The sequence below is a fragment of the Apodemus sylvaticus genome, chromosome 4 (assembly GCF_947179515.1).
Source record: "Apodemus sylvaticus chromosome 4, mApoSyl1.1, whole genome shotgun sequence".
NCBI lineage: Eukaryota > Metazoa > Chordata > Mammalia > Rodentia > Muridae > Apodemus > Apodemus sylvaticus.
Genome location: NC_067475.1, coordinates 46,208,548 through 46,352,726, shown reverse-complemented (window position 1 = coordinate 46,352,726; position 144,179 = coordinate 46,208,548). Strand labels below are relative to the sequence as shown.

Sequence of the window (144,179 nt, the reverse complement as noted above, 5' to 3'; positions counted from 1 at the left end):
TCACAGGAGGAAATATGAAGACAAAGTGTGGAGCAGAGACTGAAGGAAAGGCCATCCAGAGACTGCCCCACCTGGGGATCCATCCCATATACAGCCACCAAACCCAGACACTATGGCAGATGCTAAGAAGTGCTTGCTGACAGGAGCCTGATATAGCTGTCTCCTGAGAGGCTCTGCCAGAGCCTTACAAATACAGAGGGGGATGCTCGCAGCCAACCATCGGACTGAGCACGAGGTCCCCAATGGAGGAGTTAGAGAAAGGACTGAAGGAGCTGAAGGGGTTTGCAACCTCATAGGAGGAACAAAAATATCAACCACAATATCAACCAACCATATTCCCCACCCGGCTCCGAGCTCCCAGAGTCTAAACCACCAACCAAAGAGTACACATGGAGGGACCCATGGCTCCAGCCACATATGTAGCAGAGGATGGCTTTGTGGGACATCAATGGGAGGAGAGGCCCTTGGTCTTGTGAATCCCCAGTGTAGGGGAATGCCAGGGCAGGGAGGTGGGAGTGGGTAGATGGGTGGGGAAGCATGCTCATAGAAGCAGGGGAGAGGGTGATGAGATAGGGGGTTTCTAGAGGGGACACTGGGAAAAGGGATAATATTTGAAATGTAAATAAATAAAATATCCAATAAAAATGAACAAAATAGCCGGGGCAGTGGTGGCGCATGCCTTTGATCCCAGCACTTGGGAGGCAGAGGCCAGCAGATTTCTGAGTTCAAGGCCAGCCTGGTCTACGGAGTGAGTTCCAGGACAGCCAGGGCTACACAGAGAAACCCTGTCTCGAAAAAAAAAAAGAAAAGAAAAAAAGAAAAAATATATATAAATAAAAATAAAAACCCTATGGTTGTTTTAAAAACATTTCAATATGTTGGATAAAATTACTTTTTAAAAAAAGAATTAAAGGATTGCATTAATTTGTATCATGGAGTGGTTTACATTTTGAGGGGCTTTTAATGGGTACCTAAATTACTTAAAATTTACTCTTGGGTAGGGGTACTTCGCAGTATCGAAGCACTTACCTAGCATTCAGTATGCCCTATGGTTCCACCCCTAGAACCACCAAATAAGTAAACACTGAGTATTTCTGAGAGAACTGCCAGAGAATGGCATTAAACCTCCAGCTTTAAAAAGAACTAAAGTTACAGCTTAGTGACTGAGTGCTCCATCAATATTCCCACGGGGTTCATTTCCCAGCACAGCCACACACAGTGAAGTGGGGGTAGTAGTTGGGGGTTGGGGTGGGGGTGGATGAAGAGAACAGGAGATAGTGAGACAGAGAAGAGAGGGGCCCCTGCGCACGCCCGCGCTATCAGGCCAGGAGTAGTTCCAAGGCAGAGCGACTTAAAGCAGCAAGTTCCGTGTGGAAGCTACGGGTATGGTGCACCTGAAAGTGTCCAGAAAATAGGGGCAGATACAGTAGGAAAAAAATTTAAACGGAGGATCATTCATTTGAAAGCAAGCAACTTGAGTTAGGCGCAATGGAATTAAGACGTGAGAAACAACCAAACATTACCTGTAATTACCAAATTAAGTGCCTATAAAAGCTCTGGTGCTGTCTTCAAATACCGCATTTAATAGAATATAATAAACGACACGCTCCTCAAAGGGAAGAAATTAGAAGTGACTTGCTACAGTTAAAGCCCATTGCTTCGTTTACTATCCCTTAATCCGAACTAGCAGAAACTTGAGTTAGCGTAAATAAAATGTTCACGGAGCTCCTCCACTCTTCAACACTTAGAACCCCTGCAAGCTCCCGCCACACACACTGCTGGTGGGAACCTCACAAGGACACCCATCGCCTTCTGTCTGGCCTTACCATGGGCACCCTTTCCATCTCTAGAAGTTCCTGCAGTTTCTTGAATGCACAGTCCTCACCGAGCAGGCTCGTCCCCTACCCCAGGATCACAGGCTGGGCCGGAGCTCCAGAAAAAGACCACGGAAGGACTGGCCGCCAGCCTGGCCCCCAAGGCACTTGGCCCGCCAGTCTGGAGCTTTTAGGCATACTGCCTGCCACACCCCTCCCCTCCGGACCTTTTCCTCCTCCACCCAGAACGTTCCAGCACGTCCAGGCCCGAGGTACAAGGCGCCCATTCATCGGCTCCCCAAGAACTAGTGCTGCAGCCCTCCGCTGTGGTCCCGGTGGCCCTGGCTCCTTGTACCTCAACCGCCCCACGCCATCCCAGCCCGCAGCCTCCAGCCTCGGCGTCCCGCCAGCGCCCAGCCAGCGCCCTCCGCTCACCCGCCGTGCGGCTCGGCTAGCTGCCCGCACCGGAGCCCCGGGCTCCGCGACGCCGAGCGACCCAGGCTGCCGAGCCCGCCGGCTCCGCCGCGCCCGCTGACCCGCAGCGCTGCCGGCTCCCGCTGACTCTGTCGCCCGGACCGCTTCGGTGAGGCCCAGGCGTTTCCGGGTTCCCGCGGTCCGGTCCGCCAAAGGATCCGGCTTCCGCCTCGGCCCCGGCAAACGCCGTTCCTTGTTCGGCTCCGGCGGCCCCAGCTTTGCGCTTTTGCGGGCCACGTCCCTGAGGCGACCCCACCGGGGCTGCTCCTCGCGCAGCTCCCGTGACGCTTTCACAGTAGCCGGAGAGTTTGATAGGAAGGTGTCTCTCCCCGACAGTCCTGCGGCAGAAAGTAGCAGGATGATCCGGGCTTAAGGAAGGGCAAAGTCCTTTGGGCCAAAGAACTCTGATAGAGAACCGGGAGGCGGATCTTGGCTCCTGAAAATGACCACCAGTGAGTTGAAAACAAGATTATCCCTGGTGCAGGTTACTAACCTTAGTCTGGGAGCCAGCTGGTTCGGTTAGGAATGACCCCTGTCCCCACCCTGATAGACCTGGAAGAGTATCAGAAACGCAAAATGGGCTTAGTGTCACTAAACAGGGGAAAGGTGCAGAGAGAAAGAGAGCGATTTACCGCTTTCTGTCTGCAAGGATCTCATGCGTATTACATTTCAGTCTAATAATGTATTTCGAAAAGCTCCCAACCTCTGTAGTCATTGCTGGCTGTGGACAGGCTGAAAGGTAATATTCTGGGTCCGGTTCGATCATCGGATACAGCAGATTTATCCCTTCCCTGTTAACACAATGCTCCTGGAATTAAACTTATGCTTCTTTGCGTTGCAAATGATTTAAAACCATGCCTTAGGGAAGCGTCGTTAGAAAACAACGCTTTTATTTTAGAGAAAAATAAAATTCGACTGTTAGCATATGATGCCTCGCCTAAAATGTTTGTGTAGTCCAGTCTTCAGAAAACTTCAGGATGATGGAATGGAAATTTGCTAGGGTCCGAATCTAAAATGCCCCCCACGAAGATTCATCACATGGCAAAGGTTTGGTTGCCAGCTAGTGGGGCTTTGGTGTTGGGAGAAGTGAGCGGAAAGTGAGGCCTCTGACCTAAGGCACTGGTGCGTTCGTTGCGTCTTAGAAGGTATTGGGAGATGGTGTCAATTGTGGAACAAGCCTATGGGAAGAAGCGGGTCACTGAGGGTGTGTGTCTTACCCTGGCCTTTACTCGGGCTCTCTTTGGAGCCTGTATACTTCTTTTGTAAGTTAGTGCCCCACTACATAGATTCCAACCAGAGACCCAGAAACAATGAAACCAAGTGACCATGAACCAAAACATCTGAAACCGCGAACCCAAATAAGTCCTTCCTAAGTGGGTTTCTCAGGCATTTCGTCGCGGCAGTAAAAAGAAAGTAACAGATACAATACTTTTTTATAAAGACAGGGTCTCACATTGTAACTCAGGCTGGCTCCAGGCTGGCACTGAAGTTCTCCATCTCTTGGCAGCCATCCTGCCGCAGCCTCTCTGTGCTAGCTAGGTTCAAAAGCTAGAGGGTCAGATCTGCTTTCCACCCTTTCCTCTTTTTCCTCCCTACCAACACCCCCCAGAATTACCGAAAATTGACCCTGGGCCTTTGTACCTCCTGTACCTCCCACTTCCTGTTTCTAAACAGGAAACTTAATGTTGGCATTCCTTCTAAGCTCTGCCCAACAGTTAACCTGACTGTCTGCAGGTAGGCCTGGCTTGATATAAAAGGGGAAGTCTGCCCCTCTTCACTCTCTTACTCTCTCTGACCCCCTTCTCCCCCTCTCCCCTTCTTCACCCTCCCACTTTCTCCAGAATTCCTGGCCAGCCTTTTCTCTCCCCCTCCCTCTCTCCCTCCCCCTCCCTCCCCTTCCCCTTTCCCCTTCCTTCCCAATTCCTCTCCCTTCTCATTCCCCATTCCCCTCCCCATTCCCCTCCCCTTCCCCTCCCTTCCCCCCTCTCCTTCCCCCTCCCTTGCCAATTCCCCTCCCCTTCTCCCTCCCCATTCCCCTCCCCTTCCCCCTCCCTTCCCAATTCTCCTCCCCTTTCCCCTCCCTTCCCCCCTTGCTTCCCTCTCCCCTCCCCCTTCCCCCTCCCTTCCCCCTTCCTTACCTCTCCCCTCCCTCTTCCCCCTCTCTTCCCCCTTCCTTCCCTCTCCCCTCCCCCTTCCACCACCCCTCCCTCTCCCCCTCTCTCCCCTTCCCCTCCCTTCCCCATTCCCCTCCCTCTTCCCCCCTCCCCTCCCCCTGTCTCTACTCAAGTCCCCTTCCCATGTCTCTAAATAAACTCTGTTTTATACTATATCCATTGGACGGCTGGTACCTGGAGGATGTGGGGTGCCTCAGCATGGGCTCACCAAAGCACCCCTCCCACACCTCATCATTCCTGGCTCTACAACCATATACTTGGCTCTTTTTTTTTTAAATAAAACATAACATTTAATATGTCTTGTACATGCTATTTACACCTTGACACTATTGTGAAATGTTTGTATGTGTGTGTGTTTGTGTGTGCACTTGCACCTTCAGTGCATGAGCGTGTATCCACAGATATCCAGAAAACACTCAATACTCCATATCTTATTGCTGCTGCTGCTTCTTCTTCTTCTTCTTCTTCTTCTTTTCTTTTTTCTTTTTTCTTTTTTTTTTTTTTTTTTTTTTTTGGATTTAGTTTTTTTTTTTTTCCGAGAAAGGCTTTCTCTGTGTAACCCTGACTGTCCTGGAACTCACTCTGTAGACCAGGCTGGCTTCGAACTCAGAAATCTGCCTGCCTCTGCCTCCCAAGTGCTGAGATTAAAGGCGTGCACCACCACTGCCCGGCATCTTATTGCTTCTTGCTTTAAGTTTAGTAGGTTAAATGAATCCAGAAAATCATCCATTTCACTTAACTTTTCCAACTTAATGGATGTGGTGGTTTGAATGTGGTTGGCCCTGGGAAGTGGCACTATTAGGAGGTGTGACCTTGTGAAAGGAAGTATGTCACTGTGGGGGTTGGCTTTGAGGTAATATGTATGTTCAAACTCTGCCTAGTGTAAGACAAACAGTTCCTCCTGTCTGAAATTGGGTCAAGACACAGAAGTCTCAGCTCCTTCTCCAGCACCATGTCTTCCTGGACACTGCTAGGCTTCCTGCCTTGATGATAATGGATTGAACCACTGGAATAAAACCAGCCCTATTAAATGTTGTTCCTTTAAAGAGTTTCCTTGGTCATTGTGTCTCTTTACAGAAATAAAACTGTAATTAAGACAAAAGTTGGCACCAGAGACTGTGGTAATGATAAACCTGAGCATGTCTTTGTTTGGAGGAATGTGGATTTGGGGACTTTGGATTTTTGAAGCAGTAACATGCTTTAAGAGGGGGCTTAATGGACCATTCTAACAAGAATATGAAAGATGTTAGTGCTGAGGGTTATTTGAACTGTGCAGACCTTGCTGTAGGAGTTCCAGAGGACAGCAATTTTAGTATGTTGCCTGGAGATTGTTTTTTGATGTTTTGATGAAGAATGTGACTATGTTTTGCTCTTGTCTGCCCAAGGCAAAGGTGAAGATATTCAGATTAATTACACTGAAAAGGAAGTCTCTAAAAAGTCCAGCATAGACTTCGTCCTCTGGTTTACTCTCATGAAGAACATTCTGATCAAGTATAGAAAGCTTAGAAAGGAAAAATTTAAAAATATATGGTTTAAAGAGTAAAGAGACACCAGGAAGTGGAATGTAGCTAAATCCTGTGTTCAAGGTTATTAAATGGAATTAAAGGAGTGGTGACCTCAGGGCAAGATCCCACCCCGCTAAGCTTATTGTTTATGCTTTTGCTGTTGAACAAGGGATATTTATATCATGATAGGCATTATTATGACCTGGTTATTGTTTTCACTTGGGCTTTTCATCTGGAATGAACTGCAGTCCATAAATGGAGGGCCTATGTGAGTTCCAGATCTTGAGGCTAGAAGACACAGGCCTCTTGAGGCATAGTGGCCATGAGAAGCTTAGAACCAGGCATTGTGGTGCATGCCTTTAATCCCAGGAGATAGAGCTAACAGATCTCTGAGTTCAAGGCCAGCTTGGTACAGAGCAAGTTCCAGGTAAAGAAAAGCTTAAGCACAGGCTTCTATTCCCAGAACTCAGGAGACAGCAGATTGTAGATCTCTGAGTTAACAGTCAGTCTACAGAGCAAGTTCTAAGACAGCCGAGCTTAGGCAGTAAAGGAGCTGGAAATCAGAAAGCTGGTGATAATGTAATAGAATGGGGGAGGGGAGAATGTTTCAGCCCCAGGAAGCAGCAGAACTTGGCAGCTTCAACCATGTGGCTCTAGCTTTAGAATCAAAAATAGAAGGAGTTACAGGGGTAGTTGATGCTGTTTAGCAGGGGCTAAGAAATGAGCAGTGATTGAAAAGAGACCATTATCACTGAGGTGAATTTTTCTGGGAAGTGTTTTCTGAGAGTACAAAGAAGCTGTATTCCAAAGATAGACTTCTCTCTGGCAGCCAGATTTGGTAATGTGTCACCCAGGTGGTGCTGGTTTTGAAGGCATGAATGGGTCATGGAGAGGAGCTGAGGCTTAACATTGTAAGAGGCCAGAAAAGCCCACTGATGAAGGTACAGCTTCAGTTGCCGTTGAAGGCCCAGGATCGAAAGGGTCATGCAGAGAAGTAGAGGCTTGGCACCATGAAGAGAGCCTATGAGAGGCTATTGGTGAAGCCTAGTTACAGCAGAAGACACCAGCATAGTAAAGATGCCAGTACCATGAGATGACCACCAAAAATAGCAGCAGCAATGGAATGGAGTCAACCAGAGCCTAGAGTGCTACAGAGGGCAGAGCTGGAGAAGTGACTCAAACCCTTTGAAGGAGCACAAAAGATTATGTGTGGATCCCAGACATTGGAACAAGAATCTGTGAAATTGAAGTTGCCTTGAAGGCCCCAAGATTTAAGATGCCAGAACCTTGGGATATCTGCCAAGGATAGCTGCTAACAGGAAGTAGAACCAGCACAGGAGAAAGAAGTTTGTTGTAGTCAATCAAAGCTGAAAAAAGTTGGACATCACACATGGAGATGCAGAGTTTGGGGTTTGCCCAGCTGATTTTTTGGTCTTGCTTCTAGTATTTGCTGACCATGACATTTTGGAATGATAAATAAACTGTACCTGTGGTATGGTTTATTGAAAGCATGCAGCCAGGCAGTGGTGAGCACTCTGGGAGGCAGAGGCAGGCAGATTTCTGAGTTCAAGGCCAGCCTGGTCTACAGAGTGAGTTCCAGGACAGCCAGGGCTATACAGAGAAACCTTGTCTCGGAAAAAAAACAAATCCAAAAAACCAAATAAAAACCAAAAAAAAAAAAAAAAAAAAGGCATGTGACCTGATTTTTTATTTTATAGAGGATTATAGTTAAGAAATTGCATGACTCTCAAAAGAGACTCTGTGTTGACACTGTGATAGACTATGAGACTTCTAAAGTTGGACTAAATGTATTTGCATTATGCTATGGCTAGGTATGGCTCCCATGTTTAAACAAGCCTACGGGAACCAGGGAGTGGAATGTGGTCGTAAGAAGATACTTGGCCCATGGTAAGTAGCACTATTAGGAGGTGTGGCCTTATAGGAAGAGGCATGGACTTGTTAGAGGAAGTGCGGCACTGTGGAAACAGGAATTTTTGGCAATATATATTATCAAGCACTGCCTAGTGTAAGGCAAACAGTCCCTCCTGGCTATAGTCAGATCAAGTTGCAGAACTCTCAGCTTCTTCTCCAGCACCATGCTTGCCTGCATGTCGCCATGCTTCCTGCCATGATGATAATGGGCTGAATCTCTGAAACTGTAAGTTAGTCCCCAATTAAATGTTGTCCCTTAAAAGAGTCACCTTGGTCATTGTGTTTCTTCACAGCAATAAAACCATAAGACAATGGAGTACATGTTTTTAAAGTATTCCCTTATAATATTCTGAATTTCTTTTGTGTCTATTGTAATGTTTCTGTGTTCATTCCTGAGTCCCTTAATTGGGAACATTTCCTTCTTTTAATTAATATAAAGTAATACTTGTCAATGGCTTTTCCTGACTTCACAATTTATGGTACAGTACATAATCTGCTTTTTGTGTACAAAATGTGTTTGACCAATATCATCACTTTCCTTCAACCTTCTCTAACATTAGAATGCCTTTCTATTCAGCCATTGTTTTTATAGTTGGCCACCCTCTCAACTCAGATATCTTCATTTTAGCCTAAATCCCTTTTCATTGTCCCTTGTCCTGGTCAGCATCTCAAATCATCATTCATATATATATATATATATATATATATATATATATACATATATATATATATATATATATGTGTGTGTGTGTGTGTGTGTGTGTGTGTACACACATAACTTCAATTCCTTTGTACTGTGATTTAGTTTTATATTCCTCAACACTTCTCTTGAGTTCAGTACTATCCTAATTATTTATTGGATTTCCAGCATCTTAGAAAAGTGCCTAACACATACAATTATATGCCAGGCACGATAGGGCACACCTGTAATCCCATAACCATCAAGGCAGGAACGATGATATTCTAAGGAAATACCTGAGCCCCTCCCTTTACCCATCCGACTCCTCAAACAATGGTTCCCAAGGTATTTCAATTTCCATGAGAATCTCAAACTGGGAGAAGGAAAATAAAGAAGCCTGAGGTCAGCCTGAGGAAGAACTTATCTCCAGAAAAGAGATTTCACAAGTTCAGACAATCTGTCAAAACACCTTGCAGGAGACACTTAAGCCAAGATAATGAGTCAGTGATAGGAGTTGTAGGGGTGGTACTGATGCTTGGATTAGGAATCTGCATGTGAACACGGAAGGTCCTGCTCCCCAATTGGTTCTTGATCAATCAATAAAGATGCCAGTGAGCTTGGCAGACAGATGACACATAATGTGGAAGGCAAGAGTCCACTATTAATTTAAGAAATTCTCAGATTACACATATACACAATGATATAGTTTAATAGGTGGGGAGAACTGGTTTCTCAGCAGTCACATGGCTCCAGCTCTTGAAACTGGAACAAAGGAACCCAGCTGCTTGTGGGGATTTACCCCAGGCCCTTTAAAAAGGATTCTGGCTGCCTCAAAGAATCTTAGCTGAGATGCTGGGAGCCCTCCACTGTGCAAGGCGACAGGATGGCACAGTCAAATGGTAGAGGCAGCCTGTTTCCTACAAGCAAATAATCAAAAAATAAGGATAAATAAAATGTGATTTAATTGTTTTTAAGGATAGAGGGGCAAATAATGATTGTTATGGTTTTGTTCAATTCATATCTGAGAGAAGTTTTTTTTATTGGACAGAAAAGATGTGATGTTGGGAGTGGTTCTGATGTTTGGATCAGGAATCTGCAAGCAAACACAGAAGGTCCTCTTCCCCAATCGGTCCTTTTTTTTCTCTCTTCATCAGAATGTTTATTAAAAATATAGACTGTGCTTAAATGTCATTGTGGATGTATGATGACTTCCAAACAGACTCCTCACAATACCACTTTGAACAGAAATCATAAACAGAAATGACTGCGGAGACGGCACCACTCCTGACAGAAGCCCCTTAGATAGCCTGACATTATTTACCATTCCATCAACACTCACAGAGGTGGATATCATAGCCAATGGGTACCACAACCACAAGACATCTTTTTGCACTTCCCAAGTAGTTTTATATTTCATCCATGGAGATCAGTTCTCAAAGCCCAACTTGTTCCTAACAAGTGGTTTTTATGTCCGTTTAATCCGTCTTAACACCTTTCTGGGCCAATTCATCTGCAGACAGGAGGAGAAACCATCGCCATCTTCTTCATGCTGTGAGTCCACGTGACTCCCGATTCTCACATGCTGTCCAACTTCTTTAAGATATGTGGGGTGACTCGCAGCAGGCCCAAGTAGATGAGGAAGTTCCGAATGGAGGAGACCACATCCTCACGCATCTTCTACTTCATCTCCTCCGGGTCCAACTTCAACGCAAGACCCTCGATCCAGAATATTGCCGCAGCTCTGCCTCCAAAGCTTCCGAGTCTGCCTGATCTCCTCCAGCAGTTGCCCTGCACCCGGAATTCCCCAATTGGTTCTTGATTGATTAATAGAGATGCTATCAGCCAATGGCTGGGTGGAAGAGGCAGGGCTTCCAGGTTCCCGAAGGCAGGCTAGGAGACACAGGAGGAGAAAAGGGATTCAAGATGCTTCCAGGGAAGACAGGGCCACCAGCAGTGAGAGATCTCAGGTAGAGTGGCCGGCCGTTGACCCGTTCCCTGATTGGGCCTGAGGTAGCAGGAGGGAGATTAGAAGCATAACTAAACTAGGGCAGATTCAGAGACGGTGAGCAAGCAGCAAAGAGAAGCGCACGCTAGCCAAGGAAAGCTTAGAAAAGCCCAGCCGTGGTGCTTAATTATCTGATTTATTTTGACTTATATATACCAGGCTTGGAACTGTAGAAAAAGCAGCAACCTGTAAATGCCAACAAATGCGGCAGTACAAAAATAAAATAAAACAAAAATACAAAAAGAAAAAGAAAGAAAAGCCCAGACATTGAGCCGTAAGGCAGGTTAAAAATGAGCTAATCTCTGTGTGTGTGTGTGTGTGTGTGTGTGTGTGTGTATACCTTCTTTCATCTGAGGATCCAAGAGAACCTGGGCAGGGGCTGGTAGTACTGTCTGCTCAGAGCTTAAAGCCGGGAAGTAGAAACTACATGCTACAAATGTCAAAATGGGACAGAAGAAAATTGAGCACAGAATAAAGAGGAGACAAGTCTTGAAAGTGAATAATGCAGAGAGCACGAATGAAAACAGAGAAGCAGCAGTTCGGGACACTGTGCCAGGAGCTTTGCTTTCTTTATCATCTGATCTCTGTCTGTCTGTCTGTCTGTCTGTCTGTCTCTCTCTCTCTCTCTCTCTCTCTGTGTGTGTGTGTGTGTGTGTAGTTTTCTTACGTGTATTGTATGTTTGTGCTCCACATGCATGCAGTACACAAAGAGACCAGAAGAGGGTGTCATATTTTCTGGTACTGGGATTACAGACAGTGGTAAGCTGCTCTGTGGGTGCTGCGAACAGAACTCAGGACCTCTCAAAGATCAGCCAGTGCTCTTAACCACTGAGCCATCTCTCCGGCCCCCTATCATCTGAGCTGAGGAGCAAAATTTTATATCCCTGAAGACACAAATGCTAACAAGAAATCAGTTTAAGAATAGCTAGGGGCAAAAAAAATGTATTTCTGGAATATTTTATTGGAAATGCCACAAAAATAATCTACAAATGATCTGGTTATATTTGAATTTCAAATAAATAATAATTGTTTGATTATACAATATTGGGATATACTTATACTAAATTCATTATCAGAAATTTTAATTTGAGTTGGGCATAAGGCAATCGAAGATTAGGAGCTCAAGGTCACCCTTGGCTACATTCTTAGTTTGATGCTAACCTGAGCTACAAGAAACCATGTCTTGAAAAAGAAAAACAGCGGGCTGAGAATGGTGGCATGCATCTTTTATCCCAGCACTCCCTCAGAAGGAAAAAGTATGTGGGTCTCGGTGAGTTCCAGACCTGGTCATAAGGACTAGCCAGTGAGATGTAGTCTCAAAGCTAAAATAAATAAATAGCCATGCACACCTTTGATCCCAGCACTATGAAGGCAGAAGCAGGTAGATCTCCTGTGAGTTCAAGGCCAACCTGGTCTATAGAGCAAGTTTGAGAACCGCCAGGGAAACCTTGTCTTGAAAAACCAAAATAAAGAGGCAAATAAATAAATCTACTATATATGAAAGCACAGTAAAAATCACTATTTTGTACACTAGTTTTAACAATTAATTTTCCCATTTTACTGGCCTACACAACCAAGTCCGATCATGGATGCATTATGCACCACAGGAGTCAAGAGCCGGTCAAGTGCTAGCAGAGCCAGCACTGCAAGCATTACATAGACGAAGAGTTCAGGGTCTTCAGGCAGAGCCTCTGCTGGTGGCTTGTGGATTTCACTGACAATGTCAGAGGTTGGAAAACATACTAGAAGAAAAAGAGAGCACTATAATAGTATCTATTGTTGTAATAATAAAAAGAGAAAACAGGGAGAGAATATGTTCTATGGTAGTGTGGGGTTAGGGGGTATGCCATGCTGAGGCACCCCTTCCCCCTGAGGGACCAGAGACAGGACGGTGCATAGAATAGAGTTTATTCAGGGCATGGGGAGGGGAGTTAAGGGATAGAAGAAGCAGAGAAAGGCAGAGAGAGGGAGAGAGTAGAGAAGCAGAGGCCGGCCATGACCACGTGGGGAGAGGGGGGAGGGAAGGAGAGCCCAAGAGGGGGCAAGAGAGAGGCTGAGAGTGTGAGAACAAGAAAGAGGAGGGGCCAAGGGCCCCTTTTATAGTGGGCCAGACCAACCTGGCTGTTGCCAGGTAACTGTAGGGTGGAGCTTAGACAGAATCCTAACATCTATTTTAAAGGATTTTTATTCAAAAAAAAAAATTACAGGCAGAGCAAAGAGAAGGTGTGAGGGAGATTGAAGAGAGGAAAGAGAGAGACAGAGAGACAGATTGAGAGAGAGAGAGAGAGAGAGAGAGAGAGAGAGAGCACAATCCTGTGCTTACAGAATTAAGCTCCAGATGATCAGGCATCACTTTGTACATATTTTGTCCCTATACACTTATAATTGTTCTTTTGTTTGTTTTTTGTTTTTCTCTATATAGCCCTGACTGTCCTGGAACTCACTCTATAGACTAGGCTGGCTTCAAACTCACAGTGATTCCCCCCAGCCTCTGCCTCCTGAGTGCTGAAGTTAAAGGTGTGCACCATCACCACCCGGCTATTATAACTCTTAAAGCTATTGAATAGAAATTACAGCTCTGGAGCCAGAAAAACCAGTTTTGTCTTGCTTGCTTTTTTTTTTTTTTTTTTTTTTTTTTACTTCAAGGTGCCAAGTGGGCTGCATGTGGCTTGTTCTGGGTTCTTCAAGGGAGAGAACTGGTTCTTGAGCAAAGCTTCCGAGAGCTACACCACTGTCTTCTGGTCTGTGGGTTTTTCTTTAAACAAAATTTAATTAGGTCACTTACATGTCAATGGACAACTTGTAGTCTTGTGAGCCTTCAGTTTATGAGTTGCTTCTGTTAGCATTTTGAAATGGATTTGTTTCTTAATTGTTCCTTTGTCCAGAAAGGCTGCAAGCCCCACCCCTCTGATGGTTCCTGCTTGTTTGGGTCCTGCTGTCTGTCTTTGGAGCTGATCTTCTAGATGATGATGATGATTATTCAGGTAACTCTGGAATAGAGAACCAGGGTGATTTCCTGAAAGGAAGTCATTTCCTCCCCCAACCCCCACCCCACATTCAGAACTTGAGGGGGATCCCCTACACTACAGGCAACCACAGGGCTTGTTGACTCTGACCAAAATCCCAGGTACTACCCAATGCAGTCTCTAGAGTCCTTTGAGAGTGGAAGAACTGGTTTTTATCTGAGTCAAAGTCAAATATAAATCAAAATACTAGGAAAATTAGAATTAAATTTGACCCAAGGAACTTGACACTTAATAAGCAGGAAGTGATCTAATGGTAGCATCAGCCCTTTCTGAGCCCTGACTTTATTCAGGAGTCTCTTTCTTATCCTCTCTGTTCTTTTTTCTCTCTTACCTAGTGTTAGGGGGTTGAAAGGGTGTGGAGAAGGGTGAAAGAAAGAAGAACCCACAAAGTAGCTGAAGACTGGCTACCCAGAGCCATTCTTGCACAGGGGCCTGCCTTTCCGCTGGGCCAAACCCAAAGTTCCCTTAAACAGTAATAACCTCTGTTCACCTTCTGTATAAGTGGTTTCCTTTCCTCACCAATACTCAATGACTGCACCCAATTGCTTTCTTATAAGGCAGCTGAATTTTTGCTAGGACAAATTACTGATTAACAAGTGCTATAAGATCTAGCCTCTTTTGGTTTACAAAAATAAATAAATAATAACTAAATAAATAATAGGTTTCTTTATTCTATGTAGGAGTTGATAGGTTATTTCTCCACTGGTGAAATGAGCCAGTTCAAGCCAGATTAGATTTTTTGTTGTTGTTGTTGTTGTTGTTTTGGTTTTTTTCAAGATAGGGTTTCTCTGTGTAGCCCTGACTGTCCTGGAACTCACTCTGTAGACCAGGCTGGCCTCAAACTCAGAAATCCACCTGCCTCTGCCTCCCAAGTGCTGAGATTAAAGGCCTGCGCCACTGCACGGCCAGATTAAGTTATATTAAAGGCAGGTTTATTGGGAAGCTGCCCTGGGGCAAGTTCCCTGGCCTCAAGGATTAAAACCAGTGGAGTCACCACAGGGAGGAGAGAAAGGGTGGATGCTCAGAGAGAGAGGAGAGGAAAAGAGAGAGGGGGAGGGGGAAAGAGGGAGGGAAAGAAGGAGACAGAGAGAGAAAGAGGGAGAGAGAGAGAGAGGGAGAACAAAATGCCTGGATTGTATAGGAAGGAGCCTCCTAGGCTGGAAAGTTCAGAGTTGGGGGTAGGTTATGCCTGGAAGGGACTGAGGGATGCTGGGAGAACCTAGAGGCCAGGTCTGCTTTGATATGTAAAATATGCACCTCAGTGCCTTGTGTGTAGGGGGGGGGGGGTAGTGGGGGGGGGGGTGGAGGGTGATCTGAAACCAAACAGGAATGTTTTGACTGCATGTATGCATTCCATACAGGTCAGAAAAAAAGCATCAGCTCCTACAGAACATGGTTGTAAGCCACTATGGCTGGTGCTAGGAGCCAAACCCAGGTCCTCTGGGGAAGCAACCAGTGCTTTCTGCTGATTTCTCTTGCCTCTACTCTAAAACTCTTTTAAGATTTACGTTTATTTATTTTAAGTGTGTGTGTGTGTGCCTGCCTGTGTGCGTGCCTGTGTGCATGCGTGCATACATGCATGCGTGCGAGAGCCCAAACATTTGCATGCTAATGTTCATGCTGCCCTTGGGGCCATCTGAGAAACTAAGAAAGTGTTAGATTCCCTGGACTTACATGCCCTGTGAGACACCTGTTGTAGATGCTGGGTAGAGAATCTAGGTCCTCTTTCGAGAGCAACAAGTACTCTTAATCACTGAGCCATCGCTTCAGCTCGGAGTTAAATCTTTCTCTTTAAGATTTATTTTCAGTATCTGCATGTGTGTGTCTGCATGTGGGTTAGTGTGCAGGAGTGCAGGTGTGTGCCGGAGGCACTAGAGTTGCATGTGACTGAAGTGCCCTCCCTCCCTAGGTGTTGGGAACAGAACCTGAGTCTTCTACAACAGCTGTGCATACTCTTGACGACTAAGCCATACCCTGGGACCCCTCACTGGCTGTTCTCATGGGTGTTGGGGTTCTGTGCTCAGGCACTTTAGTACGGAGCCCTCTTTGTAGTCCCTCACAATAATCCCCTCCCCTTTTCTCAGTCCTGCCCCATGATAGATAAGCACCCTCTTGTTGGCCTATAATGCCAGTCCTTTCTGTCCTATAAGGGCAATAAGTGGGGAGTCCACGAGAACTGATGTGATACAATATGTGTGATGTTAAGTGAGGTCAAAGTAAGATGTGGATGCATCTGTTATCTGCTACACGTCCTTTAAATCAACCAGAGAGATATGCTCTGCAGCTCACAGACTGGAAGAATAGGAATCTAAGAGAGCAAGATATGGTAACGTTTACCTTTAGTCTGAGACTAAGAGGCTGACTCCTGAGCACAAGAACCCCGTCCTTCTTATTTATTTATATCTTTTATAAAAAAAGAAGAAGAAAACGAAAACAAAATTAAGATCCCTGTGTAGCTCTGGTTGGCCTGGAGGCTGATATATAGACCAGGCTGGCCTTGAACTCTGCCTCCAGAGTGCTGGGGTAAAGGTGTTCACAACCCTGCTTAGCTCAGTATTCACATTACCGTAGTGAAGTCTCCCACTACAAAGATACCTATGTGCTCTTTAGGGCAAGTTGAAACAATCGTCTCAGCTGTAGACAAATGTGGATAAAAATACTTCCATAGCAAAACAGCTCTTGTACAGTTCAGCTATTTTGAAAAAGACAATAATTTCTGCTCCCTGATGCTTAGAAGCACAAGTTCAACTGTATGGTGTGAATCAGACAGGACATTTGTCATGTGACTCTAAGCATTGCCAGTTTGTGAAAATACAGTTAGAACGGAAGTCCTTCTTAGCAGAAAATATTTACTTTTTTTTTTCTTTTCTTTCTTTTTTTTTTTTTTTTTTTTTTTTTTTTTTTTTTTTTTTTTTGCTTTTTCAAGACAGGGTTTCTCTGTATAGCCCTGGCTGTCCTGGAACTCACTTTGTAGCTCAGGCTGGCCTTGAACTCAGAAATCCGGCTGCCTCTGCCTCCCAAGTGCTGGGATTACAGGCGTGCGTCACCACCGCCCGGCTAGAAAATATTTACTTTTAAGCTACTAATTCTGACACAGATATGCATAAGGCAATGCATAGTACATATCATAAAATTAGCAGACACACCTTTTAATAGGTCACACCTGGTTGAGACCAGGTGCTTCCCCAAGCACGCACTCAGCGCCAGCCAGGACATCTCCCACCTCCAAATGAGACACACTTCCACTATCTCCACTGAGTCAGAGTAGAGAATTCTTCTTACTCAAAGGTTTACCTTGTAAAGGTCACTGCCATCACAGTACTTGCTTGCTAGTTTTCTCTTCCTCCCTCTCCTTTTCCCTCTCCCTCCCTCCCTCCTTCCTTATCTCCCTTCCTCCTGCTTCTCCTTTCTCCTCTTCCCTCTCTTTTGCCACTCTCTGTCCCTCTTTCTTGGTCTCTCTGTCTCTTCCATCCTCACTCAGAAACAGTCTTTGTTACACACACACAACACACACACACACCCCACACACACAAACACACACACACACACACACACACACACACATCTCTTGAGTGAGGTCTGTTGCATGGTTAGACCTCTGTGGCATTCCTTGGCTGGACCAACCAAGGTACTTTTGCAGCATAAACCTTACCACTGGTGCCTTAAGACTTGGGAGGATTTCCTGGAGTCTGCACACTCCCTGCTTGAGGTGGGGGAGGGGTTTAAGCCGCACAAGGATCCTATCCCTTATCACCAGTCTGCCTGTAACAAACTCTCCTTCCGGCCTCTATCTCTGGGCGCCCATCCCACATTTGTTGAGGTTTCCCTTCGGTTGGAGAGCAAGTGACTGCTGAGCATCTGGCGCCCGGTTTGTGTTCTTGGAGGCAGAGGTGCGGCCAGATGGTCTTTATGACTACAGATGACCCTCTTCGCCGACCCCACCCCTGACTCTCTCCCTTGGGTGAGGCTTCATTTTCGAGCTTGGTTTTTGCCTTTGCCTTCATTTGAGAAAGTCCTGATACCAGGCGCCGAGTCTCTCTTAGCAAGGCTAAGCCCCTGCCCTCCTCTGTCCAGTGAGGTGATAACCCTCCGAACAGCCTGTGGCCTCCTCATTTGGGTTTTGGACCCCCCACCCCACCATGGAAAATGTGCCGTCTATGTTTCCTGTCTCCCCTTTGGGATGACTTTTAGAAAACCTCCGACCCCTCCACCTAGCCCCCGACTTAAGGGCCTTTAAACTTGCTTTTGCTATCATGACCTCAATACCCCTTAGATAATCATTAAAAGTGGCCACCCTATGCACCTAGATTCTGACATTATTGGAGACCTCTGCAACTGCTGTCAGCAATCAAGGAAATGGAGAGAAATTCCATATTCTCTATTTCTTATTTTCTCTGCTCCAATTCGTTGTTCATCTAGTCTCACCACTAGAGTGTGTGAAAATGCTGTTTTTAAAAAGGATTTATTCATTATTATATCGTTATGGATGGTTGTGAGCCACTATGTGGTAGTTGGGATTTGAACTCAGAACCTTCTGAAGAGCAGTCAGTGCTCTTAACCTCTGAGCTATCTCTCCAGCCCCCCAAAAAGTCCTGTCTTAAGTTATAATTAATGGATCTGTAAGTTTGTTGCAAAGTGGGAGGAAGAGCTGGACCTAGCAGGAGGGGAGAGGAGAGGAGGGAAGGGAGGGAAAGGGAGGGGAGAGGAGGAAAGGGGAGGGTAAGGGACGGGAAGGGAGGGGAAGGGAGGAGTAAAGGGGCAGGCCAGAGCACACACCAGACACACACACACACACCTTTTCTCCCCTGCACTGGATGCCCTGAACCAAGCATTTATGTTTAGACCATTTGCTCCTGCTGGCTTTGACCACCCAAACCATTTGATTCCAATCCTTTAGCTGCTGCTTCCCTCTGACCTGCAGGGCCCTTGTACAGACTGGTTTTGTGTGTTAAATTGCCACATGCTAGAGTCATCAGAAAGAGCCTCAGTTGAGGAAATGCCTCCATGAAACCCAGCTGTAAGACATTTATTTTCTCAATTAGCGATCAATGCGGAGGGGCCTAGGTCAGGGTGAGTGTCCCTGGGCTGGTGGTCCTGGGTTCTTAAAAAAAAACAAAAAACAAAAAACAAAAAAAAAACAAAACAAAGCAGGCTAAGCAAGGCACAAGGAGCAAGCCAGTTAGCAGCCCCCTCCATGGCCTCTGCATCAGCTCCTGCCTCCAGGATCCTGCCCTGTGTGAGTCCCTATCTGACTTCTTTTGGTGAAGAACAGCAATGTGGAAGTGTAAGCTGAATAAACCCTTCTCCCCAACTTGCTTCTTGGTCATGATGTTTCATTGCAGCAATGGACACCCTAATTAAGATCCACTAGGGGACCTGTGTTCCTGGTTCTTCTTCCTTCCCTGTCCATTAACCATTCCTGTCCTTGTCCTATGTCATAAGTGTCTCTCTGGCTCCTGGAGCCAGCTTCTGCATCCTGAGGGTTCCCACGCAGATAACTTTCTCTCTCAGCTCCGGCCTTCCACGCGTGCTTGGGTCTTTCTACTAAACCGTTACTGGGTTCCTTTGCCCTGCACACACCCGGCCATTTCTGGCTCCAGCCTGCAGCCCGGCAGCTTCAGCTCTAGGTCCCTCTTGGAGCTCCTGGGAACACACCCTCCTGGTGTCTGTTTTGCAGCTCTCTTTTCCTCTGTGGACCCAGATTTTATTACAACAGCCTGACTTCAGTACAGATCAATGGCCAAAAATTGGTGAACTTGGTTTCGAAATTCTTACAAGTCATAAAAACTGCTACTGTACAAATGATCCCCAGATGTCTTATATGTGAACTGGCTCTGCTCTCCACTTTCTCTACTTTCTGCTCTTAAACAAATCTTTCAACACACTGGGCAGTGGCAGCACCGGCCTGTGGCAGAGGCAGGTGGGTCTCCGAGTTGGAGGCCAGCTTGCTTTACAAAGTGGTTTCTGTAGTAACCAGGGAGTGGAACTCTTTTGTGTTTCTCCCCCTCTCCCCTCCCCTTCCCCCTCTCCTCCTCCCCCTTTCCCTCCCCCTCTTCTACTGTTTGCAGATCATGATGTAAAGCTACTGCTCCAGCACTGTGCCTGTCTGCTTCTGTCATGGTGATCATGGACTAACCCTTTAAAAACTCGAAGGGAGCCAATTTTATAGGAACAAATTGTGGACGAGTAGTGGTCAGGAGCTGTACGGTTGTTCTGGATCGTAACTGTAGTTGTGGCTACATAAGCTATGCAGGCACTGAGACTATTAAAACTGAGCATTGGGTAGATTTTAGACTATACTGAAACATTCCAGTGTACACTGTATAATAACTTTACACCAAAAACTATAAACTCACCTTTGCTATCAAAACAGGTTTATTTGGTTTTTTTTTTTTTTTTTTTTTTTTTGGTCTATTATCTTTGGTGAGTAAAATAAAAGAAGTAAGTAGTACACTGCAGCTGTGGTAATGCACGCCTTCCTTTATGTGCAATTCATACCCAGGTGTGGTGCTGGGGTTTGAATCTAGATGCTTAGTCAGTCATGCTAAGAACATGGTCTTCCACTGAGCTACACATTCAGCCCTGGGCTTAGATGGTTTTCATTTGTGAAGGGCTGGAGTTGAACCTCAGGCCTCATGCATGCTAGGCAAGTTTTCTACTGATGACCTTTAATTCTTAGTAACAGAATGATTAGGCATTTAGGAGTTCATTGTGTATCTAAAGGGCACTGGTATCTCTCCCTCTCAGGCCCCCGGGGCACTCATGGGACTAAGGCTGCGCTCCACGTCTGTGCTCCCAAATGCTACCACCATCAAGCGAACCATTGTTCCCTGACTACCAAGGCAACTGAATTTTCCTTCTCCACTGCTGCACTTCAGGCTCCTTCCTATCCCTGACACCTGTTAGCCACATCTCAGCGTGTGACATAAGAGTCTGTCTGTTATGATCCACCATAGCCATGCTGTGTTCTGGCCACTACCACGAAACCTACAGTGTGGCAATTATTCCAAACCTTTTCTTTTCTTTTTTCTTTTCTTTTATTTCTTTTCTTTTTTTTCTCTTCTCTTTTCTCCTCTCCCTTCCCCTCTCCTGTCTTCTCTCCTTTCCTTTCCTTTCCTTTCCTTTCCTTTCCTTTCCTTTCCTTTCCTTTCCTTTCCTTTCCTTTCCTTTTCCTCTCTCTCTCTCTCTCTCTCTCTCTCTCTCTCTCTCTCTCTCTCTCTCTCTCTCTCTCTCTAGACAGGGTTTCTCTGTGTAGCCCTGACTGTCCTGGAACTCACTCTGTAGACCAGGCTGGCTTCGAACTCAGAAATCCGCCTGCCTCTCCCTCCCAAGTGCTGGGGGTTACAGATGCGCACCACTATTGGCCGGCCTAAACCTCCTTTCATTTTACTGGATCACTTCGCTGGGTCACTTCTTTATTCCCACTGTTTGCTAATCGACTTCTTCTTCAGGATGTGCGGTCACTTTGTCATTTCCCCTTTTCCACATCTTTACTCTTGTCTGCAGCTTTGAATCCCCCCTGCCTGTGCGTCTTCCCCTTGCCCACTGTGGCTGTGTGCTCTCAGAGTTCTGTGCATTCATGCAGAATTACTCTAATTTGGATCAAAACATCGATTTATTTCCCCTCACTTACTCCGATTGATTAATTGACTAAGGACTGTTGGAGAAAGCAATAGCACCCTGCAATTCAGTCCATTTGAACCTTTGTAAATGCATGGCCTTTGACGTTAACCATTTATCTCCCGGTGGTCTTCAGGATCTGCAGTCAGCTCCCTTTATTCCTCACTTCTAACCTTCACAAATCTCCTTCTTACCCCCCTACCAGCTCTCCTTTGTTGCACGTTCATCAACAAGAAAATCATAGTTACTAGGCAACAGCATTTTCGGGCTATTGTGCGGCTCCTACCTGTGGTAATGTGAAGGTGGCCTCCAGACAGCCCACGGCGGTGTCAAGCTAGTGGTCAGGTTGCTGTTTAGGGAAAATGTGCAATTTTATTTGAGTTGTGCAATCCAGAAAATAGTGAGGAATGGCTGTAGCCAACCTGTTCCAACATACTCACACCCTATTTTTTTTAATTTAAGAAATTATTTAAACACACACACACACACACACAAATCACTTTTCCAAGCCTGGTGTAAAGGGTCCATGCTTTTAATCACCTAGGAGGTTGAGGCAGGAGAGTCTTAAGTCTAAGGCCACTTTCTAGTGAAACTGTTAGGAACCAGGTGCTCCCCTCCACCTGCCCACAGTGACTCAGAGCCAGCAGCAGCCATGACTTCACAAACCTGTCAAAGGCGACACATTTCTATTGTCACACTGAGCAGCACATGCTCCTATGTAAATGTGCTATATATCCCTATAAAAGGTACTCACCATCATGGCCGACTCTTGCCTCTGTCTCTCTCTTTCTCCTCTGCCCTTACTCAGGGGCAGTCTTTTTATAAAGCCCACAATAAACGTCTCTAGTGAGGGCATCCCATGGACCAACCCTAAAGAAACCCTGTCTCAGAACCCACCCCTTATCAAAGCACCACCACCTACTCTTCCCATACAACTCGAGTTATACTCCGCTGCCTACCTTGCCATTCCAGCAGCAGCATGGACGACTTTGTTACCTACAAGTCTCTGTTCTAGAGTCCCATGGGCAAGACCCCGAGAGTCCATTCTGCTTGGTGATTTTCAATGTGCTGAGATTGAAGTCTATACCTTGAAAAATAGCCCTACATAGAGAAAAATATATATTGCCTTCCAAGACTTCCCTCATACTGTGAATTGGCCTGGCCTAGGACAGAGTTGGACTCTCTGTTTACACTGCCTAGGCACTGAGGTCTTTGGGAATCCTGGGGCTTTTCATTCTTGACTGACAATCCAGGGATCCAATGGGGGATGGGAATGGGACAATTCCTGGTCCTGGTCCTAGTCCTGGTCCTGTGTTCTGCTTCTTGTAATTGGGGTGGCACAGTAAATTTTGTAATTTTGTGTGCTGGCTTGATTTCAGGTGCCTTCTTTTAACTCCATGGTGAGCTTTGTAAACGACTTAGATGATACTAGAGGCCTTGTCTAAGTTAAAAAGACTACAGTTGTTACTCTTCTCTATTTTTTTTTTTTTTTTGGTCTATTTACTTTAGAACTAAAAGTTCGTACAGGGTAATGAGAGAACTGCTCCACTGAGTTTTGTATTTCTGCTTGGTTAAAATACAAAATTGGGCAAAGATTTAAAATAGGAAGTCTCTAAATCTAGAGACACACTTATATGCCTGTGAGTCTGCAACATTTCCGAAAGATATTACCAAATTAAATTATAAACGTTGGTTGTAGATATTCTGTTTAGACTGCTCAGAGATGACTAAGTTTTACTGAAATGATTTCCAAAATTCTAGAAAATGTAGAAAATGCCTTTGCCAATAATCCTAAAGTACTGTGAAATTATCTTCGGAGTAAATAAAGATGTAGCTCAGTAATCGGGTAACCGGCTGCTCTGCACAAGGCTCTTGGTTTGCTTCTCAGAGATGCAAAATAAAAGCAGAACAGCCGGTGGTACACTCAGGAGGCAGAGGTAGGCAGAGCTCCATTTTGAGGGCTAAAGTTACAAGTTTAATTTACTACACTTAAGAGATCTATGAAACAAAGATGCCCTTAACTTGTACGCCCCATTTGCCCAAGGACAGGCAACTTCCTTGAATGCTGCGGGCTGTTCAAGTAAGATGACAAACTTGTTTTCACTTCCGTAAGCTTGGTTGCCCCAACTGCTCAGGAAGAGACTGATCATGTATAGGTGGGACGGACTTAGGCAGGAAGTAGGCTGGGATGTACGCTTGCCCCCACTGGACAAAAAGAGAATTATGTAGCCTTATAGGTCTGCCTTTATAGACACTTGACTAGTAATTCATAGCTATTCCCTGGTATGCCTGGTATGGGCCTGGCCAACGTACATTGTTCCAGCCAGTGTTTAATAAAGCTTGCTTCAAATTTGGCTCTAAATTGTGGGAGTGGTCTAATTCTAGAGTGATGGGATTGATACTATGAGTATAAGGCCCGCCTAGTCTACATAGTGAGTTCTAGGTCAGCCAAGACTTTGTTTCAGGAAAACAAAGATGAAAATAAACAGAAGATCCATGGAAAAGGAATGTCTTGTTATGGTAGGTATCGATGACTAGTCTGGTGGTTTTATTCATAATGTCAGGTGTTTTAACATCAACTATAGTGCTAATGTAAAACTATGATTGATTTTTCTATTTGTTTAAAGTACAAAACCTTTTTGGCTAAGGAACTTAAGAGACAGAGGCAAGTAGATCTCTGTGAGTTTGAAGCCAAGCTGGTCTACATAGAGGTTGTCTTAAAAATATAATAATAATTTTGGGTTGTGAGCTTAGCCTCTAATGGCTGAGCCATCTAGCAGGGCGGTTCTCTGAGAGGCCCAACAAGCAGCTGACTGAGACAGAAGCAGATATTTACACCCAACCAATGGACTGAAGTCGGGGAACCCTGGGGTTGAATTAGGATAAGGCTGGAAGAAGCTGAGGAGGAGGGCAACCCAGAAATAGGAAGGCCAGCAGTCTCAACTAACCTGGACCCCTGAGATCTCTCAGACACTGAGCCACCAACCAGGCAGCATCCACCAGCTAGCCCAAGGCCCCATCACATACACATAGCAGAGGACTGCCTGGTCTGGCTCCAGTGAGAGAAAATGCACCTAACCCTCGAGAAGAAGAGACTAGAAGACATTTTTTATGTTCTAATAATCTCTCAGTAGGACAAAGACCCTGTGTAATAGCTTTCTGGGCTTTTTGCTGACTTTCTCATGCCCTTGAGTATTTAAAGGGACAAAGACTTCCCACTTTGGAAGAACAAAGGTTCTTTACAGTCATGCTATCTCCTACGTGTACTTTCTAAATCTTTTATTATCATTTGGTTGAATGGGTAACCAAGTATTGTTCCCTAGTGACTCAGGGGTCAAAATGCTTGATGGCCTTTGACATTCTGCCTACTTTTCCAACAGCAAACTTTGTATCACACATTTGTCAACTAAAACTGATTTCTTAGAAGGCCTCTGAAAAATCCTACATCTTTCTTCTTAACCAAACAAAAGTTACTAAAATAAATAGGTTTATTCAATATGTTGCTATTGGTGGTGTGCATGTGAAGTCAGAAGAGGTACTTGATTTAGGATATTACAATGCTACTAATATAAAATAGACACTCTATGCACTACAGATTCTTAGAGATTTCTCAATGTTTGTCCTTCCCTGAAATACTACTATTTATCAGAGTCTCAGAGTCTTTTGTTTGAGAAGAAAACAAAATAGGTGTCATAGAAATAGTTCAATGATTATGAGCACTTACTACTCTTGCAGAGGATCTGGGTTGGATCAACGTCAGATGGCTTATAGCTCTCTAGCTCTAGGGTATTCAACACTCTTTTTCTGGCCTCTATGGGTACTATGTATATGTGGCATACATATACTCATGTGGACACACATACATTCTAAATGAAAAAAAAATTTAAGAAAATAACATAGTGATATAGGCCATGACTCCAGTGTCCCCCCACCCCCTGCTTCTCCTTAGTTCTGGGAAACAGATCAGGACCTATCCAATGCTATGTAAGCACTCTACCACAGAAAGCCATCCGTCCATCCATTCATCAGTCTGTCCATTCATCCATCATGTATGTATGTATGCATCTATCTATCTATCTATCTATCTATCTATCTATCTATTGATGTGAGTTTTTATGCTGGATATTAAACATAGGGCCTGATTCGTGCTAAGTACATGCTCTACCAGGAGCTATACCCCAGCCCCAGTTATTTTACCAAATTGGTCTCAACGTTCTTTAATTTGAATCTCTCAAACTCTTGTCCGGTAGCAAAAGCTTCCTTCTTTTCTCCTCCCCTTCCTCCCCGTCCCCGACACCTCCAGGGTCTCAGTATATAGTCATGGCTCAAACTCAGAGATCCACCTGCCTCTACTTCCTCCTTGCTGGGATTAAAGATGTGTCCTACCATGTCCCACAAAAGCATATTCTTGCCAGGCGAGGAGCAAGCACAAAGGAAAAGGATAATATCACAAAACAAAACGCTCTTGGACATCCTGATCGGTGACAGTGGAGACCCCTGCACCCTCATTGGTCCCCTCCCCTGTGATGTGTCTAGAGCTGAGATAATATCAGAAACATTTTTGAGTCAGTTACAATGAGGTATTAATGGCATACCCGTTTATAGACTGTGACACTTCTTCACACTTCCTAGGCTGTCTGTGTGGTTCCTGCGGTCATGAACTGAGTGTTGGTACCTGTGTCATTCCAGAAGTACACACGTGATGCTGCGGCTGTGATCTATACTCTAAAACAGCAGTAAGCTGACATGTAATATCCCCACCAGGGATCAGTAAACATCCTGGAGGAGAGAACAAAGTTAATTTAAAAGCCAGAGAAAGGGGTGGGGTGTTGTAGCAGGCTGCCCTTTAGCTTTCTTCAATGCCACGCTGCAGCAAAGCAATCTTCCTATAGCACAGTCAGTGTTTACCAAGACCAGGAGAATCCCCAATTAGGGCAAGGACAGAGAACACAAAAAAACACATTCCTTTTCTAAAATCTGCTTTTGTCTCCATGAACTGAGCCTGTGGTCCTGTTTGTTTTGACACTAGGTGGTGCACTGAGTCCAAATTTATGTGGATTCTATACTAGATTTAAAACCATAAGCTAGGACCCTGGTGGGTGAGATGTTGGTGGATTCAGATAGCACAACCTTCATCCATCGCTGCATTAGATCCAACGATAAGCCGGTTTCCCCAGCAACGTGGGGTTGCCTGAGTCAGCCCCGACCTCCCAGCACCATGCTGCATGTGTCGGACATTTCTCTGGGAAAGTTACACACCAGATATTGCTTCATTTATCTCCCTGGCCAGCCATATTGCCAGGTGTTCCCATTTCCTCATAGAAAAGTATATATGGTTAAACAGACAGGCATGCGGAACCAATGCTGGCTGCTGCGTTAGCTTGTCCTGGACAATCTGTCATTTGGGCTTCACTGTGTTGTTTAGGATGGGCGTATCCTTGAGTGTAAGTGATCCACCTGCTTTTGCCTCCCAAGAATCTGTACTGTAGAAGAAGAGTAACGCTACATCTAGCTGAACGAAGTCTTTTGATCTCAGACTAACTTCAGGGTTTTCTAAAAGCTCCTGTGGAAAATCTCAATGGATTTGTTTTCTCTCCTCAGTGTTAAATTGTTTGGGTTTATTTGATAAGCTTCACAGGAAAGAGTGTCAAATGAACAATGTTGATCCTTCTTTATGTACTTATTTTTGTTTTTGTTTTTTTGGTTTTTTCCGAGACAGGATTTCTTTGTGTAGCCCTGGCTGTCCTAGAATTCACTCTGTAGACCAGAAATCTAGCTACCTCTGCCTCCCAAGTGCTGGGATTAAAGGCATGCACCACCACTGCCCGGCCTTCTTTATGAATTTTATGTATGTTATTGGTAGAAATGTTACAAAGATTGTAAATATATCTGATATATAAATATATAAATAAATGCATGATATAAATATACTACCATGTTAATAAGAAGTTATTGTTTCTTACAACATGTAGAAATAGGCAGGTTCCTTTATGAACCCACTGTGATGGGCTCCTGTCAGGTTTTTAACCGTGGTCGCTTTACAGTTTACGTCTTTTGACACCTGCACATGGTGAATGTGGTTTATGATTATTTGTTCCTGAAAGCTTCTGCAAGGACCTCTAACTCCAAAGTGTTTCCTTTCTAAGTGGTTCTGGAAAAGTTTCTGAAAAGGATGGATTTCGAGGACTCTGAGGACCAGATCTTTGGGCCATAGAGGAATTTCCAAAACCCAAGTGGAGGAAAGACTGAGTCAGAAAACCAGGAGCAAAGAGAGTGAGAACTGCTTACAGGAGAGTCAGTAACATCGTGGAACGGATGGTGATGCCTGGATGGTGATGCCTGTGCCTTTTGTTTGAAGTGTCACTGACTTATGTCCTATTTTCCAGATGAAATCTTCTCCTCTCCTTTTCTCCCATCCATTTCTTAGTTTATTTTCTTCTAGAATGCCAGATCACTTGAGGCTGAGCAGATGATGATGATGGTGATGATGATGATGATGATGATTGATGATGACGGTTTTTTAGAGACAGGGTTTCTCTGTTGTAACCCTGGCTGTCCTGTAGACCAAGCTGACCTAAACCTCTTCTGCCTTTTTCTGCCTCCCAAATGCTTGGATTAAAGGTGTGGGCCACCCTAATCGGTTGAAGGCTGAGTAAATTATAAACAATAATTATAAACAATAATTATAAACAATAGAAACTTATATGACTCACTGGTCTCGAGGCTGGAAAGTCCAAATCAGGCCTAAGAGAAACAGAAAAGTCTCAGGAGAGGGGGCTACTGTGTGAGTTAGCTAAAACGATCATGTGGGGTGAGAAGTCCCACAAAGGGTTATTTACAAACTAGAGAAGCGGAGAAGTGACTGGCCTGGCTGAGCCCAAGTCTGCAGCCCCAGAATCAGGGAAGTTGCTGGAACAAAGGCCGGCATAAGCTGGAGTCCTAAAGTCAAAGCAGTCTAGAATTCTGATGTCCAAGTGTCTTTGCTCCAGGAGGGAGGGGAAAGGAGGGGACAATGACTCTCCTTACTTCTGTCTTTCTGCTTTCTATCAGGAATCCTGCCCGACTGTATAGTGTCCACCTCGCAAGGGAAGATCTTCACTCAATTTGCTGGCCTACATGCTATTCACTTATGAAAACATTGTCATAGACACATCCATAAACCATGATTCACCAGCCATTTATGTTGTGTTTTATAAGTAGAAAGGGAAAATGGATATGTTTGGTGGAGATGCGGTTAGGAGTGGGGGAAGGGGGTGCCTCTGGGGGCCCATGCTGAGGCATCCCTTCCCCCTGAGGGACCAGCCACAAAGAATAAACTCTACTCTACACTATAGTATAGAATATAATATATATTATATATAGAATAGAGTTTATTCAGGGCATGGGGAGGGGAGTTGAGGGAGTAGAGACAGAGAAAGGCAGGGGGAGGAGGGGGAGGAGGGAGGAGAAAAGGCTGGTCATAAGCACATGGAGAGAGAGGGGGGAGGGGAATGGGAAGAGAGTGGGGAACAAGAGGACAGAGCAAGAGCCAGAGAGAGAGGAGGGGGCAAACACACCTGGCTGTTGCCGGTAACGGTGGGGCGGAGCCTAGACTAGATGTCAACAATCTAAGCAGCTGTGAATCCAGATGAGCTGATATCTAAGATGTGACCTCATGGCTATCATGGCACGCCATACCAAGGCAGAGGACAGATGAGTATACGCAAGAGGAAGGGCATGGAGGCGCGATCATCCCTCTCTCCTGTGATAACTCACCTTTAGATGGTGACATTATAGCATTTACAAGGTTACCACTTATGTAAACTCATTACTTCTCAGAGATCCAAACCCTTGGGGTTGAGGTGATGGCGCAGCTTTTAAAGTGATTGAGAAATTGTTTGTGGTACCAGCACCCACCCCCCCCCCCCCACACACACACACAAAGAAGGCCAGGTCAGCTGCACTTGTCTGTAAAGCCAGCACTGAGGAGGCAGAGACACCTGGGTCCTGGAGCTCGCTGGCTGCCCAGATGAACCAGTAAATTCTGGCTTCAGTGACAGACGCAGCTTAGAAAATGAGGAGGAAAGTAATTGAAGAAGATGATAGATACCAAGTTCTCGTGTTCACACACACACACATACACATACACACATACACACACACAGACACACACACACAGACACACACACACACACACAAGCACACAACCCATAAACATCTTTCCCTTTCCTCCTCTCTCCCTCTCTCTCTCCCTCTCTCTCTCTCTTCTCTCTCTCTCTCACACATACACACAAACATACACACACAACACACACACAGACACACACACACAAGCATATAACCCATAAACATCTCTCCCTTTCCTCCTCTCTCTCTCCCTCTCTCTCTCTCCCTCTCTCTCCCACACACACCATCATACCTCTCAATGAGTGCATTATCATACCAACTGTATTTCCATGAGAGTTTTGGAGCACACATTCAAACAATACCAGGCTATACCTTATGGTACTTGGGTAGTATACCACTAAAAATTAAAAATAAAACTTTTCTTTTTCTCTCCACCTAATCCCTTTAGCATTTAGAAATTTTATCAAACATTCTTATTTTGTAGGGATAGTTATTTGAACAAGTTCAATAATAATCTGTTCTCTGTGGCTATATGATTCAAGCCCAGTATTTGTGAATGCTAGTTATATATGAAGACAAATATGACCTGACAGTTTCCAGGAAGTGTGGTTGCCTTCATGAAGTCAGTAAATGACTTTAAAGAAAAACTGGCCTGCTTCCAGTGTCCCTAGCCTTACTGTGGAGAAGGACGGCTACTTGCTGTCAGGCCCTGCCAGCCTAGAATCCGTGGGGACCCCTGAGAACACGGCCTGAGCTCCCCGATCAGTGAGAAATGAGCAAAGAGGTATGTTGATAATAAATAGAAAATCTTGATAATCCATGCGTACAACGGTGTTATCAGTAAGTCTTGATATGAATACACAAAGAATCCTTGACGAGAACCTTTTACACTTCTTATTAAAAATACTGGGCATGGGGTCGGGGAAGGACTGGAGAGACGGATCAGTGGTTAAGAGGACCGGCTGCCAGTCCAGAGGTCCTGGGGTTCAGTTTCCAGCACCCACATGGTAGCTCACAACTGTCTGTAACTCCAATTTCAGGGGATCTAACACCCTCACACAGACATGCATACAGGCCAAACTGGTGCTCATTAAATAAATAAGTAAATATTAAAAATAAGACGCCTGGCTGGAAAAGCAACAGCCGTCCGTGATTGTTAGGCCCCCAAACCCCAAACTCCAAAATGATACTTTACATTGCTTGGAAACCCGTGACAGTTTTCTGTCTGCCAGGAAGAGCCTCTTTTATTTCCCATGACCTCTGTCAAATGATTCTTAACATCTACTTAGTGTTGGGAGAAAGGGAAGCATCCTGGGCATGCTGGAAGGATTGCTTTTTTTTGGTGGCTTTTATTTTGTTCTGTGTTCTGCTAGTGATTATGAAGTAATTCTGAGAAGCTAATAATTTCTAGCTCCCTATTAGCTCATACCTGTAAGGCAAACCCAAGCCCCACACAAGCCTCCAGGCGCCTTAGTACCGACAACACCGACCTGTAACCCATTCTAAAGCAGCCGCTTGCGCTCTTCTGGTCCTAAACTCCGAGGCTCGCCCAGATCACCCTACTCTAGAGCTTCGCATTGTCTCTTCTTGGCCTTTTGCTCTTCTCTCTGCCTTCAAGAAGGCTGTGGCCATGGAAGCTTTGGACTCCGCCCAATGCCTCGGGCTAGTCTCTATCACCCAGGAGATAAACAGGAGCCCTTTTGCTATTCTCAGTAAACCTTCTTCCCACACACTGTGCCCCGACTTAGTGACCACTTGCAGAAAACAACAGAACAGAAGCCATCAAAAAGCAATCCTTCGGGGCTGGAGTTGTGGCTCAGAGGTTAAGAGCACTGATTGCGCCCCTGGCGGTGGTGACGCATGCCTGTAATCCCAGCACTCTGAGAGGCAGAGGCAGGCGGATTTCTGAGTTCGAGGCCAGCCTGGTCTACCTAGTGAGTTCCAGGACAGCCAGGGCTATACAGAGAAACCCTGTCTGGAAAAAAAAAAAAAAAAAAAAAAAGGCACTGACTGCCCAGAGGTCCTGAGTTCAATTCCTACAACTGCATGGTGGTTTGTAATGGGATCCGATGCCCTCTTCTGGTGTGTCTGAAGACAGCTACAGTGTACTCATATTAAAATAAATAAATAAATAAATAAATAAATAAATAAATAAATAAATAAGCAATCCTTCAAACAGACCTAGGGTTTTTTTTCCTTCTTCTTAACATTAAGTAGAAACTAATATTAAGGCAATTCCTCTTTTACACATCTTGTTTGCTAAGGATTGATACCAGAGTTCTTCCAGGAAAAAAGGACCATGTTTATAGACTTCTCCTAAAATTAGTATATTCATACCTTACTTTTTTTTCCCCTTAGCGTTGCTAAGGATTAAAAACAGGCTTAGACTGAAGCATCCACACTTTGGTCTTCCTTCTTCATGGGAGCAAATACAGAGACAAAGTACGGAGCAGAGACTGAAAGAAAGGCCATCCAGAGACTGCCCCACCTGAGGATTCATCCCATATACAGACACCAAACCCAACACTATTGTGGATGCCAAGAAGTGCTTGCTGACAGGAGCCTGATATGGCTGTCTCCTGAAAGGCTGGGCCAGAGCCTGACAAATACAGAAGTGGATGCTTACAACCAATCATTGGACTGAGCACGGGTCCCCAATGGAAGAGTTAGAGAAGTTGCTGAAGAAGTTTGTAACCCCATAGGAAAAACAACAATGTCAACCAACCAGTACCCCAAGAGTTCCCAGGAACTAAACCATCAACCAAGGAGTACACATGGAGTGACCCACGGCTCCAGCAGCATACGTAGCAGAGGATGGTGTTGTTGGACATTGATGGGAGGAGAGGTCCTTGGTCCTGTGAAGGCTCGATGCCTCAGTGTAGGGGAATGCCATGTTTGGGACGCAGAAGTGGGTGGGCAGGTGGGTAAGCACCCTCATAGAAGCAGGGGGAGGGAGGATGGGATGGGGGTTTTCAGAGGGGAAACCAGGAAAGGGGATAACATTTGAAATGTAAATAAATATCCAATAAAAAAAGATAATCAGAAAAAAGTGTCAGAATGGTTAATTTTGAAAACTAACTTACATGCATTAATATGACTTCAAATTTGGTTTTACCTATGTATATGTGTGTTGTGTACACATGTAGCCATGTTCATATGAGGATTATCATGTGTGTGTGCAGATGCACACAATTATGCATATCTAAATGAATGAAGAAAACTAATATTGATGTCTGAAGTCTTTATCACATTCAGTTTTATTCACTGAGACCTGGTCTGTCAACTGAACACAGATCTAATTGCTATAATTAGGAGGGTTAGCCAGTTTCCTCTAGGTACCCTTTCTGTCGGTCTTCCTCCTGCTGGAATTACAGGTAGATCTCAGTATCCATCTCTGCTGTTTATATGAGAACTCATGCCTACATAGCTATCGATTTATTTATTTACATAATTTATTTACATTTATTTATTACTGAGCTATGTGTACAGCTTCAACTTCAACTTTACTTTTAAGTGTTTATTTTTATTTAAGTTTCTAAGTGCTTTGCTTGCCTGTATGAGTTTTATCTGCTTATGTATTTGTTCCCTGTAGGGGTAAGAAGCTACCAGATTCTCTGGAATTGCAGTAAATAGTTATAAGTCATCAATATGTGTGCTGGGAACAGAACCAGATTCCTCTGCAGGAACTGCAAGTGCTCCAATTACTAAGCTTTCTCCAAAACCCTATGACTTCACCTTTTAAAATTAATAAATATGTGTTTGATTTGATTTATTTTTATTGAATATAATCTTCATTTACATTTTAAATGCTAAAGCCTTTCCCAGTTTCCCCCCTCCCCGAAAATTCCCAACCCCTCCTCCCACCCCCTGCCTCCAAGTGTATGCCCCTCCACCCGACCCACTCACACCTCCCCCCATCGATTTCCCCTTGTTGGGGCATCAATTGAGTCTTCACAGGACCAAGGACCTCTCCTCCCAGTGATGCCCAACAAGGCATTCCTCTGCCACATTTTTGGCTGGAACCATGTGTGCCCTTTGGTTGATGGTTCAGTCCCTGGGAGCCTGGGGCATCTGGGTGGCCGACATCATTGTTCTTCCCATGGGACTGTAAACCCCTTCAGCTCCTCTGTACCACCCTCTAGCTCCTCCATTGGGGACCCCATGCTCAGTCCAATGGTTGGCTGCTAGCATCTACCTCTGTATGTGTAAGGCTCTGGTAGGGCCCCTCTGGAGACAACCATAACAGGCTCCTTTTGTTATGTACTTCTTGTCGTCCATAATAGTGTCAGGGTTTGGTGACTGTTACTACACATACTACTTCTTTCAGTAATTTGGAGTAAAATTACTTTCTCAAAATTGCCAATGTAGAAAAGCATTGTTAGTTTATGTCAGTTTAATAAAAAATCATAACATTTATCCTCTCCTCTCCCCCAAAAAACCAAACAAACAAACCAGGCTTTGGGTCCTTGGGACTGGAGAGATGGCTCAGTAGTTAAGAGCACTTACTGCTGTTATAGAGGACCAGAGTTCAGTTCCCAGCAGCTAAGTTGGGTCACTTACAATTTCTTCTAACTCCAGCTCTAGAAGATCCAGCATGAACACAGCCTTTACATGCAAAAATTCATACTCAGACAGACACAATTTAACAAAAAAAAAAAAAAAAAAAAAAAGGCAGGAGAGATGTCTCAGCAGTTAAAAGCATTAACTGTTCTTCCAGAGGACCTGGGTTTGATTTCCAGGACCCACATGCCAGATTCCAACTGCCAGTAACTCCAGTTCCAGAGGGACACAGACATACAGTGAAGGAAAACACTTTTATGTACAAAAGAATAATACTTTGAAACATTTTATTAAAAAGTACATTTTAAACACACACACAGGACTTCTTCACACATAGGCAAGGGCCCTACCCCGAGCTACAGCCTTGGCTGAAGTTACATATTTTCAAAAGCACACCTGCCCTGAAGACTTGAGTGAATCCAGCTCTCTTTCAAGATTAGTTACAAGCAAGATGTAAACAGCTGCATTTCTTTTTAACTAGAGGGAGGAAATTAAGCCAGCACGGTCCATCAAAATGCCTAGATAATTTACAGTCCCGAGAACACAGAGTGACCTTTCAACATCTCCAATGCAAACATTTTGCTAGAAGGAAATAACTCTCTTCTGTTTACTCGGGTTCCGGTCCAGAAGGAAGTAATTTGAAGGCGGTTGGAGTTTTATCTCTGTGACAAAAATTCAGTCCTCAAATATTTTGTAATAGGCATTCTTATCCAAAGAGATCTTAAGCAAGCTTTAAAAAAATTCTCTGTACCTTACTAAATGTAATCATCTACCAGTTTTTTTTTTAAACCCTTAGTTTTCTTAAGAGTCAAAATTTCAGCATCAACCTATTGTTGAAATACAGGTAGAATTTTCTTTTTGGTGGAGGGGAGGGATTGTCATTGTGTGTGTGTGTGTGTGTGTGTGTGTGTGTGTGAGAGAGAGAGAGAGAGAGAGAGAGAGAGAGAGAGAGAGAGAACAGAGAGAGACGTGTTCATGTATGAGTGGAGTTCATATTGACAGTTCCTCTAGTAAGAAAATGCTGCCGGATACAAGAGGGGAAATATAGAGAAAGGGGAGTGAGGGAAACAAAGAAAAAAACAAGGAGAGAGAAAAGCCCAGTCCTCAACAGATACCTTCCTAATGCTGGGACCCTTTAATACAGTTCCTCATGTAGTCACCACAAGTTATTCTGTTGCTACTTCATGACTATAATGTTGCTACTGCTGTGAACCATAATGTAGATCTCCACCATGTGACCCACAGGTTGAAAACTGCTGCTTCACACTGTTACCATCTCAGCCCGGGCAGAGGAACTGAGCTGGTCCTCCCCTGAGTGAAGGAGCTGGGAAGAATCAGACAGGCTGATCGGAACTATGTCCACGTTATTACAGGTGAATCATTTTCGGAGCATCCCTTCCTATAAGACTGAGCAGCATTTGGACACTGCAGTGGCCTATGTTCACAATCTCAGCACTTGGAAGGCTAAGGCAGGAGGACTACCTTGGGTTTGAAGCCAGACTAGGCTATGAAATGAATTCCAGGCCAACCTGGGCTATGAACTGAGACATTGTTTCAAGACAAAAGATCAGTTCCCTACTTTGAAAACATGCTAACTGCCTTCGACTGCTTGACCTGAACATTGGCAGAATTATGCGCCATATTTTCTAGTAAGCTTCCACGGAAAGGACTTGCTCCCATTTAAGCACAGAGCTCAAGATTTAATTCCCAGCTAAAATTCTCTAGTCCCAACTCTGACCACTAAGCTACCTCTTAGCTGTTATGTTTCCCGTTGTCCTGACTTTCCGTCATCTTTGATATGACACTTCTATTTGCCAAGTTATCCCAGCAGTAAAACTTAGCTTACGCTTGGCAATGCTATCCCAAATGTTTACCTAGGAGTGCAGGCGAGGAATATTTTGACGGGATCATAATAAGGGGGCACCCAAACTCTATCAGAACAGGATCTAATGCTTCCCACAATCAGGGGGCAGCTGGTACCGGCCACAGCTGGACCCGTGAACGGATGGTGGAAGGACGGCTGAAGGCGGGCCCATCCTACCGCAATGTTGCGGATCTGCGGAAGAGTATTTCTGATCTGAAGAAGAGGGACTGAGTTTTGTCCCAGCTGTGTGACTTAATTTTCTCATTTAGAAAATATGTGTAATAACTGCTATACAAACTGTCAATCACAAAGTAGGGAGTTTATATGTTTGTGGAATCTTAATTTCTTATTCTGACCAACTGGTTTATTGGTCATTAAGATGAACCAAAACAGCAGGGCGGTGGTGGCACACGCCTGTAATCCCAGCACTCTGGGAGGCAGAGGCAGGCGGATTTCTGAGTTTAAGGCCAGCCTGGTCTACAGAGTGAGTTCCAGGACAGCCAGGGCTATACAGAGAAACCCCGTCTCGGAAAACAAAACAAAACAAACAAACAAACAAACAAGATGAACCAAAACTGATCCCAGAAACCCACAGCACAAACATCAGGAAGAACTAGGAAGTTAAGGAAAGAAGAGTCCAGACATGTTAAGTCATTAAGCTACGAAATTAATTATTGTAAATGTTGGCACTTAACAACCTTATTTATAGCATCCACACAATTTAATTAAAAGTGCTAACATCTTGGGACCTGGAAAAACACTGAAGAAAATCAAAGAGCTACAAATATGGAGCAAGCTCTGACAGCAGGAGCTGGAGGCTGGTGAGGGGTGGGAAGGGCTTAGCAAACACCAAAACAAAGGAGCCAAACCCAGGGCTTGCTTAGCGCTGGGCACCTTCCCAGCAAGGCACTCGGTCACCAGAATGGGGATGGGTGGGGCAGAGATGGGGGACTCAGGGATGAGAAGAGTTAAACAAGTGAACAGAGGAAGGGAACTCCAGCAACAGACGATACAATGGAAGAAAAACTGGATGTCTGTACAAGATATCACCACAGATCACATTCAGCTCATGATTCTGGACTATGGAAACCCGGGGAGAGACCGAGCCCTGAACCAGATGCAGAAGTCCCCTTGCGGCCACTGGGCACACTCAGGCTCAGGAGGAAACACGCAGAGTATATGGACTTACGGTCCCACTGAGTTTGCAAGGGCTAGTCAGGGTCACATGAGACCCAGTTAAAGGCAATTTAAAAGCTTTGTAAGTCAGATACCTACACCAACCAAAACAACAAAGCCAAATAGAAGAAAAGCATCAGCTCTAATAGAAAATACCAGCAAAACCTGTTTACACTGACTCTTTGAATTCACTGTATTGTATATGGAGGGTTAAGTAAGTAAATACAGCAAGTTTGACTGATCCCTTTAGAGCCACTTGGGAGTTACAGATTCTTGTGTTAGCACATTTTATCTAAAAATAAAGATACAGAATCTGTGCTATAAAAAATAAAGCAACACTAAGCAAGGCACAACCAGCTTTGGTTACTAGATGATATTCTATATGCTTAAATTGCTCATAGTATAATTGAAAGCAAAAATTGTGTGGCTTTTTCAGAAAGCTAATGTTCACATCCATTTGCTACTATATTTGTGGGTTGGTGAAACGTAAATAAAATTCGCCGTAAAGATACATCAAAGGAATACAGAAGCTAACAGACGCAGGGATAGGCATTGGAAGCCTGCTTGCGTGGCTACTTTAGTAACTCTCCAGACAACCTTCCCTCTTCCCTCTCCCTCCTCCTCCTCCATCCTATAAATGGGAAGTCTCCGCACACCACTCGTGAGGACAGGGAATTTCACAGTAAAAACTAGGAAAGCAAAGAGAGTCCTTTAGGAAAAAAACTTTTATTTTGACACACAGACATAAACCTTTGCTCAGTGACAGAGCAGTGTAAGACACAGTAGAAATGATTACCACGTAGGGGGTGATACTCACTGAAATGAAGACAGGCCTCCTGTCTCCACACTCATCTCTGAACTCACTAAAATATCACGGCATACTGGTTAGACTGGAAAGTTCACTTTTCCTTAGAGTAGGATTGGTTTTGGTAAGTGAATAGCCAAGGCACAGAGCGTTTGGGAAACGTGAAATAAAAATAACCCTTTCTGCAGCTTCACACAGGAATGAAGCGCTCTGCCTATGCGCTCTCAGGTCAAATGGCCATTGTCCTTTTACAGTCTAAAAGCATTCCCTTAATTCCTGTGGCTGGGATAATGTAAAACATACCTTCCCAGACTTTCAAACAGACCATGCAAAACACAGTACCGGTCTTTCACTAACAGTTCTCAGTAGGAGCACTGCACCCTCAAGATTTCCCGAGGTGGATGGTGACCCCATTGCAGATAACCTAATATGGCTCTATTTTAAATCTTTCCTCTCCTTTTTTCCCTCTCCCTCCTTCCCTACCTTATTCCCCTTCCCTCCCCTCTTATACGCCCTTCTTTTTCTTTTGGTGGCTTTAGGGATAGAACTCAGGGCCTTGACACATGCTAAGCCAGCACTCTGACACCAAGGTACTGCTCTAGGCTTTTCCGCCCCCGAAAAATTCCATAAATATGCCCAGTAATTTCCATTCTGAAAATGTAAGCTATCTCACAGTGGGAAACTGGAACTAATTTTAAAGAACTGATTTATGTCTTAGTGGTCTGTTTTATTATGTCCAATTATTCTTTTAACACAACTCAGTTATAGTAAGTATAGTTGGCATTTATTATATTAAAAACATAACTTATCTGTTAAAAATAAACCACATTTTGAAGCTTTGTACTCCATCTACAAATATATACTGTGGGTGGAAGCTTCCATAGTTCTACATAAAGCATTTACCAAGGGTGCACTGACTGCATCAGGCATGGCGTCAAGACTGCTGGACAAACGGCAGGGCATCCATGAGGCGCAGCGTGGGTTGTGCCAGCAGACAGCAGGACTTCAGACACCACCCTCCTCCAAATCGAAGATGATACATGGTCTCTGGTTTGTTTTGTTTTTGTTTTGTTTTTTAAAAACTCTGCTTTGAAGAATACTTTTTTGCTAACCTTCTATGGGAAACAATCATTTTTCTTTCTGATTCAAATCAAAAGAATGTAGGAAAAAAATTCTACACAGCATGGGATGAAGTTCAGTTGGTAGAGTGCTTGTCTACCATGCATGAGGTTCTGCGTGTGATCCCCAGGGCTGCATACACTGGGTGTGGTGGCACACATGATAGTCTTTAAGAAAAAAAAAAGCCAAAAACAGATGAATAATTTTTTGTTTGGCTTTTGTTTTTTAGATATGAGGTTTCTCTGTGTAGGCCTGGCTGCCTAGGAACTTTCTCTGTAGTCCAGGCTGGCCTCGAATTCAAAGAGATCTGCCTGCCTCTGCCTCCCGAGTGCTGGGATCAAAGGCATGTGCCACCACTGCCTGGCTATGAATGAGAGTTTTAAAATGAGTTGAGCTTACATTTCTTTATGACCTTGCATTCAATAATGTCAAGTGCTCACATAATTACTAAATATCTACGAGCCAACTATAAATCATAGAGGGTTTCGAGAACAGCAGCCATTGACCATGCCTGTGTCTCACAGCTGAAAGGGCAGTACTGGCCATTCTCGTTGGTAAGCTCTGGAAGGCCTTTCCATGGCGATCTGAAAGACAAAGAGAAGGAGAAGCATTTTATGAGACACAGTTCCGTGCATAGGAATAAAGCAGGCAAGTCCCAAGGTTTCGCCTACACTAGAGCAATCATTCAAAGTCATTTGCTATAAAACAATATTCTAAAGATACTTCACATATAAATTATGTTTTAAGATTTAATAGTAGCAAACAGAAATAAGTCTTCATCGTTATTATTTAGGCTGCTTTTGTTTTAGGGTCTTGCTATGTAACATGGCTTGCTTGGAACTGGCTATGTAGCTGAGGCTGGCTATGAACTTGCAGTGATCCTCCTATCTCTGCTTTCCAAGTACTGGAAATACAGGTGCGTTTCACTAGGCCCAGCTGCCTAACTAAAATGTTAAAAATATATAAATATTCTCTCAGGCATAATTTTAGCCTGCTTTACGGCTCTGAACTCATGATCTTCCTGCTTTGCCCCCCCCCCCCCCCATTGCTGGGATTAGAGGAAGACACCCCCAGTCCAGCAATGATTTAAGTCTTTTAGCCTAAGGTTAGGATTCAAATTGTAAATATGTAGGTGTACTATGTTTGAACTTAGTAGAACTAGAAACCCAAATGAAGTAATACATAGACACTGAGAGCTAGAATTAGGAAAATGCCAATTCATCCCTTATTTTACAGGATAACATAGACATTTATTACACACATATCTTCTAATACTTAGTACCTTATGTACAAATCTATTTAACACTGACAGAAATCCCATGAGGTAACTGCTCTAACTACATGCAAAGAGAGAAGAGGGCTGTATAGAAGTCACATGATCAGTGACAGGTCTCAGCATCACCACACAGACCGTCAGCGCAGCTAACAACACTCACGTAAGGAAGCGAGGCAGTGCATGCCGCTTACACATTTAGTCTAAGCAGTCAGCAGGAGTGTGCTTAGATATAACCTACACTTAAAGAAGTTCAAGTCTTTGGCTAAGTTTGTACCGTCTTAGAAAAATATAAAATATGGACACTGTTTAATTTACTAGTAAAGAGTACAAGAAATACCACTTGAAGTTATAGTCAAAAGATCAACTGATATTTTAAAAATAATGAAAAATTTTACTTGATAAACGAATCAACCCAAAAGGCCCAACCTGAATACTTTAAGTAGTATTTTATTCTATCTTGATCATCTCCAAATTATCAGTTATCTTGAAAATTAAAGACTATTCCACAAGTACAGATCATAAAATATAAGATCCTCAAATACTTATATAAAAATATAAGAACCAGGGCTGGAGAGATGGCTCAGTGGTTAAGAGCACTGGCTGCTCTTCCAAAGGTCCTGACTTCAAATCCCAGCAACCACATGGTGGCTCACAACCATCCATAACAAGATCTGATGCCCTCTTCTGGTGTTTCTGAAGACAGCTACAGTGTATTTAGATATAATAAATAAATCTTCAGGCTGGAGCAAGCGGGGATGACTGGAGAGAGCAGGGTTGACCAGAGTGAGCAGAGGTCCTGAATTCAAATTCCCAGCAACTACATGATGACTCACAACCATCAGTATAGCTACAGTGTACTCATATACATAAAATAAATAAATAAACCTTAAAAAACTATATATATAGTTTTTAATATACTGTGTGTGTGTATATATATATATATATATATATATATAGTTTTAAAACAAAATAAGAACCAAAATACTTAATGGAGGTAGAAATTCCACAGTTGAAATTACAGTACAGAGCACAGGGTGGCTTCCATGAAGATGCAGACGACATGAAAAAATGAATTTTAAGAAAACCTTGTTTACCTGATAGTTAATACACTGACTGGACACTAGTCATGGGATGACTTACCTCTCAAGATGGACATAATGTCTAGAAAGAACATTTTTAACCAAAAATACAGTCTTTGCGGCAGTCTCTGGGCCCATCATTTTGGAAAAATACAACTTTGCACGAAGAAAATACCCAATTGGCCATAGCCACTCCTAAAATATGATTTAAAAACAAAGAGAAAAAGAATTGTCAATATCTAACTTTATTTAAAAATAAGTTAAATTGAAAACTCTGAAAAGAAAATGAAATTCTTACAGGTCCTTGGTGGTAATTGAAACCTCTAGCAAGGTTGTAGTTGTCATTGTCTAAGGCATTATCATAAACTCCACAGTAAACCATGTCACTGCAAAAAGATCGGAGTTTGAGGTCAGTAAAAGAGGGTCAGGCGTCATACAGGAGGCATCAGCATTTCAGTAACAAAGGCAAGAAAATTGACCATCTTATTCCCTGATCTGCAGAGTATATCACTTAACACAAAATTAGTATATACCAAGTACTGAGGACCTTAATAATGTGTTCAGAAAAGATTAACAAGTCAAGTACCCTTATGTTTTCTTTCATATTTAGATCCCAGACTTTAATTTATATCCAGGGTAGGTCATGGTACTAGAAGAGGGCCCATGGAGGGAGACCAGAAAGGGAAGGAAAGGAAGTTAACAGATATATGTAACAAGAGGGCAGAGTGACAGTTGTCAGCTGGAGGAAGATTGACAGATGGGGAGTGGGCAGGGGTACAAGCCTTCACAGAAACATGTATGAATAATGCCATAATTAAACCTGTTACTTGTATGCTAATTTTTAAAAATTAGTAAGAATATTGAGGCATCTTGTCTTCAAGGAGATTGTCTGAATTGTATTAAAATCAACCATTTCATGGCTTTTAACATGTGTATTACAATTAAAAGTCCAAACAGTTGTTTGAATTAGGAAAAATTAAAGATAAAGTTTCATTGACTACAGAGCAAAAAGGCATATTTATTTTGTGGTACCTATTGATCAAACCTAGGGCCTTATCTATACTGGGCAAGTATCTCACAATTTATACAACCTTAGTCCATGTAGGGTTATATTTTAAATTTTTCAATGAAGCTATTTTAAAACTAAAATGAGTATATGGTCAGATTATAAATAACAGTTGAATATAGCTATTGCTATAATATATAGAATTTAGAGCAAAGTTATATACTGAGCAGTGTTACAAACATTGCCAACAGATGAGTTCTGCATAGTAACATTTAATTACATTGTAACTTTTAAAAACCTGTTTAGTGACACAAAATGGCCATGTGAACCTTTATCATTAACCTTTAGTTAGATCAGCAGGCCTTCTGCTTGTTTTTGAGGGCAGAGTTTGAGACAGGGCCTGACTGTGTGCCTCTAGTTGACCTGGAACTTTCTCATTAGTTCAGGCTTTGAACTCGCAGATATCTTCCTTTGTGTACCACCACACCTGACGAGTTTTTAGTCTTCTCTGAACATGCAAACATACAGAAATAACAAGTATTTGCGTACAAAGTTTTGCATATCAAGAATGAAAGTAAGCCAAGCATGGTGGTGTGTGTCTAATTCCAGGAGGCTGAGACAGGAGGATCAGGAGGTCAAGGTCACTGTTAAGACTCTGTCTCAAGAAACAGAAAAGAAATAATAAACTGGCAGTTAAGAGCACTTGTTGCTCTTGCAGAAGACCTGGGTTCAATTCCAGCACTCAGGTGATGGTTTACAACTATGTGTGACTCCAGTCCCAGGGGATCCCAAGCCCTCTTCTGGTCCCCAGGGGTACCAGGCCCACGTGTGGCACAAAGAAATATATGAAGGCAGAACACTCACACATAATAAATAGAGGGGTGTGCTGGGGACAGTGCCCAGGGGTTTGCATGCGGGAGGCATGTGCTCCATCCCTGGGCTGCATCCTTCCAGCTGCTCCCCACCAGCCCGAGACTGGCTCTCAGGTGGCCAGGCTGGTCTCAGACAGACAGTGGAAGACATTTATGAACTCTCAACTTTCCTGTCTCAGCCATCCAGGGGCTGGGATACAGGTGTGTGCCATCATGCTGGGATCAAGAGCTATTTTTAAAAAACTATTTAGAAGTTATTTGTAAACAAGTATAGAATGGATAATACTAATCTATGGGTTAAACACAGTATCAACTGCCTTCTTTTTCTTTTTTTCTTTTTTCTTTTTTTTTTTTTTTTTGTCTGTTTTTGAGACACGCCTGTAATCCCAGCACTCAGGGAGGCAGAGGCAGGTGGATTTCTGAGTTTGAGGCCAGCCTGGTCTACAGAGTGAGTTCCAGGACAGCCAGGGCTATACAGAGAAACCCTGTCTCAAAAAATCCAAATCCAAAAAACCAAAAAAACCCAACCAAACAAAAAACTATTTAGTTCTATTGTTTTGGGAATTAAATTCATGAAACTTTTTATTTGTTTGTTTGTTTGTTTGAGTGGTGCTGGGGACGGGCAAATGTCCACTGGTGACTTACATCTCTAGGCAATGTCCACTGGTGACCTACATCTCCATTAGGGTTTTTTTTTCCCCACTTCTCTTTAGACAACCAAGCCTCCAAGTGCTGGTACTATAGCACTGAGCCACCACACTGTGTTTTGATTTTGTTGTTGTTTTGTCATTTGAGACCGGGTTTTGCTAAGTAGGACAGACTGGCACTGACCTCTTGACCATCCTGCTTCAGAATCCCTGTGCTGGGATTACTGATGTAAGGCACCAAACCTGAACTTTTTTATACAGATTCTTCTAGATTTGTGGCTATATGGCCCAAACTATACAAAGCGAATAAAAATGACTTGGGTAATAGTCAAGATGGGAACGATGCTTGATTCTATAACTTCTTTTTCTTTTACATTGTTGGTACTTTCCAATGACCACAATAATCATGTATTACTTTTATAGTCAGAAACAAAATAAAGAATATACAGGACATTAGCTTTATATATTTACAATTTACAAATTAATTAGTGAATATAGAAGGCAGAGGTACTTTTAATGCTCGCACACAGTAAACTGGCAGATGGTTTCAGAAGTTTAAATGTGATTTTCCAGAAGTTATTTGTAAACAAGTATAGAATGGATAATACTAATCTATGGGTTAAACACAGTATCAACTGCCTTCTTTTTCTTTTTTCTTTTTTTCTTTTTTTTTTTTTTTGTTGTCTGTTTTTGAGACAGTGTTTCTCTGTGTAGCCCTGGCCATCCTGGAACTCATTCTGTAAAGTAGGCTGGCCTTGAACTCAGGTCTACCTTCCTCTGCTACCCTTCCCCCCCCCCCTGCCATGCTGAGATTAAAGGCACTCACAACCACCACCCTGGTAAACAACCTTCTTAATACTAATAATATTCCAACTTACTCTGGATCTAAAGTTTTCATGCCAAGAGGACCAAGTAATTTTTTTTCTGCGATTTCCAAAGCTTTCCAAGCCTTTTCAGCAGTAAAGAGTTCAGGGGCCTAATGAAAACAAAATAAACAAAGAAAAGAACATTTTAATACCGCAGAGAAATTAGTTCTTACCTATGTAAGTTAACTGTAAACTCTGAGAAGAAAACAAATTCAAATTTATGAACATGGTGTGGTCAGGTGTGAGGGTGGAGCCCGACGAGTCTAATCCTTCGAGGCCTGAGTGGCCTATCGAACCAAAGCTGCCTGTGTATATGTCTGTGTGAGGGTGCTGGACCTGTGTGACAGAGAGTTATGGGTGCTGGGAAATGAACCCTGGTCCTATGGAGGAGCAGTCAGTGCTCTTACCCATGGAGCCATCTCTCCAGTCCACAAGGCTGAACTTTCACACCACGACCAATGTCTGTGTGAGGGTGTTGGACCTGTGTGACAGAGAGTTATGGGTGCTGGGAAATGAACCCCGGTCCTCTGGAGGAGCAGTCAGTGCTCTTACCCACGGAGCCATCTCTCCAGTCCACAAGGCTGAAATTTCACACCACGACCATTAGCAACATAGTAATCTTTTCCACAGAGTCGAACACCCAGGGAAGCATGGCTGAGCTCAGAGCCCTCCTAGTCCGCTGCCCTTAAGAGGTTATTTTTAGACTGAGCTTTTACAACCAAAGGGGATCAAGAGTTCTTAGCTAGGAGGCTGGAGAGATACATGGCTCCCTGCTTAGGAACACTGGCTTCTCTTCGAGAGAATATAGGTCCAATTTCCAGTACCTACAGGGTGACTGACAACCATCTGTTATACTTAGTCTCGGATCTGATGCCCTCTTCTGGCCTCTTGGGACACTGCATGTATATGATAGACACATGCAGGCTACAACTCCCCCCGCCCCACATAAAATAATAAAATAAGATAAATAATAAAGAAAGAATTCTTAGCTAAATAGAACTAAGTAGAGAAGAACCACAATGGAGACAGAATGTGACTAGAAGCTGCCTGTGGGCATTCCCAGCACAGAGCTTTCTGACTAGTGCACTGAGGGGCTGTTTGTGGCTTGAGCTCATGGAATACAATGACCTCAGTGCTTAGGAGGGAAGGGTGAGGGCCAAGGCTGGCTGAGGCAGCTGGGTCTCGCCTAAGAGACTGAGTCCATTCAGCCCAGCGTGTGCACAGGCACCAGGAACTCTGGCATGTGTGACTCTGGGACCGGCTGTTTCTCAGCATCCACTGTTTTCTGTTTTTGACACCAAAGTTTGGGATTAGAGGTGGTATGCATACTTAATTACTGAAACCATAGAAAACTACCCAGAAAGCAATCATGTTTCATGGTTAAGTGGAACTTAAAACTAAGCAGGGAAAAAAAAAAGGCCCTTAGTAGAGTTGCCACGGCATTTCTGAAATTTGAAGGCCCTCCATCACTTACCACCACCATTGCTATGGTGAAATTGGGCCTGAGCTGATAGTCACACCAAGGACTTGACGCACCATAGCTGTCCTTGTAGATGCCGCGTTTGTGAACCAGGTTCGGATGCTTCTCGTTCGGATCTGAAGGGTCTTCGGAAACATGAAAGAGCTTCTCAAAGTTGGTTTGTATTTTCCTGTTCCACTCATCATACGAGACAGCTACGACCTTTCCTGAGAAGTGATAAAAGACACAGGAGTTGTAGACATTCATAACACTGAGCATCTGTTATTGCCAAAACCTCATATTTAACTTAATTATGAAATAAACTATGTTTTAGAAAATGTGGCTACTTTAGATGGAGATAGACTATAAATTCAAAGACCAAGTACGTCTCCCAAAAGAATGAAAAACAGCTCAGGGAGAGGGCACAGAGACAGTCTTCCTCTCTCAGCTGTAGAGAACGCTGTTAGTAACCAGCTCTGTTAGCATTTCCATATTGGGAATTAACCATTTTTCTTTCTTCTTAAAAGTTAGCATTTTCTAGTATTGGTGGGCTGAAACCAATGACGGCAACGAAGGTTAATAACTTGTTTAGGTTTCTTGTAAAACGGACCAGCTTACCATGTCTTCTTACTCTGACTTCATGATAAGGAAAGACGTTTTTCTTAGACAATTCCAGCAACCATCGAACAGCAGATTTACACAAGCCCACGATTTCCACAGCAGACCCATCTCTAAAATTAGAAAAATTTATATTCCATGTTGAGCTTATTTAACCATTCTTTAAAAGGGCATTCAATAAGTACTTCTCGGTTGGAGATATAGCTCAGTTGAATGTCTAGCAACAAGGAAGGCTCTGGGTAGCATAGAACCAAATCAAACCACCACCACCACCACCACCACCAATGGATGTTGGTGAATAGTATAACTATGTATCATGCAAGCAACTACCTGTGCCCACATCTTAACAATATAAGTAATACATATTATATCATATAAGAAATCTCTCCTTCCTATTTTGGCATTGAATTTGTTTCTAATATTTTAAAAGGGCTTATTTTTGTTTTGCGTGCCCACGTGTTTCTCTGTGTGACTGTGCCACGTGTGTGGGTGCCCAGGTACGAGCACTGGACCTCCTGGAACTGCTGCTACAGGCGGTTGTGAGCCTCCCACCGTGAGTCTGGGAAACTGAAGGGCAGCAGGCCCTCCTCACCGCTCGCCATCTCTGCAGGCTCTTCTAGCACGCTCATTGGTTCTTGTGGTTTTGAGGCAGAGTCTATCTCTTTAGTCCTGGCTGATGTGTTTGAAGATTACTCTTTAGTAAAAAAACAGCTTCCAGGCTGGAAAGACTCATCGGTTAAGAGCAATTGCTCTTATAGACAACCTTGGCTCAGCTCCCAGCTCCCGGGGGCAGCCCTCAAGCACCTGCAGCTCCAGTTCTGGAGAACCAGATGACCTCTTCTGGCTTCCAAAGGCGCCTCCACACATATGCACTTTCCCAAATGGACAGGTAATTTTTTTTTTTTAAAGGAGAAAATAGTTTCTAAGCTTAAATCAGTATCAAGAACGTGTGGTATTTGTTGATAACTTCTAACTCATAAAAGGAAACCTCTTGGATAACAAAGTTAGAGATAAAAGGTTTCAATTAGTTGTTGTCCATACTTGTAAAGACTGGTGTAATAAAATCTTTACATTGTGTAAAGTCAGATTAAGAAATGTCTTAAACCAGGATGGTGAGATGGCTCAGCAGGTAAAGGCCTTTGCTGCCAAGTCTGATGACCTGGGAGCCACACAGTGAGGTGAGAGAAGAGACTCTCACAAGTTGTCCACCTACACACACACACACACACACACACACACCATGAACAACTAACTTTTTTTTTTTTATTATTTTAAAGATGTCTTAATCATTTGGATAATGAATCATAAAATGTTTGAGATTTTTGTAGAGGTACAAAAATCATGAGATCTCCCAGATGAGAACATATACTTATAGAGAGAGGGCTGTTCTATCTGCATAATGGAAGCAAGGAAGGAATGAGCAGAGACAGAAACAGCAAAGGAGGTGGAGAAGGAGGAGCAGGAGGAGGGGGAGGGAGGACACAGGCCTGGAAGGATTTACTGTGAGGACCAAGGTTAGCAGAACAAAAGATGCTAGGAGTAAGTGTGTTTAACAAGGGAGCCGTGCACCTGCAGAAGCATCAGGACAGGACTCTACCTCGGGGTGGCTGGGATCCCTCTGTTTCTAGCTCGGTCACTCTCTCCCATTTTATCCATCCAGGTGCCACAGTTGAAGCGATTTCCTCCATAAACAAATCCTGTTTCTTCATCAATCCCTGCAGTTATGTTGAAACCTGAAAAAAGCAAAATATAACACTTACAAAGCAGCCATGGAGGTACAGGTCTGTGGTCCTAGCGCTCAGGGTGCAGAGGCAGGAGGACCACACACAAAGCTCGAGAAGCTTCCAATAAATTCCATTTCTCTTTCCAAAGAGGTTTTTATAATTTAAAAAGAATTGCATAGTCATAAAAAGTTGTAAAGTGATACCTAGGGTACAGCACCCTTCAATTGTTAGGGTGTTTTTCTAAGTTGAAAGTTGGCTGACAAAAGATACAAACTTTTGTCCTTTCTTCAGCACCACAAGCTTGGAGAGATCTGGAGCAATGTTTGCCTTTTCTCAGGTAAAGCTTCAAGTTTTGCACACCAGTGTATGCGAAGCAACAGCAAGGGTTAACCTGACAGCACTGGTAAGGCTTAACCGTGGCGCAGAAATACATACCCTCGTCCTTCATGTTTCGATCGATCTGAGGGCCCGCATTCCTCTCTCGGAACTGAATGCCTTGCATGTGCCTTTGCATAGCTTCCTGTATGACTTCAAACAAAGGCTGATCCTGTCGGAGACAGCAGGGACATCTCTTCTGTTAGGAAGGGGCTACATCCTTATTTTCCTAAATCCCTCAACTCTAGGAATGTGGGGATGTATACTTTTCCTAAGAGGAAGAAACAGGGAGTGGGGTGGGGCTGGGAAAAGCAGTAGCTCCTGTGTTCCCATGCTCTGTGTTTAAGTGAAGAGCAAGTCTCATCTTTATAACTTCTCACTGTGTTGACACTAAATGCATATTGATATTGACATTTCTCTTGATATTTGAATGCTTATGACTTGGAGACAATATTTAAACTAAAAAATAAAATTACATTTTATCAAAAATTATCTTAAGAAATGATCTCTACCAGTGTGCCAGCAGGCAAGGGTGCGGAATCATCTGTTGGATACATCCTGGACACTGGGCACTTGAGGATGTCTAGCCCGTTTGGAACCATCTTGCAATAGTCCTGAATGCACTGCAGCCACCACCACACGGCATCCCGACAGTTGTACCTGGCGTACGTGCCTTCACCGAGGAGGTTAGGAATGAGACCATGCCTCAGGGTGCTAGCAAACGCTAAAATAATATTCCTGCAACAACAGAAGCAAATGGATCATTTGAGATGAAAATCCTATAAAAACAAAGGGAAACAAGGTCACTTTCTCAGGGGTCTGGGGGATGCCCAGTTCCCAGCCCAGCTTTTCTCTCTAGGAATCTGGGGAACTTTCTCTTTCTGTAACAGGTTTTGGATCTATGGAGTCAAGTCCTCAGTCAGGTATTTATAAGGACTGCCATAACATCTATATTTTAAAAAGACATTTATTTTTATTATTTGTGTATAAGTGTTTGCCTGTGTGCACATATGTGTACCACATGTGTATGGTGTGAAGTACCACATGGAGGTGAGAAGTATGTTGGATCCCCTAGAACTGGAGTTAAGATGGTTGTGAGCTGCTCTGTGCGTTCTGGGAACTGAACTCTTCAAGAGAGGTGAGTGCCATTGGCCACTAAGCTATCTCTCCAAGTCATAGCTTTATCTTTGAAATCTATGATATTTCACTATTTCAGGTATTTCAGTAATCCTCCAATGTGCATTTTATTACTTTACATTGTAGAGTTCAAGAACAAAGTAACTATATAAGAAGACAAACGGACAGAAGCTGGCCTTACAAACTATAATTCATCCTAGCACACAGGAGGCAGGAGTAGGCGGGTCTCTGTGAATCCTACACCAGCTGGCCTACATGAGTTGTAGGCTATTTAGCGCTACATGGTAAGATCCTCTTTCAAAACAAAGAAACAATAAATAAAACAAAACCCCAAAACAACAGCAGTAAAACCCCAACCATGACTCACATTATTAACTGACAGATGACAGCTTATGTTCTGTGGTGCTATCCCAGTACAAATGAGAACTTAGTCTGAGATGGCATTGCACTCTAGAATGCTTCTCTCCAGCAGGTGAGGTCTAACCTTGGAAAGGTCCCTGAGGCGGTCTAGTCCTTATTATGTCTCCGTTTAATACCTGGCTCCTAAGAGTGACATAGGAAGCTTCTCTTCTCGCTTTGCTTACAGGTCACACAAAAGGTGACTGGTTGTCACAGTATGACCCATGATCAGATGACCAAGGGTAAAATGAAGCACAAGGGTAAAATGTAACAGCACAGGGTGATGACTGAGGACGGGGCCACTACTGTAGCCACCACTGTACAATGATTTAGAAATCCCCGAACCTTCCCGGGTGCTTGTTCTCTGTCGGAGAGCCTTTCAGGCAGTTAAGTGCAGCACTTACTACTTCAGGTAGTAAGGTGAGCACTCTGGCCTCCCACAGAGAGCACGGAGGGAGGTGGCAGCTGTAGGCTGCTGACATGAGCCAGCATTAGAAGCTGCCCATACCACAGGCTGCCACTGTGTGCTGCTGAATCCTGTTCGTTTGTTTGTTTTTGTTTTTTCAAGACAGGGTTCTTTGTATAGCCCTGGCTGTCTTGGAACTAGCTCTGTAGATCTTGAACTCAGAGATCTGTCTGTCTCTGCCTCCAGAGTTCTGGGATTAAAGGTATTTATCCAGACTTTTTTTTTTTTTTAATCTGACTTCTAACACATTTGCTTAGTGTGTCTGATACTGAAGCAAATAGCCTTCCAAAGTCATATTTTAAAAATGTTGTTATTTTATGTGTATGATGTTTTGCCTTATGTATGCCAGTCTACCTGGTACATATAGTTCTAGCTGAGGCCAGAAGAAGGCATCAAAGCCCTAGGAGATGAGAGTTACGGATGGTGTGAGCCTCCACGTGTTTGCTGAGAATCAAACCAAGGTTCTCCAGAAGAGCATGAACCCTGGATCCCCCAGAAGAGCAGCCAGTGTTCTTAAGTACTGAGCCATCTCTCTAGTTCCCCCAGTTTTCCTTATCATCCTCACCATCATTATTGGTGGGTGTGTGTGTGTGTGTGTGTGTGCCACAGTATATGTGTTGAGATCTGAGGACAACTTTGTGAAGTCAGTTCCCTTCATTTACCTTTATGTCGGTTCCAGGAATTAATGGCAGCTCACCAAGTTTGCACAGCAAGCACCTTCACACACCAAGCACCTTGACCCATTGAGCTGTCTTGCAAACTCTCCAATTTACTATTTATTTGTTTACTTATTTAGTTGAGACAGCATCTCACTATGTAGCCCTGGCTGTCCTGGAACTTTCTATGCGGACTAGGCTGGCCTTGAACTCATAAGAGATCTGCCACCAGAGTGCTGGGATAAATGGAGTATGCCACTATACCCAGACAGTCCCAAATTGTAAGTTGCATAATTGTCACCACTCAGTTAGAAAATACTTTATATTTGGGTTTGAAAGGGAAGATGCAGTTCATTTTAGTTAACCACTTAGATAGTTCAATTTTAAAATTACCAAAGTGAGGTGGAGAGATGGCCCAGTGGTTAGGTGCATGTTCTGCTCTTGCAGAAGACCTAACTATTTTACTAACATAGGGTAGCTCATGACTGCCTATAACTCCAGCTCTGGGATCCAATGCCCACTTCTGGTCCTGCTGAGCATCAGAACCCCTGGGAATGTTTGTATATGCTCAGCCCAGGGAGTGGCACTATTAGGAGGTATGGCCTTGTTGGAGTAGGTGTGTCACTGTGGGTGTAGGCTCTAAGACCCTCATCCTAACTCCCTGGAAGCCAGTATTCTCCCAGCAGCCTTTAGATGAAGATGCAGAACTCTCAGCTCTACCTGCACTGTGTCTACCTAGATGCCGCCATACTCCCACCTTGATGATGGACTGAGCCTCTGAACTTCTGAATCCAGGCCCAATTAAATGCTGTCCTTTATAAGACTTGCCTTAGTCATGATGTCTGTTCACAGCTGTAAAACCCTAACTAATAAAACCCCCATGCACATAATTAAAAATAAGCATTTTTAAAAAACAAAAATAAAATTATTACAAATAAAATTTCTAACACCTGAAGAGGGAAACACCAGTAATTTTTCTGATAGCATAAAGTTTTATAAAATGTATTTATGCTAAAAATGTTAGCTTATAGAGCAGTGCTTTTAAATTGGCTTCAGGCAGCTGATAATGACTGGGGACATTATGGGATCAGTTCTGGCTTTCCAGCACCCTCCCATCCCTAGGTCTGGACTGAGGGGCTTTGATTTGGGCACCAAGCACCTGCATGTCCAGTACGGTCACAGGCGATGCTGAGTGACAACCACGACTTACAGAACACACCAAAGATGGCACTATTGTGGAACTTTATTTTTTCAGGATTTTTGAAACTAGGATTCTCTCTGTGATCCCTGACTGTTCTAGAACTCACTGTGTAGACTAAGCCTCAGTTTGCAGAGATCTGCCTGCCTCTGCCTCCAAGAGCTGGGATCAAAGGCTTGTACTTCTTATATCTAGTGGAATGTCCTTTTTAATTGCAATAAATTTGTTCCTATCACCATGATAGAAGAAAACATCACTTCAGTCTGGAAAGAATCAAATTGGTGGCTGTAAGCTTGACAAGAAATGGAGGAAAACTTAATATATTTCCTTGTTAAAATGAGTCAGCAACACTCTTTATGAAAGCAGAAAATGGGTCTAATTTTTTAAAAATAAGCCTACAAACACCGAAGATGATCTTACCTAGCATATAAAGTAGTAACTTCCAAGTTGCCCTTTTCCTAAAATTTTCTAAACCTACTAAACAAGAACATAAAAAAATAAAACCTAAGAAGCTGGAGGCTGTGAGATAGCTCCGTGGTACATGCTACCAAGTTTAATGTTGAACTGGATTTCTGGCACCCACATGGAGGAATGAAAGTAAAATTCCAGCAAGCCATTCTTAGGCTCCACATGTGCACAGTGGCATGCCTGTACACACACACACACACACACACACACACACACACACACACACACACACGGAAAACAGTGCTTTTCCGGCACTGACAGCAGGTGGGTCAGAAGGCACATCACGAACTTTGCCAGCGCTGCAGAGGCTCCTACCTGGCTTCCAAGAAGCGTCCCGTAACCAGCAGCATCCCTCGAAGTGCAATGAAAGTATCCCTCCCCCAGCAGCGAAAAAGACCAGAAGAAAAGTGAGGTAAGCCTGACAAGACACAACAAAAACATGTGTCAATCACACTTCAGGTTTAGACTAAAGGGCAAATCAGAAGAAGCCTGCAAACCTTCCAGAATCCTCTGTAGCGATTCCCCCCCCCCCCCCCAAGACAGGGTTTCTCTGTGTAGCACTGACTGTCCTGGAACTCACTCTGTAGACCAGGCTGGCCTCGAACTCAGAAATCCGCCTGCCTCTGCCTCCTAGAGTGCTGGGATTTCAGGCGTGCACCACCACCGCCCGGCTAACGTTGGCTTTTATGGATCAGATTCTGAAAGGTGTCTGCGACTAAAGGTGGCGCTCAGCAAGGGCCCTGCAAGTCAGTTTCATCCCAGCCCTAAGAACCAGGGCGTTCTGAGATGATCTGAACTGTCTTTGCATTTAAAAATTTAAAAGCTTAAAATTAGAGATCACATATCTAATATATAAAGTGATATACTACTTTAAATACATTAAAAATTCTGCCCTGACTCTAAGGGTTATAGATTAATATAAGAGTAAAATGATTAGCTCAACAATATCCAATTAAATGGTTATAATTTATCTACAGTGAAAGTTTATCACCAAATTCCACATTATTTTACAACAGATTAGTAGGTTATACTTGTCACAGACTACATATGTGTGTATATGTAGTTATGCATGAATAACTTTAAGTTTTATGCTTTTTTTAAAAGAAGTATTTATTTATTTTATGTATATGAGTACACTGAAGCTATCTCCAGACACCCCAGAAGAGGGCATCACATCCCATTACAGATGGTTGTGAGCCACCATGTGGTTGTTGGGAATTGAACTCAGGACCTCTGGCAGAGTACTCAGTGCTCTTAACCACTCTCCAGCCCCGAGTCATATGTTTTTATATAAACAATTTATGAAGATAGAATCAAAGATCTCAGTGTTACTAACTTGAATATACCAAGTAAGACAAAACAGAATTAAAGGCACCAGTAGATTTGTTTCCTATGTTGTTTCCAAAATGATGTACAAATGCCCTCAGACGCACTGCAGCTCATTTACTGGACAGAAGAGCTGGTTTGGGCACCGATTATCATGTCAGCAGCTCTTCCCAGGCTGTAACTCAACACCTTACATGCAGCATGCACAGACGCCAGAGTGAGTTTAAATTCGCATGCCTTAAAGCACCAGAGTTCACTGATGTTAAAATGAAAACTGAGCTGAACATCACCATACAAACCTAATCCAGACCCGCAGGAGGTGCAGGCAAGCAGATGTCAAGTTTAGGGAGAGCCTGGGCTACACAGTAAGATCTTGTCTCAGCAACTACTACAAAGAGTAAAAGCCAAGAAGCCCTCAGCACTGACACGCAGGACTGTTTATGCCCCCTTTTTCTGTCCTCTATGCGTATACAACTTATAGGTCAAGTATTTTCTGTGTAATTTCTATGTTGTCAATTATTAACATTAACTACATTTTTTTTGGCAATACTACTACAAAAAGAAATATTTCTATCAGTTTAAAACAAACTGAATCCTAGCGGCAAATCTGCTTAATATTTTACTTTTGTCCAGAATAAATTAGGCAAAACACCTCCTTAAAATATCAGAATATCAGAATCATTGTTTATATGTTATATATCTGTTAGATAAACTACATATTAAGTGCTATAAATTTTATCACTAAATGCCATAAATAAATGCATATATTCTGGTGTTTAATAGTAGCAATGCACAACTTAAAAGGTTGAAGTTATTAGTTTATGTAATAGGCTTTAAAAAGCTAGGCTCTATGTCCCGAGTTTTCCTCACACTGCCCCAGTCCTGTCTACTGAGCACCTGCTTACACTTGGGGAATGATGGCCACCAGAACCATCAGTCAAATGAAAACCTGCAACACAGCTAGAAGATTAAAGCGGGCTCTCATTTTACTCCTCCTCTTAGTTAGACAGCTTTGGGTGTGTGACCCTGAGGAACTGAATGTGTTAGGGCCCTGCACTCACTAGGTACTACTCTGTCCCTTGGTCTGAAGGCCGAGAGTTTATGATCTTTCTAAAGGGAAAGGCAGTGCTGTTGGACACCCCAAAGCCTTTCTTCTGACCTGAGCCAATGCAAACCAAAAGCTTAATCTCAGCACAGGAAACCACGTAGATGCTATCACTACTGAGGATTATCTTATACATTTCAGATTAGTTTGGAAAGCTGTAAACGTTATACTTCACTTTACGAAAAGCCTGAGAAGCAATGGGAAGTTCTAAACTTTAGCAGCCTCAACTGCTTGATGCTTTCTAAAAACACACTAGAAGTTTATTAAAAAGAAAAGCCTTTCTTCAGGCATATTCTGATTATTTGGATGTATGAAATCTCTATGCAAAAGATGGTGCCAGTGCATATAGCTTAAAGTATTTGACAACAATAAAGACATGACAGAAAAATCATTTAACATGTTCTGTATTTCATAACTTGCAATCTCTTAAAAACTACAAGGTCGGTTTTAAAAACCAGGGAAGAAATACAGAGGAAATGATATTAATTAAATTTAATGATAGATAATTTAAGATGCCAAGAAGTGGGATTTAACAGATACCCGAGGAAGACAGGATTACCCAACCACAACCAAAAACACACATAAGTGGTTAGCACATAGTTATAGTTAAATAGTATTATTGTTACGAGTGAGAGGCTATTAAGCGAGCTAACCAGCTCACTTACTAAGCTATGGCATAAAACTCTTGGATAATATCATGGATTTTAAAAAACATCATTTTTCCATGGGGTTTCCTTGTTGCATTAGAGCTGTTACCTCCTGACCTCTGACCTCTGACCTCCACCAACTTCCTCACCTGCAGCCAAGGAGGCACAGCACTGCTCCTTCTCCTTTGTGATCTCATTTAACCTGCATGGCACATCCAGGAGCGAGGGGGAAAGCAGCGGCAGACAAGGGCACTTCCCGACCCCGCACATCTGGACAGAACCCAGTGACAGGTGTTTCACGAAGGTGGAACCGTTCTGAACAAAGCTGTAACAAAACAACAAGCTCTCTTATTTTCTATAGGAATGTGAAAAAAGGGTAAAATAGTTTTATGGATGTCATGGAACAAGTTAATGAATAAATAAATCAAATAATATAAAATAACTTTGTTTTTCCATCTTATTTTTTAAAGGTTTATTTAGTTATTTTATGTATGTGGTTACACTGTAGCTGTCTTCAGACACACCAGAAGAGGGCATCAGATCTCATTACAGATGGTTGTGCACCAACATGTGGTTGCCGGGATTTGAACTCAGGACTGCTGAAAGAACAGTCAGTGCTCTTAACTCTGAGCCATCTCTCCAGCCCCTCCATATCATATTTTACAGGCTTTGTAAACTAGATTTAAACCCCACCCTTACTCCCAAGCCCCTAGCTGGGGACTGGACCCAAGGCCTTACGCTTGCTGGGCAAATGATGCTCTTCTGAGCTAGACACCCAAACATCCCTGTCAAATTGAAAAACTGGTACACAGTGTGTGTATGTTTGTGTGAAGGAGCTTATCTGTGCACCTGAAACCCTGGAATTGACCCTCAGCACCTTATAAACTGGATGCACACTTGTAATCTCAGCATTTGGGTGTGGAGACAGGAGGATCAGAAGCATACGCTCATCCTTGCCTACGCAGTGTATTTGAGGTCTTCAATACATGAGACCCTGTCTCAAAAGAAAAACAAACCCCAAGCAAATGCTACATTTGGTTTTGCATGTTCTAGATTAAGGGATGCTAATCAACTTACTGTCCACCTGAAAAGTTTCTCACCTCTGAGTCTATGACAGTTCCTCAGGTTTTGGTCTTTTAAAATCACGTATAAAATGACTCTCTATAGCTTACACCCAACCATGCCCATCCGCTCCAGTTACACTGGGTTACCTTGACATCTGTTTCCATGCTGCATCCAGCAGAGTGGTATATGCACCAATTAATATAGCATCAAAGTAGCACGGGATGAGGTATCGTGGGATCTGCTTCAGGTAGAAGAACATAGCCTTCAACCATTTACCAACCTGTTACAGAAATAATTTGAAAAGTTACTTTGCTGTGTTTATAGGCTAGCTATATTTTAAATCTATATATATGACTTTGCTGACCAGTAAGTAATCTATTAACCACATAACTACTCGTTAGAACTGAAAGATGATCAAGAAAGGAAAATGGCTCAAGGAAGCTGCAACTTATCTACAACAAGGTAATACCCAAGTCTCAATGCCCCTTGATTGTTTGCACTAGAACACCGTTCTGCTTACTTCAGCAATACTTCCTGATCGCGAAATAAGCCGGCCGCTGACATAATCGATCATCCAGTCTCCGGACCTCAAGTTTTCACAGAATGGATGCCCCAGGTCATTCTTTGGTCTTATTTCTGCCAACACGGACATTAATCCTAAAAATTGAGACATTATTGAGCTGTTGGCAGAGTCAAATGTTCTTGTCGCTTACCTTATGTCCAGTCTCTAATGATTTGGGGTGAACATATCTACAGACAGACATAAAGGCTATGCAGTTCAAGATGGCACTTAGCACGGCCGAGGGAGGAAAGCCAGGGTGCCTACTTTAACAAGGACACAGAAGCTGCAAGAAGGGATCTGCTGCTGCAGGGACAATACAGGGCTTCCCAAGAGCCAGGACTTCCGAGACTGCCCTTCTTTATTTGTATTTAATATTATAACATTCGAAAGCAACTGGCATAATTTCTCACCCTAACACATCAAGCAGAGAAGCTTGAGTATTTCTGTGTTAGCAAGTGGCAGATTAATATTTAGGAAGGAATTAAAGAAATCACAAAGCTGGAAGCAAGCCCACCAATGGTGGACAATAATAAAGCCTGCTTCAGAAGCAGCCTTTGAAATATAACAGGCGATACTTACAACCAAACAAGGTTGCAAAGTGAGCAACTGGTCATATGATGACTGTCAGGCATACTTCTCAAGAATCACTAGCCTTCCTGCACAGACTCAAAGCAGACTCTGTAATTCTCTTACAGAATGACCACACTTTCATCCTTCAGTAAACAATGACTTCTACCTTAAAACAGTATGTGGCTTCACTGGTTTCATTTTAAGTAAATTCATGTAGTTAGAATTTATTGAGTTTTATGTGTGCAGCATGTTTTAACAAAATAAGTCAGCACACCAGAGAGAGAGAGAGATCGCAAATCCACGTCCTGGAGCACACTCCCTAGAGCCAGGGAGTGAAATACACATACAATGCAACTTTATTCTACTGTACTGAGTGCAGTTACATCCTTTATAGCATCATGCTACGTGAAATAGCTAGACTGTTTTCTTTCATATGAGGATTCTAAATTCAGACCTCCTTCTCTATCTCTATATCAGGCTTATATGGTAGTTCTATATGCACTCTATATATTTTAACTATATAGGATAAACCAAATATGCAACAAAAAGTGTCCATTTTTTAATTTATTTAGGACTTTATCTCAGTTGGCTTTTCAGAAGTAGCATGACATGTCTAAAACTCAATGCCAAGGAGATTCATGATAAACCAAGACAGGCTCAGGCAGTGGTGGTGCACACCTTTACTCCTGTCCTGGTTTGGAGGTAGAAGCACTGGGATCTCTGGGAATTCAAGTCCAGCCTGGTCTACAGAGCAAGGGCCAGGATAGCCAGGGCCATATAGAGAAACTCTGTCTTTAAAAAAAGCAAAATAAATAATAGATAAATAAACCAAGACAAGAAATACTTATTGAGGTTAATGTTTAAGAGGGATAAACGTCCTTAAGGATAAATGCGTTTACACAGAGCTGGCAGTCTTAGGGAGCACTTAAGGACTGAATGCGAATGGTTGTCACATCATTTTTTACTATTTTACAAGAATGATTTCAATTAGTTAAGTAACATCACTTACAGTTTTTTTTTCTTCTCTTGAGACAAGGTTCCCCCATATAATCCAGGGGGCCTCAAATTTTCAACGGTTCTGTTTCAGCCTCCTGAGTAGCTAGGATCACGGTTTTGTTCCACCATGCTTGGCTATCATTAATACTGTTTTGCTTTGTTTCACTTAAGACAGGGATTCACTGCATACCTCTGGCTGGCCTAGGTTTCATTATGTTGACCAACCAGGCACTGAGCTCACAGAGACCCGCCTACCTCTGCCTCCCGAGTACTGGAACTACAGGTGTGCACTAGAGATGGCTCAGTGGTTAAGACCACTTGGTGTTCTTGCAAAAGATTAGGTTCAGTACTCAGAACCTACACAGCAAAAATCCACTTCCAGGGGATCTAACGGCTTTGTGGGTAGCAGGCAAGCACATGCATGCATACATACATGCAAGTAAAACACATAACATACATACATACATGCAAGTAAAACACACTCATAAATAAAATAATCCAAAAAGTGTAAAGCATGCATCACCACATGCCTGGTTCTATCATTCATATTTTACTGTGGCAGAAATCAGGGTTCAGAAAGGTTATGCTGTTTACTAATGGTAACCAACAAAAAGCCTTAAGTTATAATCTCAGGTGTCATATCTAGACTTACACTCTTTCTTTCTATAAGGATTATTATTAAAGAAAATAAAACCAAACCACTATCCTCATAGACCTACCTTGAAGACCTGCATACTTAAGGGACGACCAGTTTGGTATGTCATAGCAACCTCCCCCATCTTCTTGTTCTTCTGATTCACATCGGTAAAGCACCTGATTTAGCTCGGCCAAAGTCAACTTAGAGGCAATGCTAAGAATTAGAAAATAAATATACTATTATTTCATTTTCTATATGTAAAAGCAAAAGAAAAATCTTTACTATAAATATTAAATGTCTCAGAAAAGCTTGAACACTTGGTTCTAGGTCCTTTTCTGTTGCAATGATAAAACACTCTGATCAGACTCAACCTGGTCTGTGTGGTTACAGTGAGACTGGTCCCCAGAGGCACATACACGTGAATACTGGGTCCCCAGGTCAACCTGTCCTGAGAAATTCTTCAACTGAGGTTCCCTCTTTACAGATGACTCTAGCTGTATCAAGTTGACAAAAAAACTAATCAGTACATATATGTTGTAAAAACTCATCACTGAAGTAAACATATACTCTCATAATAGACCACAGGTAATAATTAAGAAGCAAAATGCAGTGGAAATTAAGTAAGAGCTAATATCATTCGAACTAAATTAAAAAAAAAATCCAATGATAGCTAAAAATGAAGACTTTTATCTGTGTTTGTATGTGTACATGTGTGTACATGCGTGTATGCAGAAGTCTATGGAGGCCCAAAGTGGGTGCTGGAGCCACTTAAGCTAGAATTCTAAGCAGTTGTTAGCCACCCAACATGGGCACTGAGAACTGAACTCTGCTCCTCTATAAGAGCAACAAGTGCTTTTAAGGGCTCGGCGAGGTCTCTAGCTCTGTGTCAGTTTAATTCATTAAGAGTACGATAGAACATCTTTAGCCTGTGTCTTCTGAACTTCGGATCCTCCTGCTTCTACCCTTTAAATGCCGTGATCACAGCTATACACCATGCAAGCTCTGGCTGGCCAGGAACGTGCAGGATCCTCCTGCCTCCGCCTACTGAGCGCTGCTTGCGTACTTTATTCTCTTAAATATGACATTACAATAATACGTATTCATTCTTGGACAAGGCGACACTCTTACATAAGGCTGAGCATGCTCATTAAATACTTTTTCCAGAGGCTGCTTTACAGTATGTATTAAAAAATTTCAAATATGTGATTTACTCTAGCCCCCCAAATTTCATTTTGAGAAATTTAGCTTAGTGTCAGTGACTGCAACGTGCTAAGTAGTTATCAGGCGACAGGCATGAATCATGTATTTTGCATGTGTGACTGTGATGCTTGGGGAGCCATGGAGTCATGGGGAGCAGTTCTGGGGCGAGAGTGAGGTTGAGGTGGGTCCAAACCCCAGGAATTATGTCCTGAGATTGGCAGGAGGAGATCCCCCCCCACTGGGCCTGTAAGTCAGCGCAGATAGACCTATGTCCCCGCCTTTGCCACCGGTTGGGACAGAAGGTGGCCATGTCTGTTACGGGTGGGGAAGCGAGGCAGGAATGACATGTTATCCTGTTTGGTCTTCACAAAACTTAAGAAGTAAGCATTATTATTGACCCCACTGTCCAGATGAGAGACTTAGAAGAAAATTTAAATAACTTTGCCAAGATCATGCTGACAGGGTTGAATCTAAACTTAGGTCTAAAATGGTATTCTTCAGTACTATGTGGCATTGCATTGCAAAGGGATATTTAAAAACTTAGCAAAAATCAAGGTACCGAGATACATAACAGGGAATAATTAGAAGCACTCTAGGTGTCTCAAAATGGATAATTACTAAATTTGTTGTGATAGAGCTGTATATAATACAATAATATGTTGACATTACAATGATGTGGTAAGCAGTATAATGTAAACAACTATGTCTTGCAGAGCTTAGAAAGATCATGCTTGTGCATGTGATGGCATACGTGTATCTAGGATCTATGGAGAGAGACTACATGGGCATGAAAAGGTGCACAGGAGAGCACACGCGCGAGCAAATGATGAAGTGATGGAGTGAAACGCTAACGGTCTGACGAGGACAGACGTGGCCGGTGGCACACACCTTGAGTAGCAAGGAGAGAAAGCACCCTTCTCTCCAGTTAGCTCATCATTTTGTTAAAGTGGTAAAACTATAAAATAAGGACTACTTACGAGGTGAAGGGGATTTTTAATATGGGATCCGAGTTGTCAACAGCAAGGCTTCCAGATTTAAAGTGAGAGCTGAACTGGGTCAGGTGATTCCGGAGAATCCCAACGGCAACTTGAGCGTGTGGATCAAGACTAACTCTGAGCAATGTTCACAAAACACAGGTACACTTCAGGTTATCCAAATTTAACAGGGTATACCAACTATTTTCTCTAGTTAATGTTAAGTGGGTATGTGTGCAGGTGCCCAGAGAGAGCCTGCGAACACATCAGACCCTGGCAGTGGTTATATGGGACCCGCCCAACAGTTCCTAGGAATTGAATTTAGGTCCCCTACAGGACCAGGAAGGGCTCTTAGTCACTCAACCATCTCTCCAGACCCCCAAAACTATTTTCAATATAAGTAAAGTTAAGGGTCTAAACCCTAATTAACATACCTGAATATAATAACACTTCCTGGAGATAGATTTTCAAATTCTATTTCCTGAATATATTCATTGGGACCCTTTGCGGCAACCCCAGCTTGTTTGACAATTTTACTTTCATGAAGCTTGAAAAGAATACAGAAAATCCATTCATTAAGTATCTTAAATGTCCTAAAAATATTAAGCACAGTAAAACCTAGAATCCCAAATACCTGGATGTGTTCTCTAAGTTCCACCGTCATGTTCGGCATTCCATTGATTGAGTTCTCATCTTTCTTATAAGGTTTTGTACTCCTCTCAATAGTTCTAGCTTCCAGAACTACCTCTTCAATTTTGCCTAAGAAAATATAAACATTTTAACAAAAACTATTCTAATATTCACTCAAAACATAATAGAGACTCTTTAAAAATCAAATACTGATATAGCAACACATGGAATTACAATTAGTGACCTGAAGAGTGGACATGTGTGGGGGATGATCAGGGTCAACCCCAAACCTCGCTAACACTGTGCAGTGAGTGAGTTCTATGAGAGTAACTATGGCCCCGGGTGTGTAGGCCAGTGGGAGAATGCATGGTTGGCATATGTAATGGGCTTAATATCCAATACTAAAAAAACCCAAATAAATAATAACTATAAATACTAGCAAAAAGACTTCACCAGATCACTAAACATAAATGTATGCAGTTAAAGCAAGTAATGAATATTTAACCCTAAAATTCTTTAGGTTGACAGTTTTTAAAAGTTTAAGCCATGATATTTAGCAATTAGCAAGAAATACAGAACATGAGCGGGGCATGGGTGTGCACATCTGCAATCTTAGCCATTTGGGAGGCTGAGGCAGGACAGTAACTGTGAGTCCAGGGCTAGCCTGGTGGGTTCCAGGATGCCCTGTGTGACTATGGTCCTGTCACCTTAAAATATACATATACACGTGTATGCACATACAGATATACACACACACATGCACATATGCACACATGATGGGGTTGAGACTCTACTCAGTTAACAAGCAGCTCCTGTTTGCATAGGTCTGTGCTATGTTACACTATACTATCCACCACAGGAAGTAAAATGCAGACATCCAGAAAAAACAGTCAACCGACAGTAAGGGAAAATCTGGAGGACACATAACTGTTGAAAGAGAAACAGATTATAAATGCCATAATGCTTAGAAGAGGGAGTTTACTCTGTGTTTACAGACATCTTAAAGAGGTAAAGCTTTAGTCGTCAAACACTATAAATATCCATACGCAGGTGGGTAAGAGGACTATTTAGAGAAGAGTGGAAAGATCTCTGCGGCTGAATGCCAGACTGACAGAAGGCTAGGATGGTAGATGAGGACTATGGACTACGATGGACTATGAACAGTCCTAACATTTGCCTTTTAGAACATACATATGGGTATATATGCATATACAGTATATAATTATATATTTATGCATATGTAAAAATGGAAATATATACAGATTGCCCACAGTATAAGGAAGCACATGTTTATACATATTTTTAAAAATGAATATATTAAAATGCAAACAAAAGTATTTCATAACTCACAATGTTAATGCTTGCCAATATTTTTGTCTAGATTTTGCTCTGTGCAGTGAAAGTGCCCGTATCCTAACTTCTTTTCTCAACCACATTTATATGTCGGTGCGTTCTATATGACGTATAGAGACAGTGTGCTACTGTTGCGTCACAATTAACTCTCCTGCTGCTGCTGAGCTCACCAGGGATGCACATCTGAGGGACTTCTTTGCTGTAAAATGAAGTCTTGGGATTCCTGAAAGCAGTTCTAGACACGGCCACGACAGACTGATGGATGCTTGGGGAGTGTCTCGTCACTGCCACAATGTCTCCATCCACTTGATCCACATACACCTGAGAAACGCAGAGAGGCTCACTGCCTTAGCGTCCCATTTGGAAAGGCTGCTCAAAGCCTCAGAAATGGAAAGTCTGGAGAGAAGTTTTAAAATTTTCATTTCTTACTTGGATGAAACCCTTGGCTCCGAGCTCTTGATGGAGTCTGTTGATGGCACATCTGGCTGCAATAATCCCGCTGTGGATATTAACATCGCCTGTATCTGACGGTGACGCCCCGGGATTCCACTTAGTGTAAAACCGTTCTTCAGCAACCACTGAAATCTGAAGAGAGGTAAAGGTTGGTCATGCGTGCAGGTTAATTACAATGCAGTCATGGGTAACAACGTGTTGGTCTTGAGATTAAACACACCTGGTGAGGCACCAGCTCATCGTAGCCTCTTGTACTTCCGCTGGCACAACAAGCCATGGAAACGATTGTGGTGCTTGGAAGAGCATCATAGGCTGATCTGTGCTAGAAAAGAAGAAAGCAAAAGTTTACGGTCCCTCAAATGCAAAGTGGCACTCCACACCCCATTAGCATAATGAAGCAAAAGAACAAGTACAGATACATTCTGTAAGGTGCATTTTTTTGTTTGTTTTGAAACATTTTAAAATCAAGGCACTTCAGTCCCTTAAAAAGTACGTGGAAATTATTGCCATCAAGTGTTGGACAACTAAATACTGAAGCATTTAGCAAAATAAGCCAGCACAAGAAACACGCTGGTGCTTACCACAATGGGGCACTCGTTATCGTGGGTAATGTCCATAAACAGGGCATGCGCGATAGCAGGCATGAGCGGCCGCAGACAGGGCTGAACGAAGGATCCGACGGGCTCCCCTCCGTACCGGTACACCAGCCTGCCCTCTTCGTGACTGTTATATGCGCTCATCGCCTCTGCAGAGCAGCACAGCGCAGGTTAGCAATCCGTTACTGAGAAATGTCCATGGAGGTTACAGTTCTTATCGCCACTGACATTCAAGCCATATCAGCATTATTAAAGGTGAGAGTTAAGTAATTAACCCATGCCACCCAGTCCAAGTGACCAACACTTAACTACCACTTAACTGAAGAAACAACCTGAGTAGAAAAACAGGATCAATAGCTGTTCACTGGGATGCTGATTATAGTAAATCTACAAAAATACCTAAAGATTGCATCACAGTGTAGTTAAGAACAGATATGTGGATCTCAAAATAGACAAATATGGTTGCTTTTTAAAATCAGTTATTTAGCCCCCTCTCTACCTCCCCCTTTAAAATGAATGAATTCGTCTTGTGGACATGCTGTGGGTGCACAGGCATCAGCACATGTGGATGTCAGAGGTCAACTCTCAGGAGCCGGATCTCTCCCTCCACCACATGGGTTCTGAGGACTTAACTCAGATCTCGGGTCCCCCGCTTCTTTACTCGCTGAATTACAGCATTAGCTTTCTTACCCTTTATTTTTGAGATAGGATCTGGGGGAAAAATGTATCCCAGGCTAGCCTGAAATTCATGTAGCCAAGGCTGGCCTTAAACACATGATCCTCTTGTCTCAGTTTCTTAAGTGGTGACATTACAGGGGTAAATCATTGTACCTGGCCTCAGTGGTCTTTCTATCTAAAATGAGTATCATACTACAAATTAGAGATTTTAACTGTTAAAAAGTGACTCTGTTATATTGCATATAAAGATATTACATGCCTTGTAATCTACTTAAACAAAAGCGAAGCATCTCAGATAGGAAACGGACTTCAGCGAACCTACCTCTTATTAAGGAGCTGATGCCCAGTCTAGTAACGAAGATGTTGTCCAGCTCTTCGCTTCCTGTGAACAGCTCAGCCACGACATAAAGGTTGGGCTGTAACTTCCTAGCAGCATCCAGCATGTACTGCAAAAGCACAGTCACAAATGTGAAGGAAAGAGGCGAGCAAGACAGAGGGGGAGAGGGGACAAGACTAGGTGTAGGTTTGGCATAAGGCAGGTACAAAACACGAGAGATGTAGAAGGAAGTGTCAAACAGAGTTTGATGTGCGCATGTACGAGAACATGCGAGACACCAGCACATGTGGAGGAGCAGAGGGTGTACAGAGGACATCAGTGAAAGGGGACATCAGATTTTGAAGCCATAGGGATAGAGGGAAAGAAAAAAGGAAAAAGGAAAGTTAGTGTCATCACAAATAGAGCCAGTAACGCTGCAATTCTGCCAGTCTTCTCCCGGCTTTAATTTGTTTTTAGTGGCTCTAATAAGACTACTAATCTCTCAGTGGCCAATTAAGCCAGAACTGATAATTATATATGCTGATTAATTCATTAGTAAAGGTTAGGCTAAACTTGATCCTGCACATGACAACAAATGCCAGCACCTTCCCATCTGTGTGTGTGTGTGTGTGTGTGTGTGTGTGTGTGTGTGTAATGCGGGTGTAATGCTGGTGTTAATGATTTACCAGAGAAACAGAAAATAGTGTCTAATAATCAGATCGTTTCCAATTCTATTCTAGAAGGAATTCTTACACATAGGTTAGTAAAATGCCTATAATCAGTTTTTTATCAGTTAAGAAATAGAATTCTAGAGGACTTTGCTGTTTAAAACTTAATTTTCTATAATATTATAACAATGTTAAAAATATGGCTTTTTTACTGTTGTCAAAAGCACAACTGAAAAAGACCCTCTGCTTATTATTGAAGGTTAAAAAAATGTTCTACCAGTTAAGATTTTCTATCAAATCCCTCCAATTAAAACCATACGGAATCAATCTCTCTCTCTCTCTCTCTCTCTCTCTCTCTCTCTCTCTCTCTCTCACACACACACACACACACAGCATATAAACTATAGAAGCTGATGTTTTATAGATAAAAGCACCGTCTTTGTTTTGTTTTGAGATAGACCATGTCTGTTCATGGAACTCATAATGTAGACCAGGGCGGTCTAAACTCGCGGAGTTCATCTGCCTCTGCCTCCTGAGTGCTGAGATTAAAGCCTTGAGCCAATAAACTGGTCCTATTGCCACATTTTTTCATAAATTGTCATTTTAAAAACTACCAAAGATCTTACAGTAACTAGGATAAAATGATGTATTTTTATGAAGTTGTATTAGGTAAGGAAAATGCAGCAATAGTGACCTTATTCAAAATCTCAAAGGACAGATTACGATTAGCTTACACTTATGCTCCTAAGATGACTGATTAAAAATGGACTCAGCATGCTAGGCGGTGGTGGCGCACGCCTGTAATCCCAGCACTCTGGGAGGCAGAGGCAGGTGGATTTCTGAGTTCGAGGCCAGCCTGGTCTACAGAGTGAGTTCCAGGGCAGCCAGTGCTATACAGAGAAACCCTGTCTCGAAAAAAACCAAAATCCAAACAACAACAACAAAATGGACTCAGTGAGGTTTAAACTAGCCTCAGGATGGCAGAGTATTAGAGTTTGACCAATCACTGTAAGGGCTAGGAGTATAGCTCAGTGTAGAACAGAACAGCCCTAAAATGTGCACTGCTCCAAGTGCCCCTAAAGTGAAAGGAAAGCCAGGGTTGAATCATCACCACACTGTGTAAAGAAGCCAGTCAACTTTACACTGCTAACAATTTATATCGGAAGCAACCTAAAAGACCACTTAGCATTTTACATATTACCAATAAACACTTATTATGCATGCTGTTACATACAAATATGATCTTTTTTCTAACTTTAAAAACTAACTTATTAAACAGTTTACGGCCTACTATTCTCTAGCAGTTGTACGAGAAGGTTGATAGAACGTCATGTGTGTCAATGTCTCTACCAAATCCACAGCAGTGTACTGCAGACTAGACCTGCATGGCAGGGACTTTGGAGGCTACAGGTATCACTGCCTTTCTTTGTCAACAGAGGTGTCCGTACCTCAGCCACGTGGAGAGGCGTGGAGTGGCAGTTGTCAAGACGAACTCCCTGGAAGTGAGTGGCAGTAATCTCAGTGTATTTCTTCATGTGTGCCCACAGATAAGGGCAGTCCTCAGGTTTGTTCCCATAGCGCAATTTAACACTGTCACCCCAGCAAATAAGTTCTCTCCTCAAATAAACATCCGAACCTGTTGAAGAAGAAGGGTTCTTTCAGTGGTGCATGGGACTGAACGACAGCAATCCTCAAGGAAACAGCGCTGCTTCTAAACCGTGTTGTTTTCTTTCCATAAATGATATCTGGCTAAATTTTAAAAAATTATAATCTTATTTCAGGTGTATGGGCGTTCTGTCTTCGTGTGTGTCTGTGTATCATGTGTGTTCTTGAGGCCCTCAGAGGTCACAAGTGGGTGTTTGATTCCCTGGAGCTGCAGTCACAGATGGCTGTGAGCCACCTTGTGGGCGTTGGCAACTGAACACACTTTTTCTCTGGGAAAGCAATCAGTGCTCCAAACCCCAGCCTCCTGACTAAGACTGCACCCAGAGTGGCCTTCCACAGCTCTTGTTCCCCTATGTGCGGAGAGGTGGAAAATCAGGCACCTGGCTCAGCAAAGTTCCGGAGCGGGTCATCGCCCATCACCCACCCATTGTGCGCCATCAGAAAACAAGCTTTCTCTGGGAGGTGGATCATGGATTCTTCTGTGGATAAGGTCATTTCCTCAAAGGGGAAAGTAAAATACCTACGGATACAGAATTGAAACAAGGTCCACACAAAGGAACTCCTTGAAGACAATGTGAAGTAGAAACATTACAAATTCCCTACTGAGGAGAATACATAAAATTAGTTTGGCCCCATTTATACACTACAAACTTCACAGAAAGCAAAACTCACCAGTGGACCTTTGGAATAAATCAGTAGGACTTGAAAACTGGCTAACATTTTAAATAACCTTCACAACCTCCTAACATTTTAGGGAAACCACTGAGGGCTTCCTAACCTCTACTTGCCCAACATATGCTGGATGATGAGAAAAGATATATCAAGTTTATGCTATGTGTATGAATGTTTTACTTGAATGCATTAAGTGCCCTGTGTGTCTGGTGCCCGTGGAGGTGTCAACAAGGGAGCCAATGCACCCCTTGCACGGGAGTTACAGACGGCTGCGAGCCGCCATGCCAAGCCAGGAACTGCACCCGGTCCCCTGCAGGAGCAGCAAGTGCTCTCTATGCGCAGGCTGCACACTTCTATGTAAGGATGGAGGCAGGTGCTCGCGCTCTTTAACACTGAACTTATGACTAAGTGTGATTCTCACAGTGCACCCTCAGAAGCTCACCTATTAGAAGCTTAATGCCTCCCCACCTCCTTTCTTAGACACTGTTACTTTGTAGCACAGGCTAACCTCAGATTTGTGCTCCTCCTATCTCTGTCTGGTATAGCTGGGATTACAGATTACAGACTTGTGACACCACAGCGGGTGTGGAGTCTTAATTCCTTAAAGTAGTAGTGTTGGGAGATGGCGCCCAGGGACAGGTGCCTGGGCGGGGCAGGACACCCTGGTGAGCGGATGAGTATCTGCTCTGTGTGAGTTCTTGCTGGCCCAGCTCTGAGGTGGATGTTCAGACACTGCCTTGTGGTTTGTGTCTTCCACTTGCTCTCACCTTCTCTTCATCTGCCACAAGCAGAGACAGTGCAGAGCCCTGCCTGGAAGATGAACCGAGCAGATACAGCGCCCTGTTCTCAGACGGCGTGGTCTGCGGACCCTCAGCCAAGTTAAACTCTCTCTCTTTATAAATTACCCAATCTCTGGAATTCCTCTTTTAGCAACAGAAAACAGACATTAAATATCAGTGTAAACAAATATAAATGGGTTCAAACTGGTGATAGTTTTTCTAATTAAACGTTCTCCTATCAAAATTAATCAGTATTAAGCTGAATCAAAATTTCTACTTCAGTACAATGTATTGAAGTCATACTTTAAAAGAAACGTTTAAGTTGAAAAGTTAAATAACTTTTTTAACTGTCAGCGAGAGGACATTTTAAAAACAGAATGAGTACCTGGTGACTAAAGGATACTTCCTGGTGACAGGTCCTAGTTTAGGGCCATGGCCTGCCAGTCGTTCATAAAACACATTTCCCAAAAGACAGTTAACTGCCTAGAAAACATTGAATCGTGTTACAACGCCAATGACAACAGGCACTCAAATTCAAAAAAGGAAAAGCAGCAATTTAAAACTCAGTGAACCTGCTCCTGGTGACAGCTGGTGAGGTGGTGCTTCTCGGAATTTAACTCCTCGAGTCTCTGACGAAACCAATTACAGCACTCTTCAACTGCAGCCGGCCCCTTGCTGGAACAGATGAGCAAAACCAGCATCAGTGCTCTCTTAAACCCCACGCTAAACACTTCCAGGTGTCACAAATCTCCAATGCTGTCGTCCGGATCTGAACTACGACCGAGGAGCCTTTTCAGTCACACAAAGCTTTATAGACATGTTTAGCAGGATGGACTGACAGAGAACGTAGACAAATGTTGAAACGACAGACTATTTATTTTATTTAAAACATGATTTTTACACTTACTTACTCGTTCACTTATATAATTAGTTAGTATGTGTGTAGGATTGTGTTTGTGGGTGTGCACCTGCCACAATGTACACTTTTGAGAGTGGATGCTCTCCTTTCACTGGGGGGGGGGGGGCTCTGAGGATAAATTTCAAGTTGTCAGCACTTTTGAGAGTGGATGCTCTCCTTTCACTGGGGGGGGGGGCTCTGAGGATAAATTTCAAGTTGTCAGCATCAAGATTTATGGGTAAAATTACAGGGCAAATACATGACATACTCGTGTGGTATAAAAGTCTCCAGAGCGATGCTCATGTCTACAGAACAGCCCAGCCGCCTGAATTCAGGGTCCTGAATAATTTTAAGATGTTCTTTTGGTTCAGACTTAGTTACTCTTCTGTTTTCTGGAAGAAAAACAAAAGAGTTATTTTAATGTAAATATCGATAATAACTGTTACTTTTTCAGTTTTTTAGTATATAGCTATTCATAGAAAAAAACGTAAAAAGCTAGCAAGCATCTTCCTTCCCTTCCCCACCCTACCTGCATACCCCTCCACACTCGGAGGGGGTATAAGAGGAGAGCCTGACTGTTAGAAGAGAAAAACCCAGGATTCCAGAAATTCAGCTTTGCTGGCCATCACCAAATCCTCCTGCCTCAAAGGTCTCTACATGCCCATGCTGGTTCAACATGTGTTCTAATGAGTGCTTAGTAAAAACACTGCAAGCTGCCTACATCACTAGTGAAGTAAGAGTCTTTAAAAAACAAACACTCCCTAGTAGGGGTTAAGAGAAATAGTTAAACAAAATAAAAAACTCATACTGGGGGGGGGGCAGTGGAGGAAAAAAAAATAAAAAATAAATAAATGAAAAAAATCAATTTAGTCTCTAGTCTTATTTTTATATATTAAATATATTAACAGACATACATATATTCATTATAGAATTATAATGTATAATGTATTATAAAATTATATAAAAGTACTGATAAATTCTGACTTTCCTTTAAAAATATTTGAAAAGAAACATAAGAAACTACTAATTAATAATTTTAAGATTTGAAAAAGAGAAGTTTGCTATATGTACATATAAACATGATTTTCTCCCTCCCAAGTGCTGAAACTAAAAGCATTTATCACTATGCCAAAAAAAAAAAAAGTGGAGTTCTGTAGTATAAACAAATACAAATATGACGCAATCAAGATTTAATACTGATGTTAACTAGAGAGAAAGCGCCATCCCTTTGGGAGTAACTTTAACTTGCTTAAAGAGTGATAGGACGCCCAAGTGTAAAGCCATTACCTTGAGTGAGCAGTCTTCTGAATTGTTCAACTGCTTTGTTAACATCTACCTGGAAAAACTCCCAGAGTCGAATCCTTGGGAAAACGTCCTCCCAAATTATTTTCCGAATGCACTGAAAAATTTCAAGATTAAAAACAACGTAAAATGAATGTGGCCCGACCTCTTCCTTCTTAAGCCATATCCTACACACTTCCACGCGTATGTATTTAATTTGCTCCTGGGAAGCTGGCGGGGGCTCTCCTGCGCACTTACGTTCATGTGCTGATCATTTTCAATCAGAGCAGGGACTCCTTTTTCTCTGTACCTCCCATCTGCAACATCACAGGACAAATGCCAGAGTGCCCTGTCTAGGACCCAGGCAGGTTTCAGGTGTGGAGAATTTACAAGATTGTACGCAGATTCCGGGTGTTCGTGGATCCACTTACTATTAGTAGCTTAAAGAAAAGGGGAAACACATTTTGTACTTAGGCCAGGTTTTACCATCATCACTCTTCCTACTCTGTTGTTCATTTGGTAACTTATTTGACATTTCGTTGTTCCTGCACAACAAACCCTTGGGTGAAGATAGGATGCATCAGGAGCAGGGATGTCATAGTAAAAGTTGAGCCAGCAAGGCATGGCAGTATTAATTAGTTTATTTCTTTACTTACTTATTGTGGTGTTTTTGAAACAGGATTTCTCTGTATAGCCCTGGCTGTACTGGAACTCGTTCTGTAGACCGGGCTAGCTTCAAACTCACAGAGATTGGCCCCTGCCACCTGAGTGCTGGGATTAAAGGCTCGTGCACCACCACCTCTTAGCTTGGTGGTTTGTATGTATAACTCCAGTACTTGGCAGCCCAGGCAGAATTGTCAAAGCTTAAGGCTTAGCCAAAGCTTATACTTAGCCTAGTCTACAAAGTGGTTTCCAGGCCAGCCTGGGCTACAAAGTGACACCCTATCTCAAAAACAAAAACAAGCAAACAAACAGAACACCCAAGAATGGGAAACTTGTAGTACTGTTAAATTCTTGGATGTTCTTGCTTGGTTTAGAATTTATGAAGTCCAGTAATCAACTCCTCACACTGCAAAATACTACTACTTCTAACAATAATAATGTAAAGTGAAGTGAAAATATTAAGAAATAAAATAGTGAGAGTTGAATATTCACGCCGAAATCACTGAAGCTCCTACCAGTATGATTGTAGACAACGTCGGTGATACAAAGAATATTCCACTCCCTTTTCAGCTTCTCCACTAGCTGCCCAACATCATTCCAGTCATATCTTTTATCAGGCCTTGAGAAGTCAGGATTTAATTCTAACTGATTGGCAAGGGAGTAGCATGACCTGGACAGTCCGAGAGTCTGCAGCGGGGTGAAGTGAATCATGTTGTAACCTACAAATGAGGAAACACAGAGCACTGCATGAAGAAGCAAGCAGATCAACCTACAGCTGGGCCAGGCAGAACCGTGAGCTTTCTCAGGCAGTTCTCAGCAGTAAGACCGTCGCGCCACTGCGAGAGGAACCCATGACAGGGGTCCACATCCTAGACTGACATAACAGGCTGCCAGCAAATCTACATAAGTCTTCAGGCACCCAGTCCTCACCCAGGAGAAGCAGGGACTGACATGATGGCCATGGTAACCATCATCACAGCCTTAGCCACTATCAGGTCCAACTGTAATTGCTATCGGCACAGGGTGTGCTCTGCAAGTGGGAGGCTTTAGCTGTCCCGAGGGACTTGCCTTCGTCAGAGCTACACCGCCGAGCTTTCCTTCCCCTCTTTATAAAATATTTAGCTAGAAAGTAGAATGTTGATGTTACTTTAGGAAAACACACCCCAGCTTCATTTTACTCTTGGCATGTCCGGTAGCACGTGCCTTTTATATCGAAAAGGGATAACCAATATTGGCTAATTAAAACTTTATATAATGATACTTTTCCTTCATAGTTTTTATTCATTTTCCTTTAAAACTTTGTTACTAACTTTCATGTGCTAAATAAAATCTTACAAATAATAATCATTTCATTTTATGAACCTGGCCCACATAACCTGGTATTTGTGGATGTTGTAGTTTTTCTTTTTATTAGTACAATAGTAAGCAAGATTAAAAGGAGAAAGCTAGCCTTGGAGAGCTGTATCATAGAAACGACAGTCAGTTTTCCAGGAAAGCAAACCACACTACCTGACTCCTTGGCCACCCTCAGTCGGCTTTCCCACTCATCAAAGGGTCCTAAACACTTTGCTAAGTATGTCTGCAGAGTGACACAGTCCAAGGGCAACACGCGGTTATCAGCTCCGATGCGTAAAACAGGATCCACAACTATGTAACCTCCGACACTTTTCTCCTGTCTAAGGAAAAAGAAAGCAAAACATTCTTAGTTAGAGGGAAAAAAAAAATCATTTACTCAGTCTGACTCCCTCTCAAAGGCTAATTGCCCACTTAACCCCTCGCGCCCTTTCATCCAGGGGCTCACGTAGCCCAGGCTACTTCAGATTGACTATGCAGCTGAAGAAGATCCTCAAGTCCAGATCCTCCGGCCTCTGTTTACCCAGGGAAGGAATACAGGTATGTGCCACCACACATGGCTAATGTTTATTTCTAGGTATATAGAAGTCCTTTTACAAGATTGTAACAAAACAACAGGTACTCTTTCTTTCTTATTTATCTCTAAGATTTATCTATTTATTTATATGAGTACACTGTAGCTGTCCTCAGACACAGCAGAAGAGGGCATCAGATCCCATTACAGATGGTTGTGAGCCACCATGTGGTTGCTGGGAATTGAACTCAGGACCTCTGGAAGAGCAGTCAGTGCTCTTAAGCACTGAGCCATATTCCCAGTCCTGCCCCTTTCTTCTTCCCTCCCTCCCTCCTTTCTTCCTTCCTTTCATGTGGTTGTGTCTGTCAGTGTGTGGGTATTCCCACTTGAGAACAGATGCCTATGGAAGCCAGAAGACGGTGATGGAGCTTCTGGAGCTGGAGTTAAGGAGCTAAGAGGCTGGGAACTAAGCTTGGGTCCTCATTGAGAGTGGGCCAAGCTCTTAACCACTAAGGCATCTTTCCAGGCCCAGAACAGGTATGTCCTGTCCTTTCTCGCCTAATATATATCTAAATAGAATAAAATATGACATCCAGTAATGTTGACTCAGAAAATAAATATGCTAATGTCTATCAGTAACAACATCACCAAAGGCTATAAACCAAAGGCAGGAAAAGCTTGGAGTTTAACTTGAATCTACAAAAGAATCTACAGTGACCTCAAAACTGAAGGATCACAGCCTAGTCACATCTCAAGTGTAGTTGGGTAGTGGTGGTGCATGTCTTTAATCCCAGCAGTCAAGAGGCAGAGGCAGATGGATCTCTGGGGCTCACATAGAAACCCTGTCTCAAAAAAACAAAAACCAAAATTAAACAAGAAAATAAAAGAAAGGAAAGAAAAACAAAACAAAAAAAAGCAAGCATTGTAAATACAGCACAGCCACGGCTCAGAGCAGCACAGTCAGATGACGTAAGTAACGTATATGACGTAGATGACGTATATGGTAACTCCAGCCTACCCTTGAAGGAAGTAGTACTGGAAAGATCCAGACTGCTGCAGGTGAAGTTTACAGTACTTATCAGAATCATCTTCTCTGTCTGTTGGGTTTTCCCAATCCAAGGAACGGATTTTTTCTCGATTAAATGCTTCTCCAGGAAGTGGGTAATTGGTATACACAGTAACAGCTTTTCCTTGTAAAGTGGGGCCTAATCGGAACTGTAGTTCAAACCCTAAACAGAATCACATTTGATAAATTACTTTAATAATCTTATTGAAGGACTTAACATTCAAATGGATGTTTTACTTAAAACATTATAAAAACATGAATTTTCAAATATACTTAAGATAATTTGTCATACCTAATATTACTTTTGGAATTACCTGGTCATTTGGTTTAGCTGGATTTTATATTTTAGCAAATATAATCTGTGTCCCGGAACTGTCTCCTCGGAAGCATCCCCCTTTCCCTTCTCCTGGAATCTGATTCCTCCTCACACAAGCATGAGCAGGAATCTGATTTCTCCTCACACAAGTGTGAGCTGTACAGATTCTCTCCCAATGGTTGGCCCTAATCCCTCCACCATTCCATTCTGAATCCCTCCTCGAGCCCTTGACCAACCACCCAGATGTGGTGTCTGAGCAGGGATCTTCTCTGCTCTGTCACAGACCAAAATGAAGAAAGCGAGTCTCTACATCAGAGAACAGGATCACATGCAGAACTTGGGAAAGCTGTGACTGCACAGGAAACTGTAGCAGACTGTAGAGTGTCAACCAGTATTCTGGAAGCTGTGCAGTGCATCTTTCACCCCTGCTCAAGCACAGCGGGGTGTCAATGAAGGCCTGACAACCTCCCCTAGGGAGGGGAAGCTCTAGCTTGCAGTATCTGTTGACTTCCAGATCATGTTGTGTAGATCCACACATTTCACGATTATTAAAGCTTTGTGGATACTGAAAGCCAAGCTATCCCCAGTTTTCCTGGTATAGAGGGATTACCTCCACATTTACATATGCATGCACACCTACATATGTATAAACACATGCATACCTATATAATACACACACACACACACACACTCACAACCATTCTGGCACTAGGGATAGAATCCAGCCTGTAAAGTCTTGCCATCCACGTGTGAGGACTCAAGCTTCATCCCTAAAATCCATAAAGGCTGGGCTGCTCTGTAACTGGGGCAAAGGAGACAGAGGGCTCCTCGGCACCAGCCTAGCCTTAGTGGCAGTCCCAGTCCCAGTGAGGAACCACTCTCTAAAAAAGAGAGTAGTCCGGAGAGACGGCTTAGTGGTTAAGAGCACTGCCTGCTCTTCCAGAGGTCCTGAGTTCAATTCCCAGCAACCACATGGTGGTTCACAACCATCTATAATAGAATCAGATGCCCTCTTCTGGTGTGTCTGAAGACAGCTACAGTGTACTCATATAAATATCATAAATAAATCAAAGAAGAAGAAGAGGAGGAGGGGGGGAAGGAGGAAGAAGAGGCGGAGGAGGAGGAGGAGGAAGAGGAGGAGGAGGAAGAGGAGGAGGAAGAAGACAGTCATCCTGAGGAACAATACTCAGGATTAATCTTGGCCTTCACATGAACACAAACAACCATACACATATGTGTGGACATACATGTACACACAGAAACACACAAATATTCTGAAGAAAGGTAGTGCATGTTCATATGTGTGTGCGCCCCACTTAGGCCGCGATTTCAACTGTCTTCATTTCTCTTCTGTCTGCTGCTCTGGATCAGGGACCTTTGGTGCTAATTTGTTTTGTGGTATCAGGAACTGCATCCACTTAGGTTGGAGAATGTAGCTGCCAAACCTACGGCTTTGACTGCTCCTACAGCTGATCCTATCCTTCACATCTTCCTGGGCCACCTTATTTCCTGAGACATGATGGTGTTTCTATCAGGATGATCAATAACCTTAACTGTCCAGGAGAAAGGCAGGGCTGCCTCCCTCTCACTTTACATCCTAGCACAGGAGGCGGATTAGAAGCGGAGTGCTGCCGGAGACCAGCTCGTGGCTGGTGAAGCAGGAGTGCTTTTCCTGTGAACGCAATGCCGGCATGACTCAGTGGCCCATGAACACCAACACAGCCACAACATTCCCTTTAACAAAAGCCCATTTTAGAGCAAGGCCTTAGGTGGCTTTAATTCTGACAGCCAAGGGAGGTGAGGAAGCTGCAGAGAGCAGTAGACATTGGCTCACATGGCTTAAGAGAAGGAGTCACCTTTCCAATATAAAAATTCCAAATTGAACCAGCAAATGCCAGCATAGAAACTGCAGATCTGGCTCAGGAAATGTCTAAGAGTGGCCACTAACCAAGGGCTTTTCAGTAGAACTGGGAGTCTTACATTACAGCCAAGATGCCACCTAGGACTTCCACAGCATCAGACAGGCAATGATGCTGAGTCCCTCAAGAGCGGGAGTGTAGCTAGTGTAGCTAGTAGATTTCATATAGTCCCTACAGGACTCTGGGACTATATGAAATCTACTTTGCCTATGCTCGATAGACAGAACAGGCTCTGGATGAGAGCTTACAGTAAGGTTTTCAGAGTATTTTAATCCATTCTTGATACCTAAGTTCAGAAAAACGAGTCCTTTAAAACTATTGTAGCTTACTAACAACAAGCTAGATCACCCAAGAGGACGGGAAGAAACATGAAGCGAGGTTAACATCATGGGTGCTACTGTAACTTGCCATAACACCTATGGCCTGGGGGCCGGGAAGGAGTAAAACTGACTTTCATATATTTCCTATTGAAGGAATATAATTTGTAATGCTACAGTGACATCGATAGTGACGTGTCAGGTAGATTCCAGATGCCAGTAACAGTATTTGTGACTCATGGGGGTGCTAACAGTAACAATAAAATGAGCTGGATAAAGTTGAATTCAGTCCTCATAGACAGCTGGGACAGTGTGAAGACTGGTGGACAAATCAGATTCAGCACGATAGTATCTGAAGGTATGCCTGGATTGTTACAGTTTTAGGAGAGATGTTTAGTGAATTAAGTCTTTAAATGTATTTGTTTGCTTGCTTGTTTTTTAAAGCAAGGTCTCACTCTGTAGTCCTGGCTGGCCTAAAACCACCTATACTGATCAGGCCAGTATCAAGTGTGTACTGATTCTTTTGCTTCCGATGGCCTAAGGCTGCCAGTACAGGTTTTGCCACAGACACAAAGGATTTAGATAGTCTGTAAATCAGCTGACAAAAGCACAGTTTAAAGTGAAAAGACTGATGCCCAATTTAAAGGAAATTCCATTATGGATAACATGCTATCAAATAGCATCTTTTAAAATCCTTCTGGGAGAAAAGGGTATGGCTAAAACAGAGTAAGAAGACAGAAAATATATAACATTAGCACAAGTAGGTCACAAAACTGTTCTGATATTTTTTATATATCCTTATAATTTTATACTTGAGAAAATAATTATAAAATTAAAGATGTATTAATAATGACACAGATTTAGGATTAAAGCCTAGCTGGTGTGTGGCAGCGCACACTGCACTCCTTTATTCCTAGAACTCAGGAGGCTGAGGCAACTAGATCACAATTTCATGACCAACCTGGGAATCTACGGGTTCAAAGCCAGCCTGGGCCACAAAACCAAAGCCCTCCTGTGTGGGTTGCCTGTGTGTGTGTGTGTGTGTGTGTGTGTACTCGAGCACACTCTCTAGTGCCTGTGATCCAGTAGAATTATCCCATGGAGGATGATCACTGGATAGGCAAGGCCAGTTGTCTTAGTCAGGGCTTTTATTCCTGCACAAACATCATGACCAAGAAGCAAGTTGGGGAGGAAAGGGTTTATTCAGCTTACAGTTCTGCATTGCTGTTCACCACAAAAGGAAGTCAGGACGGGAACTCAAGCAGGTTAGGAAGCAGGAACTGATGCAGAGGCCATGGAGAGATGTTCCTTACTGGCTTGCTTCCCCTGGCTTGCTCAGCCTGCTCTCTTATAGGACTCAGGACTACCAGCCCAGGGATGGCACCACCCACAATGGGCCCTCCCCCCCTTGATCACTAATTGAGAAAATGCCCCACAGCTGGATCCCATGGAGGCACTTCCCCAACTGAAACTCCTTTCTCTGTGATAACTCCAGCCTGTGTCAAGTTGACACACAAAACCAGTCTAGTCAATGTAGCAAGTTCAAGGCCAGTCAGGGCTAGGAACTGTCATCAGAAAAAAATAAAAATCAGTTCAATCAATAAATAAAGTAAAAAATATTGTGATGTTCAGGGTTATATCGTTCTATGTCTTTCTAAGAACAATTAAATTTATCATCAGGAAAAGTAGTAACATTTGGAACATGCACAAATATCAGAGGTATGTCTGATATTTAGACAACTTGTCTTTTAAGTTTATACAAATATTGCTTTAGTAATTACACAATGATTCAGAGAAACAGTGGAACAAAGGTTAAAACTCACCTAGACTCTCAAACAGTACTGGGAGCAGTTGGGTATCTCTCTCAAGCACACTCTACAAATATGAATATTTATATGTTGCACACATGCATACTGTTCTGATAGGTTATGTAAATTACATAACACCAAATCAAATGCAAAGTAGCTGGAGACCCATTTTCAATTTCCAATACCAATAACTTTATAACCATCCCTCCCTCCAGTTCTAGGGAATCCAATACCCTTTTTGGTCTCCATGGGCACCAGACATACACGAAGTACACATATATACATGCAGACAAAATACTCATACATATAAAGCAGACACTATCAAGAAAAAAATATGGGGCTGGAGAGATGGCTCAGTGGTTAAGAGCACAGACTGCTCTTCCAAAGGTCCTGAGTTCAAATCCCAGCAACCACATGGTGGCTCATAACCATCCGTAATGAGATCTGGAGTGTATGAAGACAGCTACAGTGTACTTACATATAAGAAAGAAAGGAAGGGAGGAAGGAAGGAAGGAAGAAAGAAAGAAAGGAAGGAAGGAACAAAGAAAGAAAGAAACAAAGAAAGAAAGCTGAATGTTTATTATTGTTTAAAAGTTCACTATTTTTAAAGATTTATTTTTAATTAGTTTCCAATTTTAAAGTTTTTTCATTTATGTATGTGTGAGTATTTCTCCTGCACATGTGTATGTGAATGGCATGTACTTTTGGTGCTCTCGAAGGTCAGAAGAAGGCATCAGATCCCTTGGAACTGGAATTATAGATGGCTGTGTATGATCCTGTGTGTGGAGGAATTGAACCTGGGACTTCTGAAAGAGGAACAAGTGCTCTCAACCTCTGAGACACCTCTCCAGACTCTAATTAGCAGTATATGGGTATATGTGTGTGGCTATATGCACGTATGAACACTGGTACTGTCAGAGGCCAGATCTCGTGCAGCTGGAGTTACAGGCAGTCATAAGCCACCTAACCTGCTGCTGAGAACCATAGTCTTCCAGGAGCAGGAAGCATGAGTCACCTCAGCCTCCTCTGCAGCCCTGCAAGACTCACTAGTTTTTAAAGTCTTAGTTTAAAATTTTGTAATAAGGTGATTTAAATATTACAATTCTGTTTATGCTGACAACTGGCTTTAACAGCCTCAATTATTTGAGCCTCAACTTGATCTATCTATATATAAAAATGTATGTGTGTATGTATATATACATACACACCTACATACACATGCACACACAGATATCCAAACACAGATTACAAAAAGGAGTTCTTGGTGGTTATATGCACTAAACCATGACCTTAATTGTGAATTCCACTCACCAATTATGTAGACTTTTGCTAAGATGTGGTTAGAAAATATCTATTTTTCCTGATATCTAGTAATTAGTTTTACAGTTTCACTTGGAAAACCAAGTGAAACTTGGAAAACCAAGAGTTGAAACTCTTGGAAAGCCAAGAGTTGAAACAGATTAGAAAATTTCTAAAGGTGGCAGGTATTCACTTACATAGATAAAATCATGTAATCACAAAAGCATTTCTAAAGTAAATAATCAGAACACTTTGCAATAATAAGAGAAACTGTACCCAGCCCAACACATTTCTACAAATAAAGTTTTATTGGAACACAAGCACACCAACTCAGTTATGTCTTGTCTACGGCTGCTTTCGTGCTGCAGTGGGAAAGTTGATTGGCTACAGCACAGAGTGGATAGCTGCAAAGCTCTAAAGGGTTCACACTCAACAGCACAGGAGAAAACGGCCAACTCTGCTCCATACCTCAGTTTCATTTAAAAAAAAAAAAAGCAATTAGCGCTCATTTACACTTACCTCAACAGTTCAAATAAAGGTTTTGGGCTTTTTTTTTTCCTAATGAGATTTTTCTAAGTTTCACATGATAAAAAGGCTGATATAACTTCTGAAAAGGACACATTTCAAAGAGTAAATTTTAAACCCTTCTAGCTCATCTTTAAGTCACTCAGTGTCACTGTCATGTCACCCCCCCCCACTGTACCCCCCCCCATGCTTCCCTGACCTCTTGCTTTCTGTCTATGTCTTATTTACTATGTAGGCCAGGGCTGACCTCGAACTCAACAGAGAGTCACCTGTCTCTGCCTTCTAAGTGCTGGGACTAAAGGCATGTACCTTCATGTTTGGCTAGGTTTGACAGTTTCTAAGAAGTAAAAGAGATGTTCATAGTTATTTTTCCCCTTTGTTATAAAAGTTTTGAAGGATTCTAATTTGTAAATTTTAATTGATTTACTTGTTTTGTGGGCTTAAGGATGGCATCTAGGGCCTCAGGAGTGCTACATAAATGCTTGACCATGAAGCTACAACCTAAATCTGTATGATTTAAAACATCACGACTTATCTATGTAGTTCAGGTACAGGTGTAATTCAAGGAAAAATGCATTAAGGGGGCTGGCCTGCGAGCCTCCTTTAGACTTCAACCTCTACCTTTCTGTTTTGAATTCATCTGACTGAGAGCATCAATGCCCATTTTTGTGTTACCAAACTGAATGACTTTTCAAAAAAAGATGCTATATTTTCTTTCCGTATCCCAGTAGATTAGTAAATATCCCCAAAGCTCAAAGCCACTCTAAACTGTTAAGTCAAATTACTGAAACTGAGCAGGTTTCCTACGATACATGAAATACCTCGGCTAAAATTAGCTTAGGTCACAACAGTACACAGTGTGGCTATCTGGTTAATGTTAACACTTACAGCACTTGACTTGGACAGACAGAATGCTCTAGTAGACAGCTAGCTGGGAAGACAACGAGTTAAATTACTACTGTAAATAAGAATTCCCCATTAGGTGATGGGTAGATGATTTCAATGGAGAAAGTGTTGGCAGCTGAAGAGATGACTCAGCAGGTAAAAGTGCTCCTTGCCTTACAGAAGATCTAGGTTCTGGTTCCAGCATCCATATCAGCTCATAACTGCATCTGATTCCAGTTTAAGGGATTCAATACCCTCTGGCCTTTGAGGGCACTTGCATATATATGTGTGGTGCATATAATTTCATACCAGCCAGCAAACATACGCATAAAATAAAAATCTTAAAAAAAAAAAAAAAAAAAAAACCTAGTCGGGCGGTGGTGGTGCAGGCCTGTAATCCCAGCACTCTGGGAGGCAGAGGCAGGCGGATTTCTGAGATTGAGGCCAGCATGGTCTACAGAGTGAGTTCCAGGACAGCCAGGGCTATACAGAGAAACCCTGTCTCGAAAAAACAAAACAAAACAATAAACAACAACAACAAAAAACCTTTGTAAATGATCATTTATTTAATTTTTGTTGATGTTGGTGGTGGGTTTTTTGTTATTTATTATTTATTCATTCATTCATTCATTTCTGAGACTCTGTGTGAGCCTGGCTGTCCTAGAACTTACTCTGTAGTCCAGGCTGGCCTCAAACGCACAGATCCACCAGCCTCTGCCAGGAGGCAGAGATTAAAGGTGTGTGCCACCAAGCCCAGCTGAACATTTTATTTAAAAAAAAAAAAAAAGTAGCCAAATGGATGGAGCTGGAGAACATCATACTAAGTGAGGTAACAGTCTCAAAAGATCAATCATGGTATGTACTCACTGATAAGTGGATATTAGTCTAGAAACTTTGAATACCCAAGACATAATCCACATATTAAATGATGTCCAAGAAGAACGGAGGAGTGGCCCCCAGTTCTGGAAAGACTCAGTGCAGCAGTATAGGGGAATTCCAGAACAGGGAAGTGGGAAGGAGTAGATGGGGGAACAGGGGGAGGGAAGAGGGCTTATGGGACTTTCGGGAGTGGGGAGCCAGGAAAGGGGAAATCATTTGAAATGTAAATAAAGAATATATCGAATAATAATAAAAAAAGAAATAAGAATAAACCAGGCAAAATATATTAAAAAAAATAGTGGCAATTGAGCTGGCAGGTTGACTCAGTAAGAATGCTTGACACCTGAGCGTAACAACCCTGAGTTCCTTGGTGGAATACCTCTGTGGAAGATGAGGACCAATTCTCAAAAGGTGTCTTCTGACCACCATACATTCTCAGTGGCATGAACGTGACTACAATCATGCACACATCTCTCTCTCTCTCTCTCTCTCTCTGTCTCTGTCTCTCTCTCTCTCTCTCTCTCTCACACACACACACCACATGCCACATACACGTCACACAGTAATAATGATAAATGTAGTAAAAATTATAAATCAACCTACAGAAAAGATGGAAGAATTAAATTCAGGTTTGAGGAATACTAAACTTATTCATTTTCTGATACACATGAGACGAGGAAAACAGAAAAGACTATAATTTGATTAGAACAGATAATTACTTGCACTTTTACTTGAGTCTGAGGAATCTATAGGGATGTCAGTGTTGAAAATTAAAATTGGATCCTACAGTGAATAAAAAAATAATAAAATGAAACCCCATTTAATTGCCACCAAGTCTTATGAGTTTAAAGTTTTTTCATTGTCTCCCTTTTCAACTCCGATACTGTTAAGTTCTCATTTTTAACTTGGTATGTGTGTTTAGACTGTTACCTTTATTTTCCTGTGTGTAATGTATGTGCAGGTGTGTGCAGCTGTGAGTGCTTACGAAACCATAGATGGATGGTGATTGTCTTCTGCTACTTCGCCTTATTTATTTTAAGAGTAAAAAAAAATTAAAGATTTATTTATTTTTATTTTATGTGTATGTATGAGTGTCTGTATGTATGTATATGTTCCATAGGGGGGAACCCACGAAAGCTAGAAGAAGGTGTCAGACACCCCGGAACTAGAGCGACAGGAGACTGTGGCTGCCATGTGGGTACAGGAGCAGCACGTGCTCTCAACTGCTGAGATCTCAGTCATCCCCACCTTATTTTTGAGATGGGTATCTCACTGGATATGGAACTCACTGACTGGTAGACTGGCTGGCCAGCAAGCCCTCTAGATCTGTCTCTGTAGCCCCAGTGCTAGGATTACAGGCACACCCAGCTCTTATATGAGTGCTTGTCCAGCAGACATTTTATCCACTGAGCTATCTGCCCAGCCTAGGCACAATTTTGAAGGTAGAGAGGGGACAAGGTTTCACCTTGCAGCTCCGGTTGGCCTGGAACTCTATATAGACCACTAGGCTGGTTCAGAACTCAGAGACACACTTGCTTGGCCTGAGTGCTGGGATTAAAGGCATGTAAATAGAACAGACAGGATTTTTTTAAGGGTCTTCTCAATTATTTCTTGTTCCAATGTTTCCTCTATTCAATATTTCTTTCACATCATAAATTACCTTCTAAAAGAGCAATTCTCAACCTGTGTGTCCCAAACTCTTTGAAGGGGGTCACATATTAGATACCCTGCATATCAAATATTACAATTCATAACACAACAGTAGCAAAATTACAGTTAAAGAGTAGCAACAAAAAAGCCGGGTGGTGGTGGCGCATGCCTGTAATCCCAGCACTCTGGGAGGCAGAAGCAGGCGGATTTCTGAGTTTGAGGCCTGCCTGGTTCCAGGACAACCAGCTCTATACAAAGAAACCCTGTTTCGAAAAACCAAATCCAAAAAAAAAGAGTAGCAACAAAATAATTTTGTGGTTAGGAGTCATCACAACATGAGGAACTGTATTAAAGGTCTCAGGATTATTACAAAAAATGGATGGACTTACTGGATTTACTTAGTGGTGTGGACTGAAACCATGTCATTCTTTGGAGTTTTGTTTTGCTTGGGTTTTTGCTTTTTTCAAGACAGAGTCTCTCTGTGTAGCCTGTCCTGGAATGTGTTCTGTCAACCAAGCCAGCTTTGAATTCGAAGATCTGCCTGCCTCTGTTTCCTGAGTGCTGGGATTAAAGGTATGTGCTACCACTGTTCAGGTGATATTATTCCTAATCAGCTCTTCACTTTGCCTCTTCAAGCATCTTAAGTGAGTTTCTAGTTTGGCCTGTTTTTTGCTGGGGTTTAAGAATTAGTGTGTGTGTGTGTGGGGGGGGGGGGGGCTGGAGAGATGACTCAGCAGTTAAGAACACTGACTGCTCTTCCAGAGGTCCTGAGTTCATGGACCACATGGTAGCTCACAACCATCTGCAATGGGATCTGATGCCTTCCTCTGGTGAGTCTGAAGACAGCTACAGTGTACATATACATAAAATAAATAATTTTAAGAAAGAATTAGCCAGCGGATATGTATTAAGTGTTGCACTTGCTCTAAGTCTGTAAGACTGTCCTGTCCTCACAAACCTCACTGTACTCCTAGCAAGCATTAGGGGTTGCTTTGTTGTTCAGCACTGAATTGCTCTGTGTCCACTGTGAAACTGGAGACCAAGTCAAGGAGACTTTGAAAAACTACAGGAAGCTTCACTAAGGCTCTTTAACTGGATGCTGAATACACAGAATGAAAGTAAAAGGTTCAACAGATACAGAGGGATCTGACAGGAGTGGGGACGTAAGCACAGCACGAGAGAAGGCATTAGAGAGGGACTACGCAGGACAGAATGTAGAGCTATAAAGATTCAGACGCTAAAGGCAGGGAACAGAGATTCAGCCTTGGCAAGAAAAAAGTGCAGTGCCACTCAGAATGTCTTGGAAGTCAGGCAGAGGTCTCATAAATCAAAAGGGAAGAGACTGAATAAGAAGATGATTTGGACTCTCACATTTGGTCAAACAGGGAGAGATATCAGAAAGAAAGTATAGAATTTAAAGAAATGTGACAGTTAAGGAGGAGACATCACTAAGAATGTTTAAGATTCTAGCCTGGGGAACTATGAAGGCAGAGACATCACTAAGGTTTGGTAAAGGGGGACAAAGGCACAGCCTAACATAGCTACCCCATAACTAGTCTACAAAACAGTATGAGAACAAAGCTAAACTCCACGGAGTAGACCGAGAAGCAGAAAGACTGATACATTGTTGCTACTTAGGGCTCTACTGCTACAAAACTATTCATTACTAAGTTACAGTCTTAAAACCAAACCCCACAGGAGAGCAACATCTCTGTACAAGGAAATTAATCCTTAATATTAATATAATTTGTTCAACATTAGTATGTTAGCAGCTGAATGAGTAAATAAATAAAGGGTGCCTCTCAACCCTTGTCATTATACTTTGACTTAAAAGCTTCCAAGAAGCTGGGTGGTGGTGGCGGCCCACGCCTGTAATCCCAGCACTCTGGGAGGCAGAGGCAAACGGATTTCTAAGTTCGAGGCCAGTCTGGTCTATAGAGTGAGTTCCAGGACAGCCAGAGCTATACAGAGAAACCCTGTCTCGAAAAAAACCAAAATCCAAAAAACAAAAACAAAAACAAAAAAGACTTCCAAGAAAAAAGTGACACTTGAGACTGTTAATACAAAGAGAGTCCTCAGCAGAGAGGCTCGAGCCCCGACCATGGGAATGGATGGTATCTGATGGCAGATAAACAGAGAGAGACCAGGCAGACACTGGTGATTAACTGAAATGAGGAAGACAGAGAGAGAGCCTGAGGAGAGACGGCAGAGTGACCGGAATACTGAAGACAGCAGAGGACAAACCAACACCAGGAAAGCGCAGAGTCAGGAGAGCCGAGCTGAGCCAAGCTGGAGCCGGAGCTCCACGCTCCAAAACCCCGCCCGCCCAAACCTGGAAGACGAGGACCATGCAGCACCGAGGCAACTCAGTAGATGGCTTACAAAAATCTAACTTCTAAAATATTAAAGAAAAAAATCTTCAAGATGTGTATCAATGTTCACTGGATGCATCCAGGGGACTGATTTTTATCTTGATGCATAAAAACCTTTCTCCTTGTATTTTACAAATTACATTTACAAATTATTAGTGGAACGTTTTCAGTATTGAATGTAAAGCACCTGTTAACGTGACGTATAGTACTGCAAACTGATCTTTGATCTTAATTTTAGTTACATTTTTTTTGTCACACTGGGATTTGAACCCAAGACTTTGCTTATATTGGGCAACTATTATAGCACTTAGCTATATCCCTAGCTCAATTTAGTTCTTTAAATAATAGCTCAAATGTGTTTCAACATCCCCTGATCAGACTTCTCACTTTTTATTTGGCTTCATCTTCTGCTTGCTTGAGAGGCTTCTGATGATGTAAGCAAGCTTACTGTGCTTTTGCTGTCTATACTCCACTTTATCAGTGCTTAAGCCCAATAAAGGAAAAGAGTGTGCTCTAAAAAGCCAACGGACAGATATACACAAAGCTAAATTATAGATGATTTCCCAAGTTGTAACAACAGATGCTACCGCAAATAGCATGCTCAATCTTTTCCCTGCAGATGATCTTTCCAGAACTTCTTTTTCTCCCTGGTGCAGGGACTGAATCCATACTAGGTACAAGTTCTACCCACGAGGGACTTCCTATAATCTGTAGTTTCTGCTTCAGGTGGTGGTCTGCAGCAAAGTGAGCTGAGCTATCATTGTGCTAACTCGACAGATCTATTCTTAATCCACAGAAACCTTCATCACTCACCACCGATGTGGAACACAGTACTAGTTTGGCACAAAGCAAGATCTTGAAATTTCATCTAACTTAAAAGTATTTGAGTGTGTGTGTGTGTGTGTGTGTTTAGGCAGAGGACTGAATCTAGAGTGTGTGTGTGTGTGTTCAGGCAGAGGACTCAATCTAGAGCCTCATTTATGCTAAGCATGCATTCTACCACTGAGCTATAACCGCCAACACCCAGTCTCTAATTCTAAGTGTTTTTTTTTTAAATCTAATAGAGTGTTAATGCATTAAGAGCTAATCAAACAACTTGTGACTGACCTTGTTCAAGTCTGAAGAGGGTCTTCTCTAGCTTCTCCATTTCGTTCAATGGTAGAATTCGAATCTGTTTACTGTGTTCCATTTTGGCTTCCAGAGGATTTGAACTCTTTCTGTAGAATTAAAAGGACTCCAAAGTGGGATGAGTTACCCCTATAAAACAAAGTGGAATTATGAAAAAAAAAGGAAAGAAAATATGACCTAAAACTCTCTGGAGTTGACAGCGGCACTTACATGTCCTAGATAGGTTTAAAGCCAAGAAGAGCAATGAGAAAGAATGAAATCTTATCAGGAAATCCCAACAAGGGAGAAGTTTCTTCTCTATTGGAGCAGAATAACAAAGCCTGAAGCAAAGATTCTTACACTCTGTTCGAAACGGAACAGACCAAGAAAAAAAAAAAACAAAAAACCTAAAGCATTCTCAGAGAAAAGCTATGCATCTGCGAAAACCCTGGAGTTCAGCGGCATAAATTCCGTTCCTGAGCCAGGGGGCCTGAACGCTCCAAATGGCACTGCAGCCTCCAGGAGATCAGGCTGCGGAACAGGTGGAAGAGCACCGCGTTCCCAAATTCGGGTCTGTAGCCACCAACAGGGAGGTGATCGGAGGGAAGCAGTTGCTGTCCCGGGAATAGCTGCGGCGGCATGCGATGTACAGAGCGGCTATAGATAGAAAGAATGCGCGCCCAGAGCCGGACGCATTCCAGGCACTTACAAGCGGGATAGGCGTGCGGCGTCGGGAGCGGGAGCCGGAGTCGGGGACAGCGGAACGCCGGGCCGAGAGGCGGCCCGGGGAGGGCAGGGCGCCTTGAAGGGCACGGGGAGGGGCGCCGGGACCCAGGCCAGGGGACAGTGACAGGCCGGGGCCGCCGAGACTCCGCCCCCCGCGGCCGGAGGACGCGCTGACTCCGCCAGGCCCCTGGACTAGCCCAGGGGGCGTGGCCCTGCCTCCCCGCCCACTTCCGGGAGCCATCGCTCCCGCTAGCGCAGACCTCCAGCTAGCTCTCGCGAGAGGTGGGCGCTGCTTTTTGGGGGTTTGAGGGGGTCTGGGTTTTAAGGGGGGTCGTTACCCTGAAGCGCAATCACTGTTCCTCTCTAGAAAAAGTGAATGAAAGAGCGAAGATGAGCAGGGATAATGTTTAGTCAGGGACTTTTCTTCTGTAAAGAAAATGCAAGTTGGGAAAACCAAGTTTCTTAAAATTCTCCGCGATGGTTGGCTTTACTGTTAACCTGTGACACACTAGTCACTGGGAGGACTGGACCTCAACTAAGGCACTGCCTCCATCAGGTGGGGCTGTGGGCATGTATGTGGGAACATTTTCTTGTTTTATGGTTGCTGTGGGAGAAAAATAGGCATGGCCACCCCTAGGCAGATGGTCTTTAGTTCTTTAACAGGTCAAATAATCCATGATTAGCTAGCCAGGAAGCTGCACCTACTTCTCCACCGTCTCTGCTTGAGGTTGTGCCTCTGGGTCTTCCGTTGAGTTCCTGCTTTGACTTCCTCCAGTAAAGCACTGTGATCAGGAAGTGTAAGCCAGATGATAAACACTTTCTTCCTCCTCCAACTTGCTTTTGGTCAGGGTTTTATCACAGCAAACATGCCTTTTTTTCTTTTTTTTTTCTTTTTTTTTTTTTGGTTATCATTGATTTAAAGATAAGAAAATAGAGTTCCCCAAAGGTTGAGTGACTTGTTCAAAATCAATGAACAACGGCGTGTATGCGATTACAAGTGCATTCTTGGTGATTTCTGTTCAGAAACCCTTAATCTGAGGGCGTTGACATTATTCCCAAGTCTTGATATCAATAAGAACTTGGTAAATTGGAAGATTGAGTTTGCTTTCTAGCTTATAAAGAACGTTCTGGTTCTTCTGTGACAGTCATCTCAGGATTTTCCCTTCAGGAAGTCCTTTAGGTTTGATGATCCCTTAGGTGTCTCTTCTCCTGGGTTCCTAGGAAGTGTGGAAGCCAGAGTGTGTCCTCTGTGAACTGGCTACAAACTGCTGCTTGACTGTGAAATTCCCTGGTTCAAGGCTGCCGGCTAGGCTAATCAACACAGCAGGTCTTCATATAGGGAGGGTTGAAGAACGGGAGCTGGGAACGCAGACACCACACTCTGGCTATATGTTGGGTTTCTCTGATTTTTCTTTTCTAAAACATAGATTCTGATCCTTGACTTCCCCATCTGAAATAAGGAGCATGGCCGCACGCTCTGACTCTGTCAGGTACAGATTCGTCACACTGTCCCATGGCCAGCTCATTTTGCTGCTCCCCAGGGGACAACTGTCCTCCAGGGCTGCGTATCTAGCTTTCCCATTGTCCTGCCTCCAGCAAAACTCACATGGTCTGCCTAATGTCTCAGTAGATATGAGAAGTAAAACAGGTTGAAGACGTAAATTCCTTTAGCAGTGATTTATTCTTGTGAAAGTGCTTGAATTCTTCAAGTGTTGTTAAGTCGACTGGACTTCGGAGGCTTCATTTTGTAAAGGAAAGGGGAGAGTAAATGATGGAGCGCTGATTTGGTAAGGGACACTTTCGCAAGTCACATGATGTGGCTTTAAAATGAGAAGCCGCAAGGATGTGCTATCTGTGAAGTCCTTGGGTGCCAAAGGTGTCGAGCCACAGTGCCTCGTGTATGCTGATGGACATTTGCCATGTTTGTGGTGTCCTGTGCATGCAGGATCTATATAAACGCACCTCTCACCCTGTAGCTACAGGTGAAAATCCGTAAGGACCTCCTAGTAGACAGTCTCGGGTCCTGTTAATCCCGCCGATGAGAGGAGAAAAGATGTCTGCGGGAATCATGGACGGATTAATTAAGCAAGCTTTCTTTTTGTACAGGGACTGTCTTCTCCTAACGCAGAGTTCCAGAGATCAGCCCTGGATGCTGGGACGATACTGGTTTTTATACTCAGGAATAATAGGGGGATTTCCAAATGGGGGATTTGTCAGGCAAATAGGTGGGGTTACTCTTATCAATGATGTTGTCAAACAAACTGGAGGAAAAGGCCCTGGGCCATGACAGATACAAAAGGTTACAGAATGTTTCTTACTCTGAGAAGAGGAGGTATTAGGGTAAATGTATTCTCAGTGTTTGGTCCTAAATCACAGAAATCGGGAAAGACAGAACCCAAGAACAAAATAAAGATTGCTCAATAATAAATATGTTTTTAAAAAATATACAAGCTGGGCATGGTGGCACACGCCTGTGATCCCAGCACTTGGGAGGCAGAGGCAGGCAGATTTCTGAGTTCGAGTCCAGCCTGGTCTGCAGAGTGAGTTCCAGGACAGCCAGGGCTACACAGAGAAACCCTGTCTCAACAAACAAACAAACAAACAAACAAAAACACAGAGGGCCTGGGGAGTGGCGCAGTGGTTAACAGCACTGGCTGTTCTTGCAGAGGGTTTGGGTTTCATTCCCAGCCCCCTACATGGAGGTGCACAACTGTCTGTAACTCCAGTCCCAAGGGATTTGACACCCTCTTCTGCCCTCAGTGGGCATCAGGCATGCAACATGTATGATACACGCATATACATGGAGACAAGCACACATATTTTAAAAAAAAAAAGTCTAAAAAGAAAAAATTATTTCAAAAAGTTCCCAAGCTCTGATACAACAAATTCTCTGCAGAGTCTATGGGATACGTGCAAACACCAGGATTTAGTGGTGTGTTTTGATTTGGTTTTGGTTTTTTTTTCTCCCCTATGAAAGATCTTTTAAATGTTCCTCAATTTAAAACCAAGCGTTTTCACCTTTTCAAACAGTTTTTAACTTTCTGTTAATATTGTGCGATCCACATTTCCCACAATGCAGGGATTCCAGCTGGCATTTTTGGTTCGGAAGAAGGGATCAGGAAAGGGGGGTGTTAAATCTGGTCGTCTATATTTGTTGTGGTTTTTTCAGATATATTGCAATAAAAGCAAAAGAGCAGCAGGTTAAATAAGATGTCGCTTTATTCCCGTCTAACGTAACAGTCTGGTATAAAGGGATCAAGGCTAGTGTAACACCTCTATGATATCCAGATCTCAGATTCCTATTTCATAATTTCCTCCTGGGCCAACCTCATCATAAGTGCACGTAAGTCTGATGGAGCTGGGGCTATCATAGCCAAGTTCTTGCAGCAGAGTGAAGAAAAAGAAAAAAAAACTTCTTTTAAAAAATAATTTCTTTTTAAAGGCATGACATTTCTGTTTATAGCTCCCTAGAATCTCTAAAATAGACATACACGGCAGCCATGGGGCTAGCCCAAGCCTGGGTTTTATTAGAGAAAGAGAGAATGACTTCCTCATACAGCTAATAGTCTACTTCAGCTTGCATTATATTTTAAATTTTCATACCAAAAAGATACCCTTTGCAACAGTAGAATGGAAGACCACTAGGAAATGTTGTTTAAAAAGAAGCATGGACACTAAACCCATACATTCACCCATGTCCTGTTGGGGGAAGCAGCTTCAGGTCTGTAAGTCAAAAAAGCTGGCTGAAACTCACGCCAAGCTGTTGCCAGCTGACTGACCAGGCGCAGCCGGCTGGTGGAGTCATGCTTGCTGCGTGCTGACTCCCAAAGGACTGGACAGAGCTGAGCCAGGCTCACCATTATCCTCCAGAAATGCACCCACCAGAAGAGCCACTGCACCTTGCAGGAAGAGGAAATAAACAGCAAAGAGGAGCTGGGATGTTCTCTCTGCAAAGCAAAGTTAGGGAAAAACAGCATCCTCAAACTTTGAGAAAGTCGCGTCATCTCTTTGAGCCCTGGCTCCTAAACTATCAGTGATTTTCTTTCTTTCTTTCTTTCTTTCTTTCTTTCTTTCTTTCTTTCTTTCTTTCTTTCTTTCTTTCTTTCTTTCTTTCTCTCTCTCTCTCTCTCTCTCTCTCTCTCTCTCTCTCTCTCTCTCTCTCTCTTTCTTTCTTTCTTTTTTATTTTTATTTTTTTGGTTTTTTTCAGAGACAGGGTTTCTCTGTATAGCCCTGGCTGTCCTGGAACTCACTCTGTAGACCAGGCTGTCCTCAAACTCAGAAATCCACCTGCTTCTGCCTCCCAGAGTGCTGGGATTACAGGCGTGCGCCACCACCACCCGGCATATCAGTGATTTTCTAAGGTTCGAAAAACTAAAATACACGAAACGTTTTGAAAAACAATGTATGTCCTGTAACTACTTAATGACAGCTTCTATTTAATGTGCAGGAAGGAGGTACCAGATGTTCTTCTGAGTCCATTATATGAATGGACTAAATTTTCCAAACACACAATATTGTCACTCTTGATTGAGAAATAACAAAGTCCCCAAGGTCAAGCAACCTGTTCAAGTTCGCCTAGTGAAGGAGAGGACAAGTGTGACTTCAACTGCTTTCCTGGTGATTCTGGTTCAGTAAATGCTTTATCTGAGGCTCTGACAGATTCTCTGAGACCTGCTATCAGTAAAGACTTCATCAGTTGAGAAAGGATGCTCCGACTTTATACGTAGCTGTGTCAAGAGTGAGATTGCTTTCTTGTTCCTCAGGACATTCTGGCTTTTCTGTGACAGACAACTCAAGATTTCCCCTTCAGGAAGTCTATCTGCCTTGCCCTCCTTCTACTGTGGGTAGGTCTGGTCATCTCCTAGCTCACTTACTGTGTGCTATGTTCTGCCCAAACTCTATGTGCAACTTTATATCTGCAAGAGCCTTTGGGACAGGTATTGCCAGGATGGCAAAATTATAAAAATATTTATACTGCTCAGGTATAAGCGAATATGTTTTTCTGTGTGTGTGTGTGTGTGTGTGTGTGTGTGTATGTGTGTGTTTCTGTGGTGTATGTTTATAAAAGCAGGTGCACATGGAGACCAGAGGATGTTTGGTGTTCTTTTCTATCACTGTCTAACTTATTCCCCTGAGACAGGGTCTCTTGCTGAAATTGAATTGGCTGCAGCCAGCAGGGCCAGGAATCCTTCTGTCTCTACCTCCCCTCTCCAGCCTTGGGATTACAAGCTGAACTTATTGGCTAACTTCACCCATCTTTTAATGAGCGTGCTGAGGATTTAAACTCAAGTCTTTATCTTGTGCAGCAAGCACTATTACTAATGGGGCGTTTTTGCAACCCTTTGATGTATATTTTATTCTGAAAAAAATCTCTTAACATTAGGAAGACAGCTTAGTTGGTAAACGCTTGCACATACTCAAGAGGATCACAATGGAACACGGTTGTAATTCCAGTGCTGAGGAGACAGAAATAGGCAGATGCCTGGGCCTTGCTGGCCAGCTAGCTACCTAGCTTAATCTGTAAGCTCTGCGTCCCAGGGAAAGCCCCTGTCTCAGAACCCACGATAGAGGCTTCTAGGCTAGTATGGTGGCAGGTAGATCTCTGTGAGTGCGAGGCCAGCCTGATTGATATAGCGAGTTCCCAGCCATCCAGGTTACATAATGAAACTGTCTCAATCAATCCATCGATGGAGAAAATAACGTCTGTCTGTTTGTGTTTAAAAGATGGCAAGCTCCCAAGGAGTGACACCTGAGGCGATTGCTGGTGTTCTTATGTATGTGTGTTCATGCACATGAACACATGAACACACACGGAGATTCTGATTGCCTTTTCTCCAACTACAGATCAGAAAAGGAAAACTGAGCCTTGTCTGCTCTGAAGCTAATTCTTACCACGCTTAAACAATCTCTTTATCTCTGCCTCTTTGAAGCAATCGTTCTTCAGTTCCCATGCGCTCCCACCCCTTCTCTGTAGAAAGGTGTCTGGCACACAGAGGAGCCTCATACGAGCATGGCAGTGCTGGTCTTTGTTCAGGGTTTGCATCATAACAAGAGGCCTGTCCAGCCATGCTTCTGACTGTGCAGTTCTCGAAAGCTATTGATGTCTGCAGCTGATAACTCCCTTATCCTCTCTTGGCTTCAGTGGAGAATAAGCTGATCCCCCAGCGTGTGCCTCAGCCTCTCTGATATCACCTCTCTGATTTCACTGTAGAGCGCTCTGTGTACCCATCTCTTCCCTGCTCATACGCCTGTGCTGGAATCAGCTCCCTGTCGCCATGGTGGACTGTGATGGTTAGCTTTAAACTGTTAACTTGGTAAAATCTAGAGTCACTTGGGAAAGAAATCTCAGTGAGGAATTGTCTTAAGTGGGTTGAACTGTGTGTGTGTGTATGTGTGTGTGTGTGTGAGAGAGAGAGAGAGAGAGAGAGTGTGTGAGAGAGAGAGTGAGTTGATTATATAAACTGATGTAGGAAGACCCAGCCTAAGAATGCTCCCACCACTCTCTGGAGTTGGGTTCTGGACAGTATTAAAAAGGAGAAAGTGCATTCATTCATTTTCTCTGCTTTTGACAGTGGTTGTGACTCACTGATTAAAGTTCCTGCAGCCTGGATTTCCCAGTTATGATAGACTGTAATCATGAACTAAAATAAGCCCTTTTCTCATTTCTTACCCAAGATGTTTTGGTTAGGCTATTTTAACCTGGCACCAGGAACGGACTAAGCTATAGCTTCCTGAATTGTGTGCTGGAGATGAAAAACTGGTCCTGCCTGTACTGGTCTCTGATTTATCTATTTGGGGACCCTTCCTGTGGACCCACCACTTCCCTCAGTTTGCTCTGCTGATGTAGCACTAAGTTTGCAACACATAACAGAGCAAAGGGCCTGAAACTCTGCTCAATAAACAGTAATTTCCTACTTTCTTTCTGTCCAACTCCTGGTAAAGTTATGGCTAGCACAGTGTTAACTGTAAGCATTTACTACGTGTTCGAAAGTAGCACCTTTCTTAATTATTTTGCTTAGTTTTAAATCAATTTTCTCAGAAATGACTTGGAGATAATTTAATAACTGATTGGGTGGATTCTTTCCCAGGTTAGAAGAGTGGGAAGTGTGTCACCAAACAAAGCTGCCACCGAGGCAGAATTGTGCATCAGGTTTCCTGACTTAGGCATCTCATCTGTGTCTTAGGCAGAGTGAGCTTAAAAGGACCAAGTATCTTTTCCCGTAGATCTAACTCACTTATAATAGAGGCTACAGTGTAGCAAGTACTTAACCTCTTGGGAGTGAATCAAACAGCAGCCGTGCCTGCAGTGGCCCTCCTTCCCCTCTCTATCCCAAGAGAGTCACGCATCAAACTCGGTATGTTTCATATGTAACCTGCTGGGAAATATAAATATGAAATTGAATTCTATGAATAATGCAAAAGTAAGCAGTTATATCATTTGGCTTCAGAGTATTGAAAGATTTAGAATTGATTATAAGAGAGGACTGTCCTTTCTTTCTCACTGTGGTATTAGTGGTCACTTGCTCCCTTTAAAGCAATATAGACTCCTGAATTATTCAAACCTTAGCAGTTAAGTTGATAAAGTAAGAGTTGAAAGGAAAACAGAATATAAAGGCAGAACTAGAACTAAAGGGACTTTGCTTAACTTCTCAAAATAGCTGTTTGTTTTACATAGATTGCCACATACTGTATAATATGAAAATAAAATTAGGTGAAGTATAATCTATTAGTGGTACACTTGCTACATGATGTGACGGTCAGAACAAACTAACTCACAGGGCACTTGTCAGGGGTAGTTCACTGCCAGTCAAGTAAACTCAGAAAAGGTCAGTGGTGTAACCACAAAGGCCAAGCTATTTTAAATGCAGAGGTTTATAAAAAGCTCTTCTCAATTTACTGTGACTCATAGAGTCACTTTCCTGCTTACACAGTAGCTCAGGGTGGTGGATGTTCAGTGCAACAAAGCAAAAAATCAGCAAAACGTTAAGTTAGGCTAACCAGCATGTGGGACAATTTACTCCATGAGCCTGGGTTACATCCACTATCCAGGCACAGTATTGCTCATTGATTACATTAAAAAATATGAATACTTTGTTTTTTAAAGATTTATTTATTATATGTGAGTACATTGTAGCTGTCTTCAGACACACAGGGCTTCAGATCTCAACATGGTTGATTGTGAGCCACCCCATGTGGTTGCTGGGATTTGAACTCAGACCTTCAGAAGAACAGTCAGTGCTCTTACCTGCTGAGTCATCTCACCAGCCTTACTAATACTTTTTTTGTGTTTTGTTTTGTTTATTGGATTTGGTTTTTTGGAGACAGGGTTTCTCTGTATAGCCCTGGCTGTCCTGGAACTCACCCTGTAGACCAGGATGGCCTCAAATCAGAAATCTGCCTCCCAGAGTGCTGGGATTACAGGCGTGCGCCACCACTGCCCGGCACTAGTTCATTTTTAAAAATGTCTTTTGGGAGGATTGTAGAGTTCCTAACAATGAGATTATGTATTTTTGCTTTTATAAAGCATGAAGTTCTAAGTTGATGGTAATGGGTGTTTTGAAATATGGATGGATAGTGATAATGGGTATTTTGAAATACGGATGTATGAAGTATACATTACATTCTGAACCAGTGTGAAATGTAGACTTTGGGCATGTTTTGTTAAACATGCCTCATTTAGTTATAATATTCCCTAGGACCCATATTGATCTCTCTCTCCTTTCTTAAACCCATTAATTCCTTGATGTTGTAAAAATAAAATTGCAATAAAGGCTATAACCACTGCTCTTGGTTGCCCACCCTAACTACAATGTTAAGACCCTGATCCTGAAGACATCCTTGGTTGCAGGACACAGAAAAGTCACTCTTGAATGCTCCCTGCTGGCTAGTTTTCTTAGTTCTTCAAGGCGCTGTCCAGGCTGCTGGGGAGTAAAGATCTGACTCAGCACTGAACCCTGCATGCTGCAATACCAACGTGCCAGGCAAGATGAGTCCATCAGTGCAAGACTGGGAAGATGGATAATGGGGTCACCATATGCCCTGTGATTGGATATGAGGCCCATCCACAGGGGCACTTTTATACCTGGTACTGTGAACCAATCAAAAGCCCTGGCTCAGGAAGTCAGGTCCTAGGGGAGAGCCTATTGAGGTTGTTTTTCTAAATGGTTATGTTGCAGGATGGTATTCTAAACATTTGTGTTTATATCCATAGATTTGCACTGCTCCCAGACTTGATTCAGAGACGTTTTCTTTCTCCAGTGAGAGGTAGTTAAAGCAAAGATGCATTCCTGTTGAAAGTGCTGAGGACAACTGACCGAGAGTGCTCCAAAGTAGACGGCACATCTGTATCAACTGCCTCCAAAAAGCCCAGAGAAAATGAGACAAAGAATGCAAGAGCCAGAGGAAGGGGAGGAATGCTTGGAAACTGTGTCCTCTGGACATGATGTGCTACTGCCCATGTAGATTCATAGCAGCTATGGTTGCTATATAAAACCTGCAGAAGATCAAATCAGTTAAAAATCCTAGCATAGCGAGGAAAGGGGCCCAAAGCCCTACCCCAGCTGAAGAGTTATTAGCAGTTGATGGCTACTAAGGGAGGGACAGTCACTTCTCCTTAGGAGTGTGGCCACTCTAGGCTCACCATGCCCTAGTGGATGACCCCGCATATACATGTCAGCTGCACTAATTGAACTTAGTTGGTTAAAAATAAATAAATAAATAAATAAATAAATAAATACAAGACTGGAGATAATGCTCAGCAGTTTGGAGCACTTGTTATTCTTACAGAGGACTTGGGTTGGTTCCTAGAACACACATGGTAGCTCACAACCATTCATAACTCCAGTTCTTGGGGATCTGATGATCTCTTTTGAGTTCCCTGGACACCATGAATATATACAGTATATACATACCACAGGGAAACCACTTACACACTAAATAAATCTAAAAATTAAAAAAAATTGAAGACAGAGGACATGAAATGAGGAGGTTTGTGTGTAGTGGGGGGTTCTTTGGAGAGATGGAGGGGAACATATGATCAAGATATATTGTATACATATATGAAAAGTTCAGACAACAAATAAAATAGAAAACGAGTTCTGGAGAAAAAGTAAAATAAAATCTAAAAAGCAATGAAAATCTGAGGCATTATACTTCTTTTGTGTTGTGCCTTTAAATTATTTATTGCTTTATTTTTAATGTGTCAATGTTTTGATTGTATGTTTGTATATGTAGCATGTGTATGCCTAGTACCCACAAAAGTCAGAAGACAGTATCAGAATATTCTAGAAATTGAGTTACAGGTGGTTTTGAAATGCCACGTGAGTTCTGAGAACCAAACCCAGGTCTTCTGCAAGAACAACAGATGCTCTTAATTGCTGAGCTATTTCTTCAGCTCCCCCCCCCCATTGTGTTAGATCTTTACAGTAACATTAAAATCACAGTGCCAAGGAGCTTTATTGTGTTTATAATTCTATACTGTGTAAAAGGAAGTATGGCATAAAGAGAACACTAGAGTGCATATCAGAAAACAATCCCGGAACCCACACACACTAGCTGTATAGACAAGCCACTCTGATGACTTAATTTTGTATCAACACAATGATTTTTCTTTTGAGGCAGGGTCTCAATATGTAGCCCCAGCTGTCCTGCCCCTACGTAGATGAGGCTGGCCTTCTGAGTTCTTATTTCCTGAATGAGTGCTGATATTAAAGATGTATACCTAGCCCAACATGATGACTCAAAATACAGGATGCAAACGCAGAAAATCAGGAGCAGAATAGTGACCTTAGCCCTTAAAATAATCAATGCACAGAAGTGACTACATCCAGAAAGATTGGGGTCGGGGGAAGGGACATTTGAGCACCCTAATTCATGAAATATCTGATTACAGGATAGTGAGTCAAAAACAGAAAACAAGAAAAAAGAAAAGAAAAGACTGGGCAGTGGTGGCACACACCTTTAATCCCAGCACTTGGGAGGCAGAGGCAGGCAGATTTCTGAGGCCAGCCTGGTCTATAGAGTGAGGTTCAGAACAGCCAGGGCTACATAGAGAAACCCTGTCTTGAAAAACCAAGAAAAAAAGGAAAGAGAAAGAAAGAAAGAAAGAAAGAAAGAAAGAAAGAAAGAAAGAAAGAAAGAAAAGAAAAGAAAGAAAGAAAGAAAGAAAGAAAGAAAGAAAGAAAGAAAGAAAAGAAAGAAAGAAAGAAAGAAAGAAAGAAAAGTTCTGGCATGCCCCCACTCATCAAGACAAGAAGGCACAGGAAAGATTTCTTGGATATGAGACTCCTCCCACCAAGTCCCCTTTCCTGCAGAATTTACAGGAATCTTGGAGCCTTGGATGGAAGGTCCAATCCTCAATCTGGTGTGGACACTGCATCTTCTCTCACATAGCCCTCCTATGAGGAACAGATCGATCAGGCAGAGTGGGAAGCTTCAAGATGCTCTCCACAGTGGTCCCCTCTCTCACTAGAGACTCAACAGGGTCTCTGTTCACTACTCTTAAAACAATAACACTAGGGACAGGTATGTTGGTCTGTACATGTGATCGAAGAACCTTGAAGGCTGAGGCAGGAGGAATTTGATTTTGAGGCCGCCCTGAGGTACCTGATGAATGCCAGTCCATCATATTCACTGACTACAGTGACACTTTTCTCAAAAACGAAAACAAAGTGCAGACGATTTAGTCCCAGCCTCCTGGGTATCTTGTATGCATGTCTTCATTTGAGTTATTGTGAACTTAGACCAAAGTGGAATTTCTTAGATTCTGTGAGAAATATCAAATATTTTTAGCTTATGAGCATTGTGGGGGCAATTTATAATTTTTATATGTATTTTTCTAAATTTTAAACAAGAAAACTATCCTTTTCACATGTTAAATTTCCCATAAATTGTATCATCTCTGAGATGGCCAATTTCCTTGACAGTTTAATTATTGTCTATTTACTGGATGCTTCCTCAATGAATTTAATTATCAGATATATTGTAGCAACCTAGTTGATCTATCATATCAAACACAGGAAAAGTCCAAGTGCTGACAATACTCAATTTGCTTCAAGGAAACATGTGTGTCAGTAGTACTGGCATCTACAAGAGAACTTAGACATATACAAGTTTGTTACAGGTTTTTTTTTAAAGATTTGTTTTATTTTTAATTATATATGTATGTATGTGTAGTTAGTTATGTGCATATGAATGCAGCTGCCCGTGGATGCAAGAAGACATCAGATTGCCTGGATCTGAGGCTAAGGGTGGCATTTGTGAGTGCTGAGAAATGCACTTGAATCCTCTGGAAGAGCAGTATATCCTCTTAGCCACTGAGCCCACCCTCTCTAGACCCACAAATTCCTTACATTTTATTTGGTGTCCTTATTAGATATCAAGTAATTCCCTTAGTCCTTTGGGTTTAAGAGATATAATGGGGTGCTAACTGTTATTTTATTTCTCTTGGCTGGGAGATGTTGCTATTTAAGGTAGTTTATTCACATGCTAAATTAAACCTGTGAACTTAGTGTCAATATGTGATACTTGGATAGTACTTTAGAGATTTCCCACATGTTGTGATCTTTATGGTTTATTTATCGCTACAATCTTGTAAAAAAAAAAAGACAAGATATTTTTCAACTCCATGTTACAGGAAGGAAAATGAGGTGTAGAGTACAGAAGAAGGGAAATCGGATTTCCCTTCTTAAACTTTCCCTTCTTAAATCTTAAATTTCCAGCATGGACACAAAGGCATTCTGGAAATACATAGACCTGAAGTGTCAGACTAATTTTTTTGTGGACTAAAACAACATAGTTTCAGAGACAGTATGGGTCTCACCATGGCTGGTGCACAGAGGCAAGAATTCCATCTGGCACGATGATTCCAGCCTTAGTTTTCATCACTTAGACAAATGTGGTCATCTTTTTTGTCAGGCTTGACATTAGGCCCCAGGTAACAGATACAAATAACATTTAGCGGGAAGAGGTTGGAAGGGGATACAAGGACTGGGTATAATACTAGGGGCTCGGAACTCATGTTGTCTGGGGTTCTTTGCTGCTCTTCAAACTTAGTTGCAGAATTGAAATACAAATTAGGACTGACGTGGTTGCTCAGTCTACAAGTGAGAACATAGGCATGAAGTCTAGGAAGAAGCCTTGCTCATTAACGGGCTGTGGATGTCACCCAGGCATGATGCTTGATGCATGGGGAAATAGGCTACTGCTAGATTCCTTCATGTGTTCCAGGCTCTTATTGGCAGAGCTCAGTGCTGATCAAATCTCTTCAGTCCTCCCTGATGGACAGAGCGCAAGTGGGCAGAGAGCAAGAAACACATCTTTTGGCATCTGGGTACATGGCTCAAGTTACACAGCCTGTGGTTTATCTGAGACCTGATCTGTTCTACGCATGTAAGCTCACTGACTTACTACTGGGAAGTTTCCATGTTAAACATGTGTAAACATGTGCCACTGCATTTATGTTAATCCCACATGTATTCTCATGGCATGTCACCAAGTGAGCACACACTGGGCTATCTAGGAAACAGCACAAGCATTCTCGTGGCAGAGTTATATTTATGACGATTAGAGAAAAGTAACAACTGTTTAATGACTCATACGGAAAGGCTTATTTATCTCTCCCCCTTGTGTCATCCTGGGTCCAGCCATACTGGCACAACTTAAACGTTTGCTAAGAATGCATAATCCCAGGGCTGGAGAGATGGCTTGGTGGTTAAGAACACTGGCTATTCTTCTAGAGGATCTGGGTTCAATCCCTAGCAGCTACATGGCAGCTCACAACCATCTGTAACTCAGTTCCAGGGGACCTGCTACCTTCATACAAATAGAAAAATGTAGAATTTCAGGCCTGACGTTACACTTGCTGAGTCAAAGTCTACCTTAACAACATCTTCATCTTCAGATGATATATAACACCGTCATGTGTGAGTACCACTGGGCATGCCTTTATACCTTCAGCATATGCCTCCTTACACTTTCAGTGTCATTTTTTAAATACATCTATCTATCTATCTATCTATCTATCTATCTATCTATCTATCTATCTATCTATCCATCCATCCATGTGTATGTCTGCAGGCGTCTTTGTGCCACAGCATATGTGCCGGTCAGAGGAATATTTGCATGACTCCATTCTTTTCTTCCCTGTGGGTCCCAAGTATGGAATTCAGGTTACCAGGCTTGGTAGGAAATACTTTACCTGATGACTCATCCTGATGACTCATCCTGCCGATCCCCGATTTTCATTCTTAGGAACCTTAGCTTTCGACTTTCTGATGTCTGCTGACCATTTTATAGGCTGAGGGGTGTTTGTTTGTTTTTAATTCTTAAATGTGTCACTTTTAAAACAGGCATCCCTCTCTTGTTTTGCCACGGTGATATGCATCTTTGTTTTAAATCCCTCATAGTTTTTACACTTCTCTTCAATGATTTTTGCTTTGCTTTGTTTGGAAGACACACTGCCACACTATATCCAAGGAAGTCACTACATGAGGCCGCATTGTCAAACTTGTGGCTATCCTCCTGCAGCAGCCTCCCAGCTGCTGGAATCATGGCTATGAACTGACACACCCGGCATTAAAAGTGTAGCCCAGGCTGGCCTTGAAATGGGAAACCTTCCTTCCTCATCCTCTTCAGCCATCTACCTTCTGGCTAACTTAGGCCACTGTCTGGAGCCATTTTGTTTGTGAGAACAAAGCCTCACTTTGGCTTTCCCAGGAGACACTTGCTCCCTGACCATCCTGAAGGCTCTTTTTGGCCCACGGCACGACCCTCAACAGTGCTGTTAACACACTCAACAGTGTGTTAAAGTTCTGCCTACTGCTGAATTCCGTCAGAAAATGTTGTACTGCACCTAATTTCAATATTGTGGGGTGGGGGGTGGTAGGTTCACACTACTTTTTGCATGAGGAAAATAGCCTGTTTGTGGCTGTATCCGTCAAATTCAATGTTTGTTGTTTGATGTTTTACAACATCATGGGAATTCTGAACCTTAGAAATATTCTCCCATCAGGAGCTGGGTTTCCTTTCAGTCTGGGCTTTCTTGTTTTGTTTTATAAATGCAAACCACTTAAAGAAAAGCGCTTCCCACAATCCTTCATTTTTTGTGTCTGGAGACAAGGACTTACCCTAGAGCCCAGGCTGATGCAAAGATCCATGCTTAATTCAGACTGGCCTTGAACTCCCAATCCTTGGCTTGGTGTTCAAAGTGTTGGGTTTCTAGACATGTACCACTGCGCTTGGCAAGGGGGAAAATCTTTTTTAAAATTATCACTTTGCTTTATTATTTAAATTTTTTCATTTATTATAACTTTTAATGTGTACAGGTCATGGCATCCTGTACACGTAGAGGGTAAAGGATGACCCTGGGGAATTGGTCCCCTTCATCCACCAAAGAATTGGTCCCCTTCTTTTTGCTACTTTTCTCATCTTTGTTAAAAGTGGGGCTTAAGAAAGAAACCCTAATGGAGCATATTGCCATCTTGGATTTTAGGTATTTCTGTAGGCATTGTTTCTGCTTATATTTCCACAGTCTCACTCAGAAATATGTCATGTGAATTAAACATAAGCCATTTTGGTTGATAAGCACCAACATCGTGGCTTGTTTCCTAAGACTCCTCCGTTCTGAAACCATATCCCCTGTTTCTTCACTGTCTGTAGACCACACAGGATGTGTGGAGCAATGGGTAAGGCGAGTTTGCTCAAAGGCACTCGGAACACATTAGTCGACGCGCTGAAGTAGAACCAGGTAGAGAAGACCGGTTATTAGATTCTGAATGGCTGATTGATCTCCGTAAGGCCCCGCTTGTTCTGTCTGTTTGCCAAGCATGATGCCCTACCTGGAACAGAATGACCTGGAAAACCAGCTAAGACAATACTACCTGCCGACAGCCGTAAGCTTCTGCTCGCCTGCCAACCCTGTCTGCCTGCCCCACGTTGTGGTTATGAGGGTATAAAATAAAAACGCTAAGTGGACTCTCTGCTTTGTTATAAATGGGGATTAGAGGCTTTTCAGGAGCTGTCTTGGCTTCTGCCTGCTGGTGACATCTCTTTCCACTCGTTATCGGAGAGAGCTTATTCCAGAAAGATTCTGGAAACAATGCCGCCCACAAGCAGTTCCCCTCTCTCAAAGGGATCCCAGTGGCTAATCCTTAGCTACCTGAACCAATGTGTCATCCTGACACACACCCTGCAAGCGGTGGGAGAAATGGCAGCTGAGTTCAGCTTCTTCTGAGACCGATGCCTTTGTTTCTCTGTCTTACTGGAAACTCGGGGTCCTGTGCTTTCTGTCTCTAGGTAACCAATTAGCTTCCAGGTGCCTTCTCTAACTAGTTGGCACAAAAATCCAGCCAAGCTGGTTTGAGCTGTTAGGATTGCTCTCACGCTTGTAAGGTCGCAGAGCCATCGTGAGTGCTATTTCCTTCATAGTAGACCAGAGTGAGTCTCTATCAGACAGCCCCGCCCTTGGGATACCTTTCACAGGAATATAAATAATCCTGTGATTTTTTCCCCCTCTTGTTCCAGACATTTTAATTTTGTGGAGTTTTTGTTTTTGTAACAGGGCACAGTTCTGGCTGGCCTGGAACTTTGTAGACCTTTATAGACTTTATAGAGGTCTTTTCTTTATAGACTTCATAGAGGTCTATACTTTATAAACTTCATAGAGGTCTGTTCTTTATAGACTTTATAGATGTCTGTTCTTTTCTATTGAAAGACAGAAAGGAAGTGAATCCAGAGAAGAGGGGAGGTAGAGAAGGGAGAAGTATAGGAAGCAGAAAATTTAATTGGGATATATTATATGAGAAAAGAACCTATTTACAATAAAAGGGAAAAAGAAAATGTAAAGCTATTCAGTTATATGTTCTCTTTATCACATCCTTAATTTCCTTTCCTTTTTCCTGTCTTTACATTTTTAAAATTAATCAGTTTTTTTTAATGCTATTGGGGATCAAAAGAAGAGACTCATGTGTGCTAGGAAAACACTCTACTGGTGAGATTTATCCCCAGTCCCATGATTCTTGTTTTTTTTTTTTTTTTTTTTTTTTTAATGTGGGCTGGAGGGCCGGGCATTGGTGGTGCATGCCTGTAGTCCCAGCACTCTGGGAGGCAGAGGCAGGCAGATTTCTGAGTTTGAGGCCAGCCTGGTCTACAGAGTGAGTTCCAGGACAGCCAGGGCTACACAGAGAAACCCTGTCTCAATAAATAAATAAATAAATAAATAAATAAATAAATAAATAAATACCAAAAAAAATGTGGGCTGGAGAGATGGCTCAGTGGTTAAGAGCACTGACTACTCTTCTGAAGGTCCTGAGTTCAAATCCACATGGTGGCTCACAACTATCCATAATGAGATCTGATGTCCTCTTCTGGGGTGTCTGAAGATAGCTACAGTGTACTTATATAATAAATAAATAAACATTTAAAAAAAAGATGTGTGTGTGTGTGTGTGTATGTGTCTGGCCAGAAGAGGTCCCCTGGAATCAGACCTATGGAGTTGTGGCTGCCTGATGTGGATGCTGGGACATGAACTTGAGAGCTATGGCGTCTGTTTCTCCATTCCCCTGTTGGCCTTTGTTTTTGTGTTATACAGCCCTGGCTGGTCTCAAATTTCTAATCCTCCTGCCTCTGCCTACCAAATGCTGAGATTACAGATAATGTACTAACAACACTCAACCCATCATACCTTCTTAAACACACTTTATTTTGTCCTAAGAATATAATTTTTTCCAAATGCGTAGTTCATTCAAAATAACAACAAATGATTTGAGTGCGAGCTGGGCAGTGGTGGCACACGCCTTTGATCCCAGCGCTTGGGAGGCAGAGGCAGGAGGATTTCTCAGTTTGAGGCTAGTAGCCTGGTCTACAGAGTGAATTCCAGGACAGCCAGGGCTACACAGAGAAACCCTGTCTCAAAAAAAACAAAAATTGAATGCACAATTTCTGATTTAATATTATTTTGATTCAGTTTCATCTGATTTTTTTTGAGGCAACAGAATGTCTCTAAGTCAATGAAGAACAAGTAAATTGGTAGATGGTGGTGGTGCGCAGACTCTAATCACGGCAGAGGTGGGTGGATCTCTGAGTTCAAGACCAGCCTGGTCTCAGTCAAGTTCCAGGACAGCCAGGGTGGTTACAGAGAAACCCTGTCGTAAAAACCAAACAATCAGCCAAACAGCCAAACAAGCAAACAACCAGACAAAAACAGAAAGAAAAGAAAAGAAAAGAAAAGAAAAAAGAAAAAACAATTAAGTTAATAAAAACGTGGTAAACCTAGATAAAACTTTTCTTATATATTTTTTAGAAAATCTGGAAAATGAGGCTGGGCATGATGGCGCACGATTTTCATCCCATCGTTTGGGAGGCAGAGGCAGGATGATCTCTGTGAGTTCGAGGCTAGCCTCGGCTACAAAAAGAATTCCAGGATAGCCAAAGCTGTTATACAAAGAAACCCTGACTTGAAAAACCACACACACACACACAGACACACACACACACACACACACACACACACACTAATAAATAAAATGATTAATTACTTAATTAATTCTGGAAATGAGTTATCGGAATGGTAGAGTAATAAACACTTTTATAAGCCAGGTGATTTCCAGTTCCCTGTTATTATTATTATTATATTATTATTATTATTATTATTTACTTTGCTATTTAAGCAGATGCTTTCCTTCTCATCTCCATTGTAAGGGCAAAAAAATTGTTTTTGGTACTAAAAATATGACTGAAAAGTAGGAACTACTAAATCTGGGCTCATTTATGTTATGATGTAATAGTGACCCATGTACAGATAAACTTCTCAATCATCCAAACATACTGAAAAATAGTAAGTGGCTGGCTGGAAGAATGCGAAACACTTTTTCAAATTTCATTTAAGGGAACATAAGCAAAGATATTTGGAGAGAACTAATATAGATGAATAAATATGGGAGACCATATAAATCAGTCATGCACCACCCTTACTGGGGAGACTTTTAGCCATCTATTTTTAAATGTCCTGTTGGCAGACTTCAACGGACAGCTGTATTAGGTGGACAGAGGCTGTCTGCGCGTGGGGAAGAACACAGAGTTAACTCAGTTATTTTTAGTTGTGAAACCTTCTTTTTAAACCCTAATATTAGAGAGAGGTGCGCGCGCATACGCGCGCACACACACACACACAAAGAGAGAGAGAGACAGAGAGAGAGAGACAGAGCGAGAGCCTCTGTACAGGTCCTAGATTCAATCCCCAGCACTAAAAATTCAAGTTTTAAGAACACACTCAAGTTGAATGCTCTTAAAGCTGTGGAGGAAATATCTTTTGTTAGTGCTCCACAGCACACAGCCCTGCAATCTACACGTTGCCATTGGCAGCATGCCTGCCATTTCCCCGAAAAGCCTCCTTTTATTCTCCTGGGAATCTTGTCAGCACTTCTGAGCAAGTGCAGGTGGGGGCGGTTGATCAACGTGCTTTGTGCTGTCTTGTTTAAGTCTGGCTCAAGGTGGAAGTATACTACAGTACCCATCTATGCACCTATATCTATTTATGTGTCTGTGTAGCTATGTAACATGTATATATGTATGTATGTATGTATGCAAATTAATCTATACTATCTATCCATTTATCATCCATCCACCCACATCCACCCATCCACCCATCCATCTATCCATCTTCATCTATGTGTCTATGTCTCCCTGGCTTTGTGTGTGTCTCTCTGTGTGTTTCCCATCTGTGTTTACAGTCTATTTGTGGGTTAAGCCCTGTCTTAAGTCTTCCTCCGCAGCTGGAGTACCAGCAGTAGTTGCACCTGAGTGCACACCGTCTCACTCCCCTGGTGTCATGCTTGAGGCAAAGGGGTGTTGACGCTGGACCCTACTCCAGCCTCATTGCTTTTGTCTCATTCCAGACAAGTGCCAGAGTGAGAACTATCAAATCTCTCCAGCAGGGCTGTGGTCCTATATTAGGCCTTGACGCTGGAGTGTGGGAACACTGCTTGGGGCTTTGATACTAGACTGCATTACCCTATGCCAGTCAGCCCCAGTGAGAAATGACACGGGCTTAGGCTGAACCTGGGGCTCCCTGACTCCCGAAGGTCCAGTTGCCACTGGAAACCATAGAGTCTGGAACAAAGGGAGCCAGTGGGCTGAGGATGAGCCTGGTGTTGGGGGAAGAGGAACTCCAGCTTAGCTTAGCAACAAGTCCAGGAACTGGACTGAGGGGCCTTCTGAGGGAGACTTAGGCAGTATAGCTCTATAGACAAAGACTTTCTCCATGATCCCCAGGGCTGTTCTTGACAAAAGAGGCAGTTCATGCTTATCCATACCATTTATTGACTGTTCATTGTGGAAATGGGCGCATACCACCTCCTCAGGGTAGACTAGAAATTAAATATCTTTTACAGAAAGGAATGTCTGGGGAGAGAATCTTATTGGCTGAACCCTTAGTGCCTCTAGATACCTCACTAGCATGGAGATCTTTGTTCTGGGCTACGAGACCATTGGCCATGTCCCTTTGTGGGCCACATGTTCTGGGCTAGGAATCTTGGTAGGGAACAGGGCCTATCATCCTCAGATGGGTGCCTGGGTGCTGGGGTCTGTAAACCCACTCAACCAAGTTTCCTGGCATGGACCACGGCTCCACAGGACTCATTTGGTTGGTCTCTCAGGCAAATTCAGTACAAAGAAAGGAGAATGAATAGGCCTCATACCTGCTTGCCATTGTTTTGGGGAAGCCCAAAAGAGTTCAGGGTTTTGTCAAAACCAAGTTAGTGGAGAGCATAATTTTCCTTGGGGGGAGTGCAGAATTCTCTCCAGTTTTAGTGTGTGTGTGTGTGTGTGTGTGTGTGTGTGGCATGTGCATTTGTTGCTACAGTCAAAGGTGAGCTTGCTCTAGGAGAGCTAATGGAAGAGACTGTTCAGAGTGAGAGCAGGAGAGGTGTGTACTGTTTATCAGATACAAGATGGTTGCAGCTGGCCGAGCTCCCCTTGGAGCTGTCCTGGCAGCATAATGATAGAATTTGGAGGAGAGTTGCCTGTGTCCACTGGAGTTTGAATCAGAAATAGAAACCAATGTATATTTTGGGTCTAGAAATTTCTGGAGGAAATTTAACCCAACGGATCAACCGAATGAAGTCCCTGTGAGCTCAGTAGAGGAGCCTAGGACATGACCAGTCTCCAGTCCAGCAGCAGGAAGGTAGCCTCTGGGAACATAATGGTTACCAAGAAACATGTTGGAATTATTTAAGTATAGATTTGATGAGAATGTATTTGGAAAGAAGGATTTGAAAGCAATGTGGCTTTCATTGGGGCTGGAGAGATGGCTCAGTGGTTAAGAGCACTGACTGCTCTGCCGAAGGTCCTGAGTTCAAATCCCAGCAACCACATGGTGGCTCACAACCATCTGTAATGAAATCTGATGCCCTCTTCTGGAGTGTCTGGAGACAGCCACAGTGTACTTACATCTACTAAACAATATTTTTGTTTTTTAAAAAAGGAAGGCAATGTGGCTATGTGTGAAGGTGACTTTTATTCACCTGATGTAATTATTATCTTGGGGGCTTATACCTCTGTGTGGTAACCTAAGCTTAGTCCTGGAAGCTTCTAGCCACTGTATAGCCTAATCTTGACCTAGAATGTTTTTCAGCCTCTGAGACTAACTGCTGAATAAGCTCACCCTTTCTAGTTCTGACTGGCTGATTCAACTCAGCTGTTCTGGCTCAAACGCCTCTCCAAGCTGATGATTCAATCTGACTACTCTTGGCTTCTGGATGAATTGCTCTGCTTGGCTTCACACGATCTCTGTCAATCTGTTCCAGTCTCCTGACTCCTTCTCATTCCCTTGCTTGTTCTGTCTTCACCTGTGACTCACTGTGCAACCTGTCTCTGTACAACTCTTCTGTACAACTGCCTCCTCTCTCTCTGCACTGCCCCTCATGTAGCTTCCCTTTCCTCGCTCTTCTCGTGAAAGATGGGCATAGCTTAGTCTGTTAAATCTGTCTCTGATCTGTCACTTTGTCTGCCACTCAGTTAGACATCACTTTCAAACATGGGTGCTTCCTTCTACAAACTAACTTTACCTTCATTGTTTGGGATTAAAGGTGTGTGCTAAGGGCTGATCCACACTACAAAAATAGGTTTTTTGAGTAAATAACACAATCTCAGGGTTGACAGTGTGATCAAATAAATATCTTGCATATGTTCACACCCATATTCAATGTCTACTTCAAGGCATACTTTCCCATAAGCCCTCATTCACTATTATCTTCCATCCTATCCTTTGTTGTTATTATTATTATTATATTATATTTTTTATTATTTTTTTTCATTGCACTCTGTCTTGTAGTAAATTTTTTTTCTATTCATTTTCTGTTTTTATTGATCTCTGGCCTTGACTTGAAGGCTTTCTAAAGGAATTACTTTTTATTTTCTGTCATTGTCCCATAATGACAAATAACAGGCTTGTAATAATCTTATCGAATGATGATTATGGTCAATAGCTACTTAGAGCCCACAGTGAATCTAACCCTATATGTTTGTGTTGTTTTTTTAATGTATTTTTAAAGAGATGTATGTATTTATGTATATGGGTATTTTGTCTGCATGTACATCTGCCCACCAGAAGGGAGAATTGGAATTCATGGGACTACCAGCACAGATGGTTACAAGCCACTATGTGGTTACTGGGAATTGAACTCAGGACCTTTGGAAAAACAGCTAGTGTTCTTAACCATGGAGCCATCTCTTCAAGTCTTTTAATGGAGTTTTAAACAGCTACATCATACTCCAAGGAAAATTGTGATTACCACTTAAAAAAAAAAAAACTCTAATGGCCTGTTTTAGGTTCAGTTAAGTAATTAAACCTGGATATGAGTCAAATGCACTTAATAGATTATGGCTATGATAGAAAACTTCTCTGAGTTTGTCATACACTGATGAGATCTTTTGGGGCTGATACTGGCACTCATTGGTAGAATGCTTTTCTAACAGTTGAAAAGCAGGTTTAGTCAGATGCCAAACCAGGCTGCTATACCCAACAAAACTCTAAATTACCATAGATGGAGAAAAGATATTCCATGGCAAAATCAAGTTTACACAATATCTTTCCACAAATCTAGCTCTGCAAAGGATAACCGATGGAAAACACCAACACAAAGAGCCAAACTACACCCTAGAAAAAGCAAGAAAGTAATCTTTCAACAAACCCACACAGCCGGGCAGTGGTGGTGCACACCTGTAATCCCAGCACTTGGGAGGCAGAGGCAGGTGGATTTCTGAGTTTGAGGCCAGCCTGGTCTACAGAGTGAGTTCCAGGACAGCCAGGACGATACAGAGAAACTGTCTTGAAAAACCAAACCAAAAAAACAAACAAACAAAAAAAAACCCAAACCCACACAAACATAATTCCACTTTTTTTGTTTGTTTTTTGTTTTTTTGTTTTTTATGTTGGCTGTCACCCAGTGGTCTCTCTAATTTGGTAATTGGAGAGATATGTCCAATATTGTACAATCCATATACACTTTCTGCTTCTTTGTATGTGACAGTGTCTTGCTGTGTACCACATAATGGTCTTGAAATCATGCTTCTATCTCAGCCTCTCTATAGGTAGGATTGTTTATTTGATATTTTTCACTATACTATGGTTTTCAGAACAGTTTACATATTTCAAAATTTTTATACAGCCAAAAGAAATGTAGACAATTAATTTGGGAGGTGGCTTGTAAGAGAACAACTAAGAGTGAGACTGAATATTTTGCTTGATATTTGTAATTATTGTATCAATTTTGAAGAAGATGACCTTATAAGTTGCCAGGATCCAAATTGACATTACTTTATGTTTAGATTCTATTTTAGGGACAGACTTAGGTTTTGATTTCTCCTCAGCTACAGACTTGGAGAGATCTGGTGGTCGATGGTCACTGTGCTCTCCCAGAAGAAGAAAACATCTTACGGCTGCCAGAGATTCACCTTGGCAGAATGCCCGGGCTACATGGAAAATCCCACTTGCTCACTTCTTCCCCTACCTCTATAAATTCCCTGAGAAAATACAGCTTTTGGGACCTTGAACAAAGCTGGTCTTGGCCTTGTTCTTTGCGTCTCCTGTCTCTGCCCTTCTCTCCTAGGATCCCCTGTCGAAAACCCCCACAGGCAGGGGAAATAAGTTACTCGTTTTCTGAGATCAAGGCTTTTCAAAATCATCATAGCCAATGAACCAGAATCTTACCCCCACCTATTGTCTGTGCCACCCTCCAAGCAGAACCATTGTTCATTGAAACAGTTGATGAATGACTTCATGGATAGACCATCTTAATACACATACCATTTCTTTTTTGAATTTTTATTAGATATATTCTTTATTTACTTTATTTACATTTCAAATGATTTCCCCTTTCCTGGTTCCCCACTCCCACCGAAAATCCCATAAGCCATCTCCACTCCCCCTGTTCCTCTCCCGCTTCCCTGTCCTGGCATTCTCCTACACTGCAGCATCAAGCCTTTCTAGGACCAAGGGCCTCTCCTCCCTTTGGTGTCCAACAAGGCCATCCTCTGCTGCCTATGTGTCTGGATCCATAGGTAACACCATATGTACTCTTTGGTTGATGGTTTAGTCCCTGGGAGCTCTGGGAGTACTCGGTGGCTCATATTGTTGTTCCTCCTGTGGCACTGCAAACCCCTTCAGCTCCTTGGGTCCTTTCTCTAGCTCCCCCATTTGGGACCCTGTGCTCAGTTCAATGGCTGGCTGAGAGTGTCCCCCTCTGTATTTGTCATGCACTAGGAGAGTCTCCCAGTTGACAGCTATATCCAGCTCCAGTCAACAAGTACTTGTTGGCATCCATAATAGTGTCTGGGTTTTGTAACTGTATATGGGATGGATCCCTATGTGGGGCAGTCTCTGGATGGTCTTTCCCTCAGAATCTGCTCCACACTTTGTATCTCCTTCTGTGGGTATTTTGTTTTTCCTTCTAAGAAGAACCAGAGAATCCATACTTTGTTCTTCTTTCTTCTTGATCACCATTTGACATGTGAATACACACACTGTTTCTTATATGAAAGTAACCTGTTCCCTATGGACTGAGAATGATGACAATCACTCAAGTCAAATAGCTTTGACCATATCAGGAAATCTGTATCCAAATAATTGTGCCTACAATTCATTCTTTGGTGCAGCAGAACTGTCAACCCTTATCTTAGCTACTATGGATGTAAAATCCTTTGGTGATGTGAGGGACATTGAAGTACAACCTTATTACAATGAACTCCAATGTCTAAATATTGTTCTTATTTTAGGTTTGTACCACAGTAAGAGCCGTGATTTTAAGCTCTACTAAAAACAAAACGAAGCAAACAGACTTTATCTCTTTATGTTCATTTAATAACATGTCCATTATTTTATGATTGGTATAATATATATATGTGTGTTGAATATAATAAAAATAAAAATTAAAAAAATAAAAGTAGGTTTAGTTTCTAGTACTGTATAAACCATGTGTGGTAGTAAACGCCTACAATCCCAATAAGTGGGAGATGTAAACAGGCGGCTCCTGAGCCGCATGGTGAGTTTGATGCCAGCGTGGGTTAAAAAAAAAAAGACCTTGACATAGATTAATAAATAATAAACCAACAAACCAAAGTTTAAGTATTTCCAGCCCTAGTCTCACTCGCTATAACAAGCCTGATGAAACCTGAAGATCTTAGGAACTGGTCACATTCCTGGAATATTCCGCTTCTCTTCTCCTGGCTAGTTCTGATCTGACTAAATGCCAAGCTCTGGGAATCCTAATAATCAAGTCACCTCACAGTTCAGAATGTGTGTGGCACACTCCATCTCATGCTTCTGCCTCACCGCATTTCCTTCGCCAGCGAAGGCATTAAAGATGACGTCAGAGGGACCAGCTGCACCTATGTCACATTCAGAAATGAAAACAAGTCGCTTCCTCTCAGATGAATCTGATAAAGCGTACGCCCACATTTAAATCCTTCCCTCCTCTCCCGAATCGTCAGTCTGTCTGCAGTTTGTGGTAACTGGCCTGCAGTCTGCTGTTTGTCCCTAACAAAGGACTTTGCCCTGCATTTATTGAACAATACAGAACACACGGCATGTGAAAGAGAGGAGGGCTTCTTTACAGAAATCTTTGACAGAGTTTTACAAATGAGGAGATCACATTACTGTCCCAGAAACCCTCAGAACTACAAACACACATTTGTCAAACCTCCTCCATCTTGTTTGCAACATTTATGGTGGATACTTTTTAATGCTGCTTTCAACTTATTTGTTATTTTCAGCAAGTGATTACCACAATACATACATACAGGTGAGCATACATATATACATTCATATACATATGTGCATGCATACATCCATGCATGAATACATACAGGCATGCATGCATGCATACATATATAATTTTGGGTCAGGGCATGCAAGAGTCTGTAATTTAAGATTAGGGCTGGAGAGATATCTCAACAATTAAGAACACTTGTTCTTACAGGGGACATGGGTTTAATTCCCAGGACCCACATGGCAGGTAACAACCATCTGTAACTTCAGTTATATGGGATCTGACACTCTCTGTGGGTCGACATGGGCATTCTACACACAGTGCATACACACACACCTGCAAACAAAAAATTGTGCACACAATATAGATAAAAAATTTTTTAAATGGGTTAAAGCTATCATTTAACTTAGGTTGTAAAGCTGATTACATGTACAATCCAAAGCATAGTGAGGTTGGATAAATTGTTCTTTCAAGCGGGTAGTGGTGGCGGACGCCTTTAATCCCAGCACTTGGGAGACAGAGGCAGGCGGATTTCTGAGTTTGAGGCCAGCCTGGTCTACAGAGTGAGTTCCAGGACAGCCAGGGATACACAGAAAAACCCTGTCTCGAAAAATCAAAAACCAAAAACAAACAAACAAAAATTTGTTCTCTCAAAGGTAGGTTAAACTTAACTAGGCCGAGCACATAGTAGGACAGCAGGTTAAGTATGCAATCTTGGATGCTCTCAAGGCTCCTTAGCAACATGGCGGCAAGATCTGGAAAATTAATTTATTTTTAATGTAAGAGATATTTGCCAGCACACGCCTGTAATCCCAGCACTTGGGAGGCAGAGGCAGGCAGATTGCTGAGTTTGAGGCCAGCCTGGTCTACAGAGTGAGTTCTAGGACAGCCAGGGCTATACAGAGAATCTCTGTCTCGAAAAAACCAAATCCAAAAAAAACAAACCAAAAAAAAAAAAAAAAGATATTGAATACACATGGAATGCAATCTCTGATAAGTGGATATTAATTAGCCCAGAAGCCCTGAATACCCAAGGCACAAATTGCATAACAAAAGACGCCCATGAAGAAGTATTGAGAGGGTCCTCATCCTGGAAAGGCTTGATCTAGCATTGGAAGGGAATATAAGGACAGAGAAAAAGGAGGGAGGTGATTGGAGAATGGATGGAGAGAAGAAGGTTTATGGGACATATGGGGAGGGGGGATCCGGGAAAGGGGAAATCATTTGGAATGTAAACAAAAAATATAGAAAATAAAAGCTAAAAGAAATATGTCACTATAATTTCCTTTGTCTCTGTTCATACTATTATAACAAGATGCCATATATTATATACCTTACAGCTGTGAAGCCTTACAGTTGTAAACCATGATCAAGGGTCCTGAAGATTTGATGTCTGATGAGGTTTTATTTCCTGCTGCATAGGATGCCTTTCTCTCTGAATCTTCCTTCACACGGTAGGAGCCAGCAAGTTTCTGAAGCTTTTTCAGCGTGGGCACTAATTCTGAACAAGACTGGACAAGACTGGCTCTATACCACACCAACTGCAATACAGTTGTCACCTAGACATGCGGGCTGTTGGATTGTAGAAGTCTTCTTTTCTTTCATTTTTAAAGATGTATTTATTTATTTATTATATGTGAGTACGCTGTAGCTGTCTTCAGACACACCAGAAGAGGGCATGGGATCTCATTACAGATGGTAGTGAGCCACCATGTGGTTTCTGGATTTGAACTCAGGACCCCCGAAAGAGCAGTCAGTGGTCTTAACCGCTGAGCCATCTCCAGCCCCATGTAGAAGTCTTAAGTCCCGTTTCAGTTGGTGCGGGGGCGGGTACAGGCCCTCACTACTCTTCCCCGGGACCTCCACTGTTGCTCTGGGTGTTGTGCAGAATACAGCCCTTTGTCTTCATCGGTAACATATTAGGAACTGTGCTTTAGGGGAATGGAGGATAGAAACTACAAAAGCACCTGCCTTGCCATTCAAGGACCGGACGATGTGTGTGTGGGTGGGTGGGGTGGGTGGGTGTGGGGTGTGGGTACTGTGAGCTGCCTTAAAAGGAAACAAACGTGTTCTCACTTGGAGTCAGGCATTCAGAGCACAATGTCCTGGTGTCTGCTGCCACCGTGTGGACATTTACATTTGTTGCCGTCCATCCAGGGTTTTCCTTATAAGCCGGCCCTAAGCCCTAAGAAAGAACAGGTCAAATACCAAGAATTTAAACCTAGTTTTTAGCGCCCTTCTGCCTCAGCTTGTCCCCTAACTCTCTCTAGGTTCCCTGTGCTCTCAGGGTCACACGTGTCCACTGTTAAGTGTCTTTTCCCCCTTGGTGGTGCGCCATCCTGGAGCAGGACTGAAACCACACTGTGGATCTCCCCTGCCTTTTAGAGCTTTTGAAGAACCAGCTTGAGGCACGGAAACCACCAGAGAACCCTCTGTTCTTCCTAATCCCTGATATTCATGGCTTGTTTAATACCTTTTTCTCCTTACTTTGACTGTAATGACGCCCATGACTAGTTTGCCGTTAGCATAAACAAACAAGATAGCTTGTTAGGTCAATGATTTCATCCCGTGCTGTGTTTATACTGTCCGGGCTGACATTTGCTTGCATATGTGAATACGTAGCCACACTATGAAGTGCAATGAGAAGAGGAGCTGAGAGTGGTGATTGGTGTCAGGCTGCAAGAAATGGAGCCTTGGTGCAGCAGGACATGCGCAGTCGTATTTCGCTAACAACCACATGAACTCGGAAGCAGATCGCTGTCCAGTTAAGAGATCCTAGCCCTGGATAATACCTGGGTTGCAGCCTCTCGGAGATGTGAAAACCAGAGGGCTGTATGAATCGGCGCCTAGATTCTGTTCAGGAAGAAACATACGCTATTTTCTACCAGCAGGCGTATGAGGACCTTTACTATCCACAGAGAAACAGAGCTCTGCTCTGCTGACTTCTCTGTCCACGGGGACTGCATCCCACATCCTTTCAGTGTGTGTGCTCTAGTTTGCTGTCTGGTGCTATGATAAACAGCAGGACCAAAAGCAGCTAGGGGAAGAAAGGGCTTGCCTGACTTACCTGCCCAGATCACAGTCCCCCGTAAAGAGAAGTCAGGGCAACAGCAGAAGCAGAAACTGAAGCAGAAACCAGGGAGAAGTACTGCTTAGTAGCCTGCTCCTCAGGGCTCACTCAGATTGCTTCCCTCCCTCCCTCCCTCCCTCCCTCCCTCCCTCCCTTCCTTCTTTCCTTCCTTCCTTCCTTCCTTCCTTTTTTGTTTGTTTGGTTTTTTGAGACAGGTTTCTGTGTCATCCTGGCTGTCCTGGAATTCACTCTGCAGACCAGGCTGGCCTATGTAGCGGGAATTATTAAAAAGGAACCTCCCCACCAACTCTCCACGGCGGAAGCAGACCTCACTTCCGAGATCTGCCAGCCTGATAATTTCTAATACTAAGTCCTGGCAGGGTCCGGCTCCGAGTGAGCCAAGCTCCCTGACAGTCCTACCAGCCTGGCTGTCTCTCCAGCGGAGGTCCTGGGCCACTAGTGCGGTTCCTGCAGGTTCATCTCGCTTCAACCCAGCGCTGATTCATTCCAAATACCCAGTAAAGCATGACTCTTAGTCTTAACTAGTTAGCCAATTCTATTTAAGTGTATGAAACTCACAATTATAAAATGCCTATTTACAACGATAAAAGTCTTATCCCACGCCGGGCGGTGGTGGCACTCGCCTGTAATCCCAGCCCTCTGGGAGGCAGAGGCAGGTGGATCTCTGAGTTCGAGGCCAGCCTGGTCTACAGAGTGAGTTCCAGGGCAGCCAGGGCTACACAGAGAAACCCTGTCTCGAAAAAAACCAAATCCAAAAAGCCAAACCAACCAAACAACCAACCAACCAAAAACCAAAAAAGTCTTATCCCAATTTCTAACCTTTAGATAATCTAACGTCTGATTCCATCTTGATGTGTGTCTCTTCCGTCTCTTCCTCCCCCACGCTTCTCTCTCTCTCTCTTTCTCTCTCTCTCTCTCCCTCCCTCCCTCCCTCCCTCCCTCCCTCCCTCCCTCCCCAATACCTAGCTCTGTCTCCTCTTTCCTCTCAAATCACAGACCTCTCACTGCCTCAATGTGATTGGATGGGAAATATCTTGCAACAGGCCTAGACCCGAGATCTACCTGCCTTTGCTTCCCCAGTGCTGGGATTAAAGGCATGTGCCGCCATGCCTGGTTCTCAGCCTGCTTTCTTATTTACCCCAGGACCACTGCCCATAGTGATCTGAGTCCTCCAACATCAAGTGTCAATCCATAAAATGCCCTGCAGATAAATGCACAGGACAGTCTGGTGGAGGCAATTGGAGTTGAGGTTCCTTCTTCCCAGATGACCTTACCTGTGTTGACTGAAAATTAACCAGCACAGTTAAGTTTTTGAAAATCAATAGGATCAAGAAATAACCACTGGTTTAGAACTGTTCTTCCCTCCCACCAAGATTCTGCCATGGACTCTGCTTGCTCTGCTGCTTCCTCCTTTAAGGTGGATTCTCTGTCAGGGGTATCCCTGCTCCTTACCTGAGTCGGGGGGTGGGGGGCTTGCATATGTAATTAGCAACTAAATTAAGCAGGCTGGAATCCAGTCCGGCGGTTGACTAGACTTAAGCTGAGACAGACCTCAGACCTCATCACATACCTTAATAGACTCCTATAGGCTTCGTTCTATGGAACACTTGGGTGACAACATCTCAGGGGCGCTGAATGGCAAAGCTGGGGACAGAAGTGTCATAGACAATCTGCTTAATCTCAGATACAACCAGGAGCCTCAAGAACTGTTACCAAATAATATACACCACTGGAGAGCCAGCTGGTTATTCCAATAGCAGGCTTCTGAAAGATCATCCTGATAAATGTAAAGAAACTTGCTTAGAGTGATTAGTTAATTATGAATTAGCTTGTAGGAAAAACATTTGCTGGGGCTGGCAGATGACTCTGTAGGTAAAGGAACGTACCGTCAAGCCTGTGACCTAAGACTTGGGGTCCACATGGTGAGAGGAATTAAGCTCACATGTACATGGAGATATGCATGTGTACATATGTATACACATTAAATAAATGTCAAAAAATTGCTTTTATTCTAAAACATCATTTAATTTATCCTAGAGTTTATAAAGTCATCACCAAACTCTTTAGTTTTTAGAATTTAATTTTACTCTTCGGTTTTTTGTTTTTTGTTGTTGTTGTTTTACATATACTCTCATTTGTCTGAGGCTGGTCTTCAGCTGTGCAACTGGTCCTCTTTCTTCGAGGACAGCGTTTGAAGCCAGGGCTTCGTGCATGCCAGGTAGTACTTTACCAGCTGAGCCTCATCCTAGCCCCAATGTCCTCCTTTTTCTGAAAATCAGAAGTGCATCGATTCAGCTCTGGTTTAGAAGCTGAGCTATGTATAAAGGTCCCCCCTCCCCTGCATAGATGAAACAATCTTAGCTATGAAGCATTTTGTTTCTTTGTTTGGTTTCATGACAGTATTGCTCTGTGTGTAGCCCTGGCTGTCCTAGTTCTCATTATGTAGACCAGGTTGACCTCAAACACGCAGAGATCTGCCTGTTTTTGCTTCCCAAGTTTCCCCTGGGATTAAAGGCATGTGCCACCACCACTACTTGGCTTATAAAGCATGTTTGAGTTCAACCAAACAGCTGGTCTGTAAACTAGCAGGGTTGTTGTATGAATTCATGTGCAGAACTGATCAATGTATAGAAGCAATCCTCCTGAATGACTTGCTGTCCACAGCACAGTATATTCCAATGTCCTACCTAAAGTGAGCCTATGGGTGGACTTCGACATCCATTATCCCAATACTTTAGTCTTTATTCCCTGTTCCTGGTTTGGACATCTCAACACAAAGCCATCCTCATTGTTCAAAGAGGTACAGAAGACATAGTTGACAGGTATCTTTGGAGTTTAGATGAGGTGTCACTGTGGTTCCAAAACAAACAAACAAACGAACGAATGACCAAACAAAAGAACAAACAACCTGAAGATTTGGGAGATAATTTCCATTCTAGTGATAGAACTTAAAGCAAGTGTAAAACATCTGTGGGATAAAAGGGAAGGATGCCTGAGCTAAATGTGCAAACTGGACCAACAAGGAAGGGTAGAAATTTATGGTAACACATTTGTCCAGGGCATATTGAGTGTTTAGCTCTCCCAGACCTACATCCTAACACTCATGATACTGAGCTCCCAAAATATCCCTGTTGTCTTTAGCATTACAGCAAAGTGGGACTACACAAGGTGGGATGTGGACAGATCTTTAAAGTGCTAGGAAACATGAATGAAGTGTGGAAATGAGGGGACAGAAATAGAACCAGAGAACACAATTTACGAGTTTATGTAGAGTTTATTTATGAGTTTAAGTAGAGGAGTTGTTGGGTTTAAAGCTGGGGAAGGGAAGAAGTAAACATTTGCTTACCTAAAAAAGGTGGAGACTTCTGTGGCCCAAAACAAAAGTGATGAGTTCTGGGGAGATGAGTTCTAGGTAATGATCTACATTACCTAGTGCTGGGCTCTAGGTAACAATCTATGCTGCAGATGCATCTTCCTGGTTTTCATGGAATTTCATTTGCTTATGTCTTCAGAATTTGGCTTGTGGGAGGTTCCCAACTAACATTTTTAAAACACTAATTCTGCACCAGGCCCTGTTGGGGTGCAGAACACAACAGAGAATGTTGAGCTTTGCTATGTTGCTGTGTATTGCAATGCTAAATTCTGTACCCTAAGGTCGAGGTCTATGGGTGAATTCTCAAGTTTACTAACTTTTGTTGTACAAACCTTGTTCCTTAATTTAAAATTATTGGTTAAATAAAAATGGCTACAGCCAATTATTGGAGGGATCACAGGTAGGTGGGTTTTTGAATTATCTGGTTGAACATGGGGAGAGGGGAGAATGAAGAAGAGAGAAGAGAAGGCTCCAGGAGAGGAGATGGACTATGAGCACATGACCAGGAGAAACAGCAAGTGTCTGGGGAACACATATAGGGAGGCAGCCAGGCCAGCAGTTAGAAAAGTAGATTAGGGGTTACCCCCTAGTAATCATCAAAGCCACATAAAATAACCATAGTCTGAGTCTCATTTATTTGTAAGCTTGTCGGGAATAAGTTTAAATTAGTTGTACTAGAGAGAACATGGTAATAAGAATGACAGACGCTGGAGCCTTGCTCCCTGGGGTCGCTCTGAGACCTGGGCCCCTCCCCTGTCGGAGGGTCCCACAGACGGCCCCAGGATCCCAGTGTTGATGGGGTGACTCTAGGCTCCTGTAGCCAGTGAGAAGTCTCCTATGTTATATGCCCCGAGGCCAGGACTTGACTGCAGCTTGGACTTCCTTTAGGGCTCCGCCAGCTTTGCTTGCTTCTGTCATCCTGTCCTAGTCGCTGTACTTAAGTCTGCTTTGTGCCTTCAGCAATGCTTAGAGTTCCCTTGCTGTTTTGTGAAAAAACAAAACAAAAACAAAAACAAACCAAAAAAACATTGATTGACTTTTCGGTGTTTGGGAGCCAGTAGGAGGGATGGACTAATTAAAAAAAACAAAAACGCCTGGCAGTGGTGGCGCACGCCTTTAATCCCAGCACTTGGGAGGCAGAGGCAAGCGGATTTCTGAGTTCGAAGCCTGGTCTACAGAATGAATTCCAGGACAGCCAGGGTACACAGAGAAACCCTGTCGGGGGTGGGGTGGGGGGGTGGGGGTGGGGGGTGGGGGATAAGGAAACAAACCCCAAAACAAAAGAAAAAAAACCCCAAAAACAAAAGCAAAAACAAAACAAAACAAAAACCTAACAACAGTTATCTACTCAGTATAAAGCTGGTTTAATAACAAACTTTGTTCTTTCACAAGATGACTTATTAGACTTTTCATGGCTTCATTCTTTTTATTTTTAAGATTTATTTATTTTATGTATGTGAGTAGACTGAAGCTGTACAGTGGTTGTGAGCCATCATATGGTTGCTGGGATTTGAACTCAGGACCTCTAGAAGAGCAGTCAGTGCTCTTAACCGCTGAACCATCTCTCCATCCCTCCTGGCTTCATTCTTAAATTGTAACAGGCTCCTTAATCCTTCCACAGTTACAGGAAGCTTATGATTCCTGAGGAAATAGATAATTCTCAGAGTAGAAAAATATAAAAACAAAATGTCTTAGTTAGGGCTTCCATCGCTGTGACCAGACACCACGAGGAAGGCAACTCTTATAAAGGACATTTACTTGGGACTGGCTTACAGGTTCTGAGGCTTAGTCCAGTATCATCATGGTAGGAAGCAAGATGGCATCCAGGCAGCCATGGTGCTAGTGAAGGCGCTGAGAGTTCTCCATCTTCATCTGAAGGCACTGTGGAAAAGGCTATCTTCAGGCAGGTAGGAGGAGGGTCTCAAAGTCCTCCCCACAGTGTCACACATCCTCCAACAAGGCCACATCTCCTAATAGTGCTGCTCCCTGGGTCATGCATATTCAACCCCCCACACAAAAAGTTAAGAAACTATTCAATTTACTTAAAAAATCGAAGTGGCCATGATGGATGTCATGGTGGATCTACAAAATGAGAATAGGCAGGGGGGAGAAAAACTTAGACAGAATACCAACACTGAGCAAGTCCAGGCAAGCCCATTTCTAATGGAAAGAACCCCAGGCTCCAGCCTCCAAGCCCCATAATGGTTCTGGAATGTCTAGAGACAGAGTGAGATAAAGCTCATCTACCCCGGGATTCCAGTGAGCTTTAAATTGAGTTTTAAAGCTCTCTTGGTTGTTTCTCTATCTTGGTTATGGGAGACCCCAGAGTGCTGGACTGTGCTCTCCTCCCAGCCCTCGAGCAGGAAATTCAGACCTCAGTGTTTTGCCACAGTCCCCCACCTAAGGGGGAACTTTTCAGACCCAGGTGATGTCTATTGTTCTCCAAGGATCTGCGGTTTCCTGAGATGAGCCGGTCTCCCACTGAGCAGCTGAACTGGTTTTGTGGACAAGTTCCCAGCTTTTTGAGGGAAGGCACTGAGATCACTAATCCCTTAATTTCATTTAATATCTTTAATCTATTTATCTCCTTGCACAGAGGATTCAGCTTCATTCGACTTCCTGGTGGCCTTTCTCCTTGATCATGCATTTTGCGTTTCTTTGCTTTCTCTATTTCATTAAAAACACTCTTGATAAGCGTGAAACACAGAACAGAGTCTATACTAAGCTGTCTTGAGATTTCCTTTACCAATGCAATTAATTTAAATCTCTTCACTTTAGCTCTACACAGATTCTTTGGACAAGGGCAAAAAGCAGCTACATCCTTCACCAAAATATCACAAGAATGATCTTTAGGCAGCTATTACAATTCTTGTTGGGGTTTTGTCTAAGCTCCACCCCACACCTACCTGGCAATAGCCAGGTATGCCCCGCCCCAGAGATCTGGCCCACTATAAGAGGCGCTACTTGCCCCTCCTCTCTCTTTTTGCTCTCCACTCTCCCACATTCTCACCTCTCTACCCCTGGGGCTCTTCCCCCCCTCCACGTGGTCATGGCCGGCCTCCACTCCACTCTCTCTATTCTCTCTCTCTCTCTCTCTCTCTCTCTCTCTCTCTCTCTCTCTCTCTCTGTCTTTCTCTCTCTCTCTCTCTCTCTGCCTCTCTCTACCACTAACTCCCATCCCCTACTCTGAATAAACTCTATTCTATACTATGCCTCTGTGTGTGTGGTCCCTCAGGGGCAGAGGCGCCCAGGCAAGGGCCCGCCTGGACACCTTCCCCCATGCCGCCTAGCCACACTCCCCTAACTCCCCATACTCTTCCCTTTTAAGCCCTTTCAATTCTTCCCCTTTAAAACCTCTTGGACCATGCCCCCACAGTTTAAATCACCCTCAGTAACACTGTCTTCCATGTTATTAGTAAGGTCCATTAAGCCCTGCTTAAAGCATTCCACTGCTTTCCTAATCCAAAGTCTCAAAATTGATATTCCTCCAAACAAAAGCACGATCAGGCCTATCACAGCAATATCTCAGCTCCTGGTACCAACTTCTGCCTTATTAGTGTTTCATTGCTGGGAAGAAACACCATGACCAATGTTGTGATCATAAAAAGAGAAAGAGGTTAGAGGATACGGTATACAGTGGTGTGGGGGAAGGGAAGGGGATGCCTCAGCAGGCCCATACTCAAGACATCCCCCACCCCACCCCAGGGACCAGACACACATTGGCATAGTATAGAATAGAGTTTATTCAGGGCATGGGGAGGGGAGTCAAGAGGGTAGGACTGAAAGGTGAAGAGGGTTTTGAAAATGTACACAAACTATTATTGTAAGGGAAGATAAGTCCTGGGACTATAACTATTACAGAGTGACAAAGTGCTAGTGGCTTAGGATAAAGAGGAGAAGGAGTTAGAAACAGACAGGTTTACCTTTGTGTGTTGGTGGTTACCTTATTTCCATTCAGAAGGCTGGAGCATTAGAAGCCAGCCTAGGAGACTGTGTCTCAAGAAAACAAGTGAAAGTAACTAATGGGAAATATATTTTTTAGCATATTTTAAAGACACAGAGATAGGGTGATTTGTTCAGGCCCAGAATTTGAGGAAAGAGTAAGAAAAGTGCAATAGGGGCTGGAGAGATGGCTCAGTGGGTAAGAGCACCGACTGCTGTTTCGAAGGTCATGAGTTCAAAGCCAGGGACACTAACCTCAAAAAACAGGGACGACGGGGCTAGAGAGGTGGCTCAGTGGTTAAAAGCACTTGGTGTTCTTTCCTAGGACCTGGGTTTGGGTCCCAGCACAGCATGGTGGTTCACATGCACCTTCAGAGTCCTGGCAATCACTACCCAAACAAACTCCCAACATACTCGCAACCAGAGAGCTGCTCTCACAAAGTTCATAAGCTAGTCTACCGATGTCTAATCTACATTAATGGCCAGCAATAATACATCATTGCCACTTGGTAGACTCCATGGAGCATACCCCAGATTTCTTGATCCAGAAGGCAGAACGATCCTAAGAAGGTGTATTTCTAAATTCCCTGGCAATGCTTGGAGAGCAGTATTTTTGTGAGGGCTAAAGTTATGTCTTTTTAAGTTTTAATTATTTTGCCTAAGAGATTTATAAAATAAAGATGCCTTAACCTGTAAACTCCTCTTGCCCAAGGACAGCTAGCTTCCTGGAATGCTGGAGGCTGTTGCTCAGGAACGATTACCATCCTTGAGTTTTCACTTCTGTAAACAAGGCTGGTTGCTCCAACTGCACAGGATGTGCTTGATAACATGTAGGTGGGAGGGACTTAGGCAGGAAGTACATCAGGATGTATGTTTGCTTCTGAATGGATGAAGGAAGGAAGTAGCCTTGTAGTTTTGTTTTTATAAGCACCTGACTAATAACCTGGCCAGTGTCTATCACATCATGAACGGTATTTAATAAAGCTTGCTTCAAATTTGGCTCAAAATTTGTAGTAGTGGTCTTATTCTTACATGCTGGGATTAGTACTTTGAAAATAACCATGCCACCTGGCAGTGGTGGCACACGCCTTTAATCCTAGCACTTGGGAGGCAGAGGCGGGTGGATTTCTGAATTTGAGGCCAGCCTGGTCTACAGAGTGAGTTCCAGGACAGCCGAGGCTGCACAGAGAAACCCTGTCTCGAAAAACAAAAAAACAAATAAACAAAAAAAGAAGAAGAAAAGGAAAAAAAAAAAGAAAATAACTATGCCAAATGTTTTGAAATGTACCCTTCAAAATAGAGTAAAAGCATGTCTGACTAAGAAAAGTGTCTGACTGTGTGCGGTGATACATGCTTTTAATCCCAGCACTCAAGAGACTGATGAAGGTTGATCAGTTTCACACACTGAGTTCCAGAACAGCCAGAACCACAAAGTAAGACCGTGGGTTTTTTTTTTTTTGTTTGTTTGTTTGTTTGTTTTTAAAATTGAGTTTTTGAGCCGGTAGTCTTGGTTCACATGCATAATTCCACTGATTGAGAGTCAGAAGTAAGATGATCATGGCAAGTTCAAGGCCAGCCTGGTCTATGGATCAAGTAACTGGCAAACCAGAGCTCCTAGCTGAGACTGCTTCATAATACATAAGAGAAAAATAAAAGTCAGTAGAATCTGACAGGATTGCCCTCCACGAATTCTTACGTAAGGATGGAATGCTGAGAAAGTCATCCTTATGCCCACACACCTTGAGCTGGCAGACATGAATGTGCCCAACCTTTGCAAATGAAGCCCATGTAGTCTCTCACATCTCAAGGCTACATGAAGGAGCAATTTGCCTGGAGACATTTCTTTTTTATCTATCTATCTATCTATCTATCTATCTATCTATCTATCTATCTATCTATTATTGATATATTTTTAATTTACATTTCAAATGATTTCCCCTTTTCTGGGTCCCCACTCCCCGCAAGTCCCATAAGCCCTCTTCCCTCCCCCTGTTTCTCCATCTACCCCTACCTGGAGACATTTCTACTGGGACCTTCACACGGAGGGCAACCAGTGTCTCAGAGATTACCTCTACCTTCCCAGGCCATGTGCCTGTCACCCTGATCATCAGCTATCCTGAGACTATGGCCCTTGGCCCAAAGGGCAGAATGTGAGTGACCTGCAAGAATTACAGTAGAGGAGGTGTGCAGAAAATCCACAGGCAGAGAGAGAGAGAGAGAGAGAGAGAGAGCGCTATGGTGATGACTCTGTGTTTGCTTTTAGATGGGTAAAGGTGTCAGTAATTCAGATCAAGTTTTACCTAGTGCACTGTTTTAGGGTGTCATCATTTAGATATTTTTCTTCCTTTAAATTAGAATGACTTTAATAATAACCATTTAAAAAGCCCCCAGATCTCTAGGTAATGCTAGAAAACACAGTAAACGTGACTGAAGGCATTGTTCACATATCTTCCTGGCAAGTTGTGGTTCCTTCTGCAATAGCAAAGGCTCTCCAAAAGTTTCCACATAATTCTACATTGTGTCCTCCATCTGTGAGAAGTGTTTCCTGAAGGAGGACACTGAGGCAAAGGTAAAGGAAGCGGCATGAAGTCAGATGACAGGACACACCCGGAAAATCTGTAGGTCCTTCGTGTCCATATCTAAAGAAGCGTCTCATTGGTTCAGAGATGACAGACAGCCCAGCACTCAGTTACGGTAGAACTTTCCAAAGCCTAAATAACTGGTGTGACCGGTCATGAGCTCTGCCATGACTGATGGGAGGTAAGAGACTGGAGCAAGGGTGAGTCTCCAGGCTGAAAGGAGAGACCAGCCTGGGCCAGGAGCGGGACAGGAGAATACAGAGCAGAGCCTCAGACTGCTGGCGTGTCACTGCTCAAGGTAGATTTGCCAAGAAATAGCAAAATGAGACCACTAGTCCTCCAAGATAAAAGCCAGGTGGGGCGTGATTTACGAGGCTGGAATATTCTGACTAAGGAGGCTTTCCACCTCTTCCTTCCCTGAGTCACGTTTGCTGGTGTGGTCACTGCGTCATAGTCTTGTGTTACTTTTGTGGTTTCTACTGGGAGCATTCCGTCTCTGTCTAACTGGCTAGACTGATTACTGGGACATCACTCACCATTCTTTCTTTTATTCCCTGTCAAGTGCTCTGCATTGTGCTTCCAAACATGGGGACTAGGGAGGGGGCAGTGTGAAATACAAGGCTTGTACAAAAGAACAGTGTGTCTGTATCTATTTGTCTGTGTGTCTGTCTGTCTCTGACTATCTTTGTCTGTCTGTCTATATGTACAACTATCTGTCTATCTATCTATCTATCTATCTATCTATCTATCTATCTATGTCTGTCTAGTATGCATCTATCAATCTATGTCTGTTTGTCTATATGACTATCTATCTATGTCTGTCTGGTATGCATCTATCAATCTATGTCTGTTTGTCTGTATGACTATCTATCTATCTATCTCTCTATCTATCTATCTGTCTGTCTGTCTGTTTGTCTGTCTGTCTATTTATCTATCTATTTATCTATGTTTGGTACAGGATATTCTGTTTTATCATTCATTCATCCAGGCAGTAAGTATTTATTTTGTGTTTTGCTGCTGATTAAGAACAAGACAGTACCTTTGGGCTATCACAGAGGATTTCTTTAACACATATCTTTTACACATTACATATTTATGAAATAGTTGTTATAACAGGCAGTTAAGTGCTTACTGTGATCTGACATTGCTGTCAATATAAAAGTAGATGAAGGCAAAACAAAAGATTTCTATGTTTTAGGGGATAACCGCACAGGCATGTAAAACAGTAAGTAGATGGGGTTTCAAAATTCTACATAGTTATTTGTTATGTGTGTCACAGCACAGTTGGTCTCTTTCTACCGTGTGGGTCTCAAGAATCAAATTCAGGTTGTGAGGCCTGGCCTCATGAGCTGTCTCAGAGGGCCAAGGAGGTGACCTCTGCAGTGGACTCTGACTCATGGGTTCAGCAGTGTGGGAGATGGGGAAGGAGAGGTCGTTACAAGGAGAGGAGCAGTGTGGACACGGGTTCTAATTTGTGGTGAGCTTATGCGTTTGAGGGGTTTCAAGCAGTTCAATTTGCCCAAGGACAGAGAGGAGAAAACAGCTAGATGGTCAGAGAGAGGAGAGCCATAAAAAACCGGCCTCAAAACTACCCCAGGGATGTCATTCCTTTGCAACTAACCAGATGTAGATTTGTGTAACCTTACAGGGACAGAGGAAGGGAGTCCAAGGATCAGCCGCTAGAGATCTGCCTTACTGATATGGTGTGAAGCTGTGTGTGCCTCTGAATTTGTATGTGTGTTATGTGCATGAGGGAGAGTGTAGCGTGGTTGGGCTAGATAGAGTGAATTCCAGGCATTTCCAAAATCTTTGTGCATTTCTTTCCTTCCTTCCTTTCTTTCTTTCTTTCTTTCTTTCTTTCTTTCTTTCTTTCTTTCTTTCTTTCTTTCTTTCTTTCTTTCTTTCTTTCTTTCTTTCTTTCTTCTTCCTTCCTTCCTTCCTTCCTTCCTTCCTTCCTTCCTTCCTTCCTTCCTTCCTTCTTTCTTTCTTTCTTTCTTTCTTTCTTTCTTTCTTTCTTTCTTTCTTTCTTTCTTTCTTTCTTTCTTTCTTTCTTTCTTTCTTTCTTTCTTTCTTTCTTCCCCTTCTTGCTCTGGCCCCACTCACTCCAGTCCAAAGATTTATTTATTTATTTATTTATTTATTTATTTATTTATTTATTTATCTATTTTATGTAAGTACACTCTAGCTATCTTCAGACACACCAGAAGAGGGCATCAGATGGTTGTGAGCCACCATGTGGTTGCTGGGATTTGAGCTCAGAACTGTTCCAGAAGAGCGGTCCGTGCTCTTAACCGCTGAGCCATCTCTCCAGCCCATCTTTGTACATTTCAATCTTGGGCTAGCTTTTCACTCCCCTCACCTTCCAGTAAGGATGATTATCTCTGGAAGATTGTTTTTTCGTTTTTCCTTCTTGAAAATATTATAGGATTTGTTGATTGAAAAGAAAAAGGAGAAATAGAGTCAGAATGTCTCATCCACTCGGGTGGATGAGAAACCCGAGTAATGGGCAGCTGGAGAGGTAAAGGAAGCGGGAACCTACGAGTCTGCCTGGTGAGACTCTTACATGAGGCGGGGACTGAATCAACTGCCCCTCAAGGTCAGCAGCTGGGTGGAAAGGGGGGCAGCGGTGGGTGCAGAGGATTCAAAAACCTTTAGATTATACAAATTAAGAGAACAAGAATACGCATAGCATTGTTGCCAAAGCAATGGATGGACACTTTGATGGGTTTTGATCTTTGAGATAATAGGCTTGTAGCCCCAAGAATGTCCTGCATTTTGCGACATTCAATTGATGCAGATATCACTAAAAAAAAGAAGAAGAAGAAAATGATCTCAATTATAGTCTAGACAACGGTATTTCATGTAGGTTAGCATGTGGTATGTGCCTCAAGTGAGCATATTGAGTTCTTTCTCTCTCTCTCTCTCTCTCTCTCTCTCTCTCTCTCTCTCTCTCTCTCTCTTTCTCTATCGTCCTTTTTCTTATATTCTCCTCTCTCTACAATTTGCATGCTTCTACTCTGAGAGCTCTCCCAGGGATAAAGTAGGTGAAAGAGACCCTGGTGGGAATGCCAGGATTGAAGGCTCATGGAGAGAAGCTGAGATTTGGCACCATGAGTAGCATCAGAGTCCCTGAGGAGAGCCCAGGAGAGGCTATTGTTGAAGGTGCAGCCCAGGGACAATGAAGGCACTAGCATATTGGAGAGGCTAAGAGTGTGGTTTGACCACCAAAGACAATGGCAGCTGTGGGGTGAGGCTGCCTTGAACATTGGAGACATACTATCTGCTGTGGAGAGCAGAGAAGTGGGGAAAACCTTTGGAGTCAGAAGACTGTGAGTGAATCCTGGACATCCAAAACTGAATTTTTTATGTGGTTAGACTTTGTTAAGGTTATGCCCTGACTCTTCTCTCTTATAATAAGAGAGTATTTAGCTTGTTTTTTTAAATTTTATTTTATAAAGGTCCACAGTATGAGATTCTGAAGTATTTATTTGTTTGTTAATTGTATATGAGTGCTCTATTTGTATGTATGCCTGCAAGACAGAAGAGGGCATCAGATCTCATTACAAATAGTTATGAACCACCATGTGGTTTCTGGGACTTGAACTCAGGACCTCTGAGCTATGTCTCTAGCCCTGAGACTCTGAACTTGTAAAGAGTCTTCAGATATTTTAAAGAGACTAAACTTCCAGAGTGTTTAAATTTTAAAGACTGTGGGACTTAAAAGTTAGATTTTTTTAAATTGATATTGATGTTAATGTGAGATCCTGGGGATAAATGAAAAATTATATGTTCTTGCTCACTAGTGTTGTATTGTATTGTAGTAGTGTGTCACTTTTTGTCTACTTAACACATGCCAGAGTCATCCAGGAAGAGGGAACTTAAATTAAGAAAATGCCTCCCATGGGCAAGTCTGTGAGGTCGTTTTCTTGATTAATGATATGGGAAGGTCTTTCCCATTGTGAGCAGTGCTACCCCTGGGCTGGAGGTCCTGGGTTGTACAAGAAAGCAGGCTGAGCAAGCCATGGAGAGCAAGCCAGTAAGCAGCATCCCTCCACAGCTTCTGCTTCAGTTCCCACTTCTGGCTTAGTACTTTGAATTCTTGCTCTGTTCTGCAGTTTATCCAACTTGCCACGTCTAACCCATCATCTTGCTGTTCCTGGATGTCCTTATTCAGTCTCTTGTTTAACCTGCGTTTCCTGGCTGGTTGTTTCGACTGAGTGCAGAATGAATTTGCTCCCCTTGCTTTGATGCTACTGTCTTGTCAGGCTCCCGCACACATGTCTGCCGTTGTTTTATGCTCTTAGATACTTTTGGGGGAGAAGCTTTATGCTGTTGAAAGGACACAGCATGGGAGAAGAACAGCTGCTGTCTCTTGTGGCGGTGTTAAAGAGCAGATCTGTTCTAGGACCATTCCCACTCATGCCAGGGAGACACATGGTCTCCCCACCCCCAAGTTTTCCATCTAGAATGTCCATCTTCCTAACCATTGGGAAATTCCTTCTTTTTCCCTCTCAGAAAAACACACACCAAGCACTAGGATTATGTTGGTTTCCATGCCTTTATATAGAAGCCCCTGTAACAAATTTACACTGATGAGTACATCACTGGGAGTCAGCATCTTGTCTTACCTCTATGCTCACCATCAGTCAAACATAAATTCTTTAACTTTGAGGGCTTAATTGAGGAAAGAAAAAGATTAATAGAGAGATGGCTAAATGGGATGCCAGAACTTTAGTTATAGATGCTGCCTTGGTTAGGTAATGTTTTGTACTTTAAACAAATCATGTTTTATTCAACCAAGAAATCTATCACCTCTTGTTCTTACTATAACAGTGTGTAGTCTTTTTCCAGTACTGGAGACTACATCTGTATCTACTAAAGATCCTCAAAGTGAGATGACTCATCTCATAAGTAAATGGCCCTTCTTGTGTTGTGCCTGGAAGAGCTCATGAACCCCAAAAGACAACCAAGGAGCCATTTTTAATATAATAGCTTTGAACCCTCAACAGGACAAGGTTTTTATAGGGAATGGGGGGTAAATGGGGGGGGGGTTCAGCCTGGCAAGCATCTAGTTGAATGTCTATTGTAAGCTGACAAGTGGGTGTTCTGAAGCAAGATCCTATACAATCACAAAGGGTCTGAAAGTTCATCTGAAACAATCAGACTAATCATTGACTAACTGTTGCTAGGAAGTAGCTAGGGAGTAACTCTTGTCAAGGACAAGTCATGGAGTTCTTCCTGGTAAGTGGGTGCAGCTTGGGTTCTGCAGCTGGTCCAGTTCTTAGGCTTTGTTTTCTTCTCTTCAAAATGGAGGCCAGTCCCAAGATGGAGTAGGTTTGGCCTCTTGTTCACATAGTTCAAGAACCATAAAGCAAAGTTCTGCAATAAATCATACCAGTTTTGCATTGTTATAATTGGGTAAGTTAAAAAAATGTGATTAGTGCTGATTAGATTTAATTCCATTTTTTTAAAAGATTTATTTTATGTATGTGAGTACACTGTAACTGTCTCCAGACACCCAGCAGAAGGCACAGATCTCATTATAGATGGTTGTGAGCCACCATGTGGTTGCTGGGAATTGAACTCAGGACCCCTGGAGGAGCAGTTAGTGCTCTTAACTGCCGAGCCAACTCTCCAGCCCATTAATTCCATTTTTACCTTATGTCTTTTTTGTTTCTTTTTGCCTTTGCTTTAGCAGACTTAATAATAACAGGACAGACATTTTAATGTAGTATAACTTTAGTGGATTGGAAATAGAAGAGGACACTGACTATTATTATCAAGGTTCTACTTTGTGTCTATAGATAATCCACAGAGACTTAATTATCTTCTTGGCTAAGCTGAATGAACCCTTCCATATCTCACTTTGATCGGCAGAGACATGCCTACGGTGCTTCATTACAAAACATTAATATTATCTGCCACTAAATTAAAATTGCAAAAGAGAAAATTACAGAGTTCAAAGGGCTTGGAAAATATCTACTATGCTTTCATCATAGTCAATAATACTCTTCGGATGAACTGAAAGACAAAATGAGTTTGAGCAGGGGAAAAGCAAAACAAGGGCCTTCCTATCTTTCTTCTACTTAATTAAAGTAAGACCCTCTATTTAACATCTGCTTTCTGTTTTGTTCCTAGAGAATGTAATGATATAGTACCCGATGCAGGGATTGCTTCTGGTAAGCAGAAACTTTCATCTACTGGTGTCGACTCCCCGGTGACATGTGCTGTGGAGTGTTCCGAGGTTGTTTGGGTTCAGGAGTTGAATGCAGAGCATTAGTGGCTGCTTGGCATGGGGGTGGCAGCTTACACGTGTGTATATGCACACTCTAATGTAGTTATTAAAGAGTGTCAGAAACCAGTTTTCAAGACCACTGGGGTTCTAATGTGATAGAATATTACATCATGAAATAGTATTTATAACCACCCTACTTATGGATTACAATTTTTCTTCTACAAATGAAGAAAAGGAGATTGGGATGTTCAATGGCTTGACTATCAACCAGTTATTTATCAGCAAAGCTGGGATTTCAACCCAAATGAGACTGACTTCTGAAAGCATTACCTTTTACTTGGCAGAGAAGTCCTTTTGGCCAATGTTTTTTTATAGGGTCTTGCTGAATAGCCCAAGGTGGCCCCATGTTCACTCTTCCTCCCTTAGTGTTTTGGGATTACTTGGATCCATGAAGGAACTATTTTTAGTTACAGTTACCAGGAAAATTCCATGGGTGTGTTAGGGCTTTTCCCAGCTGGGATGACTAAATTACCCTACTTAGCATAATGTCCTCAGGGTCCATCACTGGGTAGCATATGCCTTACTTTCCTCCTTTCTTGGATGTGGTGGTGCATACCTGCAATCCCATCACTCCTGTGGCAGAGGCCGGAGGATTGATACAAGCTTCAGGCTGTCCTTGTCTACATAGCAAGTTCCAGGTCACCGAGGTGCAAACAGCAACAACAAACACAAACACAAACAGGAAGAAATTGAAAAAGAAAAAAGGAAAACAAATAGCTAATATTCTTCATTAGAACACACAACATTTTATACATCTAGCTGTTGATGGATATTTGAGCTGCTCCCTTGTTTAGCTATTGTGAGTTGTGCGGCATCAGACATGGGTGTTTAACCATTTTTTTAAGCCAGTGCTTTCAATGATTCACTGAAAATTTTTATTACCCATTAATTAGTTGTGACTTGGAGGTCAAAAAGAAACCTTAGCTCTACCACAAGAAAGAGGTAAAGAGTGGGCACCCACACTACCATTGAGTGTGTTTGTTGAGAGTGGGCACTGCCAGTTGATAAGCAAGCAGAAGAACCTTTCTCAGCAAATGACAGACTCTACTGGTGACCCAAAAGAAGTTAAATTCTCACAGTTTGGAGATCAGAAGTCTGGAATCAGGATCATTGAGTGAATGTCAAGGTTTTACTGAGCCCCATTCCATCTCTTCTTTTCTGTTCTAGTTTCTCTTAGCTGCTGACAAGTCCTGGGTTGTGGTTTTTCTCAGTAACTCTGGTCATATAACCTCCTTTTGCATGTTATCTTCCTCTACCTGTTTCTTCTACACACTTCTATTAGGAGAATACTAAATATTGTATTAAGAACCTGTAACCGTTGACTATAGCTCACGTAGTGGCACTGTTTTGAGAAGAGGTAGGAACTTTAGGAGGTGGAGGCCTAGCTGGAGAAGGACAATCGCTGGGGTGTGCCTTTGAAGATTATAGCTTGCCCTTCCATTTCTCCTGTTTCTATGTGCTTTTTGGATATCACAGGTGTATTAGTCAGTCTCTTCTAAAGGACCAGAATTGATAAAATGATTCTTTTTCTATCTTCCTGTGTCTCTGTCTCATATATATATATATATATATATATATATATATATATATATATATATATATATATATATATCACATGTGTACAGATGGCTTATTAGAATGGTTTGCAGACTGTGGTCTGGGCAGTCCAACAGTGGTTGTCTCCCAACAGAAAGACCAAGAATCTATTGTTCAGTCTACTAGACTGGACAACCTCAACCAGTCTTAACAGTTCCAGTCTGGTGCTGGAGTCATAGAGGATTCCTAGAAAGCTGCTGGTCTTTAGTCTTTGTTGGAATCCTGAAGAGGTAGATCCAAGGCCACGGAAGGAAGGAAGGAAGGAAGGAAGGAAGGAAGGAAGGAAGGAAGGAAGGAAAGAAGGAAGGAAGGAAAGCAGGCATCAGCTACATGACAGATGTTGCCAGTGAGTATAAAGCACATCTGGCTTGGTGGGCTACCTCCAGAGGGTGTGGCCCAGACTTTGGGTGGGTCTTCCTAACCTTAAATCATCCAACCAAGAAAATCCTTCATAGGCTTCTGCCCAGCTTCTTGGGTTTTCATTGGTTCCAGATATAGTCACGTTAACAACCAAGATTAGCCACCACAGTGGACAGGCTTCACTGAAAGTGATATTAAGTATGCTAGAATTCTTGCCTCTTGGCTGATGAGATACTTTAACTGGACTCCAGGCTGGGGTGTCTCTTTTCTTTCCCTGTCTCTGTAATTTTCTATTTTGCATCAGTTTGTCTGTTTTTTTTCTGACTTATTATACATCTTTTTGTGCACCAGAAATCTGAATTCAGAATTTGGTATTTAAAAGAAAAAAAAATTCATCGACCATAACACTTAAACCACATGCCTACAAGTAACCACACAACAACAACAAAACAAAATATAACAAAGCAAAAGGAACAAGAAACAACAAACAAGTCCCAAACAAATGCGTGACAGCAACAGTACAACATCCAGGATCCTGCTCGAGGACTTCAGAGATGTGAAGTTATGGTTGCAGGCTCCACCTTTACCCTTGAGTGTAAGAAAAACAGAGAAAAGTCTGGTGTAGTGGTGATTGCGTTTAACCTGAGCACTACAGAGGCAGAGGCAGACAGATCTCTAAGAGTTCAAGGCCAGCCTGCCTTACATACCTAGAAAGTTTCAGGTCAGCCAGAGATACAAAGCAAGGCAAAACAAAAGCAAAGAAAGAAAGAAAGAAAGAAAGAAAGAAAGAAAGAAAGAAAGAAAGAAAGAAAGAAAGAAAGAAAGAAAGAAAGAAAGAAAAACCTCCACAAACAGCCCCAACTAAACAACAAGAACAATATGGAGGATAAGAAATCTGCGAAAGATCTCATTTCCTTTTCAACTTTATTCTTTTGCCTTTTTAAATGTTTTGGTGCTGGGCATGGGTGCATCACTCACCCACACACCCAGTTCCAGCTCTCCTCTGCCTTTTGTATTCACTGATGATGATGGTGATGATTTTTTTTTTTTTTTTTGAGACAAGGTCTATGTGGCTCTGGAGCTCACTATGTAGACCAGGCTAACCAAGAACTCACAGAGGTCCACCTGCCTCTGCTGGGATTAACAAACAAAGCTTGCCTGACTCTAAAATTGAGAACAAAGCCAGTTTTAGTCCTCTGAACTAGAGTGTTGTAATCTTTGTTCCTTGCCAATATTCCTTTCACTACATTTTCATTTTTGAAAAAGTCGTGCAAGCAACAATAAAATATTGTTAACATGTTAAAAAAAAAGCAAAAACCCCCAAAACAACCAGCCAAACAAAGCAATTGTTAGCTTGTGATGTGAAACATTTTGAAGTGCATTTAACTTTGACAGAACCTTTCTCAGCTCTTAAGTTTTAATTTGTTTTAAGTTTTAATTACTGTGCCTAAGAGTTCCATAAAACAAAAATGCCTCTAATCTATAAACCACCTTGCCCAAGGACAGATAGTTCCTGAGGTGCTGGAGACTGTTGTTCCTACAAGATAATAAGGCACATGTTTACACTTCCCTAAACAAGTGTGGTTAATCCAACTGCAGCCGGAGTGTTTGACCACACTTAGGAGGAAGGTCTGTAGGCCAGAAGAATGTCAGGATGTTATTTGCCCCCAGTGGATAAAGGTGGGAAGTCCACAGCCTTGTGAGTTTGTCTTTATAAGCTCCTGGCCAGTGTAGCTTTGTAGCCAGTGTCCATCTTCCTGCTCGGTATTTAATTAAAACCTGCTTTATATCTGACTCTAAATTGTGGTAGTAATCTTATTCTTGTCTGGTGAGATTAACTATGTGTGTGTGTGTGTGTATTGCAATTCAAGTTCTTGAATTAAATTAAGCTCAGGTCAGCAGGTCAGGTGGTAGCTACCTTTTACCAACGGAGTCATTTTGCTGGTCTGTTTCCATTTCCTATACAAAAGTACTGACAGATGTTGCCCAGTGAGGACATGTCTCTTGGAGGATGTTACCAGATTTAGGGTCACAGTTTCTGCCTCCCCCAAGACCAGATTTGCCTACTTATCCTCAATATGCCAATTAAAAGAGCCAAATTACTAGCGAGGAGCAGAAACAGCCCCTATGTGGAAACTTTGAGAAAAGGAGAAATGAACTCCAGTGAGCTACTTCTCCAACGGTGTCTTCAGGGCCCTGGCATGAGGGTTTTATAAATAGTTCAGGGTTGCAAAGAAACAGACCACCATTCCAACTGAAACGTTTGAACTCAAGAGGGTGTGTTTGATCTTCAGTAGGAGCATATGTAGACAAAAAAGTACATTTGATTTGTATTCCAATTTAGGCGGTGGCTGTGTATTTTCCTCATTGGCTGGGGTCTGACCTCACAATCTTATTCAGGTGACTAGTCTGAAAAAAAAATGGCACACAGTGGAAGGGGGTCATTGCTCCAAGGAGAAAAATGTCACTTCTAGGGGCTACACAGATCTGGGGACCAATTGTGTCAACAAAGGTTTTACTGGGTGAGTAGGATTAAAATATTTGCATGAAACTCTTACAAAGTGGGAGAAATAAAAAGTTTTTATCATTGTCCTAAACAAAATTTTATAGTATTTGATGAAAAAAGACTCGTATTTGATATTTCTTTTGTATACATATATATTCATACAAGCTAAGCCATACAACCAAGGCGTGGTTCTGTTTGTCACGTTCGGTTTCTGTCCTGTCTTGCAAGGCTACAAGGACAAGTTGTAAATCTCTCTTAGGGACAAGTTCCTCCTCTGGCTGTCCCTACCTCTCCACCCTTTTCTTCTCCCTGGAGGAGTTTCCTGGGAGAACTCTAATTTCTTTGAGTCCTCGTCTCAGTAGTCTGATAGCCAAAGGAAGGGACTCCAGGCAAGCTAAGCGCTGTGAAGGGTCCCAAAGGTGGATGAGGAGGTGTTGATCTAAAGGTTTGTGAGTGGCCCTAACTGAGTAGTCTCCGGCATGTTAGATTTCAGGCTCCGCCAGGCTTTTTGAGTGAATTTGGCCTCTTGTGGCAACAGATAACAGGCTGCCCGGAGGAGCCTGACAGTGGGTGATAGGAAGGGGTACAGCTGCCCTCTGGAGGAAGTGCTAGGTCTGGGAAGGGTGACTTCTAAAAGGGCTAGCCTCACCTTCAGTTCACCCAAAGGCTTCCTAAGAGTTCTCTGAAGTAAGTTACTCGAATTAATATTCCTTTTACAGACTTTTAGCTTACTGTTGGTGTGCTAAGTGAGCTAGGCAGGGTCTAATCACACTCATAGAAAGCGAAGCCAGCCCCTTGGAGTAACCGTCTCTCAGGCTGGAATGAATGAATCTATTCTAAGGAGATATTTAACCGTCTCTCAGGCTGGAATGAATGAATCTATTCTAAGGAGATATTTATACCTATCTTTTCGGCAATCGCGTTATTGAAGTTATTGAAATTCTCTCCAGGAATATCCAGGAGCTAAACCGTTTGAAGCTCTGGGGGCGTCCAGAGGAGGAGGAATTTGCCAGAACTTTTTAGATGACCTTGCAAGAGATACCTGGAGCTGAGACAGTGGTGGGTGAAGACCACACCATAACTGACTGACTGCTGGGTTATGTTTGTGCGTATTTTCTTCTAATTGAACCTGACCCTTAAACTGGGAAGAGACGTGTGTGTGTGTGTGTGTGTGTGTGTGTGTAGCATGTGTGTGTGTCCAGACTTCTTTTTTCTTCCTTTTCCCCATGGTAGTCAACCATATTAAAAAAGCCTCTCCTTTTAATTTTCTTTTTAAGTTAGGCTTTGAAAACTGGATTACGAAGGACAAACATGGCTTATAGGGGCTCAAGTTGAACCCCAAGTCTGTGGTTTTTGAGCTGAAAAATCAGTCGACTTAGTTGAAAAGTTTTAATGTTCCAAACTGCTTTAGGTTGGAAGACAAGATTTGGGCTCTCTTAAAGCCTCTTTTTAATCTCCTGGGGTGGTGGCTGCTGCGAGGGTGGGGGTGGGTGGGGTTGGAGGGTGGGGGTGGGTGCATTGTTTGTTAAATGTTACTGGTTCTTACTGGACAGTTCAGAGGTGGGTGTTTTTTCCTATCTCTTCTCTCCTGTTCAAATGGATCTAAAGAATTTACTGGTGTTGAGTAATGGGTAACCACAGGTCAAAGCCTGTCTCACGATGCTCCCCCCGCCCCCAAGTCCTCCCGGGTTAGTCAAGGTTGAAGAATGACATGGTTAACATTTTTCAGATATAATTTTTTTCCCCTTAGCACTAAACATTTTCTTTTGCAAAATAATGCAAGGCACAGACTAAAGACTTAAGAGAAAATGGAAAGCAAACCACATGACATTTCAAGTTGTACTTTACAAAAAGAGATTTAAAAAGTTTTCTTTCACATTTTATAATTTGTGCACTTTGGGTGATTGTAGTGCAGACCTTTAATCCCAGCAATCTGGAGGCAGAGGCAGGAGGATCCCTGTGAGTTTGAGACCAGCCTGGTCTACACAGCTAATTCTAGAACAGTCAAGGCTATACAGTGTCTGAAACCCCCACTCCCACCCTCGAAAACAAAACCAAACCGTGCGTTACGATTTCTTCACAACTTTTTATATAAGTTAAATAGTATGTGGAGTGCTGTTAGATTTAAAAAAAGGGTGGTGGGGGGGGAGAGGGACTAAAGCCGGGAGTGGTGGTGCACCCCTTTAATTCCGGCACTCAGAAGGCGGCAGAGGCACCGCTAAGGCTGTTGCACTGAGAAACCCGGTCACAAAGCATAAACAAAGGGCGCGGGGGTGGTCTTGTAAATCCTCACGGTGAATTTCAATTCCATATTCAGCCAATCATTAAAAACAACAAAACAAAACAAAACCATCTGCATGCCTCGGATACTGCACACTTCAGTACTCACATTGCAAAATGAAATCGCAGTGGAGCTGGGTATCCTATTTATTTGCGGAATATGGCTACCTCGCTCAGACAGGGGCAGGTGCTTTTTGTCTTGCGAGGCATAGGCAACAGGTATGTATTCAAATAGGCTGGTGCAGAAAACCAAGGAAAGTGCAGGTTCCTCAGTGCAACAGTAACTCCTGAGTTAAAAACCCGCAGAGCGTTTTTATCTTTTAGTTCTGAAACCCTCTTAGTTTTCAGATGTGTAGTCCTAAAGCCCATCCCGCTCTTGGAAATCAGGTAGCTCAGCCCGGGTCGCCAGCCTTCCCCGTGGGTTACTCAGTAAGCAGGCTCCGCCTAGTTGCAGCTCCGAGGTACCCGCCGGAGCCAAGCCGGAAGTTGGTCAGGCTGCCTCTGCTGCTCAAGGTAAGAGTCCCTTCTGTTTAGTTTTCTGTGTCAAGACTCTTGGCAAAGCTTCTAAAAATCAGAGGTAGCTAGGCGACCGCGGCGAGAGCAGGCACCCGCGTGGTCGGGCAGTCTGGAGGCTGGCTGAGGGCTGCGCTCGCCAGCCAGCAGGCTTGTCTTGATCTCTCTAACGATTTAGGTTCCTAATATGCCTCGTGACTTTGACTGAGGCGCCCTAATCCCAAGAAAGGGGTAGTTGTAAGGACAGACAAGCATGAGGGCCAGAAAAGTAGTGACTTTAATTTGTGCACCATAATTAAAAATTGAACAAGGGCAACTTAACTTTTACATTGAAACTTAATGTCATAATTTGCCCATGTGAGGGTTATTCTGTGTGTGTGTGTGTTCAGCAGTCTTTTCTTTTCCTTTCTTTTCCTTTCCTTTCTTTTCCTTTCCTTTCTTTTCCTACCCCCTCCCCCCCCCCCCCCCAATGTCTCAGGTCAAAGGCAAATTTTCAACTAGCAAATGTGCTATCTGGAATTCTCCTAACTCAGCTAAACTTTAAACTTTCAGTTCAGCTGCATTTTTCCTCCCCTGAACTAAAAGGAAGAAAGAAAAGTGGAAAGATCCTTTGATACTAGGCTAACACAGAGGTGAGATTTAATCTGTTGGTTTGTTGGTAACAAAGTTAGGGTTTGTGGAAGAGGGTTTTGCTCAGCAGAGTTTTAGAAGTTATTTTTAGGCAAATGTATCCATTTTGCCCCTTCTCTGTCACATTTCTGTTTACACAATGTCAGATTCTCTTGAATTTCATTTTACAAAAGCACTGTAGGCATGCCTTCTCTGTTTTTATTAGCTAATAGCACATTTCTTCTTCTTTTTTCTTTTTTTCTTTTTGGTTTTTTTGGGTTTGGTTTTTTCGAGACAGGGTTTCTCTGTATAGCCCTGGCTGTCCTGGAACTCACTCTGTAGACCAGGCTGGCCTCGAATTCAGAAATCCACCTGCCTCTGCCTTCCAGAGTGCTGGGATTACAGGTGTGCACCACCACTGCCCGGCTTAATAGCACATTTCTAAGAGAAGAACTCTTATTTCTGGTTGGCACAGTTAGGCAAGATTCCAAGGAAAGAAGGCTATTTTAACCGGAGACCTGGCTTACTCATGATTTCATTAAGTAGTGCTAGCTATCCGGGAACTCTTTCCGTAGACCAGGTTGGCCTCAAACTCACAGAGATCCGTATGCCTCTGCCTTCTGACTACTATGATTAAAAGTGTGTGCCTGGTTAGGTGTTTAATTTAATTCTTACAAAGTAGTTTTTTTAAAATAATAATAATAATAATAATAATAATAATAATAATAATAAAACTTGTACTATCTTTAAAAATAAGACTAAATGAGAATGAGAATAAATTATTTGCTCTATGTCACAGCAGAGGTCCCTGATAGATGATATTGGGTAAATGGATAGGTTGAAGGCAGGGGAAATGGTTTAGAGAGCCTGATGACCAGAGAGGTCAACCCCTAGATTGTACAAGATGGGAGGAAAGTGACCTCTGACCTCTGCAGCATGCCGAGGCGTGTACTCCCAACCCCCACCCAAATGCAGTTTGAAAATTAGAGGGCCAATTCAAACACAGAAATACCATACAGTTTAATGTGGTGGGTGTTAGGCAATAGTGGCTGAGGACATTTAAATGGACATTGCAAATTGTTGGTTTTTAAAACAGAAATAAAAAACGGAAGCATGACTGTATTTGAAAAGAGGAACCAAATCCAATTATTGTATGAGCAATTTAATGTATCCCCCCCCTCTCATTAATTTCTTTATT

General features: G+C 42.8%; 3 protein-coding genes and 1 long non-coding RNA gene across 13 annotated transcripts in view; 2 read left to right on the top strand and 2 right to left on the bottom strand.

The window, feature by feature from the left end:
- Slc35a3 (solute carrier family 35 member A3) overlaps positions 1-3,760 on the bottom strand; it is a 41,258-nt gene extending 37,498 nt beyond the window's left edge. Inside the window, exon 1 of one of the 5 annotated variants that reach the window (XM_052179357.1) lies at positions 3,742-3,760. Coding sequence is in view for 1 of the 5 variants with exons in the window: in XM_052179355.1 (XP_052035315.1) it covers positions 1,827-1,844 (18 nt within the window). In the remaining 4 variants the exon portion in view is untranslated. Of the gene's footprint in view, positions 1-1,826; positions 1,997-2,249; positions 2,332-2,781; positions 2,846-3,741 lie in introns of those variants that run through there. The other 4 variants (XM_052179361.1, XM_052179358.1, XM_052179359.1 and 1 more) reach the window with 4 other exon arrangements.
- Positions 3,761-37,326: 33,566 nt separating this feature from the next.
- On the bottom strand, positions 37,327-89,751 carry Agl (amylo-alpha-1, 6-glucosidase, 4-alpha-glucanotransferase). Its single transcript, XM_052179354.1, has 34 exons — positions 89,559-89,751; positions 88,850-88,999; positions 75,725-75,935; positions 74,349-74,515; positions 73,355-73,558; positions 72,435-72,616; positions 72,183-72,294; positions 71,164-71,287; positions 70,570-70,672; positions 70,383-70,480; positions 68,927-69,066; positions 68,330-68,517; positions 66,220-66,343; positions 65,205-65,368; positions 64,844-64,945; positions 64,600-64,755; positions 64,341-64,491; positions 62,822-62,946; positions 62,622-62,734; positions 62,191-62,325; positions 60,096-60,226; positions 57,769-57,905; positions 57,395-57,528; positions 56,333-56,508; positions 53,421-53,523; positions 49,294-49,519; positions 48,842-48,953; positions 48,280-48,415; positions 46,683-46,795; positions 46,080-46,291; positions 44,618-44,715; positions 41,513-41,600; positions 41,276-41,409; positions 37,327-39,443 (listed from the first exon to the last, which is right to left on the bottom strand). Exons 2-34 carry the CDS (start codon positions 88,929-88,931, stop codon positions 39,326-39,328), a joined length of 4,599 nt encoding a protein of 1,532 aa, XP_052035314.1. The 5' UTR covers positions 88,932-88,999; positions 89,559-89,751; the 3' UTR covers positions 37,327-39,325.
- A 20-nt stretch (positions 89,752-89,771) lies between these two features.
- Positions 89,772-99,312, top strand: LOC127682754 (uncharacterized). Its single transcript, XR_007977420.1, has 2 exons — positions 89,772-89,857; positions 98,788-99,312. It is a non-coding gene; the product is annotated as an uncharacterized LOC127682754 (long non-coding RNA).
- A 40,870-nt stretch (positions 99,313-140,182) lies between these two features.
- Positions 140,183-144,179, top strand: part of Frrs1 (ferric chelate reductase 1) — a 49,218-nt gene continuing 45,221 nt past the window's right edge. For 2 of the 6 annotated variants that reach the window (XM_052179346.1, XM_052179352.1), the window contains exon 1: positions 142,201-142,372. The gene's annotated coding sequence lies outside the window, so the exon portion shown is untranslated. Of the gene's footprint in view, positions 140,267-140,529; positions 140,639-140,664; positions 140,685-142,200; positions 142,373-142,982; positions 143,005-144,179 lie in introns of those variants that run through there. The other 4 variants (XM_052179347.1, XM_052179348.1, XM_052179349.1 and 1 more) reach the window with 4 other exon arrangements.

Excerpts from the sequence above, each read along its gene's own strand:
- Agl (XM_052179354.1), bottom strand. The coding sequence starts at position 88,931 with ATGGAACACAGTAAACAGATTCGAATTCTACCATTGAACGAAATGGAG. Across the intron at positions 57,529-57,768 it reads GATCAGGAAGTATTGCTGAA|GTTGGTAAATGGTTGAAGGC; the intron begins GTAAGCAGAACG and ends TTTCTGTAACAG. Across the intron at positions 48,954-49,293 it reads CCTTGCCTGCTGGCACACTG|GATCAGCCTTTGTTTGAAGT; the intron begins GTAGAGATCATT and ends TGTCTCCGACAG.